The sequence below is a fragment of the Tympanuchus pallidicinctus genome, unplaced genomic scaffold (genome assembly GCF_026119805.1).
Source record: "Tympanuchus pallidicinctus isolate F22 unplaced genomic scaffold, pur_lepc_1.0 scaffold9, whole genome shotgun sequence".
Classification (NCBI taxonomy): Eukaryota; Metazoa; Chordata; class Aves; order Galliformes; family Phasianidae; genus Tympanuchus; species Tympanuchus pallidicinctus.
In genome coordinates, this window is record NW_026294813.1 from 511,668 (window position 1) to 655,846 (window position 144,179).

The 144,179-nt window shown below is 40.7% G+C and overlaps 3 protein-coding genes across 6 annotated transcripts in view; 1 reads left to right on the forward strand and 2 right to left on the reverse strand.

The window, feature by feature from the left end:
• Positions 1-768: 768 nt before the first annotated feature.
• PDE8B (phosphodiesterase 8B) lies at positions 769-76,645 on the forward strand. Of its 3 annotated transcripts, none has more exons than XM_052670192.1 (22): positions 769-879; positions 34,688-34,747; positions 41,498-41,688; positions 42,932-42,991; positions 44,039-44,096; positions 47,376-47,464; positions 51,686-51,764; positions 52,280-52,420; positions 52,806-52,894; positions 53,555-53,615; positions 61,066-61,117; positions 64,294-64,371; positions 65,245-65,321; positions 66,486-66,650; positions 67,457-67,502; positions 67,920-68,055; positions 69,123-69,321; positions 69,923-70,140; positions 70,564-70,699; positions 73,560-73,727; positions 75,272-75,401; positions 75,893-76,645. In XM_052670192.1, exons 1-22 carry the CDS (start codon positions 841-843, stop codon positions 76,006-76,008), a joined length of 2,388 nt encoding a protein of 795 aa, XP_052526152.1. In that variant the 5' UTR covers positions 769-840; the 3' UTR covers positions 76,009-76,645. The 3 variants fall into 3 exon arrangements, with proteins under 3 accessions (XP_052526152.1, XP_052526150.1, XP_052526151.1); XM_052670190.1 differs by lacking the exon at positions 769-879 and adding an exon at positions 6,734-7,094; XM_052670191.1 differs by lacking the exons at positions 769-879; positions 42,932-42,991 and adding an exon at positions 6,734-7,094.
• A 2,604-nt stretch (positions 76,646-79,249) lies between these two features.
• Positions 79,250-100,363, reverse strand: WDR41 (WD repeat domain 41). 2 transcript variants are annotated; one of them, XM_052670202.1, is made up of 13 exons: positions 100,233-100,363; positions 96,922-97,037; positions 92,548-92,596; positions 91,529-91,660; positions 91,116-91,178; positions 90,498-90,609; positions 89,029-89,091; positions 87,734-87,844; positions 86,641-86,825; positions 84,218-84,339; positions 83,293-83,381; positions 81,663-81,793; positions 79,250-79,713 (listed from the first exon to the last, which is right to left on the reverse strand). In XM_052670202.1, the coding sequence occupies exons 1-13, from the start codon at positions 100,281-100,283 to the stop codon at positions 79,561-79,563; spliced, it is 1,377 nt and encodes a 458-aa protein (XP_052526162.1). In that variant the 5' UTR covers positions 100,284-100,363; the 3' UTR covers positions 79,250-79,560. The 2 variants fall into 2 exon arrangements, with proteins under 2 accessions (XP_052526162.1, XP_052526163.1); XM_052670203.1 differs by lacking the exon at positions 90,498-90,609 and having other exon boundaries at positions 91,116-91,182.
• Positions 100,364-140,951: 40,588 nt separating this feature from the next.
• Positions 140,952-144,179, reverse strand: part of OTP (orthopedia homeobox) — a 4,744-nt gene continuing 1,516 nt past the window's right edge. The window contains exon 2 of the mRNA XM_052670213.1: positions 140,952-141,482. Within this exon, the coding sequence (XP_052526173.1) occupies positions 140,952-141,482 (531 nt within the window). The remainder of the gene's footprint in view (positions 141,483-144,179) is intronic.

Below are 144,179 nucleotides of genomic sequence, written 5' to 3' on the forward strand. Positions count from 1 at the left end.
TGTGACACTCAGTGGCTCTCCTCTGTCTTGTATGGAAATCTTTGACTCTTTTGGTGTAGAGATTTTTTTCTGTTTTGTTTGCTGAGCTTCCTGTACAGCTCACTTGTTGAGGCACTGTAGAGCAACAACAGTATTAACCGTGGTAATGAAGTACCAAGAATCAGTAATGGAAAATGGAAAATTTGTCCAAAATGGAAAATAGCAACATACTGCTTTTGAATCTTGAAGGAAAGAGCAATGACATGAGACAATTAAGTCCAGTCGAGCCCAAAGATATCATTCCCAAGGGAATGCATTCCACCAATGTGGCACTTGTTGCAAACTGGAGTATCACAAAGATGAAAATACACTTTGCAGCATGTCTTGGGTCACATATCTGACGTTTGTGATTTGCCCAAGGTCAGGGTAACGCTACCCTCTCTTAACCCCGGGGTGTTTGTTCTCCATCTCTTTGACTAAGAGGCTGGATTTTACCTGAGGACCCTAGATATCGCTGGACACAGGCAATCTGCTCCACGGACAGATTTACTCTCTCTTGAGGGGCGGAAAGGATTTGCCTTTTTCCAAAGGCTACATAACTGCTGACACACTGAAGCAAACCCAGCTCCCGATGCATTTTAGTTTCCCCATTCTAAACATTCCCGTGCGGATCATGAAACGAACAGAACAGGGCGCGGGCTGGAGGCGCGGAGCAGCCGGCTTCACCTCCGTCCCGTGGGAGCGGCGGGGGCTGCGCGGCCCGGCCCCGGGGTGGTGCCGGCGGTGGGACCCGCCCCGCTCACCTGTGCGGGTCGGACGGCCGCGCTGCTCCCGCTCCAACTGCAGCCCGCTCCTCGGAGGATGAACGCGCCGAGGCTGTCGGCAGAGCCCGGCAGGGAGGTGAGAAGAGAAGGGGCTCCTCTCTCCGGCTGGTTTGGGCCGGCGGGCAGCCTGCGGGTCTCCTGAGTCTGGGGAGCGGGGAGGTCAGAGCTGGCCGGGACCGGTGCAGCGGGTCCAGGTGGAGGTGTGTCTGCTGCGGATGAAGCCTGGGCCCGTCCAGGGCAGCTCGGCTCGCCGGGCGTTGCGTTCAGCAGTGCTTCATGTGCAGAGCCAAATGCTTTCACCACCAGAGCCATATTTGCTGTGCAAAAATTCCTATGCAACAATAAATCAAAGGGGAACAGTTGTGTTACTGTAGTTGCAACAAGATGATGATGAGGAAATGAAGTGTTGCTGGGGGACTTTTCGGTGGTGCTATGGGAACTGCAGACTGATCTTTTTGACTCTAAGTGCTGTGAAGTACGTGGTTCACTCCTATTCTGAAGCAAACCAAAGGGCTTGATGGAGAGCAGGAGACATTTAGGCTTCGTAAATGTGGTGTGATCACTGTTGCCCTACAAATTTTGCTTATGACTGCTGGCATCTGACCAGCGTGCTGCCCAGAGTTCTGCTCCTTGAGGGGATTAACAGTAATACATAATGGCAGTGCAAGTGACCAAAACATGTATCTATGTTTCTATACGTTAATTTTCCTGTTCAGAGTCATAAGATATCTGTGTCTCTCAAGAACGTGTTGAAGTACAGTGCTGTGTTAGCCCATTTTAGGGAAAACAACTGCAGAAAACAACTGCAGGTTGTCTCCTGGAGGTAATCTGCATCCCAGAGTACTCTGAGGCAGACTATGGCTTGCAATTCCACCCCTGTCAGCAGCGAGGTGCAAAAGCCCAGGACTGCACATTTACCTGCCCCAGGGGAGAGAAACAGCTGCAGATGTGGGGAGGTGGGAAGTGCAGCCCTGCCTCGCTTCTGCAGGAAGAGCTAGAAGTGAAGAGAAAGGAGGGCCCCTGCCTTTCTGCGTTCTGTGCCAAGCAGTACTTACATTGACACAGGCTGCTAGTGGAAGGGCAAATGCTCTGGGCTCCCTCTTCAGCTCTGCTCCCTTGAGTAGTTTTAGTACTGGACTTCTCTGTGACTCAGTCTTCCCACTTGCAAAATATCCATCAGGCAAAGTATTCTATGTACTTCTGGTAAAAACTGAGGTAGCTGCTATAGTCCAAGCTAGTCAAATATGCCTGTGAAAGAAGACCAAATTTGCTTATAAGTTTTACAGTGTGATCATCCCAGCAAAACCATTCAGTTTGAGCGGTACCTGCCTAAAAGGATATTATTGTAGTGTGATATTTATTCATAGTACTCATAGAATTTAGTATTTAAACACAGAATTTAGTATACAAACATGTAATAAACTTAAGAAAAATGAAGTCACAGCATTATTTTTTTGAAGTTACGAAATAGAGGAGTTTTGAGCAGAGAAAAGAAATACAGGACTTGATTTTGCTTTCTAGACGAACTGAAAGAAACTATTTGCTTGCAGTGAGTTACTCTTGTTTACACTCATGTGAGAATCATCACACAGTTGTGGGCTGAAAGATACATTCTGCTCTTCCTCAGGCAGAAGAAATAGCCCTCACTCTTGTATTTAACATCTTCCTTTTTTTTCAAGTAACATCATTTCTTATATTGTCAGTGAGTAAAAGCATGAGATAAGCATTTGATAATTTGTTATTACAGAGCTGTGTTTTTTCTTGTTTTGGTTTGGTCAGTTGTTTTGTTTTCAACAAAATGGAGGTATGCATAGAAGGCTTTCATTCTAGCTGCCATGATTTTTTCTTCACATCTATTTTGAGTTATGAACACAGCATGTAGTCTGACTAATTTAAATTAATATTTAGGTATTTACTTTGCTCCCATATGGGCATGCATGTTAGTTTTTAGTGTAGTTTTGAAATCCATTGGACCAATATGAAAGGACTGAGAAACTGTTGAGCCTCCTCAGTGCCCAGTAAATTTTTTTAGATATAGAAGCTAATTTGTACCTTCTTAAACTGGTTTACAGTAAAAGAAACGCGAACAGAGGTAACTGTCATCAGAAGCTGGCTGTGAAGTATGAGATTTTCTGTAAAGTGTGATCTCTGAAGTAGTACATTCTTACTGCAGTGAACTCAGACTTGCAGATGTCATTTCCAATAGCTTACCAACCTACTTGTAGCACGGGGTTAATAGTGAGGTCAGAGTGAAGCCTGTGACTCAATTTGGAAGGGATACAAAGTTTGGAGGAGTATATTTTCCTCATTATGGGGGGATTTGCAGGTGTAAATGCCATAGAGAGTGTGTATCTCTTGGATACTGGATACTGGAAAAATAGACAAAGTTATACAGATGTTCCACTGACATCTTCCAGAATCACTAGTACACTTAAAGCTGAAATTTGTCCTGTAAGAAACTGGTTTCCTGTACAGTGTAAAATTTATTGTATAGTTGCAACTAAAGCCAGTGAAGAATCTTTAATAGTGAAAAAATGGGTGCATATCTTCCAGTGACTGGATGCACTGACTAAATGCTGAGGCCATATGAAATACACAATTCTGAGGGCAGAATCTGCGTCAGTACCTTACCTGTCCCTGCTGGAGAGGTTCCTGGTTGAATTAGCACATGCTATTTAGAATAAAACCTTCCATGTTAGTGAACATAAGTCAGGATAAGTAAGCCATAAGACATGGTACAAGGATGTATGTGTGTGTGTTATACATTCCCTCTCTGCCCTGTTCAGTAAATCTATGGCTGTCTTCTCACAGGCAAGATGCAGCAAAAATAACAATATTAGAAGAGATTCTTTAACCTGCCTCTCCATTTCTTCACCTGTTCCAGCTGCAGACAGTCATCCTATTCCTCTGCATTCACTTACTTTGCCTCACCCTCTGCTCATACCTGTCATCACTCGCATGTTCCATTCCTCAAAGTTCCTCCTGTTGTCAGATGAAGCAGCAAGTGACTCTCCTTTCTACTGCCTTTTGGCTGTCCATGTATTTCTCTGTCCTGCAGCCTTCCCTCCTCTCAAGCATTCTGGCACTCTGCACAGGCAACTTTATTCCTTCAGTGGCAGTTCTTCCCCATTAACCAAAAATCAGTAGAACAGAACAGGGAGAGGTACTCAACAGTTGCATTTAGTCAAAATTTTCCAGACGTGTGACTTACGCTCTATTCCTACGATTAAATTTCTGGCAAATATCATGTCCAGACAAAGGAAGTCCACATAAGAACGGGCAAATGCCTGCAATGCTGTCTAAAATAAATAGCAAAATTGTGACAGAGCTCAGTAAGAACAATATAGAATGTTGAGTATTGGGAAGCTATGGAAACCTAAGTATTCCCTGTCTGATGAAATAACAGTGAATCTATCTGAAGAAATGGACTGCAAATAGCTGAGCGCATAATCTAGATGTGATGTGACATCTTTGAAGTCAAAATACAGTTTACTCCACATTCTTTTTTATTAACTAAGTCTCAACCTAAATAGCCAGCAATTCTCAGGGGTCTTTTTGGGACACTTCATTTACAGTTCATGTATGGATTTCATGTGGGATGATCCTCATTCTGTTCTAAATCTTTGGTGTGACCCACAGAAAGTAATTCAGATGCTAAGCTTATGTTTCCCATTAATTAAAGAAAGGTTAGTTCTTCAGTATAATAACACTAAAATGAGGAAGAACTATGATATAGTGCAAAAAATGGACTCGTTGCTCAATTCATAGAATCAAAGAATCATTAAAGTTGGAAAAAACCTCTAAGATTATCTAGTGCAACCATCAGCCCATTCCCACCATGCTCATTGAACCATGCCCCTCTACCTCTCCATGTTTCTTGAGCACCTCCAAGACTGGTGATTCTTCCACCTCCATGGGCAGCCATTCCAGCACCTGACCATTCTTTCTGAGAAGAAATTTTTCCTAATATCCAACTTGAACCTCAACTGGTGCAACTTGAAGACATTCCCTCTTATCTCGTTACCTGGGAGAAGAGGCCAAATCCCAGCTCACTACAGCCTCCCTTCAGAAAGCTGTAGAGAGTGATAAGGTTTCTCCTGAGCCTTCTTTTCTGCAGTCTGGACAATCACTGTTCCCTCAGCCACTCCCCATAGGTCTTGTGCTCCAGACCCTTCTTTTCTTGACATGCTCCAGGGCCTCGATGTCCTTCTTGTAGTGAGGGGCCCAAAAATGAATGCAGTACTCAAGATGTAGTCTCACCAGGGCAGAGTACATAGGAGCAATCACCTGCTCCTGCTGACAACGCTATTTTGATACATGTCAGCATGCCATTGGTTTTCTTGGCCACCTGGGCACACTACTGGCTCATGCTCAGCCAGCTGTCAACTAGAACCCCTAGACCCTTTTCCTCCATGCAGCTTTCCAGCCACTCTGCTACAAACCTGTAGCAATGAGTGGGGTTTCTGTGACCAAAGTGCAGGACCCAGCACATGGTCTCGTTGAACCTCTGGCCTCAGCCCACCAATCCATCCTATGGACTTTGCAGGACATGTTCGTCTGCAGCTAAGTGTATTAGGATCTGGTAGACTGAAAGATCTCACCCAGAACTGCAGCCTAAGCAGCAACAACAGCTACACCAATGAATTGGAGGATAAGGCATTGTTCTCTTTGTTTCACTCACAACCAAGCCTGGTTTCACATTGGTTGTCAAAGACAGCCGTCAGTAGGGCAGTACTGCAAACATGCAGTATGTGCAGGACATGAGCCACAACTTTGTGAACTTAGACAAGTGGGGAAAAAACTAGTGAGAGAAATGTGTTTGCTAGGACCAGCACAGACAGGCTCTCTCTGGTAAAGCCATAATTTGTCCTATAGGTTGGTAATCTCAGGCTGGTGCTTGATGGATGACTGAGTGTTCATATTGCCGCAATGACGCATGGAATTGATTGGCACCAGCAGAAGACAAAGCAGCCTTCCTGTGCTGAGGCATTTTGTCTGTGAAGCCATCACTCCTGTGGCAATGAATGAACTGGTCTCCGATCACCACGGGACTCCTTTTGGAGTACTAGGAAGTGAAATGAAAAGCTTAAAGCATGCTGTTTGGCATCACAGTACTTATACCAGTCATTCTTCATGTTTCTACCGTATTTACAATGCTTATTAAAAACTGGAGGGGGGATGAGTGATATCAAATATCAAGAGATGCTCCAAGGAGTGGAAAGATGTATACAGACATACTGTTTGGTAACAATGTTGGGTAAATGCTGCATTAGGCAGTAAACATAGAGGCTGGATGACAGCACCAGTTCTTGAAGGATTTATAAAATGTCATGGAAAACAGAGGAGTTTAAACTAAAATGTAGCAAAGGCTTAAGAACTGTGGTTAGCTTTACACCTTGTGTGCACTTTCACTGTAGGAAGTCGAGGAGGTGTGCAGATCACTGCCAGACTGAGCCTGACGGTCTCTGGGACTGGCTGCAGGGGCTGGTACTTACTGGGCATACAAGCTGAGGCTGCAAGGGCAGCTCTGAGCTCTGACTGAAAAGCAGCATTCACAGCCGTTGAGCAGTCCTGGTCTTCTTCCCACACCTGCGGTAGATGCTGTGTGGCTCCGAGCTCGTACCTGCAGTCACACAAAATAACTGACACTTGCTTACCAATGGCTAAGAGAAGTGAGCACAGTCGGATTTTTCTGTAGAAGCACTTTAGAGACCTTTCTCTAGCAAAGCGAGTTGACGGAACGGGGCCGGGGGGACCGGACGAGGCGAGAGAGCGCTGAGAGCCGTGGGGCGGCCTCGCTCCGCCGGGCGGGCGCGGCGACGGCAGGGGGGCGTTGCGGGCGAGGTGGGTGCCGAACGAGCGGAGCGGCCGGGGCAGAGCTGCAGGCTGGGCGGTGGCAGGGGGTGGCGCCACGGGCAGCGCGGCGCAGGGCGGCGGCCCTGCAGCCCGGGCGGGCGGCAGGTGGGAGCGGGCTGCGGCCGGCGGTGAGCGGAGCGGGGCGGGGACGGGATGGGCTGCGCGCCCAGCATCCACGTCTCGCAGAGCGGCGTGATTTACTGCCGGGACTCGGACGAGTCCAATTCCCCCCACCAGACCACCACCGTCTCGCAGGGTGCCTCCACACTGCACGGCCTCTTCGTCAAGAGCGACGCGGCCGACTCCATCCCCGCCGTCCTCGCCTACCAGAGCCGGCAGCCGCCGCCCTGCTCCGGCCCCCGCCGCAGGGAGCCCAGGGCGCCGCGCTGCTGCGGCATCGAGGCGGAGACCCAGACCGGCAGCGCCAGCCTCAAGGTGAGCGCCGAGCGGAGCGCGGTGGGAGAGCCGCTCGGCGCTGGGGTGCAGCTGTCCCGCTGACTCACCGCTCCCTGCCCGCCTGCAGAGCCCCGGGGTGGAGAGCTGCGCGGCCGCAGGGGAAGGGCTGCTCCGGCGGCTGCGGTGGGTGGCGGGGAGAGGTCCGGGAGAGGTCCGCAGGGTTGGTTCCTCTTGGGAGAAACGCGCCTCCTGGAAGCTGAGCTCTTCCATTTCTCTGTCGGTCGGAATGAGCTGCTGCCGTCCGTAGGAGCTCAGCCGTCCTCATCCGCACGGCCGGCAGCCGCGGGCCTCTGGCAGCGGGCGGACAGCGGCCGTCTGCCGGCTCCGCTCCGAGCTGGAGCGTCTGCGGCAGCGGCCGGCGGTTCGGCGGAGAGCGGGCGGACAAGGCGCTGCTCCGGGATGCTGCACTGACCCAGCGCGTGCTGCCGGCGTCGTGGGGCACTGGTTTCCCTGCGAGTTCCCTGTAGGGTTCTGTTTTGCAGCGTCGCCCCGCTCCAAAACTTGCTCACAAAACAAGCGGTGTGGTGATCGCAGAAGCGCCCCAGGGTGCGCCTCCTCACTCGTATTAATAAAGACAGGTATCGTGCCTTAAAGTTGTTCTCTGGGATTAAATAGATTCTATACTCGGCTATAATTAAGAAATTAGGAGATGAGGTGAACTTAAAATATACTCTGTAATTAAAAAAAAAAAAAAATCAGAAAACATCTAATGAAAACGTAGGTTAGGTCACAGGGGGAAAAAAAAATAAAAAAAAAAATAACCAGAGCAACTGAATCCACTTCAATCCACAAAGTTAATAAATAAATAAATAAATAAATAGATTTGTTGATTTTTTTTTTTTCTACTCACAGTGGGATGCTTTGTGAGGTCAACTACAACTCTTCAAAATGCAAAATAAAATAGTTGTGCAAATTAGAAATTATTGCACAATTCTTTAAGTTGAAATTTGGAAGGAGGTTCTTAAAGTGGCAATACCATTTTTTGTTCTTAGGGATTGTTTATACTTTGTTTACCTTTTTACTGTTACACCATGCACTCTTGTAAGCAAATGTACTTGACAGCTTTCTGGTTGTCAGAAGTGAGAGTATTTCAGATGTTTCTCAGCTTTGTAATTGGCACCCAGATGTCATTGCTTCAGTGTTTTGCACAAGCGTGGGGACCTATGCTCAGGGAGATGGTGCTTCTATTCAGTTAAGAACTGCTCCAATGATACAGTATGATGGAAATGTTTCCATCATACGTGCATTAAGATCTGTAAAACATTTTTTGTCATTTTAAAACCAAGTCAGAGCTCCCCATTTTTTCCATCATTCCTTGTACTATTTCCTCTGGGATAATAGGTTCTTTTGTGACCAAAATAAGGTCCGAATATTACAGAACTATCACAAAAGCAAAGTAATAGTAAACTTCTCTGATAGAGAAGTTAAGGGGACTTGCTGAGTATTATAGATGATAGAGACAATAGATTGTGTAAGATGAGTCTGAATCATAATTTGAAATAGGACCCCCAATTTGAGGTTTCCAGTCATACGCTGTACTACTAAAATATTTATGTGCAAGCACTGAAGTGAAAAACTGCCATCCCTTGCCCATGTTTAATTCTTGATAAAACACATGCTTTATGTATTAGCTATGGCCAACTGATAATCATAATTTACTTACTGCATCATATCACTGCAGACAGTAGATATAGTCTTCTGTGATGAGTTGACTGCAACACCAAATCCTACTTGTAAACAAAGCAAACAGCCTCATGGCAGCAAACTATTAACATCTCAAACCTTTCATTGGCCTTTATAAAGATAAGATGCACTTAATTTGCTTAACTGAAGGCTAACATTGAGTATGAGATGACTAAGTGAATAATAGTTGCTTGATCCATTGTCTAAATATCACCAGTTTTCAAGTGCAAATATACCAGCTGTTCAGCAAGTAGAAACGGCGTCTTGGACATTTCTATGGTGATTGGAAAAGATAATTAAGTATTTCCTCTGTGGGACTTAAAGAATGCAAATGCATATTTTTATTACAGCCAGTACAGATCTTGAGCAAAAGTTTGTGCATAGATGGACACTTCTATACACGCTATACACATACTATACACACTATAGTACGTAAGCATTGGCCAGAAGACTGCAAGAACAAACAAGTTTTACAACTCTTATCACTAAAACATAGCAACAAATGGGAAAGCAAAACAAACAAACAACTCCTCAGTCTTTCATTGACTTTGAAAGAGAATTACTTTATCCTCTTCTTGAAATGACAGGAAGCTTCTTTGTGGAAGAGCAAAACGTGTTTGTGAACCTCCAAAGCTTTTGACAATTTTCAAGCATTTTCATATCAAAACAAAAGCAAAGCTCAGGAATAATAAGAAATCGAATGGACCAGTATCTCTAGTATTAGATCATGAAAGGAGACCTTATTGCTCTCTTCCAATATCTGAAAGGTGCTTACAGCAAGAGCGGGGCTGGTCTCTTCTCACTGGTGACAGGTAACAGGTGAGGGAAATGACCTCAAGTTGCACCAGGATAAGTTTAGGTTGGATATCAGGAAACACTTCTTTGCAGAAAGGGTTGTTAAGCACTGGAATAGGCTCCCAGGGAGGTGGTTGAGTCACCATCCCTGGATGTGTTTAAAAACTGTTTGGATGCGGTGCTTGGGACATGATTTAGTGGAGGGTTGTCAGTTAGGGTAGTATGGTTAGGTTGTGGTTGGACTCAGTCCTTAAGGTCTTTTCCAACTTGAACAATCCTATGATTCTATGATTCTAAGTTCTGATGTAAAAGCACAGGTAAGATGACCCTCCTTAATATATCATGCACCTAGCTTTTCTGATTTACTTATTTGTGTTTTATTTTATTGGGAAATATCAGAAATGATGTAGTTGTCGGTTACAAATCCGAGGACTTCTAAGTGCTATGGAGAATACTCAGAAACCCAGGTACAGACAGTGCCGGCCCTGAGGTCCACAGACCCTGGTGAAATGCAGTGCTGTACACTGCCTTGATCTAATGTATTTTTCTTCTTTTTACAGAAATATCATGTCAAAGAGTGCAAAAAATCTGTACTGCACTGCCAGCACTTCTTGTTTTGTTTAAACTGTACTACTGTGTAACTACTGGCTGGTAATACATTCTGTAGAACATGGGACGTGTTAGAAACAGTAAGCTTGAAAAACAAAGCTGTAGACAACACTCAGTGTGACAATCAGTTCACAACTTGATTTGACATCTAAGACATCATAGTTCTCTTGAACATACTGTGGGACTGCAGAGCTGGGAAATGAAAATTAGGGGCAATCTGATAAGTATTGGTATGCTGAAACTATGAGACAGTGCAGGCTATTTTCAATTTAGCCCAGGTGGTTCTGTGAGAGGTTCTGGCTGGAACAACTCTTCCCATAAAAAAGGTTGCTAGTTGAGAAGTGCTTTTCTTGGACTAAGCCCAGACTTCCTATATCAGCATACTGAAATGATTTTGGCAAAGATTTTCTGCTCCGTATTTGACCTTTTCATTCCTTTTCATTCCTTAACAGGTGCTTTAGTTGTGCTCTTACGTGCTGACTGTGGAAGTGTGTAGACTGAAGTGTTACAGAATGGAGAAAACAGTGTCATCAGAAAATAATAAGCTGCTTGGCAAATAAAAAAGAGCAGTCTGATAGGTTAAATTTGGCAAACAGCACTCTGGACTTCCAGAACTATTTTAGGTGATAGACATTTCTAGCATGCTTGTTTTTTGTTTATTTGTTTCCTTTTTCCTTAGCTGGTATAGGAAATGTGTTGTAAAACTGAAAGAGATCAATTTGACTCAATCATTTGGACAAGGAACCAAAAATCATCTCAGGATGACTGCACCCCCATAAGTCTTTCAGAGCCCAAAGTAACCAAGTAACAGTAGCACCTATTTCCTACTTCGTACCATTTGCTATGTGCAAAACAAGAGTCTGAGGCTTTATTGTTTGAGGAGCCTGATTTGGATCATTTGTCAATTTCTAATACTCCTTGACAGCACTAAATGCAGAGAAGAGGGATTTCAAACTGACCACACAGGTTAAAGAAATAATGCAAACTAAGACCTTATGCAGTACATCCTGAGAATAATGCACTTGGAATGTAGAAGGTAACAGTTGATAAGTTGATAAGTTGATATCTTTCAATTTCTGTGTGCTTTATAATTGCTAAGGTGTCATACAGAAAGTGGGTGCATCATTTCCCCTCTTCTCTCCTTGAGGAGAGGAATAACCTGGCAAGCTATGCACTAACAGTGGTGGATTGGTTTAGAAAGTGAAGTAACTCAGCAGTTTTAGCTGTACAACTAAACCTCACACCTGCTCTGTAGGTACTCTAACCCAGAGCAAATGTGCCAAACAGCTAACACAAACCCTTCCTTACAGGTGGCTTCTCTACGTCCATCATTACTTTGCCCTATTGCTGTAATGAGTGTTGAGGTGCCAGACTCTCAGCTGTGCTTAATCCTCTTGAGGGTCTTTCAACTTCTCGGTGTTTTATTTCAGGCAGATTGCTGTACCTCTTCTAGTTCCATGGGTATGAGTGGTCCTAGATCAGGTAGCTGCACACTCAGCGGAATAAGAATTGGTAAGAGTGAGTAATGAGGCAGATGCAATGTGGAGGCAGGAATGAAAAAGCAGCCATGCTTTGGGCTGCATTTTCCTCTGATGTCAACTGTGGTGCTGCCAGATTTCAGGGTATTTTATTTTTGTAGACCATTCTCTGCTTGTATTTCCTGGCTACCTGTTGATCTCTCCTCCTTTCCCAACGGCTCTTTGTCTTTGTCTCAGTAACAGGCTTATTTAGTGAAGCCCAAAGTGAAGGATGCACATTGTATGTGAAACTTGTAGTTGTTTCTTTAATGTACGTGTAACTTTTCTGAAATTTCCTTTGACGAAGGCTCTATGTACCTGTGTGGTTGCTAGGAGATAGCATGTGAAGTGTTTTGTAGTGTAGCAGTTTGCCTCTTTTAGGGGATCGTTGTCATGGTAACCAAGGCCCAGAATTTTCTGGACTTCAAAATAAGTCAATGGTAGCAAGGTTGTAGCTTCAGAAAATCAACTGTTGCCTTTACAGATGCATAAATAAGCATAGAGCGCATTGTGGCATGCAGCATGTGTGTTTAAAGTGCACTGTGTTGTGGTGGAGGACATGAGTTTGCAGCAGTGAGTGCTATGCAGTGATCTCTTGTGTGTTGCTGTCTCCCTCTGGCCCAGTTTAGGAGCTGCATTTCTAGCCCAGCAAGACACCTGTCTTGCGGGGCTGCAGCAGCTGGCTGTGCCTCCCTGCTCTGTGGGATGGTGTTTGGGGGCAGTTCTTACAGGCCATGAAGTACAATGTGCTCATACTGTAGGAGCTCCTGCTTCTCCCCAAAACACTGCGGTGCTGTGGGCTTCTGGACCTTGAACCACCTTTGCTTCTGTGAGAGGGAAGGCACACTATTACCTCTGAGTGAGTCAGAATGCTGCAAAGCCTTTTGGAGGCACTGCCTAGTGCAGGTAACTCTCTTCATGTGAGAAAAGCAGCTGGACCAGCTCATGTTCCCTCACAGGCCAACCATTTGTGTCAGCCACTGCTTCAGCCTTCTGCATCCACTTATTCATATGCTTCTTTCTCACCCATATTGACAGCTGTAAAAGAAAAAAATGCATTAATGATATTCTGTTCCTTTAGGTTTCCTCAGCTTCTGTGAAGAGAGGATTACTCTGGAAAACTGATCAAAAAGAATCCTATGTATTTCAACCTATTGATTTGCCTATCAGGTGCCAAATATTTTGTATCTTCAATATAGAAGTAGAACTAAGAACTTATTCCATCAGCTAAAAGGTGCTACTTTAGAGGCAGTTTCAAGTATGAAACTCTTGATAATAATTTGAGTTATTCCTTTGAAAGTACAAAACTAATTTTGTAAATTCACAATTTGTTGATTTCTTGCCCTGGATTCCTATTGCCTCTTAAAATGACAACATTCTTTCTAAAGGGGGAATGGGAAATTCAGGCCAGAATCAGGTGGTTTCATAGCATGGAAGGGAGGAGCAGAAATTGCAGAGATACGGCCGCTACAACCGCAGACCAAATCCCAAGCAGGTCTACAGGGATTCCACAGAAACACTGTTTCTTCCTGGTTCCTGTGAGTTTACATAGTGTGATCATGTGCCTAAACATTACAAAATTAGATTTAAATGAGAAATCCAAAGAAATGGCCGTTAACTGAGAGACTATGCATTGGCAGAGTCTGCCATGTCCACTAGGTCCACTGCCAGGTAGGGGAATGAGATGAAATGGGCAGAAGGGAGCTTTGAAACATCGTAGCTATTAGAAAACAAGCTATTGAACAGCTGTTCATAAGCCTGGGACAAACTGTGCTCATAGCCAGTTTGCATGTGGTGCTTTAACCTGTTAGATTTAATTACAACTTATTTATTTTTGGAGGAGCAGTGTCTGATTCCTTCTTATTTTACAGCCATTTTAATGAAAATATTGGTATACTTACCAATGGCACGCGGTCTAGTACTGTTAAAATATAAGATTAGTTTAATGTGGAATTGGGCATGAGGCCTATTAACTTAACTTTGGAGCTGCTTTCAGTATTCCTTTTTCCCTTTCTTTGGAGGTCAACAATTTGGCTACAAGAGCAGCAGAAGAACAGAGGCTTTCTGTTTCCCCCGTTACTGGAGTGGACGGCTTTTGGAAGGCACTGTGAACTTGAAAGTTGTCAATAGTCATTCTTGTCTTGTAGTTATGTTTAGTAATCATTGCATCTGATCAAAGATCACAACTCAACCAGGCATTGTGGGGCCTGAAAACCAGGGAATCTCTTTCAGAAGAGCAGAAAAATGGAATTTAAAATTTCCTTTTCATTTTCAAAGTGAAAAAGCAGATTTCTTTTGAAACTGACAGAAACTTTCCTCAGGGTTGATGATAACATGGCAGTTAAGCTACCTTCCGGAGAACAGACACTCAGGTTCAGTCCTCTGATTTCAAAGAATGTGTTCCTGCCTCCTGAAGTGCTGACAGTAGTAGATTTCTCCTTGTGTATGTCTGAGACAGCTTCCCTGAAATCCACCATTTGCAAAGAATTCTGTCCTGCTTATCCACTTGTGTCACCAAGAAAAGAGATACCTAAGCAGGTAATTACTTTGGAAAATAACACAGACTTTCAGGAGAAGATGTTATGTTCTCTATCTCAGAATAAATCTGTTCAGAAGTCAAGGCTGTGTTTATGTGCTGAACTGTTTTGATTTGTGGAACCAGTGAGTTAATTGATGAAGGTCACGTTTCTGCAGCCTATCTTCAATCTACTTCTATTTACATCAGAGAACACAGTGAGGGAAACCACGATGACCAAAAGTCTCAGAAGGTCCAGTTTCCTAGGTTCTTGCAGACTTGGTGAGGTGGGGACTTGCAGAGGCACTACCGAGCAAAATATCAACAGCATCCAGTGAGCACTGCCTTTTAAGGAGACTGAAGGATCTGCTTGACTGTCTTTGTTTTGGGGAGGCGTTCGTAGAATCACAGAATGGTTTGGACTGGAAGGGACGTTTAAGATCATCTAGTTCCAACCTCCTGCTATGAGCAGGGACACCTCCCTCTAGACTGAGTTGCTCAAAGCCCCATCCAGCCTGGCCTTGAATGCTTCCAGGGAGGGGGCATCCACAGCCTCACTGTGCAACCTGTTCCAGTGTCTCACCACCCTCACAGTAAAGAATTCCTTCTTGATATCTAGTCTAAATCTACCCTCTTCCAGTTCAAAACCATTTCTCCTCATCTTCTCACTATATGCCCTTATAAAATGCCCCTCTCCAGCTTTTCTTCAGGTAGTGGAAGGCCACTATAAGGTCCCAATGGAGCCTTCTCTTCTCCATGCTGAAGAGCCCAACACTCTCAGCTTGTCCTCATAGGAAGGGTGCTTCTGTGCTCATCTTCATGGTCTTCTTCTGGACCCACTCCAATAGCTCCATATTCTTTTCTTCTTGTGCTGGGAGCTTCAGAACTGGACACAGTACTCCAGGTGGGATCTCACAAGAGCAACTCCCTCGATCTGCTGGGTTGGAGGCACAGAAAGCTCAGCAGAACACTACAGAGCATGAGAGTCCAGTGGTGCTTGGAGAAGAGATGGTGAAGGCCTGAGACTGGTTAAAGCCTTTAATACTTTTTTTGCTTAAATATATAAGAGTAATGACAAATGACAGAACTTGGGCTGCCCCAACCTCAGAGTCAGAGGATTAGGAAGGAGTGAGGGAACACATACTTTCCATCTGTGATCAAGGAAATTGTAAGGGAACAGCTGTAATATCTCAATGTTCAGAAGTCCACAGGGCCTGAGGGGATTTGCCCCAGAGTACTGAAGGAATTAGTGGATGTTATAGCTGAAACCCTCTTAAAAGTTTACTGAAAGCTGTGGGAGTCTGGGGAGTTCCCTGTGGCTGGAAAGTAGCAAGCATTATACCTAACTTCAAAAAGAGTTTGAGAGAAGACCCAGAAAATTATAGACCTGTCAGTCCAACTGTGGAAAAGTTATGCAGAAGACTGTCCTGGAAGGTATTGAAAGCCATTCAAACAAAACTGTTCTCAGATGTAGCCAGCATGGGTTAGTGAAGGGAAAACCCTACCTCAGTAATCTGATCTGCTTCTGTGATGAGGTCTTCCACATTGTGGATGAAGGGGGGCAGCGGGTATTGTCTTTCTGGATTTTAGTAAGGCCTTTGATATTTTCCTCACAGCCTCCTTCTGGACAAATTGTCCCACTGTGAGATTTGTTCATGTTGTCTTAGGTAATGAAATGGCTCGATGGCAGAGCATGAAGGGGTAGTATGAGGGATACTGAATGGGGGCTACATCTGGTTGGCTGGTTGGCTACAGTCACCAGCAGTGTCTGGTGTTCATTCTAAGGCCTGTCCTGTTGCACATTTCAATGATCTGTGTGCAAGAATAGAGTGCACCCTAAGCAAATTTGCTGATGACACTGAACTGGGAGGGTCTGTTGCCTCCGTGTAGGGAGGAGAGGCCTTGTGGAGGGATCCGGAGATGTTGCAGCATTGGATAATCATCATGAGCATGAAATTCAACAAAGAAGTATGTTGGATGCTGCACCCGGGGCAGAGTGATACAATACACAGGCACAAATGGGAAACAAATGGAGAGCAGCTCAGGAGGAGAGGACCTGAGAGTGCTGGTACCAGCAGCTCAGCCTCAGCCAGCAGCAGTGTGCCCTGGCAGCCAAGGGTCAAACAGCATCTTGGAGAGCATTAACACAGCACAACCACATGGTAAAAAGAGGTGATTCTCACTGTGTTTGATGTTGGTGAGGTCTCACCTTGTGTGCAGTTCTGGGCTCCACAGTATAAGGATTTTAAGGTCCTTGAAAATGTCCAGAGGAGGCAATAAAGCTGGTAACTGGACTAAAAGACATGAAACATTTCCTAGTGTGATGGCTGCACCCCATGGGTGTTAGTGTTCAAGAGGAATTCGGACAGTGCCATCAATAAATGTTGTAACTTTTGTTCAGCCCTGACGTGGTCAGGCAGTTGGACTTTGAAGACCACTTCCAGCTGTTCCATTCTGTTCCATTCCATTCCATGCAAAGCAGGATGTAATTGTTCAAAAAAAAAAAATCAATTCATCTGCAGCATTTGTGGAAGAATCATCTCTTACAGGGTAGAAAAGGCCTGGATTTAGACATAAGACAGGGTAGTGGGACTGAAGAAGCACATGGGAAAGAAAATGTTTTGGGGAAACGATTTTTCCTGGTGTCACTGCTGATGACACCTAGAAGTCCTGAGGATGTCTGAATTTAGATATTCTCATACAAACCTTATATCTACGCTAAAGGAATGTAGTTTGCAACTCACTGCTGAGAAGTTTGTTTTATAATGCTCTTCTTGAAAATGCTACTTCTGAAGTTTTACTGTGGTATTCTTAAGATATTTCTAAAGCCACTCAGTTACACATCTGTTTCACTGCAACAGGGAATTCATAAATGGGTTTGCTGTTGCCTGAAGACACCTAAATAATCCGGGCTTTTTCTGTGTATTTATTTTTCTTCCTCCACAGTGATATAAGGCTAATAAATCCATGTCATCTTGTATTTGAGAACAAGACAAAAGTATCTAATATTTATCCAGACAAGTTGGAGGATTCTGATCAGTCTGTTTGGAAGATGTACATTCTTGAAAGTAAAGTCTTTTTCAAAGTATTTTTTCACTGGAGTACTGCCCCCAGCAAACCATCCTGCTTTACAGTAGTGTTGTACCTGGGGGATACCTGGGGAAAAAGTGCTGGTAGTTCAACCGCTGCTTTTACAGGAAAAGCAGCTTACTGCAAGGTCTAAAGAGAGCTTGACAAAAAGGGGAAAAAAAAAAGGAAGAAAATAAACAAGTATATAAACAATAAAAATAAACAAGTCAGGCACAAGGATGAAACTTGTAAATATGGAGGTACTTCTGATATAACTTTGTGAAATTACTCTTGTGCTCTAGCATGAAGGGTTAACACAACCTTTTAGCCCTGTCGGAATGAATTTGATGTTAGTGTCAGCTTTTCTTTTAAAAAAAGCCTTGTATTAATGTCACTTTATTTGGTGCAATATTTTTTCCTGATGCATTCTGCTAATTTTAGTGACAGAGCTACATTTTACTATGCTGGTCCTTCAGGTGAACTTGGAGTGAGCAACAGAACTTGTTTACTGCACCATTACTGGAATTGTTCTCATTTCAAAAAGATATTTTTTTCTAATGCAGTTGAAAACAATAGGTTTGATAAATATTGTTGAGGTCACGAGCTGGAGGCAAGCCAATTTTAAAATACACTTAGAATTTCATAACTGTAAGTTAGGTTCTAGGCATTCCGGTTTTGAAATTGTCAGGTTTCTTTCAGGCATGCAGCAAGCTTAGTTGTTTAATTGAAGTACTCAGGTGTGAAGCCAGATACTTAAGGAAGTCAAATATCTTAACATTAGCAATAAAATAAGAACCAGGGAGCTGACCAATGTTACATTCAACTGTAAAATGTGAGGATATTGCATGGCCTCTAGTAAGATCCTGCAATGGATTACGTCTGTGTGATGCCCTTGGATCCTCATTAATTTATGTGAAACAGATTTCTGTATTTCTCTGTGTTCATGGATTTTGCCATAATAATTAACAGTTTGTCCAGGCAAATCCTTACAGATTTAAGAGGAAAAAAAAAGAAAAAAAAAAGCAGGTGAAACTCCTAAAAATAGTTCAAACCAACAGTTTTAGCCTTCAGGCTTATATTTGTTTCTTTCCTACTCTATCAACTTGAAAGATTCCTTTGTTGTCTCTTTGCAGATATGTGTTAACTGGAACAGCTGATACACATGTAGATCTTTTTTGGCCCTCTGGCATTTCAGTGGCTTAGGGACTATCCATATAGTTCAAAGAGTTCAGCAATGAATCATCTTCAAAGGAGAGAATCTTTTTCATGGGTTCCACCAAATTTATACAAGAGACTATTTTTAGATCAAGGACCTTTTTTTATTGTTGTTATTATTATTTTTTTTTTCCCCTTAGGACTTGGAGGCATCTGTGGCCTTGCATAAGATTTAAAAAATCTGCTGTTCTGAAAGTAGGTTCTTCAGGGCTATCCTTTCATGTTCACATTATTGCATTATTGTTATTTTTCATGTAATTGCAATAGTCTGCAGACAACTTAAAATTGTGAAGGGCTCTGTATTTCTATAGCTTACTTGTAAATCAGAGAAGGCTGGTTCCCTGTACTGTGAGTGCACATGTCTGCTTGTGACAGGATGGTGCTTAATTATCATGCTCATGTTTATTCTCTCATGTCAGTAAATGAATCAGTTTATCTGTCCAAGCCTAAGATACACTTCTGTTTACAACTTGGTGCTTTATGATACACATACGGTTTTGGAATATAGCTTGTTAAATATCAAGTGAGTGAAGAGTATCTTCAACATACCTTTGTTCTATTTTTGAATGTAAGTAGTATAGTTGTACAGGATCTGCTGGGATAAAATGGAGGAGAGTGCAAGCAATTTTCTGTCATTTGCAAGGTGTTTCATGTGTGTAATCAGTGTCTTGAAAGAATAGTAGTGATATATAGGATCATAGAATCACCAAGGTTAAAAAAGACCTCCAAGATCCAACCAACCATCCATCACCATTATTTCCTACTAAACCATGTCCCTCAGTACAACATAAAAATATTTTTTGAATATCACCAGGGACAATCATTTTTGAGTTTGAGTAAGAACAAGCTATCCTTACAAGATACTCTCATCAGGCACATTTAGAAATACTTGAATGGTAAGGTAGATGGCCATGATCTTAAGCATAGGAAGTTCCACACCGATATGTGCAGGAACTTCTTCATAGTGAGGATGTCAGAGCATTGGAACAGGCTGCCCAGGGGGTGTTGTGGATTCTCCTTCTCTGGAGATATTCAAGAGAATATCTGCCTGGATGCCTACCTGTGCAGCCTGCTGCAGGGGGCCTGCTTTGCACTGGCGTTGGACTCAATGATCTGTGAAGGTCCCTTCCAACCCCAACAATTCTGTGATTTGTGATTACATGCATTTCAAAGGCTTAGGTGAGAGACACATGTTAGGATCCAAATCTTGCTTCGAGAAAGACTCCACTAGCATCAGTGAGATGAAGACTTGGTCTCTTGCAGAGAAGAAGATGGCAATGGGTAGAAGGCTATCCAGATTTTCTGAAAATGTCAACATATTTCACTTCTAGTTCAGCAGAAATTGAGGAGTGGACTTTGATATCTTCTCTTCTTATTAATGAGCAGTCATGCTCCAAAATCACTTCCCTCTTACATAGTCTTTATCTTTTATAGCTGTAGCTAGGAGTTGGGCTAGGGAGTGTAGCATCTCCAAATACTTTGTTCCTAATTCTCCCTTGTAAGTCTCCAATATTTGTTGATGATCAAAGGAGGCAGTGGCATGCCATCAGTGCTGTATTCTAGTTTTACATCAGTTGGAGATGTCACCAGTTCCTTTTGTACGTTTGCTGAGTTTACGCCCATCTTCAGGTGAGGATGACCAGGGTGAGACATTTTCTGGAATCTGCAATCCAGTTTCTCTCAGAAATTTACTTTGCAAGTGACTTGTTTGTGGGAAATGGATACTGTATGGAAATATCACTTCACAAAGAGAAATATTTCTGAGAAAAGATTTTGGAAATGAGTGTGAAGTCAGTCAAAACTTAGTAAAGTTAACCTCAGATTCTGTTTATACTTACATAAAAATGTCCACCTGAATTACTGCATCTACAAAGTCTTTATTCTTGGTGGCTGGGAAGATCCAGCTGAAAAACTTCCATCTGTCTGGCAATGCTAACTAACTTAAATCATTTCATGCTGCAGCTGGGAGGTCCAAAGATGTTGTCATAGAGATACACACATTCATTTTAAACCAGCTTTACAGTGCTACAGCTTGAGGCTTAATGATTACAGCAGTATCAAGTGTGAAACAGACACCGAGAAGCTGATCCAGTGTGGAAACTGATGTACTTCAGTAGCTGGCTGGGCTGAGTACGTATAATTACCACCCTTCAGTGAGCGATCTTGAGGTTGGAAGCAGAGGACACAGCTCAGTTCTTGCTGAGACACAGTCAGCCTTGTGCTAAGGGGCCTGACCAGGTGCCTTAATTTCTCATTTGTGTCACCCCTGTAGAGAACAACCAAGTGGCATCTGACAGATGGATCAGATCTACTTAGAAAGGCCCACTCGTTCCACAGATTGAGTTGTTCTGCTAGCTGCTACTCCTCTTCATTTGGTGACTTTTTTTAAAGTTGGGCTAATAGGCTGCTGTTCGATCTATTGTTGTTATGCTTCTTTCTATGGAGAACCTAGTCATGTGAGGGAAGCATATGAATGGTTATCTGATGTTACTGTCAGCAATGGAAATGGAAAGTGACTGACAGTAGTGTGTGTTCTGTACTTAAAAAATCATGAAGACTCTGTACTGCTTCATACTGCACACATTTCAATGATAAGTAATCTCAGAAGGAAGTGTCTGCAGTTTACCTTTCAAGAGTAGCACTGGCAATCATTGAACCCAGCCATCTTAAATAAGACAGATGTTCTTGCAGCTGTTTCATTTTTTCAGAATCAGTCTTTTCATTAGAGCTCATTTATTAATCCTTGCCTAGTAAAGTATATTTATCCTATTTCTGCACTCAGTTGCAGCATCTACACTAGTCTTACAAGGATAATATAATAATTTGCGGTGGCTACCACTGCAATTAGTTTGTTCATAGCATAATCTAGTTACTTGGACCTGCACATATTTTCATTGCAATTACTACAAGTGTCATGCACCAAAGGATAAATTCAGTTGAAGTCTCTGGCATGCATGAGAAATGGAGGAACAATTCTTATCTGCTAAGTACATAGGTGAGGTTTCCATTCTGAGATCATATTTTCACTTTCTGAATTTATTTAAGTGATTGATAACTACAAAATCGTAAGTTTTATTAACTGTTGAAGTAAGAAGAACTTTTATGTAAAGTAAGTTCAGGAGTTAAGGACTCAAAATTCTGAGATGGCCTGATGTCTTTAATGCTGTGGATTTTGGCTCCTCTGAGATGTCTGGCTGCAGAAAGAGTTCCTAATTTGCAATCATGTATGTATCATGAGTGAAATTAAAATATCAGGGTTGGGGAGAACTTTTTATTATTATTTTTAGGGGCAAAGCATATAAGGATATGTCTTGGGCTCTTGCCATAAAGTCAGACACAAAAGTGTTGGTTATTACGAATGTGTTTTAGTAGAATTTTTGCAGGAATAACTGCATCTGCAAATATATGTGCCTCTTTACTGGAAGCTGTGAGAAGAAATGGAGCAGAAGGAACTTCTAAAGCAGGAAATATGAACCATAAATCAGTACTCAGACATTTATATGGAAATGGCACTTTTTCAGCAATTTGTGTGTTTCCACTTGTTGTTTTTTGTTAAATTGACCCTGAAATGGGTCAACACTGCACTCTTACCTAAAATCTCTACAGTTCTCATCACCAGGAAAATGACTTTTCACCTTTCTCACCCTTAATGCTAACTTATTTTGGATTTCTTTCCCAAGTCCCAAGACCTTACCATCAAGTAATGGTCATAATTTGGACCTGAGAAGCAGCATTCACCTTTCTATAGAGAAACAAAAATCAATAGCCAAGATGTACATAAATGTTGTATGAAGGCCATTTTTAGACTTCAAGAAGCAAACTCCGTGCAGGTGGAGCCTCATGAGAGTAGAGCACAGGGGACAACCACCTCCCTCTCCCTGCTGTCACCTCTCTTCTGGTGCTGCCCAGGATGCAGCTGGCCTTTCACACTGCTGGATCATATATCAGTTAGCATACTTTTCACAGAAACAACCATTTCTATCAATAAAGCAAAGCCATTTGAACTTCTCAATTTAGATAAAAGGTCTCATTTTCAAAGTTTCTGAGAGCCAACGTATTTCTAGATCTCCAGCAGGTATGAGACAATAGCTCTGATAGTCTTTAAGGTAATTTAGCAGCCAGTATGGTTACTTTATCCTGCAGACACGGAAGAATGGGAGTTTGCATGCAGGCCTGGTGCCTCCATGCAAGACAGACTTGGAGCTGTTGGACTGAGCCCAAATTATTTCCTGAGGTACAGTCAGTTTTCAAAGAAGTTAAGAAATATTTCACTGACATAAATGGAGGGAAAGAAGCTTCCAGGAGGGGCAAAGAAAGTTATTTAGGCAACCACAGATTCATCGTGTTGTCATACATGGTGAAAAGCAGTGCCAGAGTTCCTAAAGATATTGTGTTATATTGAACAGAAGATGCAATTCACTATAATGTTATTAAGCTTACTGAGTCAGCCTAATGTGAGCACTAACAAAAGCAAAGAGATTTTTCTAAAGAAAGGAAAGTTAATAACCTTCAAGGTTTCAGGAAAGAGTTTGTGTTATCAAAGACAAAGCTATTCAAAAAGCTAAAGCAAATGGGATGAAAATAATTTAGGTAAGGTAGCAGAGAACCTTGAGGGCACAGTAGTAGAAATGGACTGAAATTCAAACAATATGAAGTGCTGCACTGTGCACTTAGGTTTGCTGCTGTATGTTGGAAGACTCTTGGCTGAATACATCAGAAAAATCAGAGGTGACCTGAGGAGAGAGTAACAGGTTTTAAAAGTGAAAGGAAGTTTCTCTTTTTCAGAGTAGTGTTCCAGAATCACAGAATCACACAGAATTGTAGGGGTTGGAAGGGACCTCCAGAGATCATCGAGTCCAACCCCCCTGCCAAAGCAGGTTCCCTACAGCAGGTCGCACAGGTAGGCATCCAGGCAGGTCTTGAACATCTCCAGAGAAGGAGACTCCACCACCTCCCTGGGCAGCCTGTTCCAGTGCTCCGTCACCTCACTGTAAAGAAGTTCTTGCGCATATTTGTGCAGAACTTCCTCTGCTGCAGAACTTCGATCAAGTAATGTCAGAGATGAATAGAAACAAACTTTTCCAAAACTGGGAGATTAAAGGGTTTTTAGATGACTTTTCCATAGAAGATGACTTCCCACAGTTGCAGGGACCTGCTTTCTGACTGTTTAATCCTTTCTTGAAAATGCATTTGGCTTCATTTGGCAATTTTCTGTTAAAGTTCAAATGCTCCTTGTGAAATAAAAGAGACATTGAGCTGGAGGCCTCCTAACAAAACAAGTAGTGAAATATCTGTAATTGTTACGGTCATTGAACATAAAAAGCTCCTTTGCAGTCATACACTCACATCTGTGGAATCCCTATGATGAATTGATAGTGCAGTAGGAAAGCTGAATTCTCCACACTGAGTAACACAGGAATATCATTGGTTATTTCAGTTATAGTATTACAAATATTTTAATACTGCTCACTACAGAATCTAGGTCTAAAGTCTTCAGAGTCACGTAACACAATCCAAACAAGAAACTTCCACATTCACAACTCCTGCCAGTGAAGTAGTGCTTTTCATCTGTGCTCCTTTTTAGACCTTTGTAGTGTCACAAAGCTAACCAGTTGTTCTATATTTAGCTGCCAGATGCAGGTTGTAACCACCTCAAGGTTGTTTAAGGATTCTTCCAAGGGCAATGACCCTGTAGAAATGTATGTCCAGCCACTGCTCTGGTTTTTCCAGTCAAGCTGGATGGTTCTACTGGTTTGCTTAAATATCTTGCTAAGTTAGGCTTCAGTGAAGGGCAGGATTGCAAATACATAATAGCGGGTGTAATGGATCAGATCAAACTGCCAAGATAATATCGTGTCTCTCAGAATGGTCTCCACCAGATAATAACATGAGGGCAAGCTCATGATACCTCCTGCAGCCACTGCTGACTGTGAAGTTTTGTGTTTTATGGAACACTCACTCCTTTTTGTATTTGTAGGTATAAAATGGGGCACAGTCTGATTTATTTTGTAATTTGTAGTCATAGAATCATGGAAGGGGTTGAGTTGGAAGGGTCATCAAAGACCATCCAGTTCTATACCCTCTGCCATAGGCAGGGTTGCCAACCACTAATAAATCAGTCACCAGCTCAGGCTGCCCAGGGCCCCATCCAACCTAGCCTTGAACCCCTATGGGGATGGGGGCATCCACAGCTTCTCTGGGCAGCCGGTGCTGACATCTAATCTAAATATATCCTCTTTCAGTTTTAAACCATTCCTCCTTGTCTTATTGCTATCTACCTGTGTAAAAAATTGGTCTCCCTCTTGTTTATAAACTCCAAATATTGGAAGGCTGCTTTCAGGTTTCCCTGGAGCCTTCTCTACTCCAGACTGAACTAGCCCATCTCCCTCAATCTTTCTTCATAGGAAAGGTGCTCCAGCCCTCTGACAATCTTTCTGGCCCTTTTCTAGACAAACTCCAACAGTTCTGTGCCCTTTTGTGCTGACGGCCCCAGCCTGGACATACCCAATCCCATAATCTATGTCCTTGATAAAGGTGTGAAAGAGTACTGTCCCAAGACAGACCTCTGGGGAACACCACTCATCACTCATCTAGACCTGAACATAGAGCCATTGAGAACAACCCTCTGGCTATGACTGTACAACTAATCCTTTATCCATCAAAAAGTCCAGCCTTCAAACCAATATCTCTCCAATTCTTAGATAAGGATGTGTTGTAGGAACATGTCAAAGGCCTTGCACATGTCAAGGTAGATTACATCAGTTGTCCTTCCACTGTCAAACATGGCAGAGAGCAGCCTGGCAGCCACATCAGCTAGCTCCATCAGGGCTATGAGATACATGCCTTTGGGCCCCAGAGACTTAAGCACATTTATTCTTGTTCTTGAGAATTCAGAATTTATGCACAAGTAGCTCTTCAGTGGAGCTATGTGTAATACTGACTCTAATTCACTAAAATGGGGAAATGATACTTGAATAAAAGCTTTGTTGCCAAAAAGTTTGTCAGTAAATTGGAACTGAAATCTTCCGTGGCTTTCTGGGACATGATTTCTAGATAGAGGTGGTTGGAAATTTTCAGAACTTATATATTGCAGAGGAAATTAATTTTCTTTTAGAGCTGACTATGTACGTAGCTCCTGTTGTTACTAGTTACTTAATTCTGAAGAAAAAAAACAAAAACAAAAACACTAATCATTTGGAGAAGAAGTCTTTTTCATAAAGCTTTCGATGATTTCCTCCCAGTATGTAAAAATAATGCTGAGTAGTACAGAAACTATTACTGCTTATTGCTTAAGTAATAATTTGCTCCAGTGCAGCAGGCTAGCTCAGGGCTATGTAATGCCTTCTTTCTATACTGTTGTAGAGCTTGTTTGGATTGTAGTTGCATGCAGTGTTAAATCTTAACATTAGATGTTGTTCCTACCAGTATTTGCATGAGTAGAGTAGGGACAGTGAAATTAATATGACTGAATTCTGGTATTTAAGACTGGGTAGTTAAGTTTCCAGATTTGTAAGACTAGGTAATTAACTTTCCAAGCTTATCAGAGCGGTTCTTACTTTTTGCATCTGTTACTCCCTCTTCTTTTGAGTCAGATTTTCCCCTTCTTCTGACCATTTCATTTGTACCACTAAGCCCATCCTGTACAGATGTTACTCCGACTCTTTCTCACTTTTCGTCTTTGTTTGGGTAGGTTTATAGGATTGGTCAATCCGTGTTCCCTTATAAAAATACTTGAGGTGTGGTGAGGTTAGGTGAGTTTTCCCTCTGTGATTTATAAACTAAATAGATGAGACAAGTTTCATGAACACTTTAGTCTTGGATGACAAAATAATGAGGTTAATAATGCTGGTCTTGAGTAACATCCACGTGGTGAACCATTCATGCCGTTAGATGATTCACCAGGGAGCAAGGCATTGTGCACTTCCCAGGAGGTGATACATGAATGTCAGTATTTGACACCTCTTAGATTCATACACTACTGCTGCTGTCCGGATTATCTGCAATGGTTTTGTCAAAGTTAAAACAGAAACTTAAATGGAATTAAATGTGATCATGAATTATTCAATCAGTATGCAAGCTTCTGGGTTGTTTATTTTGATGAGATATGTGCTTTTTGTTGTCTGCACAACACATTTTTGGTCTGAGACATGGCACACGCTATCATGTTGACACTATCTGCGTTACAAAAGGTAATTTTTAGCTGGAAGCTGTTTTCTTGAGAGAACCTTAGACTTCATACTTGAGATGGTATAGTATACTCAGAATAATTTTTTTATCTGGACTTCTGATAAAAACAGTAAAATAGTTAATTGTAACATATGTTTATGTTAGATTGGGAAAAAAAAAAAAGTGTACATACGTAACTCAGGGAGATAATGATTTTTGCTTTATATGGTGGTGGTACTCTGTGCAGTCAGGAAATTTCGAGTTTTTTTTGTTGTTGTTTCTTTGATTCGTTTCGGGGTTGGGAGGTTGTTTTTGTTTTAGTAGAGTTTCTATGTATAATGCATTATAATATTGAAGTAGTCATCTTCAGCTGAAGATTACTCAAACAATCCATCCTCGTAAACAGCCGTTCCCCCTCCTGTTTGTACACTCCCTTCAGGTACTGGAAGGACACAGTGACGTCTTCTCAGAGCCTTCTCTTCTCCAAGCTAAACAAGCCCAGTTCCCTCAACCTTTCTTCATAGTAGAGGTGCTCCAGCCCTCTGTTCATCTTAGTGGCCCTCCTCCAGACCTGCTCCAAGAGCTCCACGTCCTGTACTGGGGCCCCAGGCCTGGACGCAGTACTGCAGATGGGGCTCAAAGGAGCCGAGTAGAGGGGGACAACCACCTCCCTCTGTCTGCTGGCCACCCCTTTTTTAATGCAGCCCAGAACACAGTTGGCCTTCCGGGCTGCAAGCACACACTGCTGGGTCGTGTCCAGCTTCTTGTCCACCAGGGCCCCCAAGTCCTTCTGTGCAGGCCTGCTCTCAAGTGGCTCTTCTCCGAGTTTGTATAAATACCTGGTATTTCTGGAACAGTTCAGAGTTAGTTGCTGTGTTTTTCCCTGAGACTGATGGAACAAGGTTTGACTGGATTCATCAGTAAAGCATGAGACTCATTTTCTTACTAAGATGAGACTGGACAATAATGACAAATGCACTTACAGAAAGAAGTCTCTTCAGGCTGAGATCCACAAATGTTGAGTGTATTGTGTGCACTTCGTCAGATGTTTGTTTTCACTCCGCCAAGTGTCCCCCTGCAAGGACATTAACATAACCTGAAATGTGCATGCTAACAGAAAAAATGCACTTTCAGAGAAACCTCTGCTGACAAAGTCAGTATTCAAAATAAATGTCCTTGGAGACTCTGTAAATAGTTTTCTTTCCACAAGTCTAAAAATTTTGCCATTTGTGGAACAAATCTATCTCTTCAGGACCTTTGTGCTGCTGGATTGAAACATGGAAGCTTACTTTTCTTAAAGGATATTATTAATGACCTTGCCCCAGTAAATATACTCAGAGTTGCTAAAGTTTTATTTCTCTGAAGGAGTCCATAAAATGGTTCTCACAGAATCACAGAATTGCAGGGGTTGGAAGAGACCTAAGGCATTATCAAGTCCAACCACCCTGCTACAGCAGGTTGCCTACAGTAGATCATTTCAATTTAAAATGAAATATGCTAATGGTTTTCCCAAAACTTGGGCTGAAATTGCTCAGTATTACAGGTAGGTAGAAGTGAGGTAAGATGTAACTACATTATGATAGCAGATATTTCTCTCTTATATTGTAGTTTACAAGTCAATAATTTTGGCTGTTCTTTAGATTTTAATTCCTTTCTCATCAGTACAGACTGGAAGATGGTTGCCAGAGCAGCAGTCAAACTGGAAAGGCATAGACAAAAGCATGGCTGGCCTGATGTAGTGTTACAATAGCACCAGTTGGAGCAATTAAATGACCTTCAGGGGTCTCTTCAAAAAAATGTTTTTGTGATTCTTTATTCATTGGGATTACAGTGAGTATCTCTAAGCATTAGTCAAGGCCCCTCTTCCTATTTGGGTTCTCAGTATCTAGTTGTAACAGAGGGAGTTTCTTCCTGTTCCAGACCTTGACTGCCTGTGCTTTGCTGCTCTATGAGCAGGAAAATGTAGTAAAAATTTAGAGAAAATACTGTTGAAAATTGATACATTAGATTTTTGCTGTGACTTGTTCCCTGATTAGAAAAAAAAATGTTGCATTGTAAGGTTCATTTTGTTTTGTTCTCTTGTTTTTCTCAGTAAGAGATAAACAGCACCTATGCTAAGTGGTGTCTTGAAACGTCACCTTGTCACAGCTAGCTTGGTTTCATAAATATTGTATTACAATAGTGTAGGTATCAAGCCAGTTCTAATTAAGTATACCTTTAAAATTCTACTTAATCCCAAGACTGAAAAACTCTCAATACCTTAAAGTGGTTTGATGTCCAAAGGAAGAAATGCCTGGTTTTCTCATCAAAAGATAGGAAGTAAAATATTAAGCAGGAAATCCAATAAAAAATGGGATTCTTTTTTTTTCTTAAAGTCCGTACTGGAATTAAAGAAAAAAAAAAGGTAGGATTCACTGAAGGTAGGATTTCTTGAAAGAGAAGTGTTTGGTATCAGAGTGTGATGCAACATTTTATATTTTGATGTCTTCCTTGGTGCACATTTTTTATTTATGACAGTTTTATTAATTTTATATCATTGCTATAAAAACATCCTTGACAGTTAGTACTCTGATAATGATAACTATATGTTAGGAGACTATATTCTTCTCAAGCTGCACAAATGGCTGACAAGGCAACTGAGCCAGCTGTCCTCTGGGCACTCTGCTCTTGGGAGACAGGAGAAGCAGATCTGGGTATGATGTGCGTACTGCTGTAGGGATGAGAAGAGATCACTAGGACTTAGCATATTCACCCAGGAATTCATGTAAACCTGAAATTGCTGAATAACTAAGTACTAATGGTGTGTCACCTGTTCTTTAAACGGATCTCAGTGGCAGCCAGCAGAGTGAAAACTGGGTAATCATAGATACAAAGAATCACTAAGGTTGGAAAGACCTCCAAGGTCATCTAGTCCAACTGTCCAGCTATCACCAATATCTCCCCACTAAACCGTGTCCCTGAGTATCACATGTAAACATACATTAGCTCTCCTTATGGGGTTCAAAATGTCATCTAGGAACTACATTTTCTTTCCTTTAATCTTTAAAGGAACCTTTAAAGATCACCTAGTCCAATTCCCCTGCAATGAACAGGGACATCCACAGCTCAGAGCACAGTCCAGGTTGGCCTTGAATGCCTCCTGGGATGTGGCATCTACCACCTCTCTGGGCAGCCTGCTCCAGTGCCTCACCACTCTCACTGTGGGAGACTTTTTCCTTATATCCAATTGAAATCTACCATCTTTTAAGTTTGAAACCATTTCCCCTTGTCCTTCATGCTTTTAATTTTTATTTACTAGTTCCCGTTCATCTGCTGTTAAGCATTGTAAAAGACGTTCATGACACACTGAGGGGTTAGGCTTCTCTTATGGATGGATGCCTGCAGTTTACAGTGGCTAATCAGCTAACTCAACAACAAGGCCTTATTTTTTCTAAGCACTACGTGCATTTGATCATCATTTTAAATTAATAAAGCAACATAATTCTACGTTAACTTTAGCTATCAGAATGTTCAATGTTCTTCTGGACTCTGGGAAGATGGCAGCTGACTGGCATTGAAGAGAACAGTGGTTTTACAGCCCTTTTGTGGGAACTAAGGAAATCAGGGCCTGAGCAGCTGGAAAAGTAAAACCACAAATCAACTGGAAGCTGCAGAAAAAAAATGAATAAAAAGTCAGATGGGAACAGAATTATGAGGAGTACATTACAACAGAGCTACCTCCCTGCTGGATGAGTAGCTGTGTTGGTGAGAAAAGAAAATTATCTGAGACAACTGATTAAATGAATGAATCAGGGAGGAATGGTGTCTGGGAAAGCCATCTAGCCAGGACCAGATCTCTAAACACCAAAAACCATCTAGCTCAGGGCCAGATCTCCAGCAGCAGGAGCCCTGGGAGGAGCACATAGTGAGTGATCTGTTTTGTTTATTCTCCCAGCTACTGGCAGATTATGACTGAGAGTCTTACTGAGGCTGAGGTGGCATCTTTCTGAAAACATTTCATTTTTATTTTGTGAATGTGTCCTTATTTCAACACACGTAAATTGCCAAACAGGACAAGAAAGATATTCCCTATAACAGTTGGTGCTCACAAAAGAAGCATGTGAGAGATCCTAAGCATAGAAAGCTCAGGTGACACAAGAATATCAGTTAATGAACAAGAAATGATTTCAAAGACAGAAAGAAAGAAGGACAGATAGAAGAAAAGCAGGAAAGAAGGAGAGAAAGAAAAAAAGAAAGAAAAAAGAGAAAGAGAAGAAAGTTTGGAGTATAGTTCTGCTAAACAACATGAGACAGTTAAAGAAAGGAAAGAAGAGAGGCACATAACATTGCTCAACAATGGAAGAGGACGTTCACTCTGGTTGGTGACAGCTGCAGGCTGGGGATGTTTTAGAAAAGCTGTGAGCCCTATGTCTCAGAAGGGAATTCAAGACATCAAGAGAATGGAAAGTCAGAGGTCCAGTATGGAAGTCACATGTGATTGCAACCTTTTTCAGGGCCAGTTCTTGGTCAGTGAAAAAGAGAGATCTCTACCAGGCATGTTTTTCCTGTGCCCATCTAGAAGACTGCTATACCATTTTGCTGGCCCAGCTGCTGTTGTTTCTCTGGAACAACAAAGAGTTATTCAAGAAGATTTTGCTGTGCTAATTAGTCACCATGTTTACAATAGTTGTGCTATTAATTATTGATGATTCATAAACTGCAGGGGCCTTAAGTCTTCAGTCACATGATGAGTAAAGCATTTTGTATTAGTGATTTAAAAGAGTAGAACTTAATTAATAAGTGGTGATTCCATTTTGCTTAATATACTGCTTTGAAAGGAAGATAATTGATAATCACCAATTTATATAAAAAGAAAGGATTTAAGAAAATACCATTTACTGTGTCTTTAATTCTTTGATTACTAGCGGATTCCTCTGGAGTTTACGATGATACTGGAAATAATGGTAGACAGTTTGAAATGTTAAAACAAAAATTTCTTCATTGTTTTTAAGCTCTCTGTTATCCCCAGATGGTTAGTTTATTTATGGTGTCTGTTCCTCTGCACTATTAAAACAGGAATTCTCTCACTGACCTCTTTGGAAACAAGCTCTGCATGTTTTACCAAAAAAGTTTGTCATGAAATACTGTACTAATTGAGTTAGGATGCAAGTCTATTAGCAGTCCTTCCTGCCAGTCAATAAAATAACGGGAGATTTATTTTAATTGGAAATCATCAGCAATGAGATGTTCACTTGAGTCAGGAAATGAGCAGAGGTATGGTCGTGGTATCATTAATATGCAGCATCCACATCATCATACTTTTCTGGGAGTTAGGAAGATTTGAAATTAGTTCTTTCAGGCCAAGGAGAAATCCATGCTTTTTTGACAGCAAGGTACTTGTGCCTCTTCTAGCAATGTTTTGAAAGAAAAATGAGACTGTTCTTTGTGCCAAATGCAATTTAGGCATACAAATCTAGGGGATTTATTCAGTTAGTAAAACGAAACTCAGAATTCCAAGTCCATGAAGGAAGTCTTTGAAAATGCTCCTCGTTGTATCCAATGAGATGGTTTATGAATCCTTCCCATGTTCAGTCCTATTATCAGCCTTAATTTGAGGACGCCCCTCTTATTTCCATGTGCTGTATAAGGAATGTCTTAAAGGTCATTCTTCCAGAATTTCAGTCTTTCAGGAAAAGCAGCACACCATTTCTACATCCCTATGTATGGCTGTGACTGTAAGTAAATCATATCTCTGCAGAGCAGGACAGTGACAAGCTTACCTATGTTGCGACTCTCCGATTTTTCTAATCCTCGTTAAGCTTTTCTACTGCCAGCAGAGACAGGAACACCCTCAAATACTAGAGGGAAGAAAAAAAAAAGACAGGATCTGATTTTCAGGTCTTTGCATTCAGATATTTTCAGTTCACAAGTCTGATGTGAAAGCAGCACAAAGAGAAGCTCCTAGTCACAGTTATGTGAATTTTTATTTCATTTTTTGAATACCTGAGCTAAGATAAGTGAAGAAATCTCTGAAAAGAATCTGATAGACTTGGCGGTGGAGATCTGTTTTTTAGGCACAGTTATTCCATCTTGGACAAAGCTAAGAAATGAAAACTGAATGCACTCTGAAGTGGTAGTAAAGAAGAGATCGCTTATTTAGAATGCCACTTCCATAGTGTTACCGCTAAATGAATCATAAAATGGTTATTGATGTCCTAAGGGTACCTTGTGAAGAATGGTAGGCTCTTATCAATATGTTTTTTTAAAATGTGCATTTTAAAAAGAAGGTTTTGGACTGATACAGACCAAAGCCTGTTGTGTATCTGTTGACTGTTCCCCTTACTATCGATTCTACAAATGAGACTACTTAAGAACACTTATTTAAATCAAAATGATTCACAATTTTTAAAATATTTTAGTTTCTTAAATAATGTACTGTAATATGAATGTACTTTTTCCTGATTTTTGTCTGTTTGCTTGTGAGGGGAGAGGAGTTAGGAGCTTTGAGAGAATTCTGTTTCCCCAGTTTTATTACTTCACGGCTTATGATCAGTGCTAACTTCCATTTCTATTCTAATATCTCTCCTTGCACTGTATTTCCTTCCAACGTGGCAGAAGATCAAGTGGGAAGTGAAGCTGTCGTGTGTGGAAAGGTTAGGTATTCGTGTATTGGAGGCAGTTTTTGCTATGCAAAAGAATGGCAATGCTTTGTGGTTTAATATTCTGGAGAACTGCTTGCTACCTTCTGGCATACATGGGATTCAAAAGGATCAGTGCTCAGGGATGTATGAAAATCCAATGTGCCATTTGTCACTATGCATAATTCCACTGTCTGAAGTGCAAGGCAAGACTAATACATGCAACACTGGTGTGTCCTCCAAGGAATAAAACCAAATACTAGTAACTTCATCTATGTTGAATATTTATGTAAAGTCCTTTGAAAAAATACTATATTTGAGGATAAGGTAATACCCAAGTAAAAGGCTTGACCTAACAAGCAGTACACAGCAAAGTGGTGCAGAAATAATAATCTAGGGATCCTGGGAGTGAAGGAAAGTTCTGGAAATATGCCTACAGTTAGGGTTTTGTTGAAACACCTGACCTGCAAGGCAGTTGCTTGAACTACCTACCCCAAGCATGTGGAGTCACTGGCATCAGGAAAGCAGTGAACCTGCCCCCTCAAATACTGCTAACTTGTTTGTAATCCTCTGTAGTATGAAGAGAGTAATATTCAGTGGGTTCAAAGAATTTTTTAAAGTACATACATCTGTGGGATGACATAGGCATTGTTCAGTTGCTTGAGAACAGTCTGTAATCTAAAGTGAATCAAATCAGCATTACAGGAGGAGTATATTGAAATGTATCAGTACACAAAAAGCATGAAGGTAGTACAGCTATTAGGAAATAAGGCTACGAAGCATTGAAAGCCAATGTTTGCTGATTTTGTTGCTGTAGTTTTAAACTGTGATGTGCTCTCAAGTCTTCTGAAAACACCCTGATTAGAGATGTCAATGTTGTTTGGTTTTTTTTTCCCCCTCTAAATTAAAGGCTACATTTCTGGAAAATATCTTTAAAACTATAATCCAAACAAACTGTCTTGTCTGAAAACTCACTTGTTTTTCTAACAAAACGTATTAAAATGTTATTCTCAGTATACATTACAAGATCTTGAAGGTATGTATTGCATTCAAATGAATAAGGCAATATTTGGCCAGAAAAATAATAGTTTTCCATTATCTTAAACAAAACAGAAGTCCTTTGTAATTGAAGTGCTCTGGGGAAGGAGAAAGATGGTGGTTACTGCATTAAGCCCTACAATGTTTAACTTAGAAGTACATGAAACAAAATTGTGAGCTTGGTTATCTGTTATCAAAGCTATACTTAAAGCAGCTGGATAAAGGCTGCATGTTGTGTGGCTATTCTGTGAGAGTCTTACTGGTTATGCTTGATCTTTCATTCTTGCTTGCAAAATGCTATCTTGTCAAGTAGTAGAGTGGAAAAAAATCTCTATTACTCTTACTTAGCAGGCTTCAGCTACAGAGGTACAAATTGGGCCTATGAGACTGACACAAGATCCAGTTCAGGTAAGATGTTCTCTCAGTTTTTTGATACAGTCAATTCAGTGCTAATGGGTGAAAACATTAAGGCATGGTTATACATGTTTTTATTTTACTTCTGCAAGGACTGTGAGTTCAATAATTGGTGTTTCGGTTTATCTGAGTGCTTGAAAAGAGATCTGTGGCTAAATTAACTTGGTAAAGAAGGTGCTCGCATTTCCATTAACATCAAGTAATTTATTTTGTGTGCTGTCAGTAGGAGTGTGTCCATGTGTGTGTGCACCAGCAAGGAAAACAGCTGTTTCTGAATGTTAAAAACTGCTGAATCCTGACTTGCCACGGCAGAAAGCATTGTTATATAGTTTAGGTACCAGGCAAATTTTGCTGGGTTTTGTACAGTAGAACAGAGAACTGTGCTTTTACAGGTCACAGATGGAGGAAGTCACACGTGTTCCAATAAGAGCATTGAATTTTGTCACACAAGCAGCAGCTCTGCCCATACTTACTACTGTTTCTGTACAATTTGTACCTATGTTTGTAAACAGAGGGATGCCAAGAATATTATTTTTAACATATAGTGTAATCTTTAATACTGCTCCTGTAAAGCAGTGTCTGTTAGAAGTAACTTTTAGTCTTGGACAGCTAACTGCAAAATGCAGAGATATTTAGCAGCCACTCTTTCTGCATTTGTTTGTTGCTTTTATTCTTGCCATGACTGCCTACAAGTAGAAAAACTTACACATGGAATTCATGCTATGCTGTTTTGGAGGTCATGAAGCCTTACATTTTTCTTTATGTATTAAATATGATAATAATAAGTATAATTCAGTCTTAACAGTGGCTTGATCTTTTGAAACCGTGTATGTCATAAAAAGACTGCATAACAGTGGGGTCGGCAGTAGACCCGTCTTCATTTGCAAGTAATTTAAACGTAAATATGTGGAACTAATTATGGAAAAATGCTGAGTAGACTGTGATGATCTGCAGTAAGATGCTCACAATTATACTCGAATAAGAATACTCATTGTCTATGGCAACATTTTACTTTATTTACTTCATAGAAACTGGATTTGCAAAAATACACTATCCGTATTTGCTGTTATTATGCAGTTTAATCATGTAATAGTTCTTCATGTAAGAAGGGAAATTGTTCTGCGTTTTGTATAGAAACTTTCTTGACATTCATCGTTATATTTAGTTAGCTGTGGGTGTTGTTTTGTCCCTTTATTAGTGAAGACACGAATTGCGGTGCTACAGAAATCACAGAATCACAGAACGGCCAGGGTTGGAAGGGACCTCAAGAATCACGAATCTCCAATTCCCCTGCCACAGACAGGGCCAACAACCTCCATATCTAATACTAGACCAGGCTGCCCAGAGCCCATCCAACCTGGCCTTGAGCATCTCAGGGACGGAGCATCCACAACCTCTCTGGGCAGCTGTTCCAGCACCTCACCACCCTCATAGTAAAGAACTTCCTCCTGACATCCAACCTAAATCTTCCCTCCTTCAACTTAAAACCATTTCCCCTTGTCTTGCTGCTATCTACCCTTTCAGAGTTGACTCCCCTCCTGTTCATAGGCTCTCTTTACAGCTGAAATCAGGACTTAAGTAAAACTTGTACTTGAAGAGTATTTTGTAAAGACTATGCCATACTCTAAATTAATTGCACTAAAAGAAAAATGCTTTCTGTAAACTCAGTTCCTTTATGGAACAAGTGACATGACCTCAGCTTATTTGACAAGGATGGCACATACCTATTCATTTAAATAATGTGTGCTAATCTTTTATATTCCATCTTAATGATTGAGGTATGTATTTCTCTGTGAAGTGCAAAGGGCTACCAACTATGCATTTTAAATATCTTTATGTGCTGCTTAATCATGTTCTTAATTGTCTAATAAGATAATACACTTTGTTAAAACAATTGTCACCAGGGCTTTTCTTAGCAATGTTCATTGTATGCTTGTGCATGTTTTGAACTGTTGTTTGGCAGCAGACCTATGCCAGCTGGCAAATGGGTTGTGTTTTTTTGTCTGGGAGGTGACCTTTGTTATGGCTATGACTTGCCATAAACCATTTAATAGATTCCACCTCAGATTTTATGACCATCTGTGTTAGAGGACAAATCTGTTTTGGTTTGTACCAGCTTTTACCCTCCAAATGCCCTCCCAGCATGCAGCTTATGTGTCCGCCCCGATTTTGTACCAGCGCTTACGAATTGCCTTAATTTGGTTGTAAGACCTTAGAATTGACTGAGAAAAATGTACATACATAGGTCACTCTGAAAGTAATGCCTCCTATTGTTTTCCATGGAAAATAAAACAAAGAGCACTATAACACTATTTGATAGAGCAAATTCTCACCTACAAAACACCACTTTTCAACACATTTACCACCATTAGCTGTGCATTTTAATTGAAAAAGAGCCTGCAGGCTGCACTTGTAAGAGTATGCACCAGGGTAAGTGACCCACTGTTTCACAGTTGCTGTGGTGTTATTGCTGGTAGGAAAACATTGACTATGCAGTTCATCCTTTATCAGCTTTACCAATAGCAGTCAGAAAGCACCAAACCTAGACTATACAGTAGATGCAGTAGGACAGTCCAGCCAAAGTGTCAATGTCCTCTATGGTCTTCAAACTTGTATGGGATCTGGCATTATTGCTTTGCAAGAGAAAGGTTGTCTTCTTCTCTAACATTACTCTGGAAGTTCAGGTCTTCTGCTTAGACAGCATTTTGTAGCAGCGGATGGTTTGTCTGGGTTCCAGGAAATCCAAATGGATCACCCCTTTTCTATTCCTTTTGGACAGTGCACATCACTTTACTTGCTGAGGGCTACGTCTTAAACATTTTCTTCAGTGGGGAATTCTCATGTTGCTATTTTGACCCTGTCTTGTAGTGGTAACATCACATCTTATCACCAGTAGTGATGCAGTCCAGGAGACTGTCACCTTCAGCCTTGTATTGGTTCAGCAGGTCCTGAAAAAACTTGCTTATGATGCTCGTTCTCTTCCTGTGTGAGCATTAGTGGAGCCTACTTGGCACAAACTTAGCCATATTCTAACATTGTCACCACTGTTTCCAACACACTGAAGCTCTCTACACAGTTCCTAGATCAGAATCTGCCAATTCACATAGATGAGCTGATCAAAATGCCCTTCATTTTGTGGTGTGAATGCTGTGCATGGCTGTCCAAAATGTGGCTTGTCTTTCATGTCACTGTCACCACTGCTGAAACACACCACCCACTGCCTCACTGTGCTCATATCCACTGTTTGATCTCCTTAAGTGCTCAGCAAGCATCCATGGATGTCAGTGGGTCAGTAAATGTCTTTTTTTTTTTTTCCATGGAAAAATTCAGTGACTCACCTTTGCTTCATACACACTTTCACGTCAGACATGATTTTGTCAGAGTGCCTCTCTGCCTCCATCTGTCACATGGCAACAAAATGGAAAGGAATACTGGCAGGAGGTTCAACCTCTACTGCCATAGCACCAACATCTGCCTCTGATGTCATGGGACATCATAGAATAGAGACATTACTTTCAGAGCAGCCTCATTATAAATGTGCAGCTTCCCCCAGTGACATGAGAGAAAGATGTGTTAACATCTAGTACATATGAAAAAGAAATACGGTACTCATTTGCAGAACTAGGGCTGACAGAGGTTTGTATATGGGACTTTCCTATATGATTTTTAAGTCAGTGCCCTATGTGATTTAAAGATTAGGAGAAAAGAGGCTCAGTGATTGTCAGGGAAAATCAGAAAAAAAGTGGATGTGATCAGGAACTTCTGTTGAGTTTAACACTTCTAATAGAGGAGATAATTTCTTAATGGCAAAGAGTAGGCTTGCATCAAATGCCTTCACATGTAATCAAATGGATTGAATGGGAATCTTTTCAGCTGATGATTAATGTGAGCTTAGCTTGGAGATCAGACCATAGGTAGAAACTTGTTATCAACTAATGGGGACAACGTTGCAAAACAGGAAGAAAATTTACATCTGCAAACTTAATGATTGTTAAGGCAAGGGCAGAGACAGAAGGTCAGACTGTTATGTTTCAACATACAATCTGAATGCCTTTTAAAGCAATGACTAATGGAAAAACTCTTGCTCCTTTATTTTTATGTCGTATTAGAGTGAAACCATGTATGAGCTGTAATTTCCCTAATGACCAATGAGTTAACATTTTAGAATGGGAAGGAGTGGAAGGTGAGGAAGGCACAGAAATTATAGTAATTACCACTCCTGAAGCTTTTATTGGCATTTGAGTTGAAGTTTGTCATCATCTCCTCACAGAACTTCATATACTGGAAGTGAATGTGGTTGTTTCCTGCAGTTACTGTGGTGCTTTTCTGCACTCATGGCTTTAACACACAAACTGAAATGCTTACTCTTTCTTTTCCCCATAGTCCCTGTCTTCTGTATTAATAAGCACATTTCTTTCTTGTTTGGTCTAAGCAAATACCTCTTGCTTCCTTCCAGAGAACTGCTGTAAAGTTTGTCTGCCACCTGTCATCATTCACTCATTTTCTTTTACTGCTTAATCCTGCTCCCCCTTCAAACACTGCATTTTCTCCCTCTTATGAAACTCATTGGTCATCATCACTTTCACAGTGTTGATGGTGAGCTCCATGTCTGTTCTAATCATGACGATCTTCCCCTCTTGAGCTGCAGCCGAAGTGTTGATGATACCCAGCATCTAATTGTTTTCCTGCCCATTTAATGTTTCACACAGTATCCCTCTGGCTATATTAAAGACATTATTAAAATAATTTCACTGGAATACCACAGAGGCATAAAAAAGGTTTAGGTGTCATGTTTTATGACTTCTTAAGTTCTATTTTTGATTTTCTCATTGTTTCCTTCTGGTGTATATGCACCTGTTCTCACTGGGCTGTATTTTGAGATTTTCAAAGCAGATCTCAATCCATTTTCTGTATTTGCATGATAAACTGGGAACAAGACATACAATAGCTGTGCAAAACAAATTCAGAAAACTGTGGTAGGAATTCCAATAGATTACAAAAAAAAAAAATCTCAGCAGGAAAAGTGTATGGTATTCCTATGTCAAAGCAGCACTGGATAAAAAAGACCTATTCACAGCAAGGCTAACAAACCACATACCAAAACAGATGTTTTCCATCAAGAAATACAGATTAAATTCGATTTCCTGTCATACTGTCTGTCTGATTTACACAGATTGCTGTATTTTCATTTTGATTTTGGGAGATTAGCTTGCAACGTATTTGCATAATTCAAGTTTTGCTGTGTTTTCACTCTCTACAGTAAGCTTCATACAAATTTTAATGAGCAGGCATGGCAGTAATGCTTTAATGGTACCTTTAAAGTTAATATTCTCTGAATGATTCACACACTGATATTTAGTTTCCAGTGGGGGAACAGGTAGTTTAACTAAACTCCAGTACTTTGCATCTGGTAAATGGCTGAATTTTGCAATCCTGTATTTCCAAGTAGGGAATGTTGAGAGAAGAAAGATATCAAAACATCTTCAAAGAAAAACCTCTTCTCCAACAGCAGCTGGAGCCAAACAGGATTGAATCAGAGTAGCTACTTTACCAGAGTATATGCAAAGTTCTATAGCAGAACCGTGTAACTGCTTTTGAATGTTTGATAACTGGAAAAGATAATGGATTAGGTAGAGTGACAGTTGCTATCTTGGATGATGAGTGGCAGTAAGCTTTCAGATGAATTTCTTAATATTTATTGAAGTTCCAAACATATAATTTTTTACTACTTTTTAATGAAATCTTTAATGATAGTCCAGCCTCAGTAACATTAATGTCTCTGTTCATTGTTTAGACTATTCCAGACCATTCCAGACCATTCCATACTGCTCAGGATAAAAGAAAGGGCATGGTCGCATTGTCTAGCTTCTGGGCTGATGGTGTTGAATTTTATGTGGTGATATTACAGACATGCAGCATCACAGATGAAAGGTTATTAGCCTTCCTTGTGAGCATTTTTGAAAAACTTTGCTCAGATTGTTTCAGTGAAGTTGGAGGTTACTTTTGTTTGTAAAATGAACAGGATTTTGCTTTATATATAGATTATCCTCAGTCTTCTGCCTTTCTGTGCAATGTGAATACCTATAGTTGAACTTCTGACTTCTTAAAGCCTTTCTTTTTCACAGCATTTTTTCAATAATTTGATGTTTTTCTTTATCTGTCACATGGAGTGGCATGGTTAGTGATCAGCTGCAATGTCTGAATCATTGTTTTCCTACTACCCAGCCCTTTCCATACCTGTTCATCTATTGTTTTCTTCTGTTTTGAAAGAAAAAGTCAATTACATTTCAGAAAGTTCCTTACAATTTAAAATGTGTGTAACTCCCACAACCTTAAAATGGGAATGATGTTTGAACATCTGCTCGCTGAATCTGGCATCTGTTTAGATAGGGGCCTGTGTGTCAAAACTGCCTGAGTAGTCGTAGTGCTCCTGAAGCCATGATGCTCTAGGAATGAGCACAGCAAGGTAACCTGTCACCTGCCAACACTTTCACATCCAGAACAATCACAGCTTATTCAAAAGCAGTAAATATCAGTCCTACACAGTTAATGCTATGTTGATAATCACTCTGTTAATTAAGTTATCCACTGTGACAGCTCTTTTATCATCTGCAGTCCAATATTTCCACTCTCAGAGTGGACTTGATCTTTCAATTAGTAGAAGTGTTTGTTAAGATTTTTGCCATGTGGATAACTATTCTGCATGTTTAAACTGATGTTGCTCTGCCTCTGCATGCTTTGCAGGTTTTGCTGATCTTTGCAAAAGAAGACAACCAAAGTGACGGCTTCTGGTGGGCCTGTGATAGAGCTGGTTACAGGTGCAACATTGCCCAGACTCCAGAATCAGCACTTGAATGTTTCCTTGATAAGCACCAGGAAATAATTGTTATAGATCACAGGAATTCCAGATATTTTGATGCAGAAGATATCTGCAGGTAACTAAAGGGCCTTATGCTATTCTTGAAGTCTGGAATATATTATACAAAATCCATACTCTTAATTACAAAAAAAAAAATAAAGAAGAATGCACAAATTGGAAATTTGGAGATTGAGTACAAGAGGTTTTCTTCTCTCTTTAAGGAAGATCTTAAGAACTCTTAGGAACTCCTCTTAAGAGGAGTAGAATTTGAAAAATAAGCTTTTGGCCAGGGTGACATTTGACCTGTAGAATTCTCTCTTAAAATCATGAGCATTATTCGGAGCATAAGCCACAGCTGTTGTGCAATCACTCTGTGCTTTCTGTATCTGCTTCTCCCTGGATCTCTTTTCCTGAGTTAGTGCTGTAACAAGATTTTAAGCTGCAAGGCTTGAAACTAATGCCATTGTTTGTTGACTATGTCAGGCACACGTCAGTGAGTGCTCTTCACAAAAGCTCACATCACTCTTCTGTACATGTGGAAATGGAAATGGAAAATCAGTTTTACCATGCAGCACACTACATTTCTCAGTCTTGCATGAACTGAAATTTCTGTTTTTTAAGACAAATATTTTAAAGTTCACATATTTAAGGTTATGGAAGTGTTTCTGGAAGAAGTACACATGCATATGACAGCTCTTTATTCAGAAGAGAGTGATATGTTTGAAAAACATGTATTTTTCACTGGTGGAAGATGAATGGAGTGTTCTTGGTTGTTTTTTTTTTTTTTTTTTCAGTTCTTCAGTAACATAAAGTGTTGATATTTTGTTAACCATGGTGGTCGTAGTCCTCTATAGAGAAGTGTATTTGCTATACTTTCTTTTCTTACCAGTGTGCCCCAAGAGCACTTTGTATACTTCAAAGAAAATTTTACAGTATATGAAAGGACAGTTGTGAAGGTGGGAGAAGGTGGTAAAGATTCTTGTTTAATTAGTTTTTGAGCTAACAGATACCAAGAATGCATTGTATAGACATTGCATCTTGTCAACCCCTACGTTCAGGGCAGCCTGCCCTGCCTTTACCTAGATTTACTAGATTTGAAGAGTATTTGGAGCTGTTGTCTCTGTACTGCACTGTATTGTGCAGATTCTGAGGAGGCTGATACCAAAAGAAATTGAATGTCTAAGTGAGGACCAGTTGGTCCTATTTTCATAACTCATTGGACTCTTTCAGAACTGTTTTTCATTTATATTGCCTGTGAAGACATTGCGTGTAACACTGAGAAAGCATGTGGTGTAACTGAGAAAATATTGTTTTCTTAGGTCTATTCGTGCCACAAAGCCATCAGAACACACTGTAATACTTGCTGTGGTTCCACGCACGTACGTTTTACTCTGTGTTGTGAAATATTTTTGTTTTACTCTATGAGAATGAGTTAAAATAAAAATTAGCAAGTAACAGAAGGTATCTCATAGATAAGATATAAACTCGTAAGTTTAAAAACTTACAGAATTAGTTTAATGTTAGTTATTTTTTACCTGAAATGGTGAAGTGATGTATATGGCCTATTTAAGTATTCAATTACTTTCATTCATATAGACTAATATATCACCTTGACTTTAGAGAATTGTTATGAAGTGGCTTGCATACTAAAAAAAAATAGACACAGATACATTTGTTTTTAAAATGAAAGAATAGAAAGCTGTTTATTGTGTTGTAAGGGAAATAGATCAGATAACATGCTGTGGTTACTAGGTAACTAGGTAATGGAGTAAATCTTATTTCTGATGGTACTAAACTTGGTATTGTATTGTCCTGAATTCCTTCTTGAGTAATTCATACTCAGTGCATTCTTACAGACTTAAATACATCTTTTATCAAATATCTTAGAAAAAGAGTGGTTTCCCATCATTGTTAGTACTTCTACATACTGCTAAATCCATTCTAATTTTGTTAATTTCCTAGTTCAACTAAAACATTTGCAAATTGAGTTGGCTGGAGAAATTTTCCAGCCAAGATTAGAAAATAGATTATGTTTGCTGCTTAACAAGACCTTATAGCTTGTTCCACATTTCACTTAATAGCATTATTTTAGTTTCTTTCTTGTCGGATATCACAGGATATCCTTTGTTTTGTTAAACTATCTATCTATTTATTTATTGGAACATCCCTGTGTGTCTATGAACAGAAGACGGATGTCTGTGTAATATCAAATTTGCCGTAGAAATTATTTTCTGGCCATAATAACAACTGCAAGTATATATAAAAGACTGTATCATCTTTGACATTCAGAAGATCCACTTCTGTAATATCATGATTTGATATGTGTATTTTATGCAAGAGCATTCATACTACATTATATTTGGATAACTGCTGAATTGATGCCATCTAGTTCCTGCATGTTGTGTGACCAGCATTTTGTCTTGTAGATCTGCTGATCAAGAAGAGACTTCTGTTCTTCCCCTTCTTAATGCAGGCTTTGATAGGGTATGTCTTCTTTCATATATTATGTATTTAATAAAGTAACCGTGGTTGCTTTGTAAATTAGAGGCACTTCAACTTCCTCACATTTAAATCTTTCATATAAGTTCTTCATGTTTGCTTATGTCAAAAATGTATTTATGAGATAATGGTCACAGTTGATTGGGTACTCTTGTTTTCAGAAATGCATTGGAAAAGCATATGAGATAAGAGAATCTGTGATCCAGGTAGTCCTTCCAGAAAAAGCAGGGGTATGGCTCTTCTCTCAGGTAACTGCAATAGGACAAATAGGCCTCAATTTGCACCGGCGGAGTTTCAGGTTGAATATCAGGAAAAATTTCTTTTCAGAAATAGTAGCAAAGTACTGGAACAGGCTGCACAGGGGGGTGCTGGAATCGCTGTCCCTGGTGGTCTTTAAAGAAAGGGTAGATACAGTACTAAGGAATATGGTTTAGTGAACAGGATTGATGGTAGGTGGATGTTGTACTGAATGATCTTAGAGACCTTTTCCAACCTTAATAATTCTGTGGTTAAATCCATGTGGTCTGGACAGATGGTGAGTGGATTTTGTTTATGAGTACGTTTAAAAATCAAAGACATGGCACCCTAATTAATGTGTGCCTAGTCATCTAGACATGTTTGTGTGCATGCTAGGAACCTTTTCTGAATGGAGTACCAGCCTAGTCCTGCTCCTGCTGAATTGAAAAAGGATAATGTTTTTGTTTTGTTTTGTTCTGTTTCAGTGAGGTTTGAATTGAGTTGTTACCTCGGCGTGAACCCTTTCTATTCAGAACATTATAAGCTGTTCTGTACAAGAAACCAGAGGAGAAAATAACTGTTTACTGCTGTTTCTTAAAATGAATTTGTAGTGAAGAGCAGTGATTTTCAGTTCTGAAAGTCTAGCTTCATTTGCTTACCATCTTCTAGCCTTTGTTTGAGTGGCTTTGGGTGGTCATTAATGTTTCCTAATGTAACATAAAGCATCTGTAATATTAAAGCGAGCTCGTCATAAGAAAGTTAATCAGTAGGAGCTCATCAGTAGACTCTGTAGTTAAGGGGGATTAAATATATGTGTTTAGAAGAATTATCCCAGTCAGAACACTATCCTATTGGTTCAGACTGAATCCAGTATCTGAGCTAATTCGTGCTAAACCTGAGTTTCATTGCAAAAAGTATATGCACCTGAGTCACCACTGTGGAACATCACCAGAAAGAGGTAATAGATCTTGACTCTCTTGCAAATATATGTATATATATACATATATATATTTAAAATATGTATGCAAAACAAAAAGACACAAAAACCCCAAATAAACACCTTCTCCAAGGAGAGGGACAGCACATCCAGGGATCTTTTCCTCAACAATGTAATAAAATTGATTTTTGAAAAATCCCATCTGCTCAAATTACAGCTTTATCTTCCTTAACTTTATTTTTATACTCACCTTTTCCAGTAGTTTATTTTGCATTATCACTATTCAGTGTATCAGCATTTGTCGTACTAGTTCCATTCTTCCTCCTTCCCTTGACAAAACTTAATTGTAATTGTTCTGTTTGATGGTACCTGTCTTTTAAGTGCAACTCCAAAATGATTAATAAAGTATCTGATGCTGTAGCCAATTAGTCTGTCACTTTTTTCTAGAATTTTATAGACAAAACCTCAATTTTTACATCAGATTCAGAGCTGAAGATTCCCAAGAGCTCCTTTAATATTTTTGGGGGAATACACCTACAAATACATCAATCTTAATGTCTTTTTCCTGCTGTGAAAAGTGACAGTTATAGAAATATTTAATATCTTAACATGAGGAGTGAAGTAGGCCCATGGTTAGTTACTTTTAAATTTGGGCTTAAGCTGTTGGTTCCCAAATCACATTTTTTTTCATAAAGGGGAGAAGCAAAGATTCCTCATACAACACTCTTTGTTCTTCACAGATCTGAGTGCTGGCTCTTGACTCAGCATGCAGCTGTATTCTGAAAATTAATGATGTCAATGAGCATTTTGTGTGAAAAGCAGAATCCACAGATGTATTTACAAATCACTGATGTAAATCCTCACAGCAGAAGTTTACTAGTGAGCAATAAACTTGAACTGAAGTCAGAGAACATGCTAATACTTTTGTGATGAATGTGAATTTTCTCACTGCAGCTGGTCCAAGCACAATACCTCTCTGCTAACAGCTTCTGCATAACAAATAGAGGACATTCCATCTAACACATATTAAAAAAGGTCTTGTTAACAGCTGTCAAATTTTACTTTTCTGCACTTCTGAATTCAAAAGTGACAGCTCACTGACGTTACTTACAAATTCAAGTTACTACAGTTTGTGAGTTTCAGCTACAATACTTACTTAAAAACAGACAAAATGCCAAATGTCATTAAATTTATTTGAATTTTTAGCATGGATATTTTATATCTTTAAGGTATTCCGTTCCTGTTCTGAATTAAGGCATAGGTGTTCCTAATGAAACATCTAGATGCTACTGATTTTGAGACTTTTGTTTGTGTTTTTTTAAATGACCTGTTTCTTAATGAATACCTAGAACCAAGTGGCAAAGCTCACAGTTGTGGTTTCAGCAGATTTTTATGCTCGCTTTTTATTTAGCTAGCAATATTGTCACAGTGACTAGAGAATCATTCCCATTGAATAGATGATTGCTTAACACAAGAGGCGCAATGAAAGCATTTCTACAGAACCCCAGAATAGCTGAGGTTGGCAGGGACTTTTGGGTCCATCTGGCCCAACCCCTGCTCAAGCAGGACACACAGAGTGGGTTACCCATGTCCAAGTGGCTTTTGCACATCTCCAAGGAGGAGATTCACAGCCTTTTTGGGCAACTTGTGCCAGTGCTCAGCCACCCACACAGCAAGAATCATAAAATCACTTAGGTTGGAAAAGATCCTTATGATCATCAAGTCCAGCTATCATCCTGACACTGGCAAGTTGGTGTTAGGAGGAACCTCTAGTACTCCATTTTGTGCCCATTGCCTCTCATCCTGACACTGGCACCATTGAAGAGAGCCTGACTCTGTTCTTTTTGCACTTTCTTGAGGTACTTATTTTATCTTAATGAGATCTCTCCTGTGCTTTCTCTTCTCTGTACTGACCAGTCTCAGCTCCTCCAGACATTCCTCATATGAAAGATATTCCGGCCCCATTTTTGTGGCCCTTTGTCGTCCTATTGCCAGCTCTCTTTATAACATTAGAGTTTTAGATACAAGAGCAGGAATAATAGATTACAAACCTTCCATTCTATTTCATGCACTTCTGATTTGTTTTCCAGCGATTCATGGAGAATAGCAGCATAACTGCTTGTTACAATGAACTCATTCAAATAGAACATGGGGAAGTGCGATCTCAGTTCAAATTACGGTATGTAGACATATAAGAAGGCATAAGAAATAAATATTTGGAAATAAGTAACTGGTCTATGTTCCCAACTGCAGATATATGTATTTCATATGCTAACAATTTCCTACAGCCTTGTTCCTTGATCAGTTACAAAACAGACAAATGTAAAGGCTTTAATAAGTAGTGCCTTTAGAAAGCTTTGTTGATGTGCTTCATTCACTGCTGGTTTAAATGACAGTTTTCATTAATGCAGAATGCAGTACTTGTCCTTTATTCTGATGCTTGCCTGTGCCCATATGTCTTGAGATGCCCACATTGAGTTTGGCAATAGTACAGCAGCCATCACTGCTATTGCAATCAGAATGAGATCCCTTAGCAGAAATATTGCAGAACAGCTTCTGTTCGTTTAATTGAATGGTAGCACTTTAATGCTGACTTGTGTGTAAGAAAGGTTTATGGCCTGCAAAGTGACATGACAGGAAAATTTCTCAAAGTCATTCTTAATCTTATGTGTGTGAGATTTCATGTCTTGAACTGAGCACAGTCTTGGGCTGGCTCTTCCTACTCTGTGCCAGATCAAAATCACAATTTTTTTCTTAATAAGAAATATTTATTTGTAAAATTATCTTCCAAATATAAGAAGGAATATATAATTATATAATCAGTTTAATATGATTGATTGTATATTTAATACTGGTGCTTCTGGTGCTTACACCTACATATAAATATATTTACAATTCAACTGTATATAAAAAAAAGATCTTTGAGTTGTCACACAGAGAAAGTATATTTACCTGGATTCCCATAATTGAGTTGCATTTCCTTCTACAGAATATACTATCACTTCACTACTGGATTCAGTGTTGCTGTTTAAGCAGTAGATTTTTTTAAGATTCCATTCACAAACCTATCACAAAAGAATTTAATGTTCAAGCAAATATGTGTTTATGTATGCAAAATATGATTGTAGTAGAATCTTTAGGAAAAAAAATAGGGTTCATGCTGTCACAATTTGCTGTCACATATTAAGGTGTATTTCCCAAAGCTCAGCAGAAAAAAATAAAGAAAAGAAAAAAGCACAGAAATTTTAGAAGTTAATTAGACCTGAATGTGACTTGGTTCAGTTGTAAATGCAGTGTGAAATGTGTGACTTGTGAATTTAGTTAGCAAACATCAGTTTATGTTCATACAAGCTATACCTGTAGCTTGTGTTTAGGTCCAAAACGACAGATTTTGTAATAACAAGCATGCTGTAGACAAAAAGGAAACTTCTTCCAGCTGTTGTATATCATCTTGAGGATTACTCTTCTCACAGTTCAGGCAGCATTCCACTTTGTTGCCTGATAATGTCTCAAGTAAGATTCTTACCAGAAACCATAAAAACATGTGCAGTAACCTCCTTAATTTCTTAGCTGAGGACATTCATTGCTTGTTACTCTCTGTATAGTAACTTTCTGTCATTTCCATCTCTTTCTTAGTGTTTATCAAAACATAGAAGAGTGGAAATTATCCTTCTGTTTCTCTAGAACATCAGTGTATGTGTCAATGACTTCTTGTGTTATGTTTTGTTTTCCCTTATTTCTTTCTGTTATAAACTTTATGTTCTTTTCATTGAAAATTACCTGCTGTAACACATGGAATAACCTACTTTAAGAATTCGGTGCCAGTAGAGTTTAAGCATCTCTTTTAGTTATATCAACTATGAATGCAGATAATTATAACTCAGAAACAGGGAACATGATTCACATATTGATTGCCATATTTTTCTGTAAGATTATTTAAAACTATCATCAATAAAAAAAAAATTGAAATTTGGAAGAGAGTGTCACTCCTCAGAAGCTTTTCAGCTACTGACAATTCTCTCTTCTGTATTGTTTATGTAAACAGTGTTGTACCACCCACTTGTAATTTGGCTTGTTTTTACTCTTCTATCTTTAGTTATGTAAACTGTGAACTTCCTTCCCTTTAATTTATGTGAATGTATAGCATATTAGATGTTTTCTGTGTTACCGTGTGTTTTGTATGTTAGTAACACATCATGTATATATCTGCACATGTGTATGTCTGTATATTTACATCATCTCTGGTGCACTACTGTTTCAGAAAGCTTTTGGCAGCACAGCTGTGGTATTTTGGAGTTTGTTGCTGCCACTGCCTGAGGCAGACCCAGAGGAGTTAAATTCTACTTTTCTTTTAATGCAAGAAGCTTTGTGCTAACATCTGGGGGATCAAAACAGCTTTCTGAAGGACAAATTTTCTGAGAAGGCATACTTGTAGCTTAGAGAAGCTGATGCCTTGTGACAGAGAATTTCTTCCTGCTTTTGCCCAAAGAGGCAGATGTTTTAATTGAGCTTACCATAAAAAAATAAGCACAACTAGATTCGCTAGCCCTACTTGGTTGCAATTTGCTTTCATCTCTGTGGTTTAATGAAATGGGGGAAAAAAATGTTGCACTGTGTATTTATCTCACGGGGCTCCTGGTCTTTGATATGTCTTTGTATTTTTGAAAAGAAAGACATAATGTTCTCAGAAAGTAAATCAATGGGACAAAATCCAGAATTTTTTTTAGGTGTTTGAATAGAAGAGAAAGTCTGTGAGAATTTTGGACCAGGGACGCAGTATCTGAAGTCCTTTCAGTGAACAGAACTGTCCGGATGGGTACACTGTTTCTTAGACAGATTTTTTGTTTCTTTAATTCTAAAGGTTTTTTTGGGCATCTGTGGGATGTGTGCATCTACCAAAGCTAGCTTGATTGCCAGATCAAATGAAAAAGTAGGTTTTGAATAGTGTAATCAGTTCAAAACAGCTCTGCGTTTTCTTGCAGAAAGCTTACTTAATGACTTGTTAGTGCTTGTGTAGCAGATGAGCATCTACCACTGAGATAACTCAGTTATTTTGCGCAGCACAAAATCACACCATGGAGCAAACTTGAACTGCTAGGTTGTCCCTCGTAGAATTACACTGATAGTTCATTTTATTGCATAAACTGAAGGAGTACAGTTGTCTTCTGCATACAACGCTTCTTCCTACAAATCTTCATCCACATCATTGTGTATGTATGTCTTCGTGTGTATTCCCTTTCCAGTTTGTTTCCGAGTTACTTCCATGATGAGCAAAGCTACCAACATCCAATATTCCTTAATGCAGAGGTAGAATACTTCTGTGCTAACCATGCACTGATCATCAGTATTAATCACACCTCACTGTACAGTTTGTAAGCAAGACATTTCCATTAGGTTACAGCTGTATACATCTGCATGGTGCATTTTATGCTCCCTGCAGTGAGACATACATAGCAGACAATTGGTCTGAATTTAGGCCAGAAAATGGACTGGGATCTATCACAGCACGTCGTCTGATTTGTGTCTTTTAGTATGCATTAAATCTCCATAGTTTACTGTGTTAATTAATACATTGTTTTAATTAACATAATTAATTAGAATTAAATAACATTATTTCAATCCCATTCTGTGTAAATTATAGTTTAAGCAGTATCAGTCCTGTAGCAAAAGGGTAAAGATTTTGTTTTCCTGCATTAGTTCAAGGATAGCCCTGAAAAACTGGAAGGTGGGGATTAGTTTTGCCCTTAATTAAGACTAACCCGTATGAAAGTCAACCCACTGAATTATAAATTGAAAGCAGGAAAAGTGATATTTTTCTGACTAAGATTTTGTGATGGCTTAAATCATTTCCTCTAATTGCTTAGCATTACAACTTCTTTGATAATCAAGGTCTGAAAAATTTACATTTATACTTATGTGTATATACACATGTAAAATAAGCACAGCACATTTTATCAGTGTGTTTGTCAGGACATATTTTATTGGGGTATATATTAGGATATATTTTATATACATAGATTCATAAAATGTACTGTGCTGATTTTTGTGTTCCCTATCCTTGACGTTCACAAAACTTTCTATTGCAATGTATGCAGCCATTTGTTATTTTTACTCATTTTTAGTTCCTGCTCTAGAAAGGGTGTTTGGAAAAGGCACCGTGCTGTTAAGTGATGCGGTGCCTGTGAGCAATTTTGTAAGTGATCTCAGAAAAATATGTCAGCAACGGGAGTGTCCAAAGATTAAATTCCTCAGAAAATCATAATGGTGATGGCTACCCGGTATGGTTGAAACAGCATGCTAATTTGTGATTAATCTGTGGATAAGTACAGTGCAATAATCTGTTTACGATAAGCAAAATGTTCTAACAATAAAACTAATGTGAATCATTTGCTAATTTCAGGGCATGTAATGCAGTATTTACAGCATTAGAACATTGTCAGGAAGCAATAGAAATAACCAGTGAAGATCGTGTTATTCAGGTATGGGGAAAAGACCAATCATTTTGCAGAATTCAAAGACAGAAACCCCAAAGAGATCTTTGTTCTGTAAAGTCTCTTCTAATTCGGTGTTTTGCTTTTGTTGCTGTATTTCTGCAGCATTTCTGGATGCTGCCTGTTGACACTTGCTGAATGTCTAGACATTTCCTTCTCTAATTTTACTCAGATGATAATTTCCAGTTGTTTATAGTGAAACAAACGTGAAATCTATTGCAGAAATAGATACCCTGTACAGTAAAGGGGCTTGTTCTCTTTCCATGTTTTCTATATCAGATTCTGTTTCAACTCCATATGTAAAATAAATAAATAAATAAATAAATATGTATCTAGCAAATGTAAGTGAAGTGTTTCACTATTGGCATAATATTTTATGTGACAGACTGCAGGGATGTGTGGTTTTGGATTTAGGTGCGTACCCTGAAATACTGTGATAGTTTTATTTGAGTAATTATCTTCTAAGTATGTCCTTCTTATCCCGAAGTTCTTTTGTTTCACAGTATGTTAATCCGGCCTTCGAGCATATGATGGGGTATCAGAAGGGAGAGCTCATTGGCAAGGAACTTACTGAGCTGCCCAAAAGTGATAAAAACTGTGCAGATCTGTCAGATGCTATCAACGCATGTATTAAAAAAGGAAAGGTAAGTAGCTAAAATCAGCTTGGGCAATTCTAATTTGGATTTCCAGTCTGTTTTATTTTTTAAACTCTGGGTTTAAAAACATGAGACTCTGTTCTCTCAAGTTGCATATATCTCATTTGAATTCTGTTCCTCTGATTCCTAAACTTTTTTGAAAATACTGGGCACTTCTTCACAAGAGAAACATATCAAAAAGTTTACACTGTCCTCAGACAAGCAAATACATCTGCTTAGCTGCACTGAGGATTACAAGATTTTACGCTTTTTTAGAATGTAAACATGAAATAGTATGTAATTATTTGCTACATAAGGACTAGGCAATAATAAATGAATATTCGACTGCAAACTATGTATTATCAGATGCTTTCTGTTGTGCATGTTTTCTTAGGAGTGGCAAGGGGTTTACTATGCAAGAAGAAAATCTGGAGACAGTATCCAGCAACATGTGAAGATAACACCAGTGATTGGTCAAGGAGGGTAATTAACATCTCCAGAGCAATGTTCCTTTTTTTTTTTAAAATCCTTCTCTGTGCTTTCCCTGTCCCTTTCCCTGTCATGAACCTCCATATAGTAAGGAGCAGGGTGGTGATAACACTGCTGACTTCAAGCAGTTCAAGGAAAATGTGCAAAATTAAGAAGGCCATGATTTTTACTGATTTGTCCATTTTGGTGTCTTCACTTGCTGGCTAAAAAATTGTGAAATCATAAGAAAGGATGAAGTTGCTATTATACAGACAGCTGCAAATTGGTGTTTGGGTTTATTTTACCATGCTTTTCTCTGTGAAGTTACTCTAAAGTATTCAAACTGCCAACCAGGCAATTGGAAGAGTCAGCAGCCAGGTGATTCATTTTGTGTGCACACTTGCATGTGCTTGCACTTTTGCCATGTATGATGCGCATGTTGCCAAATTCTGCTCCCAGATGTGTGAGTGAACTCTTTCAGCATCAGCATAGTCATGTACTTTAGAACAAAAACACGACTGTTTCACTGCTTGTTGCTCAGTCAGTTGTTTGGTGTTGGTTTTAGTTCTTGTTCCATTAGAGCATCAAGAATTCAGCTTAAAAAAATATCACTATGTCATTTCATTTCCCTCTTTACCATCTGATGTGATAACAATAAATTATTTCTGTTGCTAGGAAGATCAGACACTTGGTGTCCCTCAAAAGGCTGCGTTGTACTAACGAAAACAACAAGCAGGTACTGTGTTTCTACGATGTCATAATTTCCATCTCTTTTAGTAATTATATTTTTTGCTTAAGAAGTTGATGTACAACCCAGAGAGGAGGAGGCTCCAGGGAATCTCATCAATGTCTATAAATATCAGAAAGGGAGGTTGCGAAGTGGATGGAGCCAGGCCCTTTTCAGTGATGCCCAGTGCCAGGACAGGGTGCAGTGGGCAAGCACTGACGACTGGAGGTTCCTTGCCCATATGTTTTCACATATGTTCAGCCACATATCCACCACATCCTGTAAAAACTGTGGAGGCATGAGAAGTTGTTTGAGGAGCAGAAGTTGATCTGCTCCTGCACACTATCTGAAAGAGCATTTGAAGCCACTGAGCATGTTGTATGTTTTGCTTCAAAAACCAGTGGAATAAGAAATTTTGGACTTCTCTGAGTCAAAGAGTGAAATCTATCTGTGGTCTGTGGGAGTGAGATTGAATGTAGGGAACATAAGGTGTAGCTGCTAAAGTTTAAACTGAGGATGTGCTTATGGAGTATGATATATTTCCTATAATTTCCATTTTTTTCTAAAAAATTTGGGTTTTGGGAACTGAGTATATTGTTTTGTATAAATTTTTAAATATGCTTTTACATAGCTGAGAATAAAGACAATGTGTACATAAATATGCATGGAAGGTCACTAGGATTTCTAGTTGCCTATTCTTCAGTATAATAAGCCTATCCTTAGTAATAGATTACTGAAAAAAAAGTATTGGAAGTTAATAGGTAATATTCTGTAAAATTGTCTGTTTTTTGAAACCATGCCTGTTGCAGAGATATTATCAAGTCAACGAAGAAATATGCATAGCTTTTGGAAGAAATTTGAACCTCTGCCCCTTAAAAACAAAGCTTGGAATGTTATAAACTGACCTCCTATTTGGATCAAAAAAACAGATTTTAGTATTAGCAGCAAGGTATAATCTACAGAAGCAGGATTTTAAAAGTACAGCCTAGAGTGCTGGAGACTTTTGTAATGGAAGAACTACTAACGTTATACAGTATTTCTTTTTTTATTCATTAGTAAAACCTCATTGTTCATGTTGTTTCATTTACAGCTGCTTTGATGTTGATTTAAAAGCAAGGTACCATTTGATGTATTTTTCTACAGTGTACACACAGCTGAAAGGCTGCTGCAGTGTAAATGTAATACTGTTTATGTAAGATGATCAGTACAAAACAATTACAGACTTGCAGTCATCTGTTAAAAAAAAAACAAAAAAATACCAAAAGCCAGCAGTGGAAGTTTTCTGGTTCTTTGGATTAAGCAAGTAAACTTAACAATAAATGTTATTTAGAAATATGTGTCAAAGGCCGTGCTCTCTATAGTACTGGCACTGTTGGAAAGCACAATCAGTTTGTGTTTTTCAGTACTGAATCATGAGCAGTTATCAGTAAATAAAGCACAAATGCAATGATCTTTATGCCTGGGCAGTCTTAGACAAGGTTGTATGACCTCTGAAACATTCTGAACAGATGTAGAAATCTACTACAGCGATTAAAGATTACAGCCTGACAGAAAATATATTCTGTAGAGATTGAAGGTCTATATGGAAAAAAAAAAGGTACAGCCCACAAAACTGGGTGGGGTTTTTTTTGCTGTTGTTGTTTGGTTGTTTTTTTTTTTTTTTCGTATGTGTGTTTGTGTTTGTGTTTCTGTTCTGTGGTAGAAATCTCTCCTCCCTCTACTACAGTATCAGATGCTCTGGCATCAAATAGAATACTCTTAACAGCATCTTGAGGTCTTGTTATGGTTTAGATTGGGGATGGTGGTTATGTGTAACAACACCTGTACTGTATTCATAAGACTTCCTAGAATTACTTTTGCAGCGATGCTGCTCAGATTTTTTTGTGATCAGCATTTGAGCACTGCAGTTTTGCACCCTCTGGTGGTAAAGAGAAGTTCAACGGAAGAAAAAGCACTACTGACTTTTGCAGGAAGGCTTCTTTTTGTGCAGCAGTTGGTGGCGCAGACTGAAAAACCACGAAAACGTGATGAAAATTAAAAATAAGTTTATCAATTATTTAATACACATAAAGTGTTAATAAAACGGCCCCTGAGGAATAAAAATTACTTGTTGGATTTGATTCACTTAGCCTTGTGATACTCCCTATGTTTCTGTACACTGCAGTATTTTCAAATGCTGTACACCATCCTCTTGGAAACAATTTCAGGGAAACGAGGGCATGTGTCTACCTGTGTAGGCTTTCTGCATTTCTGAAAGAAATGTTTTCAAATATTGAGGAATTCAACAGTTACTGGCATTCTGTCTGCAATTGGGGAGAATTTGGGTAAGAAGACCAGACAGACAGACAGAGCTTGCACTGAGATACAGCCACTTTCTCTGTTCTCCCCATTGCACTGAAGATGTGCTGCCATTGAGTCAAATGAGACTTCAGCAAAGAATTGTATAAAGTGAAGTTCCAGTGTAGGCAAGCCCATTACAAGCACTCCTATTCTTTGGTTTCAGAGCAAGTAATCTCATCTATTTCTTTAGATGGTCTGAGTTCATCCTTGGGTTCTACTGCAAGGCAGTCCCTTGCTTTCATCTGTTGTGTGTCAGTATGTTCCTGTAAAAAGAGCATACCTCTTCCTTGATATTGCAGCAGCTGGGTGAGTTGATTATGTGCCCTCAGGCACTAGAAATTGCTTCAGGTACAACAGGGTGCTTCTTAATTTTTCCAAGCCATGGGGCTCAAATAGCCCATGCTTGCCTTGACCTCCTCTTGTGAGGTGCCAGCTATGTGTTGGAAACACCAGCATTGCAGCTGCAGCTTCTGTTGGCCAGGAGGCTTCAGCCTGCCAAGAACATCCAGAATATATAGTCCTTCTAAGCTACTGCCTCTTGCTGAGATGTCTTGTCCTATCCAGATGGTGGAGTCAGTGCAATTCATGAAGTTTTGAGGCTGCCATTGTTTGAGGATTTCCTTGAGAGATTGGTACCCTGTGAGATAAACAATGAGAGTGGCCCAAATTTTATCTTTTTTTTTCCCCCAGCACTGGTCAATGTGTGGGTCTGATGAGATTCGTGCTTTATGTTGGACATTCACCTAGTTCCTGACTAAGGAGCCCACACCACGGCACTGTCAATGTATGTGGTAGCTCTGTCACCTTGCTCAGGCCATGCTCACGGGCCAGCTGCTTTTGGGAGGCTAGTACAAGGCAATAGCTCTGGGCAGCTCAAGGCAGTGGGTGCCTGCCAGGGGGTGTGGGACCCCAATGCTTGCTGCAAGTACCCTGCTGTTGTCTTCTGTGAAGCAAAAGAGAAACTCATTTCTCAACATTTCACTATTTCTTGTTTTGAAAAACAACTCTGGAAAGACTTTTTCTGTGACAAATAGAATAGCACTATTGGTTTCCTCCATTGTTTTTTTTCCTCTGGTTCAGTTCGTATTCAGCTTTTGTTAAGGATTTTAGTTATTCTCTCAGAACACTTTCTGCAGAAAATTACGAATATAAAGAAGTTATGTACTTGACAAATGCTGACATCCACTTCTGAATATTTAGATAAATAAAAATTTATTCTGCCATAAAATATATCAGGGTTATTTTCAGAACAAAAAAGGTTTGTTATGGAAGCATGCAAGGAAATCTAATGAAGTACATATTTAATTACAGGATAGTATCTGTCGTGATTCAAGTTTTGATCCAAATCACTAATGCTACAGTGTTTCACCATAATTATGTATGACTTAAACTCAACTTCTAGATAACTTCCTTTAGGAGGAAGTTTTTCTCTCAGACAGTGTGACTCATTGGAACAAGTTGCCCAAGGAGGTTGTGGATGCTCCATCTCTGGAGTCATTCAAGTCCAGACTGGATGTGCCTCTGGGCAGCCTGGTTTGGTGGTGACCCTGCCTATGGCAAGGGCTTTGAAACTAGATGATCTTTGAGTCCTTTTCAACCCAGGCACACACCCACAACATCATTTTCTATGATTCTATTATATAATTCTATGATAATGCATGGAAGCTTACTAACATTCATGAATTACTATGAATACAGTCTGGGAGAAGAACTCATTCGTAACAACCCTGTGAGAAGGACTTAAGGATTCAGGTGCACAATAAACTGGACACAAGTCAGCAGCATGTGCTTGCAGCTTGGAAGGCCAACACTGTTCTGCGCTCCATCAAAAGAATAGTGGCCAGCAGGGAGAGGGAGGTGATTGTCCCCCTCTACTCTGCTCTTGTGAAGACCAGACTGGAGCACTGCATCCAGGTCTGTGTCTCCCAGTACAGCAGGGATGCAGAGCTGTTGGACTGGGTCCAGACAAGACCCACAGAGATTATCAAAGGGGCTGGAACACTTCTTTTATAAAGACAGATTGAGAAAGCTGGGCTTCTTTAGCTTGGGGAAGAGAAGGCTCCATATAGATGTCATTGTGGCCTTCCAATCATAAAATCATTTGGGTTGGAAGGAACTTTCAAAATCATCTAGTTCCAAACTCCGTGCCATAGGCAGAGACACCTCCTTCTAGACCAGGTTGCTCAAACCCCATCCAGCCTGACCTTAAATGCTTCCAGAAAGGGGGCATCCACAACTTCTTTTGTGCAGCCCGTTCCAGTGTCTCACCACCCTCACAGTAAAGAATTTCTTCCTACTGTCTGGTTTAAATCTACTATTCCATTTTATAACCATTTCCCCTTTTCCTGTCACTACATGCCCTTATAAAAAGTCCTTCCCCAGCTTTCTTGTAGGCCCTTTCAGGCACTGAAAGGCCACTATAAGGTCTCCTTGGAGTCTTCTCTTCCCTAGGCTGAAGAGCCCCAGCTCTCTCAGCCTGTCCTCATAGGAGAGGTGCTTCAGTCCTGTGACCATCTTCATAGCCCTTCTCCAGACTTGCCTCCAACAGCTCCACAACCTTTTTGTGTTGGGGGATTTAGTACTGGACACAGAAGTCCATGTGGAGTCTCACGAGAGCAGAGTAGAGGGGCAGGATCATCTCCCTTGACCTGGTGGTCACACTCGATGCAGTCCAAGGTATGGTGGCCTTCTGGTCTGCAAGCGCACATTGCTGGCTCATGTTGGATCTTTCCTCAACTGACACTCCTAAATCCTTCTTAGCACTGCTACTCTCAAGCCATTTTCCACCCAACCTGTGTCTGTGTTTGGGACTGTCCCAATCCAAGTGCAGGCCCTTGCACCTGGCTTGTTGAACTTCATGAGGTTGCCATGGGCCCACCTCTCAAGGCTGTCCAGGTCCCTCTGGATGTCATCCCTTCCCTCTAGTGTGTCCACTGCACTCAGCTACTCAGCTTGCTGTCGTCTGCAGACTTGCTGAGGATACACTTGATCTCACTGTCCGTGTTACCCACAAAACTGTTAAGTAACATCAGTCCCAACACCAATCCCTGAGGAAAGCCACTAGTCACCGGTCTCCACTTGGACACTGAGCTGTTGGTCACTGCTCTCTGAGTCTCATCCAGCCAATTCCTTATTCAATGAGTGATCCATCCATCAAATCCATTTTTCTCCAATTTGGTGACCAGAATGTCATGTGGGACAGTGTCAAACACTTTGCACAAGTCCAAATAGATGACATCAGTTGCAGTTTTTAAAGGGAAATTATAAACAGAAGAAAAATGAACTTTTTACATGGACAGATAGGGATAGGACAGGGCAAAGCAGTTTTAAACTGCAAGAGGAGAGATATAGATGAGAAAGTAGGAGAACATTTCTTAGTCAGGGCAGATCTCATTTTTTAACTTACATGGCTCTTTGACATCATGCCTACAGCAAAGGGTAAGAGAAATACTACAGAAGTACTGAAATGCAGTTTATTTTTCATATAAATGAGGAATGTGCCATGGTTTTCTTTCAGTAGAGGGAAGCGGGAAGAGATATATCCAAGAACTCCAGTTTTGAACTGGAATGAGCAGTTCAGATGCCTTGTATCAATGTACTGTATGACAAGCTTCCACAATCTTGTTCTGTTGAGATAATTTCTGTGAGAGTTTCTGCATAATTGTAGGAGAGATGTTTAAGCTTTTAAAACAAGTTTTATGAGGGAAGAGTGCCCTCTTAAATTCCCTCAAACAAGATTTATGTAGAACATTACTGCAGGATTTCCTCTTCCTTTTTTAATTCTTACCCCACACAGTAAAGCACTCCTTAATTTTGCTTTTTGTCCTTCATTTTCTTCTCTTTATCTCCTGTCCCCAGAAGAAAAAGAAAAACAAGATGGAAGGGGCTCAGGAGTGATGAAAAAGAGGTCTCATGTAATTATTTTCTTTCCTGAGTAATCCCTGCAGCTGCACAACACCGTGCTCTGTCACACTGACATGGACACAGAATGCATAAATGCTATCTTGCTGTACTTCACTTTTTACTTATTGGTTGCAACCAACAGTTTGCAATCTAGTGTTTTGTTATAGGCAGGCAGGCAGGCAGGCAATGGATTTGATCAAAGGATCATCTACAGCAGATGAGGTAACTGCACTGGATTCTTTGGTATGATGTGTAATGAAAGATGTGCAAATGCAGCATGAAGGACTGTTCATCTTGAGCAGAGTTGAGTTTCAAGGCTTGTTTGTCTAGAGTAGATGGGAATGGGCTGAAGTGGACAGCAGATATTAAGTTGTCATATGTTGAATAGATTGTGTGTTTGTTTCTGAAAGGGATGAAAAAGCAGAAGAGCTTTTAATTTTTTATTGTGCTACCAAGCAGTAGGTGGAACCATTAAGATGATGGAAAAGTCCTACTCAAGTTCTAGAAAAACTGAAATATCTGTTAAATTTTCAGGTGTTTCAGAAACACAAACAAATTAGATATTGTGGGTTTTTGGGTTTTTTGTTTGTTTGTTTGTTTGTTTTATATTTTTCATTCATGGGAGTGATTAAAAATCACTGAGAAATAAATTTCTGATGGATGAGACCTATCTTCTCCTCAGTATGTCAAGTGTTCTTTTTCTGTCTTTTTTGAAAATGATCCATTCTATCACTAGTCCATGAAAGAGTGTATACAAAATTGGCTTAACAGTGCAAAGAAAATAATGTTAAAAACACTGTACAGAAGACAAGAAATGAATAACATCTTAGTTTGTTTTTGTTTTTTTGTTTTTTTGTTTTTTTTTTCTCTATTTTTGCATTTTATTTCTGGAATCTTTCATGTTCATATGAAATTTGTACTTAAAATATTACCTAAAAAGGAACCTCAGATCTCTTACAGACCTGGGCATTAAACAGGAACTTATTGCTCCTACGTAAAAGCACTGTTGTATCTGTGATTTATTTGCTTTATATATTATTTCTCTACTTGTAATTACACCTGAAGGAGAGTCTTTTCCTATATATGTATATATATATACATAAAAATAATAGTGATTGTTGGATAAGGATAGTGTTGAATGTAGCTCTTTTTAAATCTCTGTGTGTTTTGTTTTTTTTTCTTTTACATACATAATTTACTCTTGGTGCGTCTTCAGCTCTGCAAGAGTCAACGCGATGAGAATTATTCAGGAGACAGTTCTCAGTCAGGTTAGAATGTTATCATTTACCTTTATATACTTCTGTCCTTGAAGTCGTGGCCAGTCTTTGCTGTGTTGTCTCCTCCTTCTGTGGAGCCTGTGCTCACAGAAAAAAGGCCAGCTGCTCAAATGTTGCACTATAATTGGGTTTGTAAAGTCAATAATAATTCAGTCTACTGTGCAGAGCGCTCAGAAGCAAGTTGTGTTGCTGTTTGTTGCATTAAAACACTGTATCTCATCTCAAAGCTGACATACCTTGTCACTTCCTGCTGCTTGAAATAAAATTGAAGCTGTGCCTATTTGTGCCAGAGTATCTGCCCTGTCTACAGTGTGCAGGCTGAAGCTAGTCATGTCCTATCAGCCCTGAGCACGGTGGTGGTGTTGCAGAACATCTGCACAGCCCTTGCTCTGTGTCTTAGGAAGCTCTGTTTACTTGCATACAGATTCAAGATCTCAGCCAAGAGCTGTTTGCAGAAGTTACTAACGGTGACTTCAGAAAGGAACATAAGAAGATAATCACTCCTTCCAGTGCTGTTTAAATAACACTTTTACCTAGACATCCCTGGTCTCCTAGAAGAGGCTCTAAAGGACAATTTGAGGTTTGCAATGGTCTTCTGTTGATCTGAGGTAGATGCAGCCCTACTGCCTTATTCTGAGAGAAAGGTCCTTGCACTTTGTTGCTTTCTAAACCCCAAGACCCTTCCCACAGCAAACACTGGGCAGCACTGCTGTGCATTATAAGGAAGCTTCTGATTTTCACTTGGGAGGATATAATGCACTGAGAGATTAGGAAGTGAATTCAAGACATTTACTGCTTTTCCAAGTAACATAAGAACATGTGGAAGCATTGGAGAATTTTGTGGTGCAGAATAAAATCTGCAAGGGAGGGTGAGAGGGGATAAGAGACCACGCATGCAATTTGATATCCTCATTATTGTTGTTGCCGTTAGAACGGATCCATGTTGTATTAAACGGTTTGCTGCTGTGTTGCTGTATTAAATGCAGGTTCTCTTTCTCACTGTTCCTCCTTTCCTAGTAATGGAGTCTGCAAACAGAGGAAGATGAGAACACCTGTGAATTAAGTTGCAGAATACTTCTCACTAGTTAACACAATGTAATTAGCATACTAATCTGTTTGAAAGATTTAGGTGTTTAGACTTTCTTGTTACTGTGACAAGCAAGACCGGAAAGAGGTATCATATAAGTCACACTGATAGCTATGGTACAATTAAAGCAAGTAGCCAAAAAGTCACAGGGACTGTTAGTCTGGGTACAGCACAGGTAAGACAGCCCCACATCTTTCTTGTGCTGGGGATCCCAGTGCTGAACGCTGTACTCCAGATGGGACCTCACAAAAGTGGAGCAGAGGAAAACCACCACCTCCCTCTCCCTGCTGGTCAGGCCACATCCTCACAAAATACTCAGTACGCGTGGATTATGTTTCTACCTTCAGTGCAAACTGGTTTAAACCTTCAAGTGCCTTAGGTATTAGGGAGAAACTATTTACTTGGAGGGTGGTGAGGCAGTGGCACAGGCCATAGAAGATGGGGGTCCTGTGTCCCTGGAGGAGTTCAAGGCCAGACTGGGGGTGACCCTTCCCTACCCATGGCAGGTGGGTTGGGACTGGATAGTCCTTAAGGTCCGTTCCTACCTAAGACATTCTATGATTCTACAATTCTTCGTGTTTTGTTACAAATCTGGATGGGAAGATTCCACTCACCTAGTGAAGGGTAATTTATTTTTTTTTTTAAATATTTTCAACTACTGTAGAGTAGCTCTTCTATGCCTGTTTCTCTCTCCAGATGGCAGCAGCAAAGTTTCCAGCTGGCTAGCTGACGTTTAAAACAAGGAGGGTTCTATTACCTCCAACTGCCACTTGCAGCTCTGTTTGTGTGTAAATGTTTGCTCTCACTCTAGTGTCTTTTGAAATCCTGCAAAAGTTAAGGTAGAAAAGGGATTTAGACTTGATCACACTAAATAAATTAATAAAATGTCATGCTTTAATAAATTAATAAAATGACATGTTTTAATTATGTAGCACTTAGATATCAATGGGAAAAGATGCTTTCAGTTTCTTCAGAGTGGACAAGGATAAATTCTTAAGGCAGGAACTGTATTCATGGTTTTTCATCATACTTTTAATTCAGCAGGACTGTATACTAATGCTTTGTTACAGAGGAGCTGCATATATACGGTCTTGACAAAGGTGATGATGGTTGGTCCTGATTCTTCACATAGTGGTTATCTCCCTTTGAAAGCTTTCTGTCATCTCTGATCTTTGAGTGGATCTCCGATACTCTGTGAATAGGCACTATGAAGATTTTTGCAGAGATACAGCGCTGTTGTTTTTGAGGGTAAAGGAGAGGGCAGACTGCATTGTGTTGGAGGAAAATTGCATTTTACAGAGTGCTCTTTTATATATAATTGAGGCATTTTTCAGTCATTTGTTTGAGTTTGTTTCATCTGGCTTTTCCATTTGTCTGAATACGAGGATTTCTATTTATTTTTTTGTTTTAGTAAGTGGCAATTTCAAGAATGACAGCTTGGTGCACAGTTAATTTCCACAGCAACTGGTTAATTGTTTGTAATTGTTCTCAATATGTTGCATTTTTCTTAAATAGCTTACGAATAATTACTGAAATTAAAAACAAAAGCTGTTTGAATATGGAGAGAGCAGATTAGTCCTTGTGCTGGGGCCAGGAGAGTGTTGGCTGAGATGGGATTTTTCTTGCTTGTCAAAATTTCTGGGCAGTTAAACTCAGGGTTGTCCAATGGTCAGTGGAGAGCAACAGGAAGGGTTGCTGGAGGGGTCCACTCTGAAGTAGAATGAAGTGTTCATGGGCATGCCACTGCCTATCTCTGTAACTACAGAAGGGTCTTTGATAGCTACCTCAGGCAAAGACAGGCTGGAGGACTGCTTTTAGGCAGCTGAAGTTAGGCAAAGTGAGCTCTCTGCTCCATTGATGGTCTTCTCCTTCTTCCACAGCATCTTTCCAGGCGTCCTTAGGCAAGTTGCTTGGTGTGCTCCAAGTTTGTATCTCGGTCCCTCATTCCCCAGTTCTGAGCTGTAGATTACAGTATTTCCCCCACTTACATGGTACAGTAAAGATTATTTAAATGGTGTTCAGAGTTTGGAAAAGCATTTACTACTGACACATTTTAAATGGTTTTATTTTGCATTTACAGAATCCCATTCCTTCAAATGCAAGAACAGAAGGAAAGACTCAGTTGATGTTAAGTCGATAACTTCACAAAGTAGTGATGGTAAGAAAATAGAAAACAGTTAGGAATAAGGTTAGAAATAAAGAACAGAGGCAGAAAAACACAGAGTGAAAGAGGAACCAGGCAGGTTCATGGGTGATTGATTGATCAGAGATTTCTTCAGTGTCTTACAACTTCTTTAAAAATTCTTTATTCTGAACTGCAAAGCAAAGCCCCAGCATGAGCATCAGTGTAACTGTGTTGCATGTCAGTGCATGGTGCCTTCAATGAGAGGATTGGTGGCTTCATTGGTGGAGGACATGGAGGGACTGATTTCTGCTGGTTACTTGAGAGCAGAGCTGCTCTTGATCCCACCTATGGCTGCCTGGCAGGCCTGGAATGGTGGTGGCAGAGATTTTCTCCTTCTTCAGTGTGTAGTGAGAGAAGCACACCTTATAGAGTGCAATAATGGGTTTCATTGGAGCAGCTGCAACACTGAAATGAGGGGGCTGCATTCTCTCACAGAAAAAGCTGTGGCTGACTCAAGTCCATAGGCAAACAAGGGCAGAGTGGGAGTTGCTGGGCATGAAGTACAGCGTAGTGTAAGTGTGTAAGTACAGCTTTCTTTCGGTATAGCTGAAGTGTGGGATGAATGGATGGATGGATGGATGGACGGACGGACGGACGGACGGATGGATGGATGGATGGATGGATGGAGAAAAACTGACAGCAGCAGTGAGAGGCAGCTGCATGGGAGGCAGCCTGCAATGCAGAAAAAGGAACAGCAAAGCAAAAAAGTGCAGAAGAAGAGATTCAGGAGAAACTAGTGGATTCTGGCATGCTGTTCCGTAATGGCTGCCTTTGGCACTGGATAAATGGTGTCAGATAATTAATTTATACTCTGCTATGCCTAAAAAGTGCTCTCTCTAATGCCAGCTCCAAGTTTACAGACCCGGCGGTACTCTTCTATGGCAAGGATCCACTCAATGACAATAGAAGCTCCTATCACAAAGGTGAGTCCTGAGCATTGCCTTTTCTGCGGGCTCAGAGTTTGAAGTTGCCCTTATAGGGAAATACATAGTTTTTGGCAGTACAGCCAGATCTTTACTGCATCTTGTATTTAACAAAATATTTGAAGTTAGACTTTCTTTTCTTAAACCCTTCTGCACCTCTCATTCCAAGACTTACTTATGAAGAAAAAAATAGAAAAGGTAAATAGGGTGTTTGTCCATGCTAGGTGCTCTGCCTGTGGCAGGAAAAGAAACCTGCTTTGTTGTCTGTGCTTGTATAGGAGAAAACGTACTTCACAGACTCATCTTTGCTTTTGCCATTGGTAATACAGCATACAGAAGAGGCATCCTCTGCACTGCATTCTGTCTCCTACTTTCTTGCACTCATTTCTTCACCATCCATGTTACACTGTCTGCTATCTCAAACCAGCTGCATGATAATTTATATCATCAAACAGTGCGCCTGCTATCTCCTGGCATGGTAAACTGGTAAAATCCAGTTTTTACTCTTCCAGCTCTTTGCTTCCCAGCACCTGCCTGTCCATTCCAGCAGCTAACTCCTCTCCTTCTCCACAAGCACAGCCTGTTGTGCCCCTGCAGCAGTTCTGACTGAGATTTTATCTGAGTCCGGGCATTGCCAGGAGCAGTCTTTAGGGTTGCTGCACCGTTGCTACTTTCCTGTATCACAGCTTACACATACTGTGAATGGCAACAAAGAGCCATCTTCTTCTCCCTTGTTCGCAGCTCAACTGTTGCTGCTCTCTGCCCTTTTTCACCTACACTGAGAAAATGAAGGCTTTACATCCATTGTGAGGATATCTGATTCATAGGTGTTTTTGTTTTTTCTTTTGCTTGGGACTAAATGATTTCTTCTGAGCAGCCTGGCTGTGCTGCAGAACTGTGATGTGGTTATATGTTGGTCTGCTTGCCTCCAACTATTCTTCATACCCTTCTGCTTTCACTTCCCAGGAGTCTGCTAGTAACAAACAACAGATGGGTACCAGGGACTCAAAGCACACAGTTACATTTTCAGAGTTTTAAAGGACTGAGGGAAACTACACAGTATTTGCTAGATGGGAAGTAGTGTAATTCAGTTAGTAATTTTACATAGCAAGAAAAATATTTGGTATTCACTCTTCCTTGCCTACCTCCCTAATCTGCTTTCAGGTTATTAACATAATTAATGCTGCCCAGGAAAACAGCCCCATCACTGTAGCAGAAGCCTTGGACAGAGTTCTAGAAATCTTGCGGACAGCAGAACTTTACTCCCCTCAGCTAGGTACCAAAGATGAGGATCCTCACACAAGTGATCTTGTTGGAGGTCTGATGACTGTAAGTAAAATTAGTAAAGATGAAATCACTGTTACCAGTGTCATGCATCACAGTTCAGTGATCTGCTACCACAAGCAGCTGAAGCAGAATTGTAATGTATCGCTGATTCACTTAAACGTTTTGGCTTACTTACCAGGATGTGGTAAGACACAGCTATGTCTCAGTCAGTTGGGTGCATTCATTCTCATACAGGAGTGAACACTGTCTCCGCTAGAAACTATATCATCTAATCTGTTTTGTCTCAAGTAGATACTTTTTAGAAACTCTAGAAACGTAGACGGAATTAGAGGGGTTGTTCTACAGCTACTCAACCTGACAACTAGATGAGAATAGTGGCTTTTACTTTCATCAAGGTATAACTTTGGTCCTCTAACAGTAGCAAAACTGCCTGCCAAAGACAGACTGCCTGGATTTCAACACGGATTGCCCCATTCTGTAATGAACACTGAGCTAATCCTTGTCAAAGTAAGGAGAAGGAAACAGAAAATAAATGATGGTGGTTAACGTGAATGATGAAATGCTGAGAGTGCGAATGGAGGGGTCAAGAAGGGCAGTACACTGTATGGTTGGTAATACCATTTCTGGAGGTCTCGTGCTAGTGTTCCTTGGATCCTTTCATGTCTGTTTTGAAAGAGTTTAAAGCAAGAATTACGCTTATAATTCTATTATAGTGCTACAAGTAGGAGCAGTACGTTCAGCGCCCAGGTGCAGCAGCTAAGAGGGAGCGTGTGTATAGTGTTTTAGCAGGTAATGAGACATGGAAATTATTTTTGCCACCTTGCCTCTAATAACATTGTTTATTTTAGGATGGCTTGAGAAGACTGTCTGGAAATGAGTATGTGTTTTCCAAGAGTAAGCCACCATTTTAAATTTCTCTTTGCATGTGTGATTTCATTTCTAAATGCTAATGACAGAGAAATTCATGCTAGCAGTGGGATGTATGTCTTCAGAAATGGTCATCTAAGTGACTGTAGAGCGAGTGTTGGACTGCCTCCATTCTGGGTCTGAAGCAGGTTCAAATAGCTAAAACAATGCATTTAAAATGTGGAAAATCAGACCAGAAACTTAACTAAATTTTCATTTGTTGATCTATTTCATTTATTTCCAGACAATCAGAAGTGACAAAAGCCACATATAGTGGGCTTTTACAAACTTTGTACTGTGAGGGAAGGAGTCATTTTTCTTAAAAGAATTGTTTTCTAAATAGAATACTGCATGTAAGAAGAAAAAATCCATAAATGCTGTAATTCCCAAATTCTATTTCAACAGATATGAACCTGAGCCATAGTCACCTTTCAGTGCCAAATACTATCAATGATGTTCCACCTTGTATTGCACAGCTCCTGGATAATGAGGAAAGCTGGGACTTCAATATCTTTGAATTGGAAGCTGTTACAAATAAAAGGTACTTGAATCCTTTCTCTGGGTGTCCATGAAACTGTCACTGAGGTGCTGTAGCATGAATTGCTCTACTCAGGAAAACTGAAGAAAGATATTGCAAGTCTGTGAGAGCTGTCTTCCTATTTTCTGTGTGCATGCATGTACATGTCCATACCACCTACAACATCTGCAAGCCAAGCATGCATCAGCTTTAGGATATATGCACAGGCCACAGGAAGCTTTTTGCAGGCTGTTGTCTTCCCTGACTTCATCTCCGACCCTCCCAGGTTCAACTCCTGTTCAACTCCTACTTGTTTGTCTCCCCCCAGCTTTCTCAGGTCACACCATCACAGCCCAGTGTTCTTGTGTTCTAGATGTCCCACCGATGCCCTCATTCCTGCTACTGCGCAGATGGTCGGGCTGCAAGCAAGCTGCTCCCCTCCATTGACTAAATCACCCTATGATTTTGTGAGCTGTGAGACAACTGTGGCTTTTGATTATAAGGACAGAAACTGGGCTAGAGGATAAGCCAGTGATAGGATCAAGAGCCTGAGATTGATTAATTGATTGTAATGATTGTAAGACGTAATCAATACAGTTTGCATATTGCCGACCTGATACATTCAGGAAGTAGGAATCTGTACCCATGGAGTAGTAAGATTATGTGAAACTCTAAGTTTTTGGCACTTTATCTTATTGTTTTTTAGACTTTGGGATGTGGCTGTGTTGAAATTGTGCTTTTTTCTCTTCAAAAGAAAATGTATTTTTGATTGATTGACAGATACTCAAAACACAAAGGAACAGAGCTTTTAAGCATTTTTATCTGAGTCTTCTTGAAGCCCAAGTTAAAATCTTAAGAATTGGTGAATCTGTAGTGGAACTGTGCCACTTTGCAAAACACATCAAATCTGAAAGAAGATGTAACCATTTGAAACCTAATTGATTAGGCTTTATAGAGGTTCAGGTGTGCAATAAAGGTGCTTAATATTCCCCCCACCTTTTATTGTTAAGGCCTTGGTTTCTTTGACAGAAACATCATTCTTTAGAAGTACTTACATTACAGCAGTGCTATTTTCTGTTGTTGTTTTCTAGGCCACTAGTATATTTAGGCTTAAAAGTTTTTGGCCGGTTTGGGGTCCCTGAGTTTTTGAACTGCTCAGAAGCCACACTGCGAGCATGGCTGCAGGTGATGGAAGCCAACTACCACTCCTCCAATGCATACCACAACTCCACGCACGCTGCGGACGTCCTGCATGCTACTGCCTTCTTTCTGGGAAAGGAGAGAGTTAAGGTAAAACTGTTGCCAGGAGCTAGCAGTTGGGTATGCTTGCTCAGGTGCCACACTGAACTGCCATTTTATATGCATCATTCAAAGTCATTTGTTTACTCAAATAATGGTCCGGGATCCATAAAGTTACTCTGCCCTCGAAATCTTTTCCTGTGATGCCTGCAGGCCCACACAGTTTCTCTGAAGTCTGTTGATAGGAGGAAGGAATTTATACTTACAACTAGTGACAGTAAAGGAAAAAAAAATCTTTTCTCTCTATTATTAACTGACTGTTGGTTCTTTGTAAAGCTTTGCAGAACATACAAGGTCTGTAGGAGTACTGTTAGTATAGAGCCATTCAGAGAGATGTGCAAAGTGGAAGTGTGCACAAGAGGGTGTTGTTAGGTGACAATACAGTAAAATGTAAATTAATAAAGTAGGGTTTGGGCGAGGATAGAGGACTTTGGAGAAGATAACCAGTGTGCACAGTGAGTGAGAAATGACTGCAAGGAGGTGCGTCCCTGCGCTCGAGCTGAAGGTTGTATATTTGTGAGTACACAGAAATGATCATAAATTATTTTGTCGTAATTTTTGTGCCATGTCATGATCTCTCTCTCATCTGTAGGGAAGCCTTGGCCACTTAGATGAAGTGGCTGCATTGATAGCAGCCACCATTCATGATGTAGATCACCCTGGACGGACCAACTCTTTCCTGTGCAACGCAGGCAGTGAATTAGCTGTCCTTTACAATGATACTGCTGTGCTAGAGAGCCATCACACAGCACTGGCATTTCAGCTGACAGCTAAGGACAGCAAATGCAACATTTTCAAGAATATTGATAGGTGGGTCTGCTGGAGTAGGGCAGTATGTCTGCATGGGTTTGTTGTTTGGGGTTTTCAGTCTGGGGCAGATAAGAGCCTAACTTTTGAACCAGGAAATGTAATTTGAATGGAGACATTGATAACTAACCTTTTCAGAATCCCAAGTAAACATAAAATAGGTTTTGATTCCTCCACCCCCTGTGCTCTGCATTTTGTCGCACCATATGTTTTGTATTATTTGGAAGCACATGGGTATTTGGTAATCCTTGATGGACTGCAGTGGCATGGTGCAGCTGGCAGGCCCTTCAAACCCTGCACCTTCCATAGCCATGAAAGCATCAGCTCATGTGGGTGAGCCGTGTTTTCAACAGTCTGGGAAGGGACAAGGGAAGGACAAGGTTCTGTCTGGCAGGACTGTGAGCAAGAACTACTTTTGTTTCCTAGAAATCACTATCGGACATTGCGCCAGGCCATTATTGATATGGTTCTGGCAACAGAGATGACAAAGCACTTTGAACACGTGAACAAATTTGTGAACAGCATCAACAAGCCAATGGCATCTGAGGAGACCACCTCACATGTAAGTGTCTGCATGACTTTGCACCTTTCGGCTTTTCAGTGAAATTTCTCCAACACAACATAAGGTATCATTTCATTCACACTGAGTGAACTTGCCTGAAGGACACAACTGGAATTGTGATCTCACACTTCAGTGTATGAAAAAATACGTCCTTAAATTTTCTATGCATGTCTGGACACTGCATTTAGCTTACTTCTATTTTATAAGCCTTGCTCTCAAAGCTATTTTGTGATCCCGGGACATGGAAGTAGATGCTTTTGTAATGCAAAAAAAAAAAAACAACACCTGTGCCTACAATCCTGCCTCTGAGCAGAGGGACCTCTCTAAGCCTAGGGCTCTAACTGAGGAAACTGCAGTTTTGTTCCTATGCAATCAGGAGTCTTCAAGCCCTGAAGAACAACTGTTGCTTGCTGACATCTCTCCACCCCAGCCCCATTTCTGATTTCATCAAAAGCAATCTGGGCCATTTTTCTTGTCAATTCATGCACATTAATGCTCCACAGCCAGCCCAGGCCTATTTCATGCGTTATCTATGTGTTTACTAGCTCAGGATCCTCTTTGCCTTCATTTGTTGCCTCTTGAGGTTGAACATTGTCTGACATGGTTCGCCTGGCAGTGTAACTCACTTAAACAAAGATCATCTTATCACCACTCGGGTGAAAGAAGCATTTAATTAGAAATGGGAATAAGTAATAAGGTAAAGTTCAGTTATATTTAAAAATTAAAATAGCTTCCATTACTTCCCCATAACTCAACTTTTTCCTCCATAAACTGTCATGGATGCAGAAACCAATCAGGGCTGGTGAGGTTTATGACTTCAGAATGACTTTAACTGGCCTGCCTGTAAGGACCACTGAGTTCCATTCTCCCAGCAGACTGAGCTGGAAATCACAAATGCATCTGAATTTCACTGGCTTTGTGTACTCTTTGTACTGTTAGTCCCTAGCGCTTCCAAGCTCTGGAGGGCTCACTGGATGTGGCACTGTGTCTGACTTTGCCTGATGCATCTGTGCTGCCAGAACTCACAGGCGCAGGACAATGGTTAAGCACCACAGAGGTCTCCATCACTGTTCTGCATCGTGCTGCCATCACACCACCTAAGCAGAGGGATAGGCCAGCCAAGACAGCAGCGATTCCACCTTACATAAAAGCACGCAGGACAATAATGCCTCACTTAGCAGAATCAGCCACTTTCAGATTTCTCTGCCTGTGCTTAAAACATGTGCCAGACAGCAAATTGCTCCAACTTCTGAAAAACTCCAATTTCTGAAAAGCTCTCTGAGTTGGCAAAGGGGAATTGGCACTCTCAGATAGCACTGCATGTCTCCCTTTGGCAGATCAGATGTATTTCTCCACCTCCTTCCTTAAGAAATGTCTACGTTCTGGCATCCCTGTCTGTAGGATTGGTTCACAAGTCCCATTGAAACCACGGTGTTTCCAAGCTCCAAATGCAGTCCTGAGAATCTTACTTCTGTTACATTAATGCATCTGTTCTAACAGTTCCTAAACAGCTTGTTTGCTGTATTTCCTATTCCAATCACCACAGCTTACCTTTAGAAAACATGTTGTTTTGTTTTGTTTTGCTTTTTTTTAATTCAGCCTCCTTTATCTTATCTGGCTTTTTAAAAACATACTTGAGTTAGAAGCAACACAAGTGTAGCAAAAGCCAGACATCTTAGAGATTTGGTTTTTTTCCCTAGTGTAGGTTGTTCTGTTCCTTATTTTTAATGGTGGCTCTTTTAATCTTTTTAATCTTGAACAGCAGTGTACAAGCAGGTCTAATCTAGCAGCTCTTTGCTGGGCTGCCCATGCTGAAAAAATTAACTGCTAAACATAAAGTTAAAAGATTAATGCTGAATTGGCAACTGCAAAGTATCTGCCCATAAACCACGAAGACATTAACTTAGCAGTGGTGGTAAAAAGTATTTATGTTCAATTTTTGACTCAGAGTTGAATTTAGCAGTGAAGGGAGACCATAATTACACAAATGTATTATTTTGAGTATAGCATTAATGCCATGTCGAGCTGACGTAGAGGCTTTTTATTACTCAGTAAGGAACATAAGATACCTGTGCCCTTCTAATCTATTCAGGACCCAGAAGATGATGTCACAGCAGACATTTCACAAATGCTCAGTTCCCTTCATTCATTCTCCACAGACTTCAGTGGACGCTTCAGTATGTGGCTGCCTTGTAAAAGCAGAGACTGTCTGCCCTCAGTCTGCCACTACTCCATTCTCCTACTGTTAATCTCCTAGATTAGGTGAGGTTCAAATTTAGCAGGTACCAAAGACAAAGCCTAAGGTACAAAGTCCAGCACAAAAAGGGGCAAGTGTCATCAAAAACACAGTGGAACTGAGTGGCATACACTTGCTTTTCTGCCTCTAAAAGAAACTGTGCAAATCAAATCACTCCTCTGTGCCTGCCTCAGTTTAATTTGTGAATTAAATCAGAACACATCCACCTGTATGAAGCAGTCTCCTCATCAGAGCCCCCAAACTCTAAACACAGCAGTGACAATGTTTTGTCAGCTTGCTGTAGATGGATGACTCCCTGCTCCGATCCAGTTCCCAAAAGGCAAGGGCGACCTACCCTAACTAACAGAGCCTCTATTTATTTCACAAAATACATTATTTCTGCGAACCTCCCAAACTACTACCAGTGGTGCTGCTACCGTCAGCTACTCTGCAAGGCTGCTGTTCTCAGACATTGCTTTCTCCTCTGACTTCCTGGTACTCTGCATGGAGGGAGAAAGCACCAGGCTGGGTACCTACCTGCCACATAAGCACTGCTAATAATGATACATTTACTCCTAGCAGGGATGCTGGCCATCAGTATTTATAATCAACTCTCTGTTACAGAGTGAAGGCAGTGACTGTGAATGTACAGCCAACATGAAGAACTTTCCAGATAACCAAACACTGATCAAGCGTATGATGATTAAATGTGCAGATGTAGCAAATCCATGTCGTCCCCTAGAACTATGTATTGAATGGGCAGGGAGGATTTCAGAGGAATATTTTGCACAGGTATGTACATTTTTATCACTGGATTACTATCCTGTGTAAGAAGGCGGCTATTAGCACTGTTGTTCCAGTGGAATCTGTCTGGCATCACCATGGACCCTACAGTTGTTTTCTCCCCATTCATGAGAAGAATTCACTCCAAAGTTAGTTCATTTGTTTCTTCTGAAGCTTGTGGTACAGAATGGTAGAAAGGCTTTATACATCATACTTTCTCTATCTAACAGAAACCAAGTTACTTGATTAACTTCAGTAAATTTATTTGTCTAACATTCAATCATCGTCGCTGTTCTAGCTTCTGGTCCCAGTCAATACCTGCCCTGAACAGAGCATGACGAGCAATTCCATGCCTGACGAACCCTTCAGCTGAATCTGATGCTGACACTTTCTCTTCTGAGATGGTACCTGAAGGATCATTACCATAGGCAGAGGATGGGGCAGGCCAGTATACAGGCACATGGGCATAAAAATGCTTAAATTGCATGGGATCCCTAAGAACAAAACTGGAAGCCCAGTTTCCTTTCTTAATACTTCATTTTTTTAACACAAACAGAAGTGTCTTTGCAGTGAAACACTCTTTAGGTTTTGTATTTTGAGTAAGTGTTTTCTTAGCTTTTATTTGCTGCTAATGGCATGGAAACCTACAGCTTGGAATAGAGAGACAGAAGGATAGATGGAAGTCCTAGCATGCCTGCCATGCAAATTCAGAGCATAAAGACAATAGTTGTTACTGGGAGGAAAGAATATTAGTGAATAGGACCTGTTAATTTTATTTTAATCCTCCTGAATACATTTGATTGTTTTCAGAGCAAGATAAAGGATTGCTTTGAGGTGCACCTGTCCAGCCTCCACGGTAGCATACTAGCAAGCAAGCTAGTTTTAAATTGCCAATCTTGGGCAGTAGCAAGCCTACAGCAGTATAAGGTGTTGAGAACTGCTCTCCTTTTCATTCACCTCATCTGGTAATTTTGGGGCTGCTTTGCTGCCAAGTCCAGTATTCAGTTTTGACAAAAGTACTTCACTTGTGTGTTACAATTGTGATTGGGCTGGTTGGCTCCACCACCACACTAAGAACAACACAGTCAGCCCTCTTACATTTATGGGCAGTTAAAAGGCATATTCTGACTTCTGTTTAACACGAGAGAAGCAAAGTTCAGCAGCAACATCCCTCTTACTTAAAAGATAAATGTTTTGGAACAGCAGACATAGCTGTGGAAGAGTTCAAATCTGTTCTTTGCTAAGGGACTCTGAAACTCCATTTTCCATTTTTAACTGGTGTGCCCCAATCACGAAATTACAGTGTTCTGTCTTACTTGAGCTAAGAACAGTCACAGCACCCCAGCAGCAGTACTTGCGGGTGGAAGAGATGTTAATTTTAGTCCCTGTTTCAGAGGAAGTAAAGCACAGGAAGTTCACCTTTGGGGTTCAAACTTTTGTCTGAAGCCTCCCACTGCAATTCACTTAGTCCCAGGGACCTGGGACTGGCCTTTGCTCTTCCAACATGGAAGGCAGGAAAGCTGCAGAGGCTAACTGGTGTTTCATTTTCTTAGACAGATGAAGAGAAGAGACAGGGTCTCCCTGTTGTGATGCCAGTATTTGATAGAAATACCTGCAGCATTCCCAAGTCTCAGATTTCCTTCATTGATTATTTTATAACAGACATGTTCGATGCATGGGATGGTAAGTAGTTCTCCATCTTTTTCCTGGCTCTGAGGCAGCAATTTGTACAGATTAAAAAGAATAATCTCAAACTAGCCATTAGTCTGTTTTTCCACAGGGGCAGCACAGTATTTAGTATACAACCTTCAGTCTGCAGTACAGCTTGATGTTGAATTTGGTTTCTGTCACCATGCAGTGTGAACTTCCCATTTCACAAAAGCTGAGTACTTACCAATTATGTAAAGAGAGAAGGAATAGTAGCTTAAATATAAGTTTTTCTATCTAGGTCTTTTTTTCCTGAAAAGCAGAAACCAACATCAAAGTATTTGCATGATAGGAATAAATGGCTAAACTCCTTATAAACTAAGAAAGGGATTCACTTGAAGGAGAAAGACTGAAAAAAATCTTTCCCTGTTAGCATTACAAGAGATAGGAGAATGCTGGTTTTAGACAAGGCTAGGCTGTTCTGCTGTACTTTTTGTACACGTAGCAAAATTGTTCCTCTGTTTCAGCATTTGCACACCTGCCTGTTTTGATGCAACACTTGGCCAATAACTACAAACACTGGAAAATGCTGGATGAGTTAAAATGCAAGAGTCTCAGGCTTCCATCAGAAAACAACAACTGACACTAAAACAAGAAAAACAGACCTCCCAATCTACCAGTTCCACTGTGAATTGCTTACTAACTTGGATACAACGGGGATAGTGTTTCCTTTCAAGTGAAACTAGACTGTTTGTGAAGAACAAAGTATTTTATCTACCATTTTTAAGCTTCTCTGAATTCCACACAAAAATATTTTCAAAAAGGCCATAAACAAGTGCACTTTGGAAATATCATTTTATGGCAGATAAGGTACTTCCAAAACTAATTTCTAGTAACAAATATAAATCTGTCGAATCTTGAATCAAATGCAACTGTATCCGCTAACACTTCACACAGCTGTTCCTCAGAAACAGGTAATCTAGTCACCAGGAAAATAGTAAGTTGAAAAACAACCATAAACGCTTCTCAGTTACCTAGCATAAATCTGCTCCAATTCTGCCAATGTTCTTTAGCTCTTTCAACCACAGCTGTAGAGAGAGCATGCACAGTAGAACAAGTAAACCTCAAGAAACTGGGCACACTAAAAACAAACCCAGCACCGTTAAAAGCAAAACTTTCATTACAGACAATATAAACCTGCCCTTCCTTTTCTATATAAGAAGTGAAATTCCTGTAAATTGGTTATACAGCGGAGGAAAATAAGCAAGTTCTGTGTAATTGGTGCCATCCGCATTTTTCTTTGCCATCTTAGATGTTAACATGTGATACTTTGTCAAGTTTTACATATAAACCATTGTGGCAGTTGATTGACATCTCTTTTTATAATGTGATGGTTGTACATGGTCATCAATTTTATTAAACTGATCTAAGCTTTATGACAAGCCATATATTATGCTACATACTTATCAGATGAACCTTCACCTCTAAAAGTTTCCAGGTTACAATTTATAACAGCATTACAGTTTGTACTGCTTCTTCCTTCCTAACAAAATGCTGCTTTGTTTGGTCATGTAAAAAAAAAAACAAAAAACAAAAAAACCCCACAACATTCCAAAAGTTGTAAATAAGTCAGAAAGCAGACATAGTTTTTCATTGGTTTTAAATATGAAATTTATGCTAAAGCTTCCTAAGCACAAACGTGTATTTTTGTACATCTCATTTTAAACACATGCAGACCATGAACATGAGTTCAGATTTTAGACTGTTCTCAGATTATTCAATTAAAAATGGCAGAACTGCTGATTTTTAAACACTTTGCACTGCGGGCAAAAGCATCAAATCAGTGACTTGAGTTGAAATGAAGGGTCTCAAGGCAGACTCTTTTCCACACCCTTACACTGTATCTACAACTGAACTAAGAAAGAAATACAAGGAGCTTAGATAGCTGTGGAAGAAAAGTGACCGTGATTGTTTACTGCAGGTAGCTTATGTAATGTGCCAACCTTTTTTGTATGTTTTGTACCAGGTTTGGAAAACAAAATGAAACATTGATAAAATGTATGTGCAGAAAAAAATGTATATAAGGTATATTTTTGTTAGAATTGTAATAGAATCATACTTTTGGTTGCTATGTGTTAAAATGCTGCACTGTGTATATCTGAAGAATGGTGTTTCTGGTGAAAGATATATAGTAAGAAATAATGAATATATATGCAACATTTTTTCAATGGATTTTTATTCAGATGAGTTGAACCTCTGTTTTTTATACAGTAAACTGCTTTTACCATTCCTTTATCTAGAACTAGTGCTCTCAGTGGTTGTATCTTAACTATTCCAATGACTGAATGCTCACTGCAGCATGCATTAGAGAAAAGAATTTAAACTTCCAAAACTTTGTCCTCTTAATTTATTAAATGCTGTAAGATCATACTGCGTAACTGTAAGACCATAACCATGTAAAACATTTTAATTCAGTATTGTCATATCTCTGTCACACAAAGAGGAATGTCAATGGTAGAAGGGACGTAAGAAATAAAGTTCAGTCTCAGTACCCGAGTTAAAGCATTAATGTGAAATATTTGTTGCCACATCCTGTGTATTTTTTTACCCAAAGTAAAAAAGTAATTCATGTGGAGTATTACTCCTCTGTAAGAGTAGAAGAAATAAGCATGAATTGATCTTTATGTACCACTTTTTTCAGACTCCTACCTGTCCCAGTGACTAAGTCTGTTGCTTCATACTGTTATCAGTACATACATGCTTAAATTGCCTCTTTTCTCTGTATCGATATTAAGGCTATTTCTGACAAAGACATTTACTTTCACAAGAACATACAGAATTCTGCTTTACTGAGATCTGGAAATAGAAATTTAAAAGGAATCATAAAAACAATGAAACGCCCATTGCCCTCCAAACTTTTCACCAGCTTTGCAGCCCTCCTTTGGACACTCTCCTTATCTTGTGTGATTACAATGGCATCCAGTGCAGGAGGTGAGGCCACAGAGCACAGAGCAGAGTGGCACAACCCCTCGCCTCGCTCACAGGGCCTGGTGCACTGCAGGGTGCAGTTGGCCCTTGGGCTGCCTGAGCACAATGGGGAAAAAGAGCCAAAGAGGAACTTCCTCTCCCACTTTGTACATCAGTTGTATGGATTGCAACACTTGCTGAGGAACGCTATCTGAAACAGTGCATTAGAGACTAATGAGCAGATGAGGCTAACATGCTTTCATCCTCACATGTGTAGTAACACATACCCAAAAACATGCTATAACCACCTGTAATCCAATCTCTTTCCCTCCCATAGGATAGCCATCTCAAGAAAAAAACATGCAGCTCAAGATTTAAAGCTGACTTCACCTTCCTGAATATAAAGGGAAACATTACTCAACAATTTCTCCATTTTCTTTTTGTTTTTTAATGCCATTTGGGGTTCTAAATTCAACAGATTCACGAAAGCAGGGAAAAATACAGCCTAAAACGTTATTGTTCTCTGCTCTCCCTTATGTTGAGACTTAAAAAGGCAATGTTTGTCTTTTGGGTGTTACGGGAAATGCGTGTATCCATGAGAGCTGGGGAAAGCAAATCTAAGTTTCTTCAGCTCCTCCTAGGAAGTTGGAGTGCCTCCTCTTGCTTTTGCTCTGGTCAGGATCCACTTGGCTCTGTTCTAATTACATACACTGCAGCTGCTGGACTTCAAACCTGGACTTAAGCCACTGGAGTCTACAGTACTGAAAACAGTTAACTCACTGACTCAAAAGGAAGCAATGGCATTGGAAAGTTCAGCTTTGCAGACTACTGCCTCTTTCTCAGACTTGAAAAAGGCATTGTGTACTTGGAGGCTTTATGTTTTTAAACTCTAAAATACTATCTGGACTTACATAAAGTAAGTTTCTTTGCAGTCAAATTTTATTCAAGTGTTCAGCTGACAGAACAGATCAATTACTACTGGTTATGAAAATATTTTACATCCTGAAAATCCCCAGTAAGGACTGCACCTTCATGACAGACAAATGAATTCAATGAGTACACTATGCAATGACTAACTTGAATCAATCACACTTCATGGTAGACATCATAGTGGTGTTATATCAACTCCAGTGTAGGTTAACCCACAGTAAGACTGCAGACTTTCCTTCACATTCACATTCATTTAATGTATATCCAGTTATGCATATTTAGCCTGTATTCAAGCAATTTAAAATTTTGGTTGCAGATCACCACTTTGTGCCAGTTTCTGAAATAACGTTAAACTGCGGAGTCTAGATTCGCGTTCACCATCCTTCCACAAAATAATGAGATGGTCAGCAGAGCACGTAACCAGCCCCAGTTCACTGAAGTACAGGAACATCTGCAATGAAACCATTACGATTATTATGACACTCACATGATATTATCAGCTGGTTTAAATGTTCAGTGTAACCCTGGACTGAAAAAGTACATGTGCCTGAAATGGTTCTGTTCAAACATTAGGTATTCAAAGTTACAACATATTTTCTGTATGTTTGAGATGTCATAAAATATCTGTATGAATACAACCCTTAAATAACACTTTGCCCTGAAAGATTTCCATGTGAAGAAGGAAGTAAAGCTTTACAGATAGAGAAGCTAAGGTGCAGCAACTTGAATAAAACCTTTTCTAAGTCAGCAGTAGAAGGGGCATGAGTTGCATGATCTCTGTCATACAGTTTCTGCTCAGAAATAGAAGCCACTGTACTGTTCATTTGACTACACAGTACCACACTACAACACAAGCTACTCCCACCAGGCCTGGAGGAATCAAGAATAAATACCTCTTCAGAGGCACTGGCATGCAGCTGGTCACACACAGAGGGCGACAGGCCAGTGAGAACTGTAATATACGAGAAATATAGAAGTAGTGGAGAAATTCCACAAGAGCAGCGGAGCCAGTAAATAGTGATCCCTGACTTCAATGACCATAAGGCTGCCTTTCATCAGCTAACATTTCAACATAGCATTCAGTGGAACAAGGCCACACAGAGACATCATGGCATGCTTGCAGTGCTCTGACCTCTCAAGATACTGAAGAGATTTGTCTGGAGAAAGAACCAAGATTGTGTACAGCCTATTTTCCCCAGGAACAGCCAGTTATTAGCTCTGTGATTCCAGTAAAATACACATGCCAAGCACACATCTTTGACCATCACATTTCATCCACACTCAACATCTCCAGCCTCAACTGCTCCCGTCTGTCTAGGGTCTAAAATACTTTCCATATGCTCTACTTTATGTAGAGCAATGCAGGAAATGATTGTCACCATTATCTTAGCTGCTATTTAATTCTAAAGCATTGCTGTAAAGACAAAACATATCAGGACAGAGCAAAGAAGGCAAGAGACAAACTAGACACTACATCTCCTTTTGTAGGTACCTACTTTTCTTACTACTATGATAGTCTCTCCTAATAATTTTTGAAATAGTTTTAGAGAGAAAGATGGGAGAGAGAGGCAGAAAGATTTGCAGAAATCTCTGTAGCAGATGGGATCATTCTATCTATTAATGAGAAGTTGCCAGCTTTTACTGGTTCTGAAATCCAGTTAGTTTCATGCATACTTTTGAGCAAAATTACTCCAAGACTTGCCTCCTCCTCCCTTCCTCATTACCAAACCTTTCTCCTGCTCCTAGCAAGAATGTAACAGTTCACTGCAAGAAAGCTATCTTTCACTCCAATATTTTTGCCAAACGTTAACACTGAAAACACAAGTGTGGAAGGGGAAATACCATTTAAAAATACATATACTCTGTTGGGCAACACAGCACAATACCTGATGTAAACTTAAAAGACAACCTTAAGGCTCACAGCACAGGGGTTACAATTACTGAATTGATTTCATTTTTATGAGTCTTTGTACAGACTGTAAACTTAAGATGAAATTTTGAATAATCATCCAGTTCCCAGTTGTACTGTTTGCAGTCTCCAAAAGAACCCAATATCCTACCATATTTTCCATAGCATTTTCGTACAGTCACAGACTTCATGCATCTGTCACTGTTCAAGCTCTGATGAACTTTAGATTACTAATATTATCATTTTCATACTGTTCTACATATTCCACACAATGTGTCTATTTATTAGTTGCTAAAACTCTGATGAATCTAGAAGGACCTAAAGCCCAAGACTCCCATACAGCTCCATAGTATGATGAAGACATTCCCAGCCTCCCGACCTACAGAGTCAAAAGTTACAGCTTTTTAAAGAACACAAGTATTACATAAGTTAACATAAAATTACATAAGTAAATGAAATTCTTTTTTTTCATTCTACTAAAACTGGCCTACCTGTACAGCTGATGAATGACCAATCAGATCACCAATCAGCTCCAAAAAATGCATAGGTGTATTCTCCTGCACCTTCTTAGCTTGGTTTGCCTGCTTGTTTGCCCTTCCAAATCCCCACATGTTGAAGAACCCTGCAGGGGGGAAAAAAAAAAAAAAAAAAGTTTTCTTTTGGAAAACAAACAAACAAAAAGCAATTTTTATTTCCATTAGCTAAAAAGAAAGCTTTGAGAGTTTCTTGTAATCTAGAAGTAGGACAGACTGCATGGCAAAGTAACTGAAGCATTGTACTGCACAGCATTTCTGAAACAGAATTACTCATTTTTATGGCAAACACATATATTGAATCTTCTTATAATGTGGCAAATTTTGCATTACTCACTTGGATAAGAAAATATATGTATTCAGCAGAGAATCCAGAAGATGCTTAAATGAACTAACTGAATGGCAAAGGCAGATACAGGACAGTGATGCTCTGTTCTGCTAAACTGCCCAGCTGTCATTTGTGCTCACAAGAGAAAAAAGAAGTGCTGATCTCGTCCCTGTGTGTCCTCCACTGCACCTTAGAGCACTGCACACAAGTAGCAAGCAAGTTTTCGGTGCTGAATTGCCTGCTTTCATACCACTTACTGACTTCTCATTTAGTCTTAAAATCATCACCCAAAATGTTCAACAATAATCCTCCACGCATTCCACTTAGATACAAGAAAATACATACCTGAAGAACTGTGTAATGACATTTACAGAATGAGAAAGTTTGTGTTCTGTACACAGTGAAGTTCCGTCTTCGTTCCTAACCCATCCTTCAAGCCTATCAGCAGACACAAAGAAGTGTGCTAGGCCAAGGCCTTGGTACAAGGCAGAAGACAGGGGAAATGAACAACTACTTAAGGGATTCCTCAGAATGAAAATAGCACAGCAACAGCAGGCTAGCCATCCCACTATGGCATATAGTTTCTTTGAAACCTAGGTCCGATTATCAAAGTTAAATATTTCAAACATGAAAACACATCACAATAAGCAGCTGAATTGCACAGACCAGCTGTCATCAGCAATACTGAAGCAGGACATTCCTGAAAACCAATCCAGAAGGCAAAAAGATTTGCAAGTAGAAAAAAATATTAGAAAAACATCTTTATAACAGTTCTATCAGTCAAGCAACAAGACTCTGAGGGCTGTATGCACTTGAAGTTGGGACAATCTCAAAGTGAGTCCGAAGTTCAAGGAAGAGATGTAGAAATCTTTTTTTGTGCCAGCTGTTCATTTCCAAGTTAGTCTTTAACCTTTTTTACAAAGTCTTGCAACTTACTTTTGGCAGGGAGAGTACCCAGTAAAAGGAGATGTGAATGAAAGTTCGACAGGAGAGACAATAATTTTTGTTAGACCAGCTAATACAAGTGAAAACTGAAATAAGCTTCATGGCACAGAATTGCTCCAGTAGGACCTTCTAAATTCCCAAATCAGATTTTAGGTGGCTTGGATGCCCAATGTCTTCTCTGGTTCCCCTCCCACATCTGTCCCAGTGATTGAATACATGACATTGTCTCTTCTTAAAAAGCCTTCAAGCTTTTGTACACCTGAATAGAGTTCTCTGATTTTCTAAATGCTGTTTTCACCCACACCCCAAGCAAACCTGTTGGAACTGGTTCATTTGGCAGCTGCTGCTTTTCTCGGAGCTCCCAAATGCGTACACTGCCATCTTCTGAACAGGATATCAGCTGCCTGTCAAAACAGTTGATAGGCAGTACAAGCATGGATACAAATAAGCTGTATCTGTAGCAGGACAAACTATAGTGGACTTGAAACATAAATAGAATATATATGTTTTCAAACAAACAAAAAAAAAACACACTAAAACACATCTACACTCTGCAAACACACAAAATGACTTCAGCAAGCTTTCTTTCATTAACCAAAACCATATTATTTATTGAAACAGAACATAAGGAAAAATAGCCTTTTTCACTACACATAAAGGATGTGCTTAGAAAAATGTGAATTTTCAAAATCAGGACCCCAATTTTTAGCTTCTGACAGAATTTTGCTCCATCAAACTTAAAGGGATTTAAAAAACGCAACTCCTAGATAACATTAAAAACTTGTCACATATGTAATTTTTGTTAATTTTTTTTAACTTGGCTGTCCAAAATAAGTTCTAGCCAGAAATTCCACTTTAATGAAAGAAGGCTGGAAGTTGTTATTTTTTTGTTAGTTCTGGTAAATAATTTTCATTAAATATCTAAGATCTGCCATAGGTCTTTGCTTTATATAAGTAAAACGCCATTAAGCTGTATTCCCCGTGTAGACAGAAGTGTTTATGAATACTGACTTCGAAAATAGCCAAGGTATTTTATTTTGAATCTGTCTATCAAGCACACTGGATTAGTTATTTCATATTGAATTTCGAAAATAAAATCAACAAGTTCTACCCAGTAAAAGCAGATCAAGCTAACGATTAAGTCCCTGCCCTAGAAATTAGATGTAGCTTTGTAGTATCTAGCCACTCTGCCAAGTTTTGAGCTTCTTTACCGCATGACAAAATGTACCATGACTTGTACCTGTTTGGAAGCATCTCAATGTGCAGTACAGAAGAGTCGTGAGCAGTTCTCCGGCAGGCAATCACACGCTTCATTTGAAGATTATATACGTATATGCCTTTCCCAACTGCAGCATACACATACTGGAAAGAAAATTCAATGGAACAACTTACAGAAACAGACAGTGAAATATCACCCTGTGTGTTATGGATTTCCAGCAGGCCTTATGATATCATCTAGTCAGCATTACACAGCTAGTTTCTGTACTCACGTTAACTGCTTTATCCTAAGCACATGGAAACAGCAAGTTTCAGAAAAAAATATGGATCTTTTGGAAGAGATACTCTACTATAAGTAGTTATTTAATTTCAGTACTTTCATCCTCTGTCCTACAGTCTAAAGAGAAACCAGGAATACCAACAAATTAAAACATTTCCACAATTAAACGTTTATATACTTACACTAAAAGTATAGCTCTGTGTTTTAGCAAACCCTATTTTTCTCAAGGAGTAGTGAGAATCCAGAATTCTGAGAATTTCAGGAGAAATCTGAGAATTCTGCATTTATCGTTTTTGTTTTGTTTTTAATTTAATGAATCTGCACAAAACGGTCTTACCCAAGGATACAGGCTCCACTTCCATATATTACACAATACTGTGAAGACCAGTAAGCATTTTATATGCAATGTTCTCCTTCAGTACAACGCAGGGATCCCATCTGACAACCACCACGGTTCTAAGAAGCCAGAAATACCTTGCATGTCCAGTTCCATTTTGGAACTGGATCTTAGTTTGGGTTCAGGGAGTTTTTTTTGCTTTATTATGTACATCTACAGTGAGAGCTCTATCACCACTGAAATTTAAGTCTTTCCATTAGTTTTTTCCATTTTGAGACACACTCTTGACTTTTTTTTTAGGTTTCATGTATGCTCTACTAAACGCGCTCTTCACAGAAAACCTTCTTTTACACCAGCCCTGGTAAAATTGTGGTCATTAAAAACCCCAAGAAAATAAGAAAATAAATAAGACGAGGAAGCATGAACGGTACACTGATGTTAACAGGCAGGAGAAGCAGACACCAGGACAGGAGGTGCACTCCTTAGCACACTTTTTTAGTATTGCCAAACCTTTACCATCCCACTGGATTCTGAATGGTGCTATGCATGCAAATTAGACAAGCTCTTCTTCAGCTAACCAACTACCTAGTCAGCCAACAAAGCTCCTAATAGAGAATTTGTCACTGTAAAAAATATGTAATTAAAAAAAACAATAAAAATAATGAAGAACTGTGTACTGCTTTTAGATAGCAGGTAACAAAGTAATTGATCAGAGGAATACATTTCTAATACATTTCCTCTCCACTTTTTTTGGTAGGAACTTCACAAGACAAAGACAGATCTCCTCTACAACCTTCTCTTTCAGGATGTAGGAAGAAAAGGTGATTCTAGTGCTACCATTCAAACCTCACAATAGAAATACAGTTCAAAATACTGCAGCAATCTGTGTTTAGCTCAGTTCCATGAACGGAAGAAAGTTCTCAGCAGACTTAGATTCCACCCTATTCAACACTTTTAACTGCTTCTGAACTTCCCAAAATTCCTTTCCTCCTATAAGCTCCATTTTGTGCATTCTTTGAGCAAGGAGTCAGAATGCTTTGAAGCCAAGTCCCAGAACTCCTCCTGAAGAAGACTGGCTTTTTATTCCTCAGCACTGACAACAGAACGACATGAAACCCTATGTTTAAACACAGGTACATCTCTCTCCTTCCATTCCCACTCAATGTTTCTATTTGCAGTATTTTTGAGAATGCTCTTTCCATAATCATGCAAGACCCCGAATGATGACTTGGCCCTCAGGCTGCATTCAGGCTTTCCCAATTTTCATTCTGTTATAGCTTACACCTTCAAGTCATTTCCAGAAATCTTTTTCTTAATCATTCCCTTGCAATACACCTTCATGCTCCAGAATAGAATCCCACTGTACTTCAACAATGAAATACTTTTTCCTTTGTCACTAATAGGCAGTGACATTTCTCAAAAGTAAACAGCAATCTGAGGATTTTTACCATCTCCTCAATAACGACTGAGCTCTCATAGGTCATCTCCAGAGTAAATGTACAAGACATGCACTGTTTTGAAAAATGTCATTCCAGAACCATAACACAAAAGATGTACACCATCAGAACGTTGTGGGTTTTTTTTCTAGTGGTACTGCAAACAGCTGATTTTCTTTTTTCAGTCAAAAAATAGTTCTTGAAACAGTCCATAATGTTAGCTCCCATACAGCCAACACCCTACAATCTGCAGTAAGCACAATGACCAAAATCTGCACATGAAAATTGTGCCCATTTTAAAGAAGTCTATCAAATTGCTTAAAACAGCAACGAAACTGAAAACACAGAACACTTGCCTCTTTCAGTAGTTTGCACAGCTTAAGAATCCTTACCTCGTCATCAGATGCTAAGTGTTGAACTGAAGTTTCATTTGGACTTTGGGATAGTTTTATTTCTGTCCGTGCATCTGGTTGGACAGAAGAGTCCCAGAAGTTGCACTCAGATGCCTGCTTTGTCCAATCAAGTGCATCCCAAACTATTAACTCACCCACATGAGAACCTGTCGCAAAAGTCAAATCTAGAGGGGAAAAAAAAAAAATTTTAAAAAATCACATTGAGATCATATTACTTTAAAACAAACAAACAAACCCATCCATTTCAGACAAGGCTACAGTCCTACACAACAAAAAAGATTATGTTAGCATAAAGCTATATGTAGAATGCAGTCACTAAATGACTGAACAAATCCTCTCCCCTTTGAGAAAATTTTTATTTGATTACTTAGAACAGCTGAGGCAATTGAAAGGAGATGAGCTCTCTCCTGTAAAATCAGAACTAGCAAAGAGGGCATTCACTTGCTGCAAAGCATAATATGACAAAGGCAGAGACCATCACTGACAGTACGTACAAGTATTTGAAGTTCATATGTTGCTTACATGAAAAAGCCTCTTATTCCTTTGATAAGTAGGCACATCAGTAAGCCAGAAACAACCACCAGAGAACCCAAATTTTATTCACTCCATCTCTGTTCAGTAGGCCCTTTGTGCCAATCTGGCTGGCACATATTAGCTAGAGTACAAATATACACTCTGTCACAATGGGAATAACTTCTCCTGGGCTCAGAGGGAACTCAGATAGAGACAGATAAAAGATAACAAAAGGGACAGATAAGATAACAAAACAGAAGGGTAACTACAGTCTTTACCTAGGCAGAATTTCAGGCAATCCCTTGGTCCAGGCAAAATAAGCAACAGAGACTGCATCATCTTCCAGAGCCTCTAAATAACGCATCTAAGCGCAGGCCTGCATCTGTACCCTCTGAGCCTTTTCTACATCACAAACCTACTTGGTTTGATTTCACATTTCACTGTCTTCACAGCTACCACAGAAAGGATCACTTACTAGATATGAAGCTTCACTCCAGTTACAAGTTTGGTCCCAACAAGAAGCATGCAGTTGAAATATTCCATCAAAACCCCTACTTACCATTGACACTGACCAATGACAAGATGTTATCTTGATGATCGACAAGGCGTTTTACTTCAAGGATATTCCAACCTTCAGACTTATCACTGGAAGCAATCAACCTAAAAATGACTTCAAGATAATGAGAGAAACTGACTAAATAAGCTTTATCATTTGTCAGAATAAAATATAGATATGCTCAAATAAAACAGATCATATTAAGACAGACACAAATTTAAGCACATTAAAAGTGAGACAGTGCAAGATGAGCAGTACTATTTATGATTATCTCTTTAACTGCTTTCCTCATAACACAAAAATGTGAATAATTTATTACAGTGTTATTATTAAGGTCTCCTATTACAGTAGCTGTAGGGATCAAGATTTCTACTTAGTAACTTTGATATTTAGAGAAATGATCAACATCAGAAGTTGTACAAAGCAGAAGTGGAAAGAAACATCTGTATTGACAAGTAAGGTAAAAACAATCGCTGTCTCAAAGACTTATTAAATAAAAGGATGAAATACTCTGTAATATCGCAATCAAAGTCTCCAGGAATTAAGACTTCCTTTTAATCAGTCTTGGAATTTCTTTTTTGCTATCCCAAAGGCATGTCAGAACCGAGGGAACTTCAGATGGAAGTTTATGCTGTATACCAAAGTCTAAACAAAAGAAGACTATTTCTAGTTTGCTCCCAACTCTTTGATCACACTATTAGATTTTTTTTTTTCATCCAAGTATTTAATAATATCGGGCAAAATCTGTTGTTTTGTGGACTCGTTGCTACAGTTTATCTCCTGAAACTTTTTCTACATTTTGGCATTTCAACAGTTTCATAAAACACTTGCAAAAGGCTCCCCACAAACAGCTAGCAGATGATTTACAGTTTGCATACATAGAAAAGCTTATCTCTAAGCGAGTATCAAAAATGACCATATCATCTCCTTGCAGCTTTGGATATTGTTTTATTGGCAATACTGCACTCAGTATCTTAGGAAACAGAGTTCCTAGGCACTGAACAGGTACGAAAACAAGTTCCAGACCAGAAGAACAAATGCAGATATCTACAATCAGATCTGGACAGGTGGCATTAATAATACAAAAAGAATGCATTGACCATTTCTCAATGAAACTCCTGAAGGAGACGAGTACTATCTGCTTTATTATCAAATAAAGAAAAACATAGGAAGGTTGCTAATTACATCTTAGTACCTTTCACTTTTCCTATACAACTCCAGCAGTGTTCTGAGTACAGGTATCTCTGATAAGCAATGACAGAAGATACTAAGACCTAACAGAAATCCAGAATACTCACTTAGCTCTTTGCCAACAGCAGCCGCAACACAGTTTTTAGGCAATTCAACCAAAGCACTAATACCTTTGAAAAATAAAGGAAATAAGGGAGAAAACAGTATTTATTGACCAAAAGTAAACATAGTTGCTGATAAATCCTTTGCAATAATGCTTTTCATAATTTTTGGTCCACATACAAATTACTAGCAAAACAAAATCATACTGCATGAAGCCAAAGTAAAAATGCAACAGAAGTGAACAGATTACTTCAGATGGAAGAAGAGTTCGGTTCAGAAACCAGCAGAATTCTTAGCACTGAACTTGACATAGGAGCTAAAGTTCCTACAAATAATCTTTTTTATTTTAAGTAGTGATAAGATGTATATGCCCTAATGCTGGACAACATAAAGGATAATGTGGTAATTATGAGACTTTAAATACGAGTTGTTGAAGTTGTTAGATACTGATATGGCCACAATGTACATGAGATTAAAATATTATGCAGAGCTAGCTGAAGCATAACTCTGCATAAGAGAAGATGTCCAGCTTGCTGCTATCCTGCTTTTGTTCCACATACACATCCCAAAACCTGTGTTGTCACATTAATATGGGAAAATTCCCTGAAGAATAAAACAGTCTCTTTCTTCTCCCAAAAAGGAAGCAAGGGATCAGGAGAGCCAACGCAGCACATTCCATTGGTCAACCCTACACACAGAAGTTTACATAGCACTCTATGCTACCAACTACAAACACCAATTAGAACTACTATTTGGTAGGATACTTTGCATCAAACCTAAAGAAATACTGGTATTCTCAAAGATTCAGAAGGGTTTTACTTACGGCTATTACTTATATGACAAAAATAAGGAAAATTAACAGCTTCATAGCTATCTTAAAGTAAAGCATAGCAATAATGTGTAACTATTTTCTTTGCACAGCTAGATAATATAAGGTTATTAACAGAAAAGCATGAATTTGAGGTTTTGATAGAAATACAGTAAATATAATCTGATTTCAACCTTCTACAAAAAAAAAAAAAAAAAAAGCACTGATTCTTAATAATGAAAAGAAATTTTACTACTCTACTTCTAATACCATTAAGTTTTAAATAGAAATAATAAAACTCCAGCTCCTTCACAGAGGAAGTGAAAGGATCTGGCCCCAATTACAGCAAATGCATGCAAGTCAGCAATAGAGGGTACAGCCCTCTAAGATTTCAAGTTAATTGGAACACATTTATTGCAAAATATTTAGAGTAACTGTAAAGTATTACACTTACTAAGGTTTGACATACTCTAAAATTCACGTAGCACAGGAGACTAAAAGCAGTCTTAATTTTGAAATGATTATGTTTGACATTTTTAAAAAGTGGCTCTAATACATAATGTTATCATTAAAATTAAAGAGAATTTGCCAAGTTGGTTTTGCATCATTATACAGATCCATTTTACTTGCACTTTAACAGCTATAATGAGTCATTTACATTTTTACCTGCATCAGTAAGATGACTGGTCTTACACAAGAGATCTAATTTTCGGTTCCAAACACATAGATCACTCCCTCCAGACAACCATACATCCAGTCTTTGAAGGACTGTCAAACACTGCAGAATAAAAATCAGATATATGCCCCCTGCAAAAGTTCTGCAGGGAATTTTTCACTAACGTGACCGTGAGCTTTAGCTAGATGAACCTGCAAGTACTATGAAATACAGTACTAAATGTCAGTTTCTTGAGAAATACAGAATTAATTACATACTGTATGTTACATTTTTTCTATCAACAATGCAAGATCTGATCTCTAATGATATTTTCAATCAACATTCAAGAATAGTTTGATTCCTGATTGCCTTTTCCAATGCAATAACAAAACAGAGGTACAAAATCACCCTTCATCTATAGCCTTTCAAAAACAAAATTGAGGAATTCAAAGTTCCAGAAAGAAATTAAGAACTTCTTAAGAACAGTTCTCAAGCAGTCACTGTTAAAGGGTTACATCTTCTAAAATTACACTGTTGTTCATTTAAATACACTTGCCCATAGGAAGACCCACACAGAAAAGATTACTGTGCACAAAAAGACAGGCAGACTTAGGGTTCCCTCAGCTTACCTTTACAGTAGAATGGAAACATGACACTTTTTGCACCTGTCTGCCAGTAGTGCAGTCCCAAACCTGACTTAATTCATTAAGGAAATTGATTTTATATATTTATTATAACTGCTGTGTTTTTAACTAAAGGAGAGTCTGGGATATAGATATGCAGAAACTCAGTCTTACAGCTTCAGACTGTCTTTTCAAAAGGCCAAAATGACATGCTAATAATTGCCTATCATTAAGATTCATTTTCCTAGTAGGGATTACATCTAACTGTGAGCAATGACTAGAAAAAAATCCTAGTTTGATCCAACTATACATACTGCTTTACCAGCCAATAAATTCAAACAACCCATAGCCTCTGTAAATGCTTCCAATAAAAACAAACAAAAAAAAGAAGTTCAAAACCTCTCCAGACCCAAGGATACAATAACTGTTCTATCAGCTGATGCTGTTAAAATCAAATGACTGTTTTCTTCAGAAGCATCTGATGAAAAAAATGGTGCTATAGCTGTAATCTTGTGTGTGTGACCATGAAGTTCAAAAAGTTTCTCTCCAGTCTGAAAAATAAGAACAGGGAAAATAAAGGGTAAAACTTGGATTAAACCTATTGTAATACATGACACAGGTACCAAAGTACTTTCGAAAACAAAAATTTCTAAGAGTCTAAAATGTCAATTTCCAAAATCATTTATGGTTTCACTTCACTAGGCCTTCAACACTTTCCAAGATCTTACTTTGTTAAAGTTAAGTTAAATAACATATTAAGTACCTACATGAAGAGTATTACATAACAAATACAGTGGTTTTCACATTTACAGAGCACAATTTCCATAAGTTACTTTATTTTAGAAGAGTTTCAAAAATTACAATGAAATTTTTATCACAGCAAGCAAGGCCTTGCTGTGGCACTGAGTGAAAAATTTAACTATCAATGATTGGTGTTCTTCCAATAAAGTTTTGCATTAGCTCTCCATTTAGACTCTTCAGTTTTAATGCAGTTATTGCAAACAGGGCTACTAATTCTGAAAGAGTTATATCCTGGGATCTTGCCATATAATCACAGAGTCCACAGTTAGTACCTTAGTGTTTTCAGCAAGCACTGAGCATATATTAAAAGAAGAATTAGTTGTAAGTTCATATTCACTTCTGCTTTTCACATCAACATATAATTTCCCAATATGTGAAAAACCATTATGCCACCACAAAACATTTTAACTTTTAAAAATTATTTTTTTCTTATGTCCACAACACAACTTTTACTTTCCTAGTTCTTCTTTTAAAACAGATATTTGATGAACTCCACTTCTACATTCTCAAATAGTATTTCTGATACAAACCAATGCAGGATTTTTTTATGCTAGCAGACATTTCAAATAGCTCTCAGTAATGCTTACTTCCTCTGAAACAAATCATCTACCCCCACACACACTAAAAAAGAGCAAACCTGAGCATTCCACAGAAAAATGATCCCATCATCTCCTGCAGATGCAAACCTGGTAAAAAATACAAAGTGAAACCTTGAATATATCATAATATAATGGAACAGAAGTAAAATTATACATAAAAAAATATTTGAAATATTAGACTCTTGATTTTGATTTAAGGAATAAATAAATATCCATAAATCTCAATTAGTTTTCAAATTGAAGTCCTGAAGTCAGTACATTTAAATAGGGGTTTGCCAACAAAGAACAAAGCTAGAGAATTCCAATAAATACTATTATAAACAGAAGCCCACATTGCAGAACCAATTCTCTTGTTGTTTGAAAATTTAATGAAAGATTTTATATACTGAATAACCTCACAGCCTAAAGCCAAATATTATCAGTCAGAGCCAATTGACTGCATGACATCAAACAAATTAGAAACCACTCATCTGAGTTCAGCACAGGAGTAGAAGAGCCCAGTATTTACCAATACTTGGAGGTAGCTTAAAAAGCCTCCCTAAGGTCTGTATTTAAGGCACCACCAGGGAGAGAGAAGCAATTGCCCCTTTCTACTTTGCCCTTGTGAGGCCCCCCATCTGCAGTACCGTGTACAAACCTGGGACCCAAGTAGAGGAGGGATATGGACCTGTTGGGGCAGTTCCAGAGGAGAGCAATGAAAATGACTGAACACCACTTATTACAAAATGTTGGGGGAACTGGGCTTGTTTAGCTTGGAGAAGACTCTAGGGAGACCTCACCATGGTTTTCTAGTATTTAAAAGGAGCACCTAAACAGGAAGGACGCAGGCTTTTTACATGGAAAGATAGTGATATGACAAGGGGGAACGGTTTTAAACTGAGATTTAGATTAGATATGTGGAAGAAATTCACAGTGTGGTGAGGCACAGGAACAGGGTGCCCAGAGAAGCTGTGGTGCCCCATCCCTGGAGGCACTTAAGGTCAGGTTGGATGAGGCCCTGGACAGCTTGAGCTTGGGGGCAGCAGCCCTGCCCATGGCAGAGCATTGGAACTTGATGGCCTTAAGATCTCTTCCAATTCAATCCATTCTATGTTCAATGAACTAAAATGTCTACTTATGTGCAAGAAAGTAGTGAAGAAGAAAATTTATATCACTTCTGATTTTTTTTTTCTGTTGCCAGATACAAATGTTTTCATTAACTACACAGAAGTCTTTCTTTTGGACTCTTAATTTGTAGTTACATTGCCTGTGAAACCTGCTAACAAAGTAAGGCTTCTGGCAGAAAGCTGTACTCCCTCAGCCCCAATTATTTTCAAATGTCCTCATTTTTTTTTTCCCTGTTACAGTAAGAAATATGTGCTAAATATGCTTTTTTTTTTTCCCTATCTTTTGTTATATTACATTGAATTACACCTGTTCTTTGAAAAGAATATAGTGAAAAAACATCTTCCATGCGTGCCTTTAATAACAGTAATATGTCATCTTTAGTGCACTTTTAGCTGAATTACGCATTGTTTTGCCACAAGGTCAAGAACTTAATCAGACTCTCACATCTCAGCATGATCCCTTTAAATTCCAGCCGCTTTTCAACTAACGTTAGAACTGTGTGCTGCTTTACAGAATTCTGAGAAAGAAACTGGTGTTCGAAGGAAGTTTTGAGCATGACTTATCAGCACGGAAGTTTAATGCAGCGCTCTTCTGTTTCCTCTTCAACATCTAACCTGGATTTCTGTTTAAGCAGAGGTACACTGTAGGGTAGCTGACTTTACAAGTACATCCTGTTCACCCAGGTGGAGTTTTGCAAGTGACCTGATTCTTTTCCAGTCATGATCACCATCCTTTGTAAACCTGCCTGCTTCCTGAAGGAGTAAGGAATGGTCAAACGAGCAACAAAAAATTCTATTCTTAAAATGTGTTATGAACTCTGTTTAGTTTAATGTGCCAAATGCTAGAGTATAACATGCAATTTTATCTCAGTCATTTTTTGGAAGACACTTGCTGAGTCTTAGCCTTCTTTAGCAATCTCCCAATCAATATGACCCTCACTTCATGATCAAAAAAATACAAGATAAAAGGAAAAAAAAAAACCAAAACAACAGCTTTCTGTTACATTTATACAGGATTTATTTAGTATCTTCAAAAACCAATCTGAGAAAATTTTCCACTCACTGGTTTTAGCTGAGCCACTGAGAAAACAAGAAAATCCTTCTGCAAAATTCTCAATAAGATGATATTATCTAAAGATCTGAAGCGTGAAACTTGGCTTACAACAGTTGACAAAAAGCACACAATGGAATAGCAGCAGAAACTAAATAAAAACATTTCAAAAGCTGAGTAACAATACTAATTTTACTGAAAAGAATCAAGTGAAAAATATTATCAGCTGTTTAACAACCCAGAAACTACAATATTCTTCATAAATAAAACCCGTGAATTACTGTTCAGCGAGGCGACTATCAAACTCCCCAAACTCTCAGAATATTAACCACCTATGTAACTTACTCCTTATCCAGATGCTATTTCACAATCTATCTTCCATGTAGCCAACCAGGCTACAGCTTTATGCTGGTTACCATTAGTTTAACTCCAGTAATTTACCTACTACCATAAAATGATGCCCAAATTATAAAAGATTTCTTTATCTCAGAAAGTGCCTGAAATCTAAGAACAGTCTGGTATTTTATTCAGTGTATGTCTTAAGAAAAATATAAAAATAAATTTTCTTCAAGTTACAACTTCTCTGAAAAGGAAGGGAAAGGACTGAGGAAAAACAAATCACAATCTTCCAGTTTTAAATGAATTTTACTTCTGATTAATTAGTGTAATGAAAAAATGCCATGGAAATGAATGAAATTTTCTGCTAAACAGTTGTAAATTAAGAACGAAAATTGACAAGCTAAAAATTGACAAGCTAAAAATCTTCCACAGAGTGAAATATACATATATGTATCTTGGCGTCAGAAGATCTCCAAGGTTGGAGCAGATCTCCAAGATCATCCAGTCGAACCGCCCACCTATCACCAATACTTCCCCACAGAACATAAAATGAACTAACTGGGAAAAAAATGAACTAAGGGGAAAAGACGTACCTTGCAAGTATATTATTAATATATCATTAATTACAATATTCCTCCACAAAATGCCTGTTTAACACTGTAAAGATAAAGCATAGGTAAGAGCTTGGTTTCTGTTTGTGCATTGTACTGAACGGTACATCAAATATTCCTCTGAGCATAACCCATAAACAACAATAAATACTCCTCAGAAAATAGACTCCCACCTATTAAGTAACATAACTAGTTCTGAGGGTTTTCTATTTAATTCCTCAAGACAGATAAGAGTCATTCTGGTTACTATTGACTAAAAGTTTCACAACTTTATTCTAAGGCAGTTATTTAATTTATCTGATTAATGATTAGGTTCAAAGAGAGAGCAAGCAAGGTTAATTTTACACTAAGAAAAAAGGACCGTATTTCATTCTCCTAGACACACTTCCAAAGAAGCAAAGGTAAAGTTAGTGACTTCATCTTTGCTTCATAATCAGTTTTTTTTTTTAGATGACACCTTCCTTGGAATTTAACTAGTTACAAAAAAAAATAAGAACAGAACAAAGATACCAGGAAATACATGAAAAAAAATGCACAAAGTTAAAATTGCATGAGAGAGATAATGGAACTGTAAGGTTTCAAGTACAGCAAATTGAAAACAGGAATTTGGAGTAAATATATAACATAGTGATTAGCCCCTTTTCAAATTTTAGTAGTCATTATGCACAGAATTAAACTACTGAACACTTCAAGATTTGAGAATTTCAGTTGCGTCAATTGCACGTCAAGTGAATTAAGCACTGGAATTTCAGAACAAAGGACAACAAATGCATTGCTTTTGACCCAGGAATAGCATTATATACATTCATATATACATACAATAACATTCAGTGAGAATACACTGTTCAATTACTACATTGAGGGGATCTGTAAGAGATGTACATTAATTTGTGGAACTGAAATACAACAAATAAACTCAAATCAAGAACACAGAACACATCAGACCACACAGGAAAAAAAAGGAAGCACTATTCTGTAATGTCTCAGGAGAAGGTATGTGTATGCATATACAGAAAGGAAAGTTCAGCCCAGAAAACTATGGGCTCAATAGCTAAAGGTGTTTCCTTCAAATAAATGAACTTGAGAAATGAAAATAACTACTTCACCATTCTTTTTTCATAAAAAGACAAACAACAGAAAAACATAATAAAACAAAAGTGTTCATCCCATGTCTTTTTAAAAACAGTCTTTTCCTCACCCTTCCCCAGCAAAAACAGAGAACTGAGAACATTTCTATATTTTTAAAGCTATTATCTGAAGCATTCCCAAGAGCATTATAGAACAATTTAAGATGCAATTTCTTACCTGTATTCATCTATTTGTACAAGAAAACGTACTATATCTTGATGACCTTTCAACACAAGGAGCTCAGTGTAAGGATTTTGTACTTGTTCTTCACCAATGGTCTGTACAGACGATTTCTAAAATTCATTTAAAAAAAAACAAATTTATTTTGTGCTGTTACTTTCATCAGGTTTTTGTAACATTTAACAATGTATTTATAGCCTCATGTGCAAATGTACAGTTACATTTAAAGTTAAATTAATTTTCTAAAATAATAATTTTACTTTAATTAAGATCGCCAGAAAGGCTCATTTCTTATCACTTCAAGTAAATAATATCCTTTTAGAGTATTTTAAATCAAAATAGAGCATGTTCTGTTTGAAAAACATTTTGTACTTTGTTCACTGATCTACTGAGACAAAAAGCCAGATCAGTCACCAGCTACCACATGGAGCCAGCTACACATACCATACTTTTAGTTTTTCATTAAATTACATACCCTCCTGAGAGGTTTCTGCATCTCCTGTGTATTTCACCTACCATTCAGTTTTGAAGTTTTATATAAAAGACAACACCTTCAATGATGTATCTGTATCTACATGTCTCATCCACTGCAACTCTATTCACGAAATACCAAAGCCAACAGCTTAAAAAAAGCATGGAGGACGATTAATCACTCCATAGAACAGCATCTACAATTACATCAACAAGACTATTAATTAAAAGCACTATAAATCACTTGGAGCAAGCTGATCATCCGGCAGGGTCAACAAAACACTGTATAAGCACTGCAGAGTTGAATAGGATAATTCTGCTAACGTCAATCATCAGTTTGTTCAATAGAAGGCAATCTCTTCGTGCTTACACTCTTTAGCATTATGAACAATTTGCTATTAGACATAACTTTTAAAAATGCCAAGGACATATAAATTACTAAGCAGTAATTCAGTGACAAAATTCTTCCACTTCCTAACTTTATTACCACTACGACCGTCTGTTCTTTAAAGATATCACAGAAACTACTGTAAAACTGTAATTACTGAACACTGTAGCATAAATGAGAGATAAACCTACATGAGACAAACATCCTCAGAAACATCAATATTTTCTTGCAGGAACAACCAATTATTTTCCATTATTTCTATGTTGGTACTTAAGAACAACAAAATTAATAAAAAGGGAAGGAAATCTGTGTTATATTTAAAATGAAGAGGTTGTCAAAATGCTAGTTCTTGCAGTTTCATCTTGGTTCTGTGGTATCTGATGCATTTCATGAAGCAACTGTTCCTCATTTTATGCAATTATGTGAGAATAGCAGTTCCCATTTAAAACAATGGAAGTATAGTCCTCAGAGTTATAAAGAAAAGTAGAAAAATATGAAAACTAACAGTTCGGCCATGAAAAGCAAATAAAAATATTCCTTTTAAAAAAAAATTAAACTCTAGCATTTTAAAAATACTAAAATATCTCAGTAGCATTCAGCTGATGACATAAGCAGTACTGTAGTCAAGAGTCCAGCTCTTTTATTTAATAACAGAAACATGTATTCACAAAACAATTGCACCACTGCTCTGAAAAAGCCAGGACTTATAACACTAACATCCTAATTCTATATTCTGTCTTTGCTGCTTCTTCACTATAACACAGTGACACTTCCTTTGAACCTGCCTGATTTTTTTTTTTCTTCCTTCTGCTTCACCTAAGATTGCCCATGAATACTGAAAGATACAGAGCTGCAATGTGATATAGAGAACAACAAGTTTTTCCTCCAGTTGTGCCATACTGCAAGCTATTCTTGCTTCAGATGTTCAGATGTTGAGATGTATCTTCTCAATTGTTAGATTACACTTGCATTCTTTCTTTGAAGAGCCTGCTTGATGTAAACTAATTGTTAACTGAACTCTCCTGTAGCAACACCAAGTTTTTACAAGAGAAGATTAGATGCTGATCCCAACGGAATCCATTCCCAATTTCCAGGTTTTTATGCAGGGTCTGCAACCATCACTGCAATAATAACATTCAACGCAGCTTCACAACTTTTTGATAATCCCCGTGATTAGAAGCGCTTAAAGGTGGGATGTTTAAAAGCAATCCACCAAAACTGGATACAAAAGTATACAGAGATTCTTCTGTAGTTACCCTGTACTCTGGAGCACAATAGAACAGTTTGTATGGACTATCACGCACACATCGGGGCCATCAACATAAGAAATTCAGGAGCTCAAGTCTAAATCATATATTGTGAAATTGAAAGAATGGAAAGGCTAACGAGAAATTCATATTTCCTGAACGTAAAATTAAAAACCTTTGCCAAAGGTTTTCAATATTCTCTTAGACTCTAGTCCTTCTGCCTCTCTGCGACCGACTGAAGCCACAGCAACAAACCAAACGCAACCAGTCCAAAGCCTACTGGCTGTAATGGACTCCCTCACCTACGCTCTTCAAGTACAAAGGCAATTAATGGTTATGAAGATCATCTTCACATTGTATGTAGCGCAACATAGTGCAAAGGGGAAAATAAGCTTCCAAAAATCATCTTTATGAGTACTTATTTGTCAGTTTTCCACTGAGGGAAAATGCCATCATTCAGCACATAGAATGCAACACAGTGATATCAGTGGAGAAAAGTCCCATGGATCATGCTTATGAAAGTCAAGAAAGGCAGAATGGGAGAACTCCGCTACAGTTACACCTTGTTAAAATATGGTGAGCCTTGAATGTAGCTCAAGCTTAAACTCCGGAGAGGAGCAAACAGCAGGGGAGCTGCCTAGCCCATTGCTGTTACCAACTCCTGCCCTGCACACAAATCTGCTGAATACAACCACAGGATAGCCGAGGTTTGGGCCGATGACGCAGGTCAGTGGCACTGCCGCCGTGGTAAACACTGACATCAGAAACAAAACAAGACGCAGTCACGTCTTGCTCACGCACAGACGCTGAAGAATGACTTCCTCGTGTCTGTCTGGCATTAAGAGTGAAAATCCCCGCAGCAGCGTTGCTAATCCCTGTTAAACGCAGGCTCGGTTCGGCACTCCTCGGGACGGGGCAAAGACGGCAGTGCCTCCCTCACACCCAGCACGACACAGAACCAGCCCACACACCGGCCGTGTCAACACCGTCACAGCCCGTAGTGCTCCTTACTCCGGGCGCCTTACCTCCGGCGCGGGGCTCACAGCGCCACCCCGCAGCACGCACAGAACGCGCAGGACCGGCTCACAGCCACCCCGCGCGGCGCGGGGCGGCGCAGCAGCCCCACCTCACCCCACTGCTCCCTCCCGGAGGGCTGAAGGGAGACGCACCCCTACCAGCGGCCTCACACGGCCCCGCCGTACCTCCGCCAGGCCCTGCGGCTCCCGGCCGCCCCCGATCAGCCAGCGCAGCATCCCACTGCCGCCGCCTCGCTGCAACTGCGGCCCAGCCCCTGCCTGCGCGCCGCCCCGGCGCACGGCTTCCCCGCCGCAGGAAGGGCCTTCTTAATCGAGCTCCGCGCCGACGAACGAGCGGGACGGGAGAGGCCTGAACAATCGAGCGACGAGTGCGTTGATTGCACACGGTGGCAAAGTAAAGGTGTTTCCTTCGCTAGGTTCTGATCTGCCGGCTTCCAGTTCCAGAGGAAATGCTTTACAATCTGAGAATAACAATCCCGTGTTATTGCTACCCTCTTGCCTGTTTCCTGAAATAAAAAATCCCCCGAACTGCTTGTCTCTAACATTTTCTTGCGTTTAGCAGCTTCCCTTGACTGCAGCTGCTTTCATTCTCTGCTGAGCCGCCCTGGGCTCCACGATGTCTGCGTTGAACTGGAGGATCCAACACTCTACCCAGCCTCCAAAACAGGGCTATCCTGTCAGGTTAAATGCCGGTCTCACATCCCTCAGTCCTGCCCTCACCTCCCTTACAAATGTCTTGGAAGCCTTTAAAGATTCAAAGCTTGAATTCCAAAGGCTCAAGGAAGCAAGATTATAAATACAAACCAACCAGACCCCATTTTTGGGCAGACACAGGAAGCCATGAAAGTAAAAACCCATCTGATGAGTGCTACTCACTGCCTCTGAGCCACATATTTTGTTTGCCATCCTGTTGACTGCTCACCCATGTTGTTTCAGATAATCAGTGCCCCATTGCATCCTGAGATGTATTTGAGATTTCCAAAGTCCTAAAGCAGGAGAAAATAGTGGCTTGCTCAGACCTGAACTAGCAGTGACAGACCTGTGTGGAAAGCATGGCAATGTCTGGGATAAAATGCCTGCATTGGCATGTTCATCAAGCACAGGGTGGCATGCAATCTGAATATTGACATTTGTTATAAGCTGTGAATTCTCCACTGCTTCTCAGAAGACTGAAATTGGCGGTCACCTTGAAACAGTTTTAAAGAGGAGTTTACTCCTATAGCAGCACACCTCTGATTTTCTACTTAGTCACTGCAAATTTCACTGAAGCTGGTTTGTCAGCTCAGCAGCATTGTGGATTGTCAGTAAAGGGCACAGTCACCAGGATGACTGTGTGCCTGCAGCTACACCTGCATGGGTGCCCATGGTAATATTTTGTCCTCACTAATCTGTTCTTTAACAGTCTTTCTAAATAATTTGGGCACTTGTTATCTTCTCCATTGGGCATTTAATTGCAGCTGATTTATTGGAAGGAAGCACTGTACAATGTAACACTTCTTACAGTTGTATGAGCTGTAATCTGCATATATGATATCCCCATCCCACTACCCAAAAAAGAAGGAGAGAGCACTTGGTACAACAGGAGCAGGAACAGGGAATGCTGCTTACTCAGATCAGAAACATGAACATGGATCTTCTTTCTTCTTTAATGCAGTGAGAAAAATTCACCCCTCAACTTCACTTTGCCTTTCCCATCATACCTCCCTACTTTAACCTATATTATTGTAATGGCATTCACACATTGGAAGATACAGGATAAAAAAAACCACAGAGCTGCAATGTGTAGGATTGTGTAGAGAAATACAGAGTTTTGCTGTTCGTGGCAGCCAGCCTGGAAGACTGTAGATATTATGCAGTCATAAAAATTGCTGGAATATATTCTTCAAAACATATGAGATGGAAATGTACCATGTTCCATCATGGTCTACATGGATTCAAGAGCATTGTGTGGCTTTGAAGGACTTCAGGAGCAATCCTTTTGACTTTTTAATTAAATTTGACTTCAGAGCTCTGCATTCAAACATCTTCAAAATGCTTTATAAAACTAAGAGTGTAATCTGCTTCTGTCTCTTACTCCAGTCTCCATTTCTCTGTCTTTGTATGTTGTTTGAATTTTGATATTCCTCTTTTTTAAATCCATCTTTCAATACTGAAACAAACAAACAAACAAACAAACAAACGAATATCTATTTCCTGGAGCAGCTTGTGCAGTTACTATGTTTGTAGAGATGTTAAGTGATAGTGTGATACACCACTGCATGCCAGTTGCCAGGCTGAGATGAAGCTTCCTTTTAAATGTAATGGTTTATTGTTGTCAACCATTGCCTTTTGGTAAAGAGTTGTGCTAAGGTTCTTAAGCAATATCAGAATAATGTTTGAAGGCATCTGTCACTTCAGGAAATCTGATAAAAGTATTCTAGTTTACACAAAGACTTTCTTCCTCAAGCTTGTCATTTCTGGACCCTAGTTCCTTCATAGCTGGATGGAAGAACACTTCTTCTTTCCAACTTCTAGCACAATGTCTTTCATTGTAACATCCTGACCTCATAATGCATGTGTAAAAATCTGCACAGTGGAGGTGAACCGCTGCTATTGTTGCCACTGCTGAAATGCATCACCCACAGCCTCACTGAGCTCACATCCACTGTTTGGTCTCCATCAGTGTTCAGCATGAGTCGATGAATACCAGTAGGTGCCATTTTTTCTGCATGGAGGAGCTCAGTGACACACCTTCTCTTCATGTCAGATGCCACTTTGTCAGTGTCCCTCTGCTGCCATCTGTGAAAGGGCAACAAAATGTAACAGAATGAGTATTGGTGGGGAGATTCAACCTCTGCTGCCATATAACCAACCACCTGCCTCAGACATCGTGGGCCAACATCATGAAGTAGGGAATATCACTTTCAGAGCAGCCCTCATACATTTAAAAATCCAAATTCTTCAGGAACAGCAATTTTGTAGTTATATTAGACTGACAACATTAATATTCCTGTGAACTTTTCATAGTAAGAATAGTGAATAGCAATACCACTGGGTCTGGTTGCTTAGCATTTGTTACTCTTCTCCAAATATTCTCAGATTTGTGTCACAGACACATATGGCACTTTTATTTCTCATCATTTTATCTCTCAAATGATTGTTAATAATAAGAAGCTTTTCACACAGTCACCCGCAGTCCTGTTAACAAACTGTGTAATGGCCTATAGTTTACTATATAAACTAGTAAACTAGACATTTAAACAAACCAACCAATCTTTTTGTTGCATGAACATACATGTGTGTATAGATCTCCATGTACATATATCTACATACGAAAATATACAGGTACAGATCTGTGTAACTATGTCTAACGTGCATACATTAAAATTTAATTTCATATACCAGAAGGAAAACATTATTAATGCACCAATGTTTTTCTGCTAACATATTGCTGAACATATATCGCAGTTTGCTCGAGTTACAGATTTTATTTTTTTCAATAAATTACATTTATGGAAATGAATAGCAAGGTACAATAAACAGTTTCCAATGTCTTCTTAAGATGCAATTGGAAGGGCTTTTACAAAGAAGGTACCTGAAAATACTTGTTTTTGTCAAAGATGAGTTCTCTCAATCAGACCATGTACCTCTGAGATATAGTCAGCTGTGCTTCAGTTTCAAAATCCATACCTAACCCAGACAGTATTTTCCCCTATGTCTAATAAAAATGTCAGTTGAAAAGTGCCTGCAAGGGTTTCGTACTCTACCAGAATCAAATATAGTCTTTCACATATTAAAGAAACAGTATTCCAACCAATATATGATATTTTAAGAGTATGTTACACTCCTCTATGACCAGCACACATGCCTTAAAAATCCATTCTACTCTTCTTTATATTCAATTTCTATCAAATTCGTCCACTTCAGAAATAACTAAGAGGTCATTAAGTCACATTTCCAAGATCAAGTGAGCAACACAAATGCTCAGACACCCTCTTTTGCTGCAGAGATGTTACTCCTCTGTGAGGTTGGAGCCCAATGCTTCTAGGAACCTGCTAGATAATGGAAGTCCAACCATGGGTGATAATTAGCTTGAATCTCTGTGTCTTGAGAGTGTTTCTGCAGTTTCAGTCTGTCTTGTCTGAGAGGGAGAAAATGCCTCTTCTCTGAAGAAGGGGTCACTGGCTTACGTAGAGTTTGCCATGGGCCAAAGAAGTGAAGGGATTCAAATCCACAAATGCAAACAAATAATATTGCCTTTTACCAGATATGAGGAGACTGCAAGCAAGGGTTTTGACACTCTACCAGTCAAACACTCCAACTAGACATGAAGGGAGATTAGAAACTCACATTTTGCCCATTTATATGGGATCTCCTTTGCACACAGTCTTCTTCCTCTGTTGTTCTGGTGATGAACCCATGATTTAGACAAATACAAAATAACACCAGCCACCTTCACTAGACACAGACTTACTTCATGCTCCATCTTGCCACAATGTCCACCTGGAGTAGGATAGCCAGGTTTCCAGATCTTTGGCCTCAGAGCAGCTCATGTAGTACAAAGATCCAGCATTAAGTACCTGAGTGCTTTCTGTTCTTATGACCGTGTTGTAGCTTGTGCCATTGACTTTGCTGGAGTCAGGTTGTGTAGTTCTACAGTTCATTTCTTCAAGGAGAACCTCATGAGATTGGGAAGGAGAGGAGAAAAATGTTGAATTGTCTTTAACTGAAGCAAAGCTTAGTGGTGACTTACAAAAATTTTCAGAGAAATAAGACTACCTCTTCTTCTCCAGCTTTAACACCTAACTGGGCAAAATGAATGCTTGGTTCTCCTGTCTGGTCTGAGCCATAATGAAGGGTATAAAGGTTCACATAACTGCACGTTAATGCAAATGAAGGGGAGAGATTACCCACATTTTTCTCAGTACAAGAGTTTTTGCATGTAGTTTTACCTTTTGGCAAAGATTAAGGTCAGTTCTCATTGTTTGTCACTCTAGGCTCGTAATGCCCTAAATTAAAGTAAGGAAAGATTTTAATACTAATTCAGTGGATTGGAAGTGTGGTTTGTGTATTTCCATTTTAATGCTTTGATTTGTCACACTATAAAATTTATTTGTACTTGAATGATCCCATATCTGCTTGCAGGAACTCTGTGGCCTTGTTGTGTCACTGATATCATCAAGAGTTTTCTAATGTATATTATGAAGAAAAATGCTTTTTGTGTGTGTGTATATTCTGTTTGTCTTAAATTTATTTTTTTTTAACTGTATCATCCTACATATAGTCCTATTGCTGTGTCTCCCTTTACAATACATATTAATTTTACTTCTACAGTGCCCACTTATCCTTTTATATGTTTGTTGAAGCACTAAGGAAGAAGATGCCATAAAATGGAATGATTCCTTCCTGAAAATCTTGCCATAATTCATGAAGAAAATGGACAGAATATTTTTTTTAGTCTGACAATATAAATCACAGGCAGCTCTGATCTTAAGCGGGGTGTGATAGCAATAGAAGCCCCCAGGTGGCATTCTAACCTTGTTTTTCTAAATCATTTGTTTTCATAAGGAATAGATCTGATTCTTTTGTTTAAAACGAAATTTTCCTCACCCTCATGGTAGATTTGAACAAAGAAATTAAAGCTGTACTCTGCTTTTTTTTTTTTTTTAAGTTTCCAATTTGTATATGTTTTAATAATTTAAATGCAGTGGCCTTAAACCCAGCTTGACATCTGATAGACATTTAATGGAATCATGTAAATTTTACTATATTCTAGATACTAAAGTCTGTAAGCTAATGATGTCCTGCAACAGCTATTCAATAAAAGATACCACTCAAATTTTAGAGATCACTATTACATTAAAATTAGTTACATTTCAACAACTTCACGAGAAAAGTTAAATCCAATTATGACTAATACGTTACAACACATGGATATTAACTTATGCCAGGCCATGATGAAATTCAGACAGAATTTGATTCTATGGCTACATGAAACTAAATGTATGATTTACATTCCAATCCAGAAGCACAAACAAGAAGCTCAATTTGTTCCTTCTAACTTAGGCACCTAACGTAGGTGCTGCAGGTGTTCTTGGTACATCTTCAGCTCCCTCTGCCATCAGAGGAAAAATTGTACGATAGAGACTGACTCTGGCCATTGCAGGCACATTCTTGTGCACGTTGATCCCTCCTGAAGTATTTATGCCCCTGTAAGTTTTAAGATTCAAAGGCTGGAGCTTGATGCTGAGTCATGAAAATGCCCTTTCTTTTGCTTTTCCCCTTTCAGCCATTTCATGCCCTGTCATTACTTTGCTGGCAAACATTTACTTATATGCTTTCCCCACACTTTATTGAACCAATGGGAGAAATGTCTGCGAAGAAAGCACACTGCTTCCCTTTAATCTTTTGTCCAGTTCTCACCCATAACTTCCCCACTAACTGCTGGACTGGTGCACTGCATGTTGTTCTTACAGCACTGACCATAGTAGTCACCTAGTCACACAGCCCATGTGCTGCACTTTCTGTGTCTCTTTGTGGTCTCCTTGCTTGTAGTTCTTTTATAACCTTTTTGAAAGGTAGACTATTTAAATTTGTTTTTGTGCAGCACTTGGATGAAAGGAGTTCTAGAACCTGCTTAGGATGCCAGTCGGATACAGAAGCAAAAATACACAGCAATCATATTTAATAAAGCAAACAGAGCTAATCTAAATTACTGCTTAAAATACATTTGTGCATGGGTCATAAATAAAAATAAGCCTACACGGTGCCCTCGAAATCTTTCAGAGCACACTGCTGGAGGAGACAGTAAGTCAGATTATCATCAGCCACACTTTCGAAAGCAAAATTGCTGCAGCAACATAAGGTTAGTGGTAGTCATGAGATGCAGAAGAAAAGTTTAAAGATCAAATTTGCATCTGCTCTTTCATGTTTCAACCTTATAAATCTCAGTAGTTCACCTGGAAAGTCATTTCACTATCAATTAAGAAGCTAAGCTTTATTCTGCTTTAGTCAGTTGCAGGTGATTTTATTACTGAGTTTTGGACTGGACCGATGAAGAATTCCTTTGATTTTGAAACAACATCCTGTTTATTTGTGAACAAGATTTACAAATAACACTTTTTAGACAGTCTTGCTCTGTGTAATAACAGTTCTGTTCTCTTCCTCCTTGCCAATAGCAATTTTTCATGCTCTGTTCTCTGGTGGCATTTAGGTACATGTACACTTAAGTATTAAGCAGAGATTCATGATTTTAATACCTAAGTCCCTTCACAGTAAGTGCAAAAAGGACCACAGCTTGTTCTTTCTTCCCTAATTCAGAAGTGGCTGGGAAGATTCTTGACCCTTAAAAAAAAATAAAGAAATAAAATTACCCTTCAGAGGAAAAGTATAGCCTGAGATCTGATCGAAGTAAAATTTAAAATTTCTTGTGTGTACTGAAGAGGTCCAAAATGGAAAAGCAATGAACCCTAGACTGGCAACAGCAAAAGTCTTCAATATTTACACCCCGATAAGTAACGAAGATGTGAAATCTGGTTGCTTTTTTTTTGGTCTTAGGGGGCCTTGCCTCAGAAGAAGTTCCTGAGCATATGAATGCATTGGCAATGTGAAGTAAGTCTGCAAATAATTTACACAACTTCCATGGTAGGATACTTCTAGTATGTATATGGACCTATAAAGACCAGTGTACAGTATAGCAGCAAGATTTCACTCAGTGTTGTGTACCAATCTGGTCACCTAGCGAGATTAATGCCATTGTGTGAGCTGGACCATAAGACCCAAGGCTGATCACAGCGAATGACATCTGAAGTTCATCTCAGTCAAGCACAAGCAGAAAGAGGAGAACAACTCTCCCTGCACTATCATGGAGACACTAGAAAGGAGAAGAAAAAGCTGATGTTGTATCAGAAAGAGTTGAATACTTCAACTTCCGTGAATAAATTTGTAATAGGACGTGGAGTGCTATTTTGTTTTTGGTTTTGTTTTTTTAAAACAAATGCAAAATTTCAGAGGGAGAAACCCCTAAGTCAATAAGCTGCTGTGCAACAGCACACAGTCAGTCTAGGAAAAGTGCCTAAAGGGACAGAGCTGGCTACTCTAGGGAAGTCCTTTCCTAAATTTATCTCCTGGCCCACCCGGCTGGGACAAGGCCCTTAGGCAACAACCTCAGCCATAGAATCAGATGGAAATAAAAGATACATACCTTGCTCCAGTCTCTAAATGAGAGACGGAATGATGTGGACATTTCAACATTCATTTGACAAGTCCAATCCAGCAAAGTATTTTCATCACATTTCCAGTGTGCATATCCAAATTGTCCTTCTGAAACAGCAGAAGGTAACTTTCTATTTTAAGCACATTGAGTTCTATGTGGGTCACATGCTGATACTAGTTTTCAAGTGGCACATCATTTACCCTATTCAAGACGAATCTTTCCACTTAGAGCAACTGATTAAAGATGAAGTCTTTAAAATATTTTGATATTTCATCCACTCATTCATAATAAGCTACAGGATAGCAAGGAACTAAATACCTAGAAAAGTAAAGGTTCCACCATAGAAAGCAATCACCAAACCCAAACTTAGTTCCAGAATTCCAGTTAAGAAATATGTTGAAGTGTATGTTACATGTGCCCTATATACTGAGATTTTTTTCTTTCACATTTCAGTCTACACACTTCAAGATAAAATGACATTCAATTTTACACAATAAGTTCAGAAAAATTATAATTGATGAGCCATAATGATTTAGAAGATTGGCTGGGGAACAGTTCTTTTCTACACATAACATGGTTAAAAAATATTACTATATTAATTCATACTATGTCATTAAATGAAATGGTTTTCTCATTCTGACTCTCTTCCCTGTATGAAACCATTGAAATGCCACCAAAGACAGCAGTACTAGACCGTATACTTTGCACCTTCTTCATACAGATTTCCCCTTGAAGCTTACGTCCCCATAAGCTTATGTCAGAAGAGGGCCTCATTTTTCTTGGACTTGATCACATAAATCCTTGCATGGTGTACAACTGAAAGTTGTAGAGAGATGTTTACAGGGCTAATTTTTTTTGCCAGAAAAGTCTAAGTGGTGCAGAAGAGAGTGTCTGAGCACTAGCTTAGTGGTCGTGTCACTATTTCTGTTGCTATGCTGGCCTTCCTCACCTGCTCCCTCAAGAAAATTGCCTTCATTGTTTTCCAGTGCAAGTAGGGGCAGGGGCTGCATTTGGGCTGCAGAGAAAGTTGGGTAATAGTTGCCATCTTCCAATTGGTGCACAAATGATTCCTGAGAGGGCGTTCTCTTATAGTGTTCTCTTTATGACCACAGTAGGAAAAAATGGCTTGAAGGGCACGGGCCAATGTGTGATGAAGATTGTCTCCCATATGTGGTCATTGGCAGCACTGGAACATCCAGGTCAGCTTTCGGGCTGTGCTGTTCTGTCGGTGCATTTGATCCCAACACTGCTAAGCACACACTCTGATCCCGGTGACAGCCTTCGGGTGAGGTTTGGATGCCTAGTGTAGTGAATGACCTCTTTCTTTTCTCAGGTCGGATTAGAAACAAACTTTCTGATAACAACATTTTGTGAAGCAAAACAGTTTAACTGGATTTGTGATAGAAGACTGTTCTTGTGCCACAGTTTTAGATACTTATTTACTCCTCTTGTCTATTTTCTCCTCTAGGCTGCAAGCAATGAGGGCTGTTTTCCCCGGTCTCAGACAGCCAAGAGGTACTAACAGCTAAACGAATACAACGTTACAAATCCAAGGCTCGCAGCTCCCTGTAGACGGACATCCCCACCTTTGCCAGACGGCTCAGCTCCTGTTGTCATCTCCCAAGTTAGACAAAGAGCCTGTCAAAGCCAAACAGATTGGAACATTCAACAAAATCCCCTCTGACCCACTCTTTTTTCTCCAGAGGCTTCAGCTTCTCTCAGCTTTTACATCATTAGCACTCTAAGGGCAGGCAGGGGGTCATTTCTAATTTGTGAATGCCCTTGGATGGCAAGCTGGGATTTTAATTTGTTTACCTTGCATATTAAACAGGACTTTCAAAGGTATTGTCAATAAATCCTCTATGAATAGGGAGCTTCACTCCAAACTTAGTAGTTACTTTAACTTTTTTGTTTTGATTAAATGAGAGAAAAAATTTCCTTGAGGGCAACCTCATTCACCAGACACAGTGCCATCACCAAAATCCCCAGAGGGCTGAGGGCAAACCTCAGGCTTTGTGATGTTAGGGAAGAGTGCTGCTTTGCAAAGGAGAGGTCAAACTAAGCCACTACTTCAGACCCAGAAGTGGGCACTCAACTTATAGGCATGTGGCAGTGAAAATAAAACTAAAGGAAAAGCAACATATATCACCTCCCTGACAGATCAGCTCTGGGTGGAGCAGCTGCAGTGACAGAAGTAAATACTCTCTGCTGTCCCCTTGTTTCTGTTTTCAAGCCCCACATGTATTTCATTTCATGGTATCCTGTCTGTATGCTTCTCCCTTATCTTTATTCTCCAGGATAAAGCAGGAGATTTTATTTACTTCTGAGCTTTACATTTCCAAAAATACTTTTATTAAGCTTACAGGGCAAAAAGGGGAATGTTTCCATATGGTCAAACATAAAACAATGCATGGTAATCGATCAGTATCTCTCTTTCTGCATGATGTATGGTATTACAAGGCTATTGAGCTGCAGCACTGGTGTCATAAACAGAGACAGGTGGAATTTGGTGGTTTTGGTTCACAGAGTTTGAGCTAACCTTGTTCTCACTTTCAGCTCCTGTGAAGTTTGCTGACATATATGGATATGACCGGATATGAGGGCATTTTTTAAAGAAAACTTAGGTGAAGTCACCTGTGCTCAGTTTCTCATGGAAGCTGTGGAGAAGCCATCAAATATTAGATAATATGTCGTAAAAGTGCTATTCAAAAGAAGGGTAGTCAAACTTTTCCAGTTTTGCTCCTTCTTAGTCTGAGAGTTCAAAATGGTACTCACACATCCAAAAGCTGCAGGAAAGAAGACAAATCTTCAAATCTTCAAGATCCAAGAGATGCCCACAGAGCACAGGTGATTGTAAAGCAAATTGGACTCTGGGTCATTTTACCCTAGAAAATACCAAAGGGGGGGGGGGGGGGGGGGGGGAGGGGATGAATTCAGAAATGCAAATCAAGCTAGTAACTACCTCATACGCAGCTACAGTTTGACCTCACTGGGCAAGAAGTAAGCTACCTTTCAAATAACTGTGTTAAGAGTTGACAAGTATCTTGAAACATCAAGGATTTTCTCTAACTAGGCACAGAGAAAAAAAAGTGCACTGTCAAACAAACACTCCAAGCAAATGCTGCTAGCAGAGGAACAATGACAAGTTCCTTCCCATCTTCAGGGAACTTGTGAACCATCATGTAATTCCAGCCATTGGAAAGCCATAAGCAACTCCTGGGCTCCCTGCTCCCTACCACAAGTGAGCTCTGCAGATCACTGCTCCCTCTCTCATCTGCCTTGCTGTTGGTGACACTTGGGACTTCCAGTTAGGGCTGCTGCAGTGTGAAGAGATGGTTTCATTAAGCAGTCTGTCTGGTGAAGGCAGCAGGATCGTGAACAAGAGAACAAGACTAAAAAAGAGACAAGAGAGTAGGTGGCTAACCTTGTCCATGCCCTTCCACAATGGGCCTGATGCAGAAACACAAGCACAGTGGTGCAGCCTGCCTGGCCTTGGGACTGGGACCGTCTTGGTGATGGGCATAGCACCCAGTGGCAAACATCCCTACAGAGTAGTGTGCTGGAGTGGAGGGACTGTATCTGTGCCCATGGGGACAGGCAACCCAATGGACTCAGCCAACTGACATAGTGAGGAGAGGCCAGAGAAGCCCCTTGGACTATGGATTACTTGAAGCAGGTAGTAAGGTGTAGCACTGATTAAAAAGCTTGTTCAGATTGCTTTCACTGTGATTCATAAACTCTTTGTGCAAATTCATACGTTGGGATGAGGAAGCTGGAATAAGATTGCCTTAATTTAAATAAGAGACATGGTTGTGAATATTAGGCTTTTACACTGTTAGCAGTAACCCATCAGATGTTAACAAAATCTGATATGCAACAGTTTTACATATCCCCTTGTGGGAGAAAGATCAACTTGCAAACCGCTTTATAAATCAGCCACACTGTTAGACTTAGGCTACTGTATCTAAATGGCTTTTAGATATGCTTCCTCTTTTAAGCTACCATATTTACAAATGAAAGCTTTTTCAAACCACGTCTTTTAATATAATTTGCATATTTAGTAATACATTGATTAACATTAAACACGGATTATTGCAATTTATTTCAGAAACAGATGGGATGCATTAAGTGAAAAAGCCAGAGCGTTTAAACACAGTGCACTCACAGGCTGGCTCCTGATGAGTGATGAACGCAGAAACTTTATTAACTAACAAGAAGAAGAGAAAGGAAAGAGGAAAGGACACTTCTCACGCTGCCTACTTCTCAAGTATCTTCCTCACGTGAGAGTCTAAGAATAGTTTCCCTTAAAGATACTTTAAAACAAACACTCTTCGAGTGAGAGAGTTTGCCGAGGGCGAAGCGGTACCCGCGGGTCGTGAGGAGCGGACGGAGCTGCCCCAGCCGCGGGCTCGGCCCCGCGTGCCGCCAGGTGGCAGCCGCCCCCCAGGCACACTTCTCCTTCACGTTCCTTTTTCCAGCGACCCCAGGGAACTTCTCAGGCTGGGGGAAAACTCCGTTTGTTTTCCCGATATTCGAAATGGTCTCAAAGCATCTGCTTTTCGCATACGCAGCCTTTAGATAACGGAAGGAGTACCCCTCCTCTGCTATAGGCTGTGAAGCTCTTTGCGCTTGCAAGCACATCGGCAATATGCAGTATTCTGAGACAAAAATAAGGTTTACATAACCTGCAGTAATCAGCTATGTGGATACGCATGCTTTTTCATTGCAAAATGAGCATTAAGAGCAGCACTCATTACTCAAACCTTATTTGTTCACAAATACTCTTCGCTCAGAGAAAGCATCTTTTCCAAAAAACACATCAGCGGTTGGTTTGGTTTGGTTTGGTTTGGTTCATTTTGTTTTGTTTTTCCTATTTATTTAGGAAAAGGACATTGAAATAGTTCCAGGAAACGAGTAGATAGGCCTGCGGAAGGCAGGTTTGTGGATGTTATTAAACATAACAGTCCAACATCTGGGTAAAGCTGATTCCCACAGCCAGAGAGGAACAGTGAGGAAGGGATTGGTTACGTGTGCCCCACTTCCTACAGCATTAAGAAAGTATGTTCACTGCTGTGCACCAGCAGAATTGTAGCCTGACTCAATGCCTTTGTTTATACCTTATTTAATTAGCTTTCTGTATAATTAATAATGCAGCCAAACAGCCTGTCAAAAGTTGAAGTGCTACAGTTAAAATAAGCTTTGACACTTAATAGATCTGTTCTTGTAGGTTACATAAATGTTGCTCATATAATACTCATTCTTTTTTGTTTATGGCCTTTATGCTTTTAACAGAAATTCCTAAAGCAGGAGGTGGAGATCTCCAAGGGGAGCAGTTCTGCCTTTCTAGCTTTTGCTTCCAACAGACTCTATTCTCCGCCCATACACAGTGGCACAGGGGCTGACAACTTTGGACAGTGTAGGAAGGAAACCATCCTGCCCTTCCACACATCCTGCATGCCAAACTCAGGCAGGCAGCATATTTGTGTTCCTTCTTCCTTATTACCAAACATAAATTGTTGCAGATATGGAAAATGCAGACTGTATCTGTTAGAGCACACAGTCCATGCTGAGGGATGGGGAAGCAGTCTCCTCCACCAAAGCCTAAGGGAAGAAACCAGGAAAGCAATGTACTACAGAAGTTACTATGGAAGGAGTTTGCTCTTTTTTTTTCTTTTTTTTTCTTTTTTTTTTTTCCAAATAGAAGGTGTAAAATCAGTGGAATCCTGCTGAAGTTTAGCTCTCAAATCCTAACATTTCCCCAGGCTCTATGTGGACCAAGGGGAACTTGCAGAAGGACAGAAACATCTGTGCTCCAGTCACTGAGGACAGTCAACCACCCCAGTGTTGAGGCTCACAGGGACTGCTCAGGAATATAAATATGTATATAAATATGTATAAATATCCACCCAAGTGTTCCCTCTATGTCCTTTGGGATTGATGGAGTCTTCCAGAGGAGAGAGGTTTTAGATACCATTTCTGTGCAGGGAAGGGATTGAGCCACATACAGCAAGGGCAACTCCTGCACAGTCCCAAGCAGAGGCTATCCAGCACACATCTGCACTGGGGTAGGGGTTCATCGCCAGCACTGCTTCCTCTCCTGCAGTCCAAACGAGAGAAGGCATGTGGCTTTAGAAGTTCAGATCCTTCCCATATCTCTTCATCTCATTTCAGCTTAGGCTGTAGACCACCTTCACTAACTCACCTAAGCCTCTTAATCTTCTTGTCCCTCCACTATTTTCCCTCCATTTAGTTCTGTGCTGCTGTTGTAATATGCAATTCTGGGTACTGCTTTGGTTTACACTTTTTTTTAGGAAAGATGTTGCTGACAAAATAGCTGTGTTGTATCTTCATTTAAATCTCTTTCCCGTTAACCAGCCATTTGAAGACACCTGGGTATGCTTCAGAGCATTCAACAGAAAATTATTCTGAAAAGAGATCACATATTTAGTGTGGGGGGGGAAGGATATGGAGAAGTAACTCATCAGCTTTTTAGAACACACTGGCTCTCCCAGCACCAGGAGAGAAACTCTTTGTTAACATTCTGATTTGCTGTGGCACAGAGCCAACGTTTCAGTTACAATATAAAAAGCACCCCAAAATTACCAACGTCTCCTTTCTTCTGCCTTCAAAGTTTTATTAAATATTCAGAAGTATTTTAAAAGGTCATTTACCCATTTTGCTGCTATCAGGGGATTACTTTAACATGAAGTGTTTGTCTCCTGTTGTGAGTAGTGAAAATCCCCCTGTATCCAGCGTGTTTTGTTTGGATTGAGATGGCATGCAGCTGATGGCTGTGACCTTCATGGTGGCTTAGATCCCTGGCTGGCACTGATTTTTGATTTAGTGCCGATCTGCTGCGCTTGTCACAGGCTGCAAGGTGCTTTCCATGCACTAATGGAACAGCTCAAGGGCAGAGGGGCCCTGTAAATGTCTATCTTTCACCAACACTGTGCTAAATAGAGAGCTGAGTTTTCTACATGTGAATGACAGACCCTGAGATTATATACAGTAGAGGACTGGGAGTTCTTCCGCCTGAGCTGATGCTTGGCGGTAAATAAATGTCACTGTAAAATGGGAAGTTTTTATTATTCTGAGTGGTAATTAATGTAAGTATACAGTGTTAAACAATATGTAATATCACCTATATATCCACATCTGATGGCGGGACCAAGCCATACACAGACCACGTCCCCCATAACCAGCAGTGTATTTCCTCTGAATTCTAGAGGATTTGTACCACAGCTCGGTTTGACCTGTCTGCATTAATAAGTCATTAATAAATCCTGTTACTTAATAACATATTCAGCTGAAAATGAATTCACCCCCAGCTCTGCCTTGAAGGAAACCAGCACATCGTATTGCAAATGGCAAAGGCTCTCAGGTTAACTCTTTGCTTATTCACAAATATAAGGAGCAGAGACAGCCCTGCAGTGCTTACCCAGGGAAGATCTCCAAAAAGGCTTGGTGGAGGGTTCTTCTGTGGACAGGCACAGGGAGAGGCCATTCAGTTCGTCAGCTGTAGAGAGAACAACACAATGCAGCTTACTACCTTAACAATCCTATAACCCTATTCCACAAAACAGGTCTATGGAGGATAAACATATTCCTTGTGTTTAGAACACCACATTGAGGTGATACACAATTTCCATATAATGTGTCAGTTGGAATATTCAGAATAAACACACACACAGAAAGTGATAATAAATGCATACTCTCTTAAGTGCAATGGAGCAAGTCAGACCCTCAGCTTCTGCATGCAACTCCTGGGTGAAATCATAATGAAGAAGAGCTCTGTGTTGAATTGAGGAAAGAAGAACTCAAAGGCTAGAACTGTTCCTCTTTCAACTGGTGTGGTTTCTCCTGATTATTGGAAAGTGACCTGTTTCTTAATTATGAACTGTTTTTGAAAGTTTTTATCTTAGTGATTAAAGTTGCCATCATGTTTCTGACAGACAGAAACAAACAGAACCTATTCACTGGCTGTGGAGTCTTCGTTTCTCCATCTACAGTACAGAAGTGCTTTACTTACGGATGTTGCTGGGCTAATTAATTACCATTATTAGAATGCAACAAGAGTATTACGGATGAAGGACACCATACAGGATCAAAGCCCTGACTTCTTTCAGTGCTTTTCAGGCTGAGGATACAAGGGTTACCTTCCCTGACTTGACACCTGGGGCTGTGCCCACTCCCAGTACCCAGGATCCACAGACATCTGAGTCTTTGGCCATGCCTGTTGGAAAGGTGCTGTCAAGAATCTGGCCCTGTTAGTGGAAAATACTGGGACATCTGATCCAGGAAACTACCACTGTGGGAAAGGTTTGGGCATCAGTAACCAACACTGTATGAATCTTCATAGCAGTTGGCCTGTTGAGACACCACAGGTAGGCACAATTATTAACACCTAGAAGACAATATACCATCTGCTTTGGTGTGACTGTGATGCTCAAACATGAATAAGCATCCACAGATAGTCTCATATGTACGATGTCACAGGGCTCCATTAGCAGGTAACAAGAGAAGGTCCTGTTTCACCTCTTGATGTGTTCTTGTAATACAAGAATAAAGCAAATATAGAGCAAATTTTCTTTACCCCAGTCATAATAGAACTATTGTTGGAAATTCAAGAAATGTGTAGACTGGACACAAAAGCATGAACTTACCTAGCACATAGATGACATTGTTCAAGAACATTTCATCTTTACATCAACTTCTCTCCATGAAGCTGCCAAGGTCACTAAAACCTTGGGTCATCTGCTGCATAAGTGCTGGCTGCTGAAGTCAGAGCTGCTGGAGGACGAGCCTCTCAGAACACTCCTGCCTCCCAAGCCTGTCAATTGTTGGAGAACACCACATATGCTCTCCAAATCCTCTTCCATCCTTCCTTGTCCCTTCCTGCCACTTAGGTTTCCTCACACAGTGTATGTTCCCATGCTGCTCCAAACATGCCTGCCTTCAGGGGTGGAAAAATGTGAGTTAAATTAGTTCTTTTAGCAGTGTTAGTTCAAAACCATTTTAGCAAAATTTGCTAGAGATGTTCATTGCATTCCCTCTTGTTTGACTGAAGAGCAATATGTACAGAACTTACAGCCTGTGAACCATAAACCCCTGCAGCTGATCAACTCTGCAGAGGCATCAATAGACAGATAATGCAGTCCTTGTATCCTATGAAAGACCTTCTCCTTATCTTCTCGTATGTGGTTTTTTAAAGTGTTTAATTCAGGCTCATGTACCTAAGACCCACATTCTATGGGAATCTCTGGTCCTGAGGCCAGAGCAGGCATTGTGTGCGTGTGGGCCTGAGCACTCAGTCCCTGAAATGGCCAGAGAGTCCCAAAGTGAAGAATATTAAAAGCTAATTTTCAGTTTTAATTTTAGAAAAAGCTGCTTCAGTGTTATGCAGTACAGAGATATCTCATTAGCTCTTAGAAGATCCCTGCCTTTGGAGGGCTCTTTCACTGTGCTAATGGCACTTTGACATTTTGTGGATTACTCTTTCAGGTTCCATAATCAATTTAACATTAACATTCATGTAAACTATTAATGAAATAATATTAAAAAAGAAAAATGTTCCTACAATACTGCAACATTTTAATGCCTCATTAAAATCATTAGTAATGCTAATATTAAAGAACTTACTTCATCTTTCAGAGAACCCCAAAATAAATCATAATCAAATGTTTGCTAACGTACAGCCAGAGAAATAATTTATACATTGCTGGCATATAGGCATCACGTACACTAACGATGACACCATAAGGTCACATTATTAAGCTCTACCAACTAGTTATGGCTTTGGAAACTCATGGTACACAGTATTATTTTATAATTATCATTAAACATACTGAATATTATTTGTGTTCTTTATTTAGGGGAAAAATACATAGTGTGCATCTCAGGCAGCCAGAGCTTTCATGGAATTCAAGTTGCAAACAATGACATGCTTCACCGACCTCAATGACTTAGAAAAGCCATTTATATTCAGTACTCTCATTTATGCTATCTTTAAAAATGAGTAAGAGACATATATTAATAGCAAGAAACTGGTAGAATGATTGCATCACGACCCGTCTCCAGACTTATTGCAACAGTTCATTCTCCATCAGCTGAACTGACATGGGAATGTAAATGCTGTATATAATAGCTATATAAATTTCTACAACACATGTAGGAAAACCAAGGAGGTGCTGTGGTCCCCCTTTGCTGGCCAACTTTTGTACCCCATTCCGGAGAGCCATGGCCACGCAGGTCACCTTTGCTCAGTGGGTCAAGGGGATGGGTCGCAGGAACACAGCCCCAGCTGAGGGCTCAACTGGGGCACACCGTAGTTCTCATCATTAGCAGAACCTCTGAGGGAGGGCAGTGGGGGAAGCAGGATGGAGGCACCATGGGGCTGCAGGCGCTGACCCCATCCCACACCAGCACCCCCTGAGCACATGGCCTGGCCAGGGATGACACTGAGATGGAAATCCTGTTATGTTTGATGTAAAGCTTGTGTAGACATGCCAGACAGCCCAGAATCAGCAGACAGGAGCTGATTTGAGGAGCAGCCATATCAAAACCCAATGCAATCAGAAGGAAGCCTTGTAGACGCTCCTCAAGAGCCCCATTCTGCAACAAACGCTCAAGTGTCAGGATCCATCCCAGCCTCCCCAGGGCCCTGTGCCTGCCTTCTGAACACCACTCTCCTTTGGAGATAGGATGGCTTTCTCAGCCTCCTGCTATTTTGAGAATTGCCTCCTCCAAGCCCTCGTTGCCTTACGGGTTTCGCTTTGAAAACCTCATCAAGGAAGCTCAGCAAATAACTCCAACAGGGTACTCTTGTGAATTGAAAATCAGAGAACTGATTCTGGCATTGTTTGCACTTTCTGTTTTAATTTGTCATTTGGTTTAGATGAAAGGTTAATTTAGTTTTCTCTTAATATATTTAATACGTTGTGGTAACAAGCGAGCTCTAGAAATGATAAAGCCATTTGTTAAAAAATTCAGCTACATCATCTTTAGCCATTCATGTTCCCTTCAGAGGGAAAATTAATTGTTCCAATCTAGCAAGCTACAAAAGAAATGCAGTCGACAAAGGGTGAAATATGAACATCAATGGTAAGTTTTGAATTTACCCTATTTATTTTGAGTGTAAGATCTCATGACCCACTAAAATTCAGTTCACAATGTTTTATGAAAAATAATGGCTGAAATTGAATGTCTTAATTTACATTTAATGCAATTAAGAATGGTTTAAATTATGACTGATGAACAGCACACACAGATGTCAGTCAGTTTCATCAGAATAAATTGAAGTCAGTGTCAATGAATGCTCCACTGATAAATCCCACTTTACATAAAATTAATAAAAATAAGGAAATATAATCCTTAGCTAATTGCAAAATGTTATGGAATTCCCCTGAATTTTGGGGGGAAAAATGTGTAACTAGAGAAAGCCACAAAGTAGTGTCTGAAAAGCAATTTCTTTTCAAAGGTGCTCTGCGTGAAACTGCCAAAGTGCCATTTAAAGGTTTACAACAGAGGATGTTTCTGTGCAGAAACACGTTACGTGGAGGGAGGGGAGATGGGCCCTGCCCAGCACTGCGGGTTCTGACCCAATTCATGGCACAGCTCCTGCTGGTGCCACTGCATGAGATGGAAATCACTCTGTGGAAGTCAGAAGGTCAGATTTCAGGTTTGCACTGATACAATTCAGCCTGGAGTTTCCAGCCCATGCAGCAAACGCGATGTCGTTTGGTGCTTGTGCATCACCAGTGTCAACTCCTTGACATGGGCGTCACCTTTCAGCTCCACGCATGGAACACTGCAGGATGGTGGCTTGTTGCTGATCCTCCTAAGCATTTTCAGAGTGTACAGGACTCTGGTAAAAGTTGATTTACAGAGCAGTTCTGAAGTAAAAAGCAGTCATAGAGCAAAATTTCACCAGATGTGTTAAATGTTGATATGTGGGGGCAGATCCCATTCTAAATTCTAGATAGGGGATATCTGGCTCCTTTTTACAGGAGTATAAAACAAACAAAACATTTCAGTCTCTTCCAGGATCAAGCATCAGACATGGAGCAAACATCAAATGCACGGAACTCTGAGAGCTCAGTTCTTGGTTTGTGAAGTACTTACAGAGGGGTTCTACAGTCCTTGTTCATGAGAAAAAAAAAAAGAAATCCAACAAATACTGAAGTCAACTGAAATTTTGACATCTCTTTCTATCTCTCTAAGGACTGTGGAAGCTGTGTTTATTAGCTTAAATTCTCAAGGTAAACAAAAACTACTTCAGTGGAAGACAAGGGAGCAATATTTGCATGCAGGAAAATGTCAAAGACAATGTGAAACACTGTGTTTATGGTGATCACAAAAGCTGATTTGCCTTTGTGCACAGCAACATGAAGGCTCAATTTGTGTTTGGAACCACTGGCTTCTGGAGCTCTCTGTTGGACTACACATGAGCTGTTCCCTGCTGAATGGCATTTAGCCTAAAGCTACACGTAAGCACTTTCTGTGTAGAGGCCATGGATTACTGACCGTTTGCTCACATTTGTATTAAGACAACCATTGAGCTCCATATTCACATCAAACAATTTCTAGCCAAGAAATAGCTGTTCTGCACAAGGAAAGCCTCAGCCTTCTGAAACCAAGACACCACATCTTCTACAATGTATGCAAAGGCAATTTATGATGCTTGCATAACTAAACCTCCCAGTAATATCTTGCCATTAGAAGATTGTCCTTTCATGGGGCAGTTTTAGAATAGGTGGCAATAGCCCAAGTTTAAATTGGCACTTAAATGCACGTGGCATAGATTTTGCATAAGCAGATTATTGGTCTTTACCTCTTTCAGGATGTGCCTATTCCTCCTGTATCTCTGCTCAGTGATATCAGGTTAATCAGGATGCCTTAATTGTGTATTCTCTCTGGGTGCAGGCATCCATTGTCTGTATGTTAAAGAGCTGAGTGTGCCACCGTCCTTATACAATACAGCCACTGGGCCAATCCGTGCCCTAGAAAGGTCAATTGCAAAGCATGTTATCTCAGAGGAATCTGAATGATTTGTGCAGCCCCTTCCTGGTGTCCCAAAGCAAACAGAACCCAACACCCAGAGACGTTCAAAGGCAGCAAGTGTTCCACAGCTATTTCCCATGGTGTCTGCTAGTGCATAAGCCATGTGTGGATTGCACAGTTCCAAACACGGCTGTACAAGGACTCTACAGGCACCAGAGTAAGGTGCTGCCTAGGGCCAAACTCTTGAAATGGTGATGACCAGGACAGCAAATCAAAAAATGAAGTATGTTCAAAAGTGCGCTCAGAATTGAATGCAGTATTAGTACAATGTGTCTTTGCTGTGCCCTTATTATCTTGTAGATATATAGTGTAATTTATGCTAATAGACTGACTCCCAAATTTACCCTTGCTGTGCTAGTACTTCTCTAGAAGGTACAAATGGCACATTGCTCACCAAGGAGCAGAAAAACCTGGAAGCAGAGGGCATGAGGGGCAGCCCCATCCCAGCTTCATTTGTGCGGAAATGTGCCTTATATTTTTTTATCCTTATATTTTCTAACGCTTTTCCAATTTAGTTCTAAATGCACAGTGCTTCATGTGATGGGGCTTCTCTGCTTCCCAAGAGAAATTGCTCTAGAGCTCTATTATACATTTTGCTGTCAGGAAGCTTTTCCTGATTCTTAACCTAAATTTTTCCTTTGTTAACTTCATCCTATTACTCCTACTTATATCTCCTTTGTCAGCCTAAATAACTTTCCCACCCTCATTTGATAGCTGTACCCTTCAAACATTTGTAGCATGCCATCCTGTCCTCCCCACTTAGTCAAGCTACACATATTTTGTTTTTTTAACCCCTTTTTAGCAGCCGTTCTTCACTTTCCTTTGCTCACATTTGTTGCTGTTCTTCACACAGTTTGCTCTTTTGTTCAGGCACGAAAGAAAATTATATTCCACAAGCAAATATCTTCTGAAAATAAATGCTATGCATTCGCCTGCTTGCCTCCTGTGTCCACAAATTTTCCCCTGTGCAAGCTAAACATATAGCTGGAAGCACAACGGAGGAGAAGGATTTGCAAAGGCACGGAGGCTGTGTTGGAGTGACACAGAATGCTAATAAAAGCAGCTTAAGGGTTTTTTTTTAATGTACATTTTTTTTTCCATTTGACTTTAAGAGATCATCACTCAATGTTATTTCTTAAGCTGAAGAATCTAAAGTGAATGCTTTGACTTGATTTTAAAGACATTGAATTTTTTCTGCTGGTATAAATAGTATGGACACAGTAAAAGTACTTGAGAGAGCCTAATGAACCATTTCTTACACCCCATTACCTTTAGTCTGATATGACTGAGAGTACGGGCACTAATTATCCTCTCTTTCACAGGCACAGACATAGATCTACAGTAGGTCTTAAAACACAATATTCTATACAACTCTTAGCAGTTCCTCATGTAATACATTTCTGTATTTTTTTCTAATTGAAATTTAAATTAGAGGCATGCCACTTCCCATCTACCTGCCACTTAAGTATGCTTTATGGACAATCCTTTAAGCTGATTTCCTACCAAAAAAGAAAGAAAAGGAAAAAAAAAAAAGTGCAGGTAGCATGCAGCCAGTCACAGGGGAAGTGCTGAAAAATTAAAGGATTTTCCTCTGAAGGAAGCCAGACAACCAGAGTACTTGCATGGGCACGCAGCTCCGCACCAGCCAAGAATCAGCCAAGAGTGTGAGTGCAAGACCCACCTCCCCAGGTCCCTCTGGGAATGGAAAACTGCTTTTGTTGTTCTGGCTCAGCTCTCCACTACAAGTGAGGAGTAAGACCAATCCACAAGGAAGTGGGGTCAAGGATAGCTCTGCATTGCTTTGCATTTCACACAGCCTTGCCAAGGCAGCAGCCATGTGCTCGCGCATCACCCATTCTCTAGCTGAATTTTCCAGGCTTCGATTATGAGAGGAAGACTCCAAGTCCACCTGGACAGCAAAGACTGAGGCACCACACCTTGTGGCTGGGAGTAAATGCTGCTCCAGCATCAATGTGGATCTGCACCACTGTGCTGGGCTGGAACCTGTACCTCATGTCAGGTGGAAGATGAAGTTTTCTGCCAGTTAACGAGGAAACACTTGGAAACATATGAGCTGCATATTGGAATGCAGATGGTTCTATAAGACAGTACATACATTTATAAAGGAGACATGTAAGGTCATTGGGAACCATCTGCTTTAAATATTTAAATGTCCTCACACTGAACGTATGAGTAGTTTTGCCCTGGACTTGTAATATTAGCAATCCACCAATTTTTTATAATAATGGTGAAACAAAAGAAAAATGGGAAGGTGGGAGACAAGGCATGGCAACCAATTTACAACATCTGGGTCCTGCACGGCCAGCTCAGGCATAGCTCAACCTCCCTGGGAGCTGTTTGCTCTCACATAGTGTCTCACCCCTATGTACATACAGCTTTTGATGTGCACTGGATGCAATGCTTCTCTGAATGCAGGAGGCCAGGCACAAGGCCACTGAGGTACCAGCAAACCTTGATAGTCCTTTTCCCCCCTGTGCAGAGCTCTCAGCAGGGCATGGATTTTGTGCAGAAGCTCCTTTACTTCACTACTCAGCAGTTCAGCACTGGGGCAGTTTTTGCTTCAGAAATTCTTGCCTCTGCTTTGTGAATTCAGCATTAGGCTGCTCTCCAAGTGTTCTGCATGAAGCGGGGTCCTTAGCTGGAGTGAGAGGAGGGCATGCAGCAATGCCCAAGCCCCGAAACTTGGCTCCAGTCTAGGACTAGGGAGAGGGATGTCCACAGCCCACCTGGCTCTAAGGGTGCAGCAGCTTTGAGGGGTTCAGGTATACTGGGTTCAGTTGCTTCCTCTGGCTTTTGGGACTGGTGTGAGAGGGCAAAGAGTGCTTCCACCTCTAGGTTTCTCATCTGAGTCTATCTGAACCACATGCATTCAGCTTCCTGGACCAGTGCAACCCATCATGTTGTCCAGCACTGTGGAAGGCAAAGCTGGGGCAGGCTGGGCAGACCAGCCATGGGTAGTGGAGCTGTTGATCCTGCCTGTGACCTCAGCACAGTTTCTTCATTTACTTTACGTTTCTCTCTGTCTCCTCCGCAACCTCAGGAGTACCATCTACTCAGTATTTATCAAACCTTTTTAAAATGGTCATCTGGATTCACAAATCACCATGCATATGTATTGTATACATTTACAATGTGTAACTTACATTCCTGGGGTCACTTCTTCCTGAGATTCTCATGCAGCCACTCAGGAGCAGAGAATGACTGCTTTTTGTGATTAAGGGCTGCTACCAACAGAGGGAAAGCTGTCCCATAACTCTTCTCTGAAACAGAAGGGGGAATGAAACCTCAGGCCAAACCACTGGTGGTTCTTTTGTCCGAATTCCTGCCCCTGGCTGCCCTGGACTCCAGGACCCCATCTGCTTGCAATTGCCAAAGTCCACGAGTGGACTGGGACTAACTCTTTTCACATCATGTAGCCTTGAATCAGTCTACTGATAAATGCAGTCAGTGGCTGTTGCATGTTTCTGATATTACCATTCAGAGCCTTGTCTCATGCCTACTGGAGAGAAAGGGCAAACTCGACCAGCCTTTGGGGAGCCCCTGCACTCTTCCGAGTTCTGTCTGAGATTGCTTTCTTTTTATCCCCAGGAGGTATTACTCTGTGTTATTACAGATTCACTACATCTATCTTGTTATCTTCATTTCAGTATTTCTGTCCTTTTAAAAGATCCCTTTACAAATATCATTTGTAACATCTTGACAGCAGTTTTCAATTCAGAGCAACAATGTGACTTTTTAATGAAATCTGTGCATCCATCTATTCTTGGATAATATTCATAACGAGCCCCAAATGGCTACCAAGAGAAAGAGTGAAGAATCTGAGGAGAAGAGAAGCAGCAAGAATAAAAGATGAAAAGCAAAACTGTGAGAAATAATTGCACCGCTCTGTTCATGCAATTAAGGAGCATATCAGAGGAAAACAGTTAAATTAGCTGACTGAGTGCTTACAGGAGTTTTAAAGCTCTACTGTCAGTTCAATTAGAAAAATATCCTAACAACAGCACACTGGTTTCTAAAGCAGATGACATTCTCCAGCAGCCTGAGGTGGTCTCTGTGACACTGACAGCCTCCCTGCCTCCTTGTCCTTTGGAGAATTATGGACTACCCAGGCTGGTTGCAGGCTGCCAGGGCTCAAACACAGCTGTTCCCATTCTGGAAACCAAACAGCCCAACCTTCCACTTTCTATGGCAACAACTGTGAGCCCTTCGCAATCTGACCTGCTGAGGAAAACCTGCTGTTAATTAAATGTTAATTACCTTAATGCAGTCTGCGTTATGTGGAAAACTGCAAGCTATTTTAATCCGTATTTTAAAGGAAACATCCAAGGCTTAAAATGCCAGGCAGAGGCAGCTTGTGAGTTGTCGGGTAGATAGTGTTCTTGCCCCCTTGGTGTCAAGAGACTCCTATCAGTTTAATGAATGCGTTGGTCTATTTCTGCAGATGTTCAGGTATCAACTGTTCCAGGCAATTTACTTTGATTTCTGTGAAAACTACAAACATAACATTAGTAACTAATTTTAAGTGATATTAAGGTGTATTGATACATTTTTCATACATATTTGGATATTTACTTCGGTGTGAAGGTACATCACAAACTGAGTCTTTCCAAACCTCAGCAATGCTGTCCTCAGATACTATTGTGCCCATCCCCATGGGCAAAGCCATTGAAGGTGCCACTGCCTGCACTTGCAAGAGAAGGGCATGGCCCAGGTCCCAGCATGGTATGCCTTGGAACAACCTTCCTGCAGCCTGATACTGGATACCTCGCCTTCTCTCCACTGAGTAGAACTGGGCAGACATTCCTTGCTGCCAGGATTTCTTCTGGCTTTGGCAGACCAAATTGGCACATTTGGAAGGAGAAGACAGCCCCAAAAATCTGAAAGTGTTGATTGCTGAGTCTGCTCCATTCGTGGGCCTGTAGGAGACTGATTGAGTTTAACACATGCTTCTTCTCCAGCCTGAGGTTGGTACTGCATTTTACCAGACATGGCTATTGGAAGTAGCTTGTACAGAGCACTGTAGGTAGTGCAATTGCAGAGTGCTTCAGAGGTGCTTAAGTGTGCGTGAGGAATCATTTTCCCTGTCCGCCATTCTGAAGCTCTTCTTGCTCTTCTTTTTTAATCTGACAACAGTTGTACCTGAGGATAATCTCTGAGATTTCTCTGACAGCTGGCTTGAACTGAGCTGCACATTCACTTCTATTCTTTCTTTGAGCAATGCCAACAAGAGCAACAGTAGAATTTAAATAAATAGAATGGTTTGTTCTTATTTCCTTTTGGTTGATTGGAGAAGCCATGGGTTAAACAAGACACTTCACAACTGATGCTTAGGAAAACTCACTGATGGCCTACATGCATTGCACAAAGGGCATTCTGGAAAGAGTGCTTTGGGCAGGGTTGCAAACACCAGATGTGGCAGTACTTGCTGCAAGCTCGCATTTCCTCTCCTTTCCTCTTTATCTTACCTGCAATTCACAAAAGAAAATTAGCAACAGCAAATGATGAAGGGTTGAGTTCTCTGCTGTTGCAAACTAGAGTAATGCACCAAGCTGGTGAGGTTTCTCCTGTTTGCACCATTCCACTTAACAAAAGCTGCATCCACGCTATGGTTGTCTCCTGGAAATGTAAGAGTTCTGTTTCTGCAATTCGATGTAAGACTGTTTATCACCTCCATAGTGCCTCACTCCATGGAGCCTACTGTGCCCAGTGACAGACCCAGAACACTGCCCTGCAGGGGCCGGCCCACTGTGCTGGGTGTCATCCCTATGCCACAAAGGCGGGGAGTGCCTTGGTGTTTTAGGCCTTATTTTTCTCATCTTAAAGCTGCCCATGTAGAGAAAAATACAGGACTTCAGTAACAGTTACCAGCATGATTTGCTTTTATTACCTTTCTGTTCAAGACCCTTGTTTCCCCTTGTAGCATGTCAAATTGCCCCCAAAACCATATTATACAGCAGAGAAATGTCGTTCACACTTCACTGGCTATTGATTTACTTTATTTATTGGCACAAAATCAGCTTGAGATAAACATTTTGTCCCCCATTTCCACTATTGTAAGCGATATAGTTCACTGTGAGATAGGCAAACCCCAATGTGCTGGGTCACAATTCGACATGCCTTTCTAATCAATGTGTGAAAAATTACCTAATGAATAATGGGTTGCACATTTCCACAAACAAATTAACCAGGGTGAGACTGAAACTAATGATTATATTTATCTAATGTAATTTCACATCTGTTACTAGTGCTAGTAATTTTTTTTTCTTCTTCTTTCCATGGCATCCTCAAAATTACAGCCCATCTTCTGGGAGACAGACATTTTGCATTCACTTAAATAGGTAATGTTCAGATTTACCAGACAGCCACCTCCAAAGAGGGGCAATGTTTGAGGAAGGCTTGCTGTCTCGCAGTGCAGCACTGCCTGTTGGAGCGTAGGGGGTCCTCACACCCAGGCAGGTATTCAAGCTCATCATTTCTCCACAGCAGGAGCTGCAGGAGTGGGTTTTTCCCAGTGTTCAGCCAGTTGAGATAAACCCTGGCAATATTTGTGAGACTTACTCTAATGTCACTTGTGCATGAAAATGCGTGACGTGGGAAGGAACTTCACAGGTTCGTTCATTATCATCTTCTTAAAGCAGATTTGCATCCTCTGGGTAAAAGATCCTTTTGGTACCTAAAGGAGGACTATAAGAAGGAAGGACACAGTCTCCTTAGCAGAATCTGTTGGGATAGGACAAGGGGAAATGGCTTCAAATTAAAAGAGGAGGGAATTAGACTGGATACAGGGAATAACTTTTTTACATGGAGGGTGATGAAGCACTGGAGCAGGTTGCTCAAATAGGTGCCCTGTCCCTGGAGACACTCAAGGTCAGGCTGGATGGGGCTCTGAGCAACCTGATCTAGCTGTAGGCGTGCATGCTGATTGCAGGGTAGATGGACTAGACGACCTTCCCTTTCTCACTTAAATGATTCCATGATTCTATGATAAATAGAATCACAGCTTTATCAAACATGTGTTCCCATAGCCTGATTGCTAGCCTCTGCACAGAACCACAAAGTGACTGAGCCCTGATGTGATGGCTGCTTTGAGAGTACAGAAGACTCTGCGGAGCTTACTTTCACCCGCTAGGTGTTTCCATTCCTCAAGCATGTTAAACAGCTTTACTTGGGCTTCTTCCTTGCTTTCCACAATACGAGGTATCCCCTAATCTCTTTCTGTCCTCCTGAAAGAAGGATTTTGCAGAAGGGTTCGTAAGATGGGCCAGCAGTGAAGGAGAAAGGCAGCAGTGCTCTGGTTTCCTCCCCAGTTGCTATCTCATGATCACCCCAGGCTGGCAGCACAGCCAACACACTCCACTCCAGCCTGCTCACTGGGGATGTGCTCCTCCTGCAGCATGCACCCTCATTCCTGCTGCCAGGGGCTGTATCTGCTCTGTCACATCCAGCAGTTTGCAGCTGTCTTCAAAAAGATGTTGCAAAAAAAGCAAAAGTCTCCAAATGATGTTACCACTTGAGTCAACATTATTAAACAATTTCACAATCTGTCTCAGTCGTTGTGGCAGCTTTCATAAGGATTTATTATCCAGAAAGTGTGGGGGGGAGTAGGGGACTGAGAATGTGCAGAGGTTTGAAAGTCATTGTACCGAGAGTTTAATTATTGTATTTTTCACTGAGTTGAAAGTATTGAGGAAAATCTAGCCAATTTCATATTACCTCATTTGATTAAAGAAGTTGTATGATTGTTCAGAATGTGTAATTGCCATTCAGCACAGCTGAGTTGAAAAAAGCTTTTTGACTTTGCATGCATAATGCCTGGCAGTACATAGTAGACACCAAAAATTAGCAAATGGCACAACTTTTTTCTGAAGACATTTTTAGAGTTATATAGATGAAAACATGTATGTTACTAAATGCAGGATTCTTTTGGGGTCTAGTTTTTGCTTTCTATCTTTATTTTTCTTTGGTACACATCATTCTTAACAGCATTAGAAATGTCCCCTATAGGGCCATGTCAGAGACAGTACAACATGTAACTTCATGGGGTAATAAGGTATAACACACCTTAAAATTTACTGTATGTTGAAAGATGTGCAGACACCTGTCAGTCGTGTTCCTCATGAGTGACATTTTATATTTTGCTTTCTTGTGGAGAATGGAGATTCTCACAATGTACCAACAACAAAGTACTTTTCTAACCTGCAGGTAACCCCCATGTCCTTCAGCATTGCTAGTGGAAATAAATGACCTTGTTTACTTTGGAAGTTTGTAGAACAGCTAACAAACACTGGGTCAGTTTTGTTCTGTTACAAAGCAGACCTCTGTGTCTCCTGCTTTGGTGCTCTGCTGTTCCTCAGATGGCGGAGAAGCTGGTCTGTGTACCGGTTTCTGAAGAAGTAGGTGATAGCAAGTGTGCAGCAAACAGCCTTGCTATAACACCTAAAGAAAAATCCTTCTGACCTCCAGACAGAACGGACTGTGGGCAGACACCTGCATGTCTGCCAGCTGCAATTTGTTCATGGAAATTGAAACGTGCTGCTACAGGGGAATGCGGTGAGGAGTTTCCAAAATTGCATGGCTGTCCATCTATCTGACAGCATGGCTGAGCCGCTCAGTATGGTTTGAGGTGATTTTGGCAGTGTTCTGGGAAACCTGTGATAGAAGCTGAAAAAGAAGGTGAAAATATTCAGCAATATTCTAGAGGTCATCTCTCGCGCAGCCAAGAGTGGTGAAGACTTGACTGCCAAAACATAACGTTCTTCCTCAAACACCTTATCCTCCCTGCTGGCACAGTGTCCTGGTGCAACGCAAGCTGCAGAAGTGGACTCTGGCAAGGCAATGCCAAGACCCTACCTGTTTCTTTATCTCTAAGGACCAGACAGCAAGGAGAAAATAGCTGTGAGCAGCTACAGATGAAGTTGTTTGGCACTATTGGTAACAAGCACTGCATTGTTCATTTGCTTGGTTATTTTTGCTTCTTCTTTATCCTATTTCTTTATCCTGTATATCTGCCCTTAGAAATATGATGTGAGTTTTGGGTGGTCAAGTGCAGAGCCAGGGATTGGACTCAATTATCCTTGTGAGTCCCTTCCATCTCGAGATGGATGATCCTGTGCATCTATTCAGTTAAACCCATGGTAGTTAAGTCAGGCTGGCTCATTTCTGGAGATGTAACTAAAGACAAATGGATCCTGTTTGTAATAACTCATTTTGTGCGGAAAAAGAAAAAAAAAAGAAAAAAAAGAAAAAAAGTAGTAAAATCCTCGAACCAAAAGAAACTAAGGATGATGATGATGCTGTACAAAGCTGTTCAGAGAGACTGAGAGCAAACTTTAGCATCTATGTGGAGAACATTTATGGCAAGGCAAAAACACAATCATGAGCTTTTCCAGCACATGCAGCTCAAGTGTCTCAGTCGGAGTCCAGAAGGAGATCACACTAAGGAGATATTGCCATTGCCCAGCTTCATGCCTTTTCGTGGTAACCACTCTGCATCGCTTGCATTTCTCATTTTCCCTCTGGTAGAAAATTCTTGCTGAAGGTTTTGACAATTTTCAAATAATGTCATGAAGAGTGTGATAACATGAAATGAGAGTAGAGCACAATGATGCAGTAAATAGTTACATTATTAGAAAGGCAGATGCTGGCACTGAAGCAGGGTTGTTGGCCTAAAAAATAGATTAGGAGGAAGAAAACAGAAAGTAAAAAAAAAAAAAAAAAGCAACTGTGAAGTATCAGAAGCAGTTGATAGCATAATAACATTCATGTGCAAGCAAAGGTTTTCTGTAGCAATATGAGTCAGCTTCCATGCTAATATGACCAGTAAATAAACCATAGTAAGGTTCTGGAACTTATATTACTTCTCACCAAATACAACTCCAGGCCAGTGAATCAAGTCTGGGATTGCATTTTGGACTCCCAGCTCTTGCTGGCAGTTGTGACTGCATCACTGTGCACAAGACACAGAGCATGAAGGTCTGCTGCAGTGTATGAGCTGCACCAAGCCATCTGTAGACAACTAAATCCAGCAAAAACTGAGTGTTTTGCATTTCCTGTAAGCTTATTCTTTGCTCTCCTGAGAGACTCCTGAGAGAACACTGTGATACTGGTGTAATTTAGGACTTCTGAATCTGAGCTGTAGTTTCTGAACAGAAACCATCAATGTTTGGAACAGGCTGCTGCAGCCCAGGTCCCCACCTAAGCAATGGAGAGAAACAGGGTCTTCTCACATTACTATGAAAACTTATTTCTTGTTTGTGTTATCTCCTCAAATGACTACAAACTGCAACCTGAATGCAGCCCATTAGAATTAATTTTAAGGGTATTTAATAAATTTCTAGGTTCTTCCAAGGACCAAGAACCTATGCAACCACATGAGAACTTGATTCAGAGAACACAGGCACTAGCAACTGCAGACTAAGTCCTGAGGAGTTTCCAATATTATTAATTAATATCAATTGAGACTCTCAGACCAACTGAGATGTGTGAAAATACAAACCCTCCTTCATCAAATGCAGGAGTGCTGCTATAATCCTTGGTAAAACCATAAGCAAGAGCTATTTGACCTCTAGGATAAGACTGTAAAAAGGACACGACAAAGAGCAATCCAGTAAGTCAAGCTCCAGCTGCCAACCCACTGGGTTATCAGAGCTTGAAAGCAGCGTATCATAGATCTCCAGCACTGCATTATGGCTATTTTTCCACACAAACACAGAAGTGGGAGAAATTTTCGTACACTGCATTCTTGTGCTAGGCCGTGCAGGCTCAAGTGTAGCCAAAGGCATCCTGTTCATGTGCTCCCAAGGCAAAGTCTCTGCAAAGGCAGGATGACCTGTGTGCGCAGAATGAGGAAGACTTTCAGCCAGCTCATTGGAATTTTCTGTATCAGTTTGAAAATGAGAAGATCTGAGCATGATCTAGGAGTATCATAGAATCATAGTCATAGAATCACAAGTTTGAAAACGACCTATGAGATCATCAAGTCCAACCGTCTTCTCATTACCACTGCTACCACAAGCACTAACCCACATCACACAGCTCCTCATCCAGATGCCTCCTGAACACTGCCAGGGGCGGCGACTGCACCACCTCCCTGGGCAGCCATTCCAGTGCCTGACCACCCTCTGAGAGAAAAAGTTCTTCCTTATGTCTAATCTAAACCTCCTCTGGTACAACTTGCGGCCATTTCCCCGGGTCCTGTTTGTTGCATGGGAGAAGAGGCCAAACCCCTCTTCACCACAGCCTCCCTTCAGGAAGTTGTAGAGTGCAGTGAGGTCTCCCCTGAGCCTCCTCTTCTCCAGACTGAACAATCCCAGCTCCCTCAGCTGCTCCTCATAAGACTTGTGCTCCAGACCCCTCACCAGTTTTGTTGCCATCGTTGCCTCGATGTCTTTCCTGTAGTGAGGGGCCCAAAACTGAACCCAGCACTCGAGGTGCAGCCTCACCAGAGCTGAGCACGGGGGGATGATCACCTCCCTGCTCCTGTTGCCCACACCATTTCTAATGCAGACCAGGATGCCGTTGGCCCTCTTGACCACCTGGGCACACTGTGGGCTCATGTTCAGCCGAGCATCAACAAACACCCCCAGGTCCCTTTCCTCTTCACAGTCATCCAGCCACTCATCCTCAAGCCTGTAGTGCTGCATGGGGTTGTTGTGCCCAAAGTGCAGGACCGGGCACTTGGCCTTGTTGAACCTCATCCCATTCACCTCAGCCCTGCGATGCAGCCTGTCTAAATCCCTCTGAAGGGCCTCCCTACCCTCAGGCAGACCAACACCACCTCCCAGCTTGGTGTCATCTGCAAACTTACTGAGGGTGCACTCAATGCCCTCATCCAGGTCACCAATAAAGATATTAAACAAGATGGGCCCCAGTACCGACCCCTGGGGGACACCACTTGAAACGAGTTGCCAGCTGGATTTCACTCCATTCACCATGACCCGCTGGGCACGGCCCTCCAGCCAGTTCCTTACCCAAAGGAGTGCATACCTGACCAGGCCACGGGCAGCCAGTTTCCCCAGAAGAAGCACGTGTCAAAGGCTTTGCTGATATCTAAGTAGACTACATAAACAGCCCTTCCCTCATCTACCAGACTGGTCATCCAGTCATAGAAGGAGATGAGGTTGGTCAAGCACAACCTGACTTTCATGAACCTGTGTTGGCTGGGCCTGATCCCCTGGACACCATAAACATGCTGTGCAATCTCATCCAAGATGATTTGCTCCATTACTTTCCCTGGTACCGAGGTCAGGCTAACAGGCCTATAGTTCCCTGGATCCTCCTTACGGCCCTTCTTGAAGATAGGAGTCACATCGGCAAGCCTCCAATCCCCCAGGACCTCTCCAGTTAACCAGGAGCGCTGATAGATGGCAAAGAGCTGCTTGGCAGTCATCCCCGCCAGCTCCCCCAGTGCCCGAGGGTGTTGCCCATCTGGTCCTGTGGACTTGTGACAGATACTTGGGACAAGTATCAAAGTCAACTCAAGGAGAGTCATCAGTGGAGCAGCATGCTTCATGACAGTTGAAGGTGAGGGAAAATGGCACAGCCAGGCGTTACATATTAAATCCTTTATTACTTGCTGTGAATCACACAGGTAGTCAGAAGAGTATTTGGTGAATGAAAATACTAGTCACTTCACCAAGGGAAGCAGGCAGATGGTGAGGAATCCCATGCTGCTTTAGTCAGAAAGTCCTTCTGAAGCTAGACAAAATACAAGGATCAAGATGAGATTTAGGGATGAGAAGGGGTATTGTGGCTTAGTAGAATGGCTGGGCAAATGTGATGTCAAAGGTGGACAGGATCACAGCAGCATAATTAATGGAGAGTGGACATGTGTATTAGTTGAGATTTGGGCAGAGAGAGTTATGTGATAAACAAGAAACTTCTGAACTAGTTACGGAGTTTTTTAAGGAGGTAGTGGAAGATTAATACTGATGAAACTTGGCAGCATACAGAACTTTGAAGAGGAGAGTTGGGTACCAAGACTATTAGAAGATTTTTGAAAACATGTCTGCAATACAGGTGCTTTCATTTGGGAAGTAATGGTGTAACCAGCTGCTGTCAGAGTTATAACATAAAGAAGGATATATACTGAAGGCATCAACAAGTAACAGATTGGCTTTACATTTTGGATGTAATTGATTGACTGTAACATTCATGAATGAAACATACAGATTTACACTCCATTGGAGAGGATAAGAGAGGAACAGATAATGAATGAAGTAGGGCAATTTACTGTAGAAGGTGCAAGAATCATCTCCAGAAGAAACATTAAAAGTTTGATTCAAGTGAGGACATAAATAGAGTCAGATGCAACAGTTTCTAATATGAGATACTAGGAAAGGCCAGAGCTATCAGCTAATAACAGGGGGGCCTTCATCCATTATAAAGCATCTCCTCTGTAGCTATCAGCATCAAGGCAGGATCCCTCAGAGCCCAGGAGCATTTCTCACCTCTGTAGTGTTCTATCCAGTCACAGTTTATGGCAAACCTGGGCTTAAAATTGCAAAGAAGTTAAAGCAGAAAGGGCAAGGTGGCAGTACTGTAAAATACAGTGAAATTACCTCAGATATTTCTTAAAATAATTAAAATGTAAAGAATAAAGCATCATCCATTTATTTGCTATCAATACCTGGAGATAAGAATACAGACTAACAATGAATACAATTGTGGGTGTTAATTATTGCTTACAACACAGAGATTATAGCCACCAACTGCACTAAATATAATTCTTTATTTAGTAATTTAATATCCCTCCCTGTTCATCTCAATGCATTTTTATACGTCTGACCTTCTGTAGACTTCTCATTTTGTCTTCAGTTGAAAGAGCAAAGCTGGTTAATTTCTAGTGACATTTTGTGGCTGCAGAGCTGCTGCAATACCTTTTTATACTTGGTTTTGTTTTTAAATCTGAATTAATTGGTCATCTCACCACATCAGCCTGTAAACTGGGCAACCCCCTCTCTCCTGCTGTATCCCCAAGCTTATCCTGGCTTCTAAGGACAGCAAACATCACAAAGCAGCAGACAGGACCACAGTGAGATTCAGCTGGACATGCAAAGCACCCTTCCCCAATCCTACCTTCTGTTTACCCAGCTCTTACCATCAGCTTGCACTGAGTGTGACTGCAGCACAGCCAAATCCTCTGGAAATAGCAGCACAGGAGTCACCTGTTATAGTCAAATTGAGCTTTACCTCAGCTCAGAAACACACTCAACATCAGTGCAAAAGGATTTTGCTACAAAATAATGTTTATGGCTTGAAAAAGGGGGGTATATTCTCCTAATTATTAGATATCAAAAGTAGGGGAGGGTGCATGTAGTCATCCTGAAATGCTCTTTAAAAAGTTAGGAAAAAAAAAAAAATAAACTTTACAGGCTTGTAAAGGATCCACAGGGAATCATAGCTGCCACTTAAATTATATTAAGGGGCAATAAATTGAAACCAGTAAAAAAGAAATGTGTCCTTACAGGGTGCATCGTCAGCTTATGAAATTCACTGTAGCAGGAGGTCAGTGAGAGAAAGTCCGTGGTTTGTTTTTTTCCCCAAGTACTTTTTGGGTCACTACCAAGATGCTTCCAGTGCTGTAGGAGAGGCTAATCAAACTTCATACTCCAAGGCACAGACCTCGTATAGGGGTCACAGAGAGTGTCACCCTTGCAGGCAGCCTGTTAAGCATATTCTGCATCTTCCCTCTGACCTCCACAGGAGTGTGAGGATCTCTACAGCACAGTTGTGTAACTTCAAGTAGCAAACCCTGCCCAAATACCTCTGGGCTCCTTCCTCCAGAGTCTCCTCTGATGGGTTTCAAAGCTCGTAACAGCATAATTTTAGCTCTGGAAAAATGCTTATAAGCATGAGCACTGATGAAAGATGCAGAAAGTAAGGCAGAGTTTTTGAGCCCTGAGCATGGTCTCGGGAGATGCTGTAGCAGGCACAATTTATTGGCAAATAAGAGCGGCGACCTCTCACCCATACCATTATACAGCATCCCAGGTGGAAGACAAAGGCAGGCTCATCTGTGTGCGAGCCCTGGCTGTGAGAAGGATGAAAGGAGAGACACCCTCCTGCCATTTTTTCTCCGAGGAGCAGAAGTAAATCTCACACAGGGCCTCTAATGTGCTCACTGAGCTCCATTCAAATCAAAGAATGATGGCTAATCAAAGACAATCCCCTACCGCTGATGGTTCTCATCGTGATGAGATAAAAAATTAAAACAGCGCTGTTCCTGCTTCCTCCTTTCTGCCCACCTTGGTCTTCCTCCTGATCAGACAGTGGTACTTGAAAGGATCCTGAGGGTGCTGTTCATGTGGGGCAAATCCTGCTTCCCTGAGCCTATCCAGGGCTGCTGGCTGACATGCCCACATGTTGGGCACCTTGTGTATGGCTATGGGGTCAGGCTGGCCTGCGGGCCCTGGCTCCCACCTATGGATGAGCTGCATGGCACCAGCTGCAGCCAGATGCCTGCGTGTGGCCTGTGCCTGGCCTTCCTATTTCTTCCCCATGTTTGTATCATATGGCAGAGAAAAGCCAGAATCCCTTTGTTCTCCCCGGGCCGTCTCTGCAGGGCTGCACAGGGCACATGGCCCAGGCCCACACGGCACTGGCAGGCAGGAGGGGTCCCCCAGTGCCAGGGCCTGCTTCCAGGAAAGGCTCCTTAATTCCAGCATTGGAAATGAAGAGGAGTTCTCTATTAGCTCTCATATTAATAATTTAGAAAATACATGCCCAATCACTTGTGTTCTCTCCGTTCCCTCTGAACACAGCTGCAAACTGCATTAGGTGTTAGGGTGAATGGATGTATTTCAGATGAGATATTTGTACTGAATTATTAGGGCAGTCTGTATTACAAAATTACTAATAAACATTGCTTCTGGCTCAATTTAGCCTGAACTCAGTGAACCTAGCCAGCGGTGAGAAATCTAAAACTCCGAAATACCCGATGAATGAATCTAACTAATCAAGAAACCCTGCAGGAAGTGGATGCCAGGATTAATGAGCCAGCGGTTTCACCATGCCATGCTGTTATTTCTTCACATAAATGCCCTCAGATGAGATTACCTTTGTCATGAAAAGGAGAAAAGGAAGGTTACATACTTTCAACTGACAGGTTAACTGCCATACCTCCATTACTGTAAGATACATTTTCATGTTCGGAGATTTTTATTCTGGAAAATGAAAATTTAAAGACCACAACACAAATTAAACCGCATTTTCATTTCTAGGAGCAGGGATCATTGCTGCTAGCACAATAATGTAATCTGTACCGCAGTGTCATACGATCTCCTGCCTTGCACAAACTTTCTTCCGATGTTAATAGCTGCTTGGCGAATGCAATCTCCAGCTGAGGGTAAGAGCGGGCTCAGCCTGCCAGGGGGATTTGAGGGGAGGGAGACAGGAAAGGGAGAGTGTAAGAGCATTTCATCAAGAGAGCAAATGAAAGGTTCGGTGACATTATCTTTATGTACATTCCTTGTACTCCAGAGGTGATGCTGTCTTTAGAGGGAAGTAAACCTGTGTGGATATGTGCTGGTGTAGAAGTGAATCTATGCACATAAACTTAAATCAGAGCCGATTTACAAGCTGAGTGAAGTCACTCAGGGCAGAAACATACCTTCAGGTAAGCGAATAAACCTAGTTTGCAGCAGCCCCAGTGCCTGAAGTTAGCTACTTAGTCAGTAATAGGCTAATTATTATTCCACGTAAATGTCTCCTCTCGATTTACACGGATTTCTCTCATTTATTTTCATCACTTTATGTGAATGAAGCTGAGCTGCTCCTGTTGTTAGACAGAACAAGCCAGTGTTTCTTAATTTTTTTTGTATTTTAATATCAGTGAGGGTGAGGTTCTGTCAGAAGTTTGTTCACACACAACTTATGATGTATACATACAGGTGAAACCTGAGGTTTCCTTCCTTTTGTCAACATCAAACATGAGAGTGTCGGCTTAGATGCTGTATGTTGCACAGCTTCAGCTGGTGCTGAGGGTATGTATAATTTCAAAAATCTCCAGCACTCAGAACACAAAGATCTATTGCCATGGAAACAAATGTTGTATCAAAGTTGGGTGGGATCAGAAAGCTTTGCCCATAACCAGGACAACAGTTTCATTAGAATATGGAGGAAATAATGGATGTCTTGGGAGTGAGAATTAACCAGAGGGCCTTTGCAGAGCTTCTTCATAGGCGATGATGTTCAGAGTCAAGAGCTGGATGTTGTGTGTTGTGTCTCAATCCTCTGCTCCCCACCAGAGAAAGCGTTTTTCTCTTCCATTAAAAAGCACATTTTTTTTAAAGATCTTCCATACTGCACTTTACTGCACTCCTACATCATAAAGCTGTCTTGCTTACAGCGATATAAGGCAGCAGTGAAAATTACATGCCTGTAAACAACCCTCCATACATTTGGGAGAAGCAGGGTGAGATCTGCACTCCCCGCACTCAGGCAGGCACCCACCTGTCCCCCAGCAGGAGGAAAGCAGCATGCAGGAGGCAGGCCTGCCCCCCCCCCCCCCCCCCCCCCTCCTTTGCACACTGATCTGGAAGGCTGACCCCGGATTTCTGATTCAGTGCAGCAGAGCACGGCCCAAGGCTGGGCTGGGGAGGGGGGAGCTGGAGACAGGAGCACCCCTCTCCACTCACAGAGTAGAACGCAGGCTGTTTTGGCACCAAGGCTCCTGCCAAAGGGCATAGAGCTGCTTCCCCAAGTGACCCCCATCAGGATCACTGCTGGCCTGGAGCTTCAGTAATTTATCCTCCTTTTATTTCTCTTTTAAATTAAATGTGTGTGTATAATATGCACTTTGGAGCAGGCAAGGACCCTTCTGCGGGTGCCTAGAAGAGCTGGGCACTCTCAGGTGCGTAATTAAGAAGTGTGTAATTGATGTACAAGGGGAAGAGATCTCAGCGCACAAAATGAAAAGAGAAGGGAAGGAAAGCAGAAAGAAAAACAGGTTGCGAGTTGCTTGGCAAAGTTCTTCATCCCTCCCTCCCTCCTCTCCTGCCCCCCTTCCCCCCATACACTGCGTCAAACTTTACAAGGGACCGAACTGAGGGGTTCCACGGGCTCACACCACCGGCAGCCGTGTGTCTCCTTTTGGGGCAGCACTGGGACACGGAGCGCTTCTCCGCACTGCAGCCCAGGGCCGCATCCCCCAGCCCTGCTGCGTCTTCACCCCGTGCTGCAACGGAGCCTCTCCTTCCTGGCAGCGGAAAGGCCAATTACGCAGAAAGATTAACAAAAGTTTATTAATCATGAAGTATTAAAATCCTGATAAATGACACGCTTTGATGCAAAATTCAAGCAAGCAAACCGTTCCCACACGTATGACAAGGGATTCTGTGAACCCAAAAGCAAGAAATCTTGTTTTTCTTTCTTTTTCCTTTTCACCTGCAGTTCATGACACCTCTCGTATCTCACACGCCACACTGAATCCTTCATATCACATACCGCAAATGATTTTATTTATCCGTTTACATTAACTTGATATAAACTCGTCGGGAAAGGTCAAATGATATGCTTTATATTAGCTCAAACATTTATTAAGAAACGCAAAATTCAATAAATTAGCACAGACAATAAGTTAAAACATAGCACAAATCGACCAGCATGTAACAAGAATGCTTCATCTACACAAAACATCCTATTTCACATTGTTTGCTCATTCCTCCAGCGGCCCTGCCCTGCGGCGGGGTGACCGGCACATGCAGGCGGGCGGACCGCGGGGCCGGCCCGGGCGGGGCGGGGGCCGCGGCCGCGGCGGGCGCCTCCGCCGGCGGCAGCGGAAGATGCAGGAGGGACAATAGCAGCAGGAACGTAAATAAATGCATAAATAAACGTGGGGCAGATTGGCAACTAAACCATCACAAAATCAAAGGTCCGAAAAAGGGAAGTGCTCTTGCTTTTTTTTTTTTTTTTTTTTTTTTTTTAACGCGCGTTCTTTTTTTTACGTTTACAAAAACAAAAGATTATGTGTTTTTTTTTTTTTTTATCCCCTTTTCTCTCTCTTTCGTTTGTAAATGCTTTTTCGAAATGGATTTGATTTCCCTCGGGCGCTCTCCTGCCGTTCCGCGCGCCCGCTCGCCCGTGCCCCGGCGGCAATGCCTTCGCCGCGGACGGGGCGGGCGGGGGTCGCTACTCTTGAGAAATAAACCGAAACCAAAACCAAATCGCATTTCTTGGCAGGGCCGCGCGGACAGGCGGCGGGTCGCGGCGGGGGACGGGTGGGAGGCAGGGCCGGGGGTGCCCCTGGCAGCTGGAGAGAGGCGGCCGTCGGGGGGCGGGAGGGAGTGGGGGGGACGCGGGAAGGGCTGAGGGGGTCTCGGCCCACAAACCAGTCCGGTGGCGTCTGATTTCAGATCCTGAGTCGACTCCCTGGTAAGTCAGGTGGGGGCAGGCGGGGGTCCGCCGAGGCGGGGGCCGGGGCAAGGGTGGTGGGGACCGGGATGGGGATGGGGATGGGGATCGGGATGGGGATGGGGATCGGGATGGGGATGGGGATGGGGATCGGGGTCGGGGTCGGGGCCGGGGCCGGGGCCGGGAGTGGGGCCGGGAGCAGGGGCAGGCGAAGCGGGGACGCGGGGCGAGGCGGCGGCGGCGGCGCGGGGCGGCGGCCATTAGGTGAAGCTCATGGAGACTGTGTGCTCTAGTGCTTTGCGGCGAAGGGAGGCGATGCTGGTTCCCCGCCACACGTCGCTGCTGTCCGGGGAGCTGCAGAGCTGCGGCGAGCCCGTCACGTTGCTGGGGCCGGGCAGCGAGGCGGGCACCATGCCGGGGAAGGCGGGCTGGTAGAGGTGCGACTGCAGCCCGGCGCCGTTGGAGCCCGCCAGGCTGTTGGAGAGCCCCATGGAGTTGGGCGGTGGCCCGGCCGCCAGGCTGCACTGGGACAGGGACTGCGCCATGGCCTGCTGCCTGCCCAGCGCCGGCGGCAGCGGCAGCTGCGACACCCCGGGCATGGCAGCGGCGGCCCAGCGCGTGTCGTTGGCGTGGAAGGAGCAGAGGCTGTCGCCCATGGCCGCGGCGGCGGCGGCGGCGGCCGACGGGAACTGCGGCAGCCCCGGCGTCGGCAGCAGCGTGCCCGGGGCGCGAAAGACGTTGGTCGTCTTCTTGCGCTTCTTCCACTTGGCCCGGCGGTTCTGGAACCACACCTGGGGGCCGCAGCGACAGGCTCCGTTAGCGACACCCGCCCCGTCCTGCCCTCCCCGACCCCCATCCTCCCTCCGCCCCGTCGGGCGCTCCCGGCTCTGCGCTAGGGGGCGCTGCGGGAGGGCCCGCGAGGCGCGCTGCGGTCCGGAGCGGCCCCCGCCCTTCCTCAGCCCGCTCGCCCTCCCGCGTCTCCTCCGGCCCCCCGCGCGGCTACGGCCCTACGAGCCGCCGTGCGAGCACTGCGTGAACAGCCGCACCTTCTTGCGACGAGGGGGTCCGCGTATCCGCCCCGGGACGAAGCTCCCCGCAGCCCCACCGCTCGGACAGAGATGAGGCGAGGGGAGTAGCGCCCGTCTCCGCTCTTCCCTCTCCCAGAAAGGAGGAACTAATAATGCCAAAATGCCGAATGAAATATGCCACGGGGCAGAGCTCTGTGCCCTCGGTAGGAACAGAGCGGCAGAGCCGAGCGCCGAGCAAAGCTCCGGGGTGGCCCCGCGGGCAGCGAACCTGGCCCAGCCGCACACCCGCCTTCCTTTCCTTCTTTTTTTTTTTTTTTTTTTTTTTTTTCTTGTAACAAAAGTGGTGGTTTTGGTGTACGCGGCGCTTTGCTCGGCGTAAGGACACTTCGCCGTTCCCGACAGTACCGGGATTTTTGCTACGGGGAAAGAGCAACCAGCGTGAAACGGGGCTGAGCGCTGCCACCCCCGGCAGCCGGAGCCTGCCGTTCGGTCCTGCGTATACCTGCATGGAGAAACACCGGCGCCCATTAAAGGGGGCGAGCGACTGTAAAGGAACTAAACGTTATAGGAAAAATCGGAAAACCACGTTCAATTATGTTTTAGGGTTAATAGTTAAATTGCAGCTACAAAGTCTTTTATGTTTCACGGTTTACTGGTGTTGTAAAAAATCTCCACCAGGTCTGATGGCCGCAGCTCATAGCTGCACACCGCATATGCTTTTAAAATGTGAATGTTTCCAGTTGAAAACTAGTGCATAACAGATGAGAACATGGAGAAAACCTGGGGGAGATTTTGAAAATGCACACATGGCACTCGAGAAATATATTACCCCCGGGCACCGGGCAGCTTTGGACTCCTTTTAAAATGCAGCTAGCACCTGAAAATTATTAATACAACAGTGAGAATCTAATGGAGGTTGGAATCTAGAAATCTGCCTTGATGATATCTGCTGTTACAGTAATATAGACATACTGTAAATGTATTTCAAAATATATAACCCGTTTAATTCCCCAGCTATAAACGGGTTAGAAATAGAAAGAGAAATGAGAGAATATCACTTCTTTGTTGTCTTTTTTTCTCTTTTTTTTTCTTTTCTTTCTCTCTCTCTCTCTCTTTTTTTTTTCTTTTTTTTTTTTCTTTTTTTTTTTCAGGAGCCAGAGCTTTATGAAGATCTCATTGGAATCCAGCAGATGATTAATGTGAAGATTTGGTAGGAAATCTGGAGAGCTGTATTAAAGCTCAGATCTCAGGTTCATTTCGATCAGCCAGCCGTGAACTCTGGGCCGAATTCATTACACTTTAATAGTGCTGGGAGAGGGAGAAAATGCAATTTCTCATTCCATTAGAAAACTAGAAAATACTCTCAGCTTGTCCCCTATTAAGATGTGGCAGGTGACGGGACCATTGTGGGGGACACGGTCAATGGAATTACAGCACATTATTTTTGTTCGTATAAAATATTGAAAGGCAAGCCTGACTGTGCAGAAGTTATTTCACTGATTTGGTTTTTATGTAAATAAAATATTGAAAGTTAATTAATCCGTGCTAGAGACTAATGATTATGCTTATTATATTGCATTTGATCGCGTAATTTGCATGATTCTCGCATTGCTGCTTAATAAGCCATTCCAGGTTATAAATAATTCTGAAATTGGTTTCTAATAATGGCATGCTATAAAAAGAATGGGTTTATTACACCAGCCTGAAAAGCAGAGCAATATCAGACTTGGAATTGGACTCTCGTTTAAGCACCAGCCGCTCTAATAATTATTTAAATGTATCATATACATTAAATACAGATCTAGGACGAGGGAAGAGGTAATTTATCCTGGCATCCAAAACCCTTAAAAACATATACAGCTGCTATAAATTAACTATTTATATCACTTCTTAATCAATGAGGAGCCCTTGCGCTGCAAGGAACGTGTGGGCAATCTGTTAACTATAAAGAAAACTATAAAGTACTTGTAGAAGAGCATAAACCAATTACTATTTAATTTGAATTTGGTCAAGGAGCAGTGGTACAGCAGATTGTGAAGTAAATACATTTTACATAAATTATTTTGCACTAGATTACATAATGTTAATCATCTTGAAGTGTTAATTAAGAAGGTTGTGTTGATCTGATTACTTTTTAAACTACAGAACATTATTGTAAAAAATATTTAAATTGCCACCCTATTAAACTGTTTTTATCAGCAGCGTCGAGCTATTATCATTGGTTTAAGATTATGCTGAGGCCATTAAAACACTTTGTCTTTCTTTCTACGGATTTCTTTGATGTGCTGTTAGAAAATAACTATTTCCATTTTATATTTTACTTCATTTACCACACTCCTAATATTGAAATTGGTATCATTAACCTTTGGGAAACCCAATAAAGTTTAATAGACCTCGTTTTCTTTTTTCATAGAGTCAGTTGTCCAATTATATTTTATTTGTGAATCTAATTTCTTTCTT

What these genes read in the sequence shown, in the direction of transcription:
- PDE8B (XM_052670190.1), top strand. Translation starts at nt 6,813, where the DNA reads ATGGGCTGCGCGCCCAGCATCCACGTCTCGCAGAGCGGCGTGATTTAC. An exon ending in CCGGCAGCGCCAGCCTCAAG is followed by an intron (nt 7,095 to 34,687) that starts GTGAGCGCCGAG and finishes ACTCTTACTTAG; the next exon opens with CAGGCTTCAGCTACAGAGGT. An exon ending in CCAGTGATTGGTCAAGGAGG is followed by an intron (nt 52,895 to 53,554) that starts GTAATTAACATC and finishes TTCTGTTGCTAG; the next exon opens with GAAGATCAGACACTTGGTGT.
- WDR41 (XM_052670202.1), bottom strand. Translation starts at nt 100,283, where the DNA reads ATGCTGCGCTGGCTGATCGGGGGCGGCCGGGAGCCGCAGGGCCTGGCG. An exon ending in AGCCGCAGGGCCTGGCGGAG is followed by an intron (nt 97,038 to 100,232) that starts GTACGGCGGGGC and finishes AATGAATTTTAG; the next exon opens with AAATCGTCTGTACAGACCAT. An exon ending in TGCTGTTGGCAAAGAGCTAA is followed by an intron (nt 87,845 to 89,028) that starts GTGAGTATTCTG and finishes ATTATCTTGAAG; the next exon opens with TCATTTTTAGGTTGATTGCT.